At 52.7% G+C, this 140,888-nt stretch overlaps 4 protein-coding genes, 1 long non-coding RNA gene and 1 other non-coding gene across 6 annotated transcripts; 3 read left to right on the top strand and 3 right to left on the bottom strand.

Annotated features, from left to right (window-relative positions):
• LOC102170210 lies at positions 9,481 to 13,479 on the bottom strand. The gene is made up of 2 exons (XR_310045.3): positions 13,223 to 13,479; positions 9,481 to 10,713 (listed from the first exon to the last, which is right to left on the bottom strand). It is a non-coding gene; the product is annotated as an uncharacterized LOC102170210 (long non-coding RNA).
• Positions 20,780 to 32,570, top strand: CENPM (centromere protein M). The gene is made up of 6 exons (XM_005681122.3): positions 20,780 to 20,916; positions 21,393 to 21,472; positions 23,543 to 23,635; positions 25,522 to 25,601; positions 26,792 to 26,883; positions 31,678 to 32,570. Exons 1-6 carry the CDS (start codon positions 20,860 to 20,862, stop codon positions 31,816 to 31,818), a joined length of 543 nt encoding a protein of 180 aa, XP_005681179.1. The 5' UTR covers positions 20,780 to 20,859; the 3' UTR covers positions 31,819 to 32,570.
• Positions 41,353 to 43,470, top strand: TNFRSF13C (TNF receptor superfamily member 13C). The gene is made up of 3 exons (XM_018049120.1): positions 41,353 to 41,532; positions 41,896 to 42,147; positions 42,662 to 43,470. The coding sequence occupies exons 1-3, from the start codon at positions 41,397 to 41,399 to the stop codon at positions 42,835 to 42,837; spliced, it is 564 nt and encodes a 187-aa protein (XP_017904609.1). The 5' UTR covers positions 41,353 to 41,396; the 3' UTR covers positions 42,838 to 43,470.
• SHISA8 (shisa family member 8) lies at positions 51,123 to 56,675 on the top strand. The gene is made up of 4 exons (XM_018048828.1): positions 51,123 to 52,061; positions 54,603 to 54,736; positions 55,453 to 55,599; positions 55,988 to 56,675. Exons 1-4 carry the CDS (start codon positions 51,532 to 51,534, stop codon positions 56,380 to 56,382), a joined length of 1,206 nt encoding a protein of 401 aa, XP_017904317.1. The 5' UTR covers positions 51,123 to 51,531; the 3' UTR covers positions 56,383 to 56,675.
• SREBF2 (sterol regulatory element binding transcription factor 2) lies at positions 58,916 to 123,749 on the bottom strand. Its single transcript, XM_018048827.1, has 19 exons — positions 123,473 to 123,749; positions 98,258 to 98,695; positions 97,059 to 97,240; positions 95,911 to 96,057; positions 94,299 to 94,520; positions 93,190 to 93,304; positions 92,830 to 93,011; positions 82,793 to 82,982; positions 82,014 to 82,195; positions 80,897 to 81,173; positions 78,003 to 78,172; positions 72,889 to 73,057; positions 71,314 to 71,431; positions 70,367 to 70,476; positions 69,142 to 69,274; positions 64,954 to 65,122; positions 62,742 to 62,927; positions 61,220 to 61,331; positions 58,916 to 60,817 (listed from the first exon to the last, which is right to left on the bottom strand). Exons 1-19 carry the CDS (start codon positions 123,558 to 123,560, stop codon positions 60,597 to 60,599), a joined length of 3,411 nt encoding a protein of 1,136 aa, XP_017904316.1. The 5' UTR covers positions 123,561 to 123,749; the 3' UTR covers positions 58,916 to 60,596.
• On the bottom strand, positions 64,597 to 64,673 carry MIR33A (microRNA 33a). Its single transcript, NR_129709.1, has one exon. It is a non-coding gene; the product is annotated as a microRNA 33a (primary transcript).

The raw sequence follows: 140,888 nt of genomic DNA, 5'->3' as shown, positions 1-140,888 counted from the left end.
CATTCTTCCGGCATCCCCTGCTTTCTCCTGATGAGGACACGGTGGCCCACACCATGCTGTGTGGTCTGGTCCATTTTCCCACGTGTTGCTCTCCTTAGCCAGGGAGCTTCTGGAGCCGCACTGGCCTACAGAACTTTCTGCGATAATGGGAGCGTTCTATATCTGTGCTGTCCAATGTGATGGCCACTGACCACACACGGCTCGTGAGCACTTACCATGTGGCTACAGCGAACACGGAACTGAATGTTTATTTCATTTTAATTTATGGTTATCATATTGGACAGCATAGTTCTGAAGGGCCCGGATATTATTCTTCTCTGAGTCTTCCCCCAGGGCCTGGCAAGGATTAGCCTGTTAAGTTTCTGTAGAATGAATGAATGAAAGACAAAAAATGATTCAGTTAGTGGTAGATACGTGGACCTAGGAACTGTCCCTCTTCTTATCCATTCTCTCCTCCTCCAGCTTTAGGTTTTCAAACTTGGCTGTTCCTGGGTTGCCAGGGCAACCTGCTGGAAGGTTGGGTGGGGGAGGGGATCTGCCTGGAGTTCTCTCCCCTTCTCCCCTGCCTTTGAGGCCTGAGGACCAGCCTGGTTCCCGGAAGAACAGACGAGGCTGGGGGAGGGGCTGGCACAGCTCTTTCTGGATTGTGTTGTGTTGGAGGGGAGCTTTTACCGCCCACCCCACTGGATCGCATCATCTCTGAGCTGGAGTCGGGGGTCTTAGCTTCTCTCCTCTCTTCGGCCAGTGACTCAGTGTGTAGCTTCTATCAGATCTCTTGTCCATCTGGGCCTCAAGTTGCCTTTTCAAATAGGGACCAGATGCCTTCATGTGGCCTCTTGAAGGTCTAGAACTCCTCCATCTTGCTCCATGCCAGAATGTTAGGGCCTTGAAAGCAAGGTATGAGTCTTGTTCATCTCGGTATTCCTACTGCCCATCTTCCCCAGCTCGCTCTCCCATTCTGGGGGGCCTAGAGAAAACTGCTACTGCTAAGTCACAACTGCCTGCCCTGTAATTCAAGCTTGGGTTCAGCTGCCCCCTAGTGGCCCAAAGTGGCAATGACCACCCGCCTTGTGTCTGTACCCGAGTTCCTTTACTGCCAAAGGAAAGATTGACAGGTCTGAAAGTGGCCTCAAAGGACAGACCTCCACCCAAGCAAAAAATCCTCGTGGTAGCCTCCCAGACAAGTGACGCGAGCTCTAGAGTCTCCAACCTGGGTGTGTTAGAGCTGTGCGATTTTGAACAAGTCGATCTCTGTGAGCTCCTGTTTCTTCATCTGTGAACTGGAAATTGTATCAGTCGAGATGGGTTAAATTATGTCGCAGTCACAAACAATTCCAAAATCTCAATGGCTTGTAATATGGAATGCTTGTTTCTGATTCATGCCTCATGTCCACTGCCGTTTGGCTCTGCTCCATGTCATCTCGGGGACCCGGGCTGATGGAGCAGCCACCTTCTGGAGCTGGGCTAGTCATTGAGGCAGAAGGCAGGAGACACTGGTGAGGCGTGCACTAGCTATGAAATGCATTGGCCTGGACTTTTCCGATCACAACTCACCGGCAAGAACTAGTCGAACTGTCCCAGCCATCACAAGGAAGCAAGGAGATTAACCCTACCGTGTGCAAGAACTGAACAGAACTGGCCCACACGCACGGCTGTGAGGATGCAGTGAGAAGTGCCAACGCATTAACCATCATACAATGAATTCAGGCCTCTGCCACTGAAATGACTGTCTTGGGGACTTCCCTGGTGGTCTACTGGTTAAGACCTCGCCTTCCGGTGCAAGGGGTGTGGATTTAATGCCGGACTGAGGAGCTAAGATCTCATGTGCCTTGTGGCCAAAAAACCAAAACATAAAATGGAAACAATATTGTAACAAAGTAAAGACTTCACAAAACAGTTTACATCAAAAAAAAAAAAAAAAAAAAGAACCTTTAAAAAAGGAAATGCTGCTGCTGCTGCTGCTGCTAAATCGCTTCAGTTGTGTCCGACTCTGTGCGACCCCATAGATGGCAGCCCATTAGGCTCCCCCGTCCCGGGGATTTTCAAGGCAAGAACACTGGAGTGCGTTGCCATTTCCTTCTCCAATGCATGACAGTGAAAAGTGAGAGTGAAGTCGCTCAGTTGTGTCAGACTCTTAGTGACCCCATGGTCTGCAGCCTACCAGGCTCCTCCATCCATGGGATTTTCCAGACAAGAGTATTGGAGTGGGTTGCCATTGCCTTCTCCGGAAAAAAAAAAAAAAAAGGAAATAATTGCTCGTAATTCTGATTTCTTCTTTTATTTACCCTTGTGTTTTCCAGGGACCTCTGCATCAATTCCAGTTGTTTACAGCTGCAGATACAGAGAGGGTAGTGGACTTGCCAGGCTTTACCCAATGAATGAGTAGCTGGACACCCACGTCTCCGGGGCTCCAAACTCTGAGCCCTGCGTCCTTCACTTGATGGGGTGTAGGAGAAGGGGCTTTGTGTTCCCAGGGTTCTTGGTAAGGATGCTGGCTGACCGTGTGATGATCTTTTGTGGGGTGGGGGGTGGGGGTAGTTGCCACCCTCCTCCCAAAGCTGGTCCCTCAAACCTTCCCAAGGCCGGCTCGTTCAGTCCGAGTGGAGAGCGAGGGGGTAGAACAATGAGCACCCTATGCCTTCCCCCGGGGCCAGAGTCCGAACATTGCAGCCAAGCCTACGCAGGGACCCTGCACATTCCCGCCTCCTGTCCTGGGCCCAGCCCAGTCACACCCACCATATCCTGACAGCAACCAGATGGTGGGAAAGGAGAGCTCCCGGGGCTCTTCAAAACCTCCCAAAGTACTTTTAAAACCTGCATAACAACCTGACCTCCAAGAAGCCTCCAAGCCTCTCTAAAATCTTTGTCTCTCAGCAGCTGGGCTGTCTCTGGCAAGACAGAGAGACAGGTGCCATTCATCCAACAAGCATGATGCCTCATGCCAGCTCTCCACAGACATGTGCCCAAAATCACAGCACAAGACTGGGGCCAAAACAGGGAAAGCTGCTGGTGGGGTCAGGGAAGGCTTCCTGGAGGAGGTGGCAACTAGAGAGTGATCAGGTTCTCTCCCTGGACCTAAGCCTTACTTGAAACACAACTTTTGGCTTGTTCAGGCTCCTCTCCCACCACTTAAGGCACTGGTATTCTGTGCTGGGACCACGTGACACCCCTCACAATCTTCAAAAAGGACTGGGTCCTCCCTAACCTCCACGGCTTTGCGCTTGCCAGCTCCTCTTCTCTTTACAGGGAAACCTCTTATTCAGCCTTCAAAACCCACATCAGCAGTCATATCCTCCTTGATAAACCCCTTCCTGGGATTCAATTCTCTTTTCAGTTTCTTACACATCCTTCTCTTGCTACAGTTACAGTTGTTATCTGTTCACATATCCATCTGGCCCTCCAGTCTGGGAGTTCCTTTGATTGGGAGATTATCTCTTCTTTGTCTTTGAATTCTTGGTGCCAGGAGCAGGTGTGTGACACGCCTCTGCAGGGTTCAGGAGAAGAGCTGTATTCTGCATACCATTCATACACTGCTTTCTTGCCAACTGTCTCCTTTGACATTTGCCACAACCCAGTGAGGCAGGCAGGGCAGGAGCGGTATACAAACAGCCAGGGCGCGGCAAGAACCTGACGTGAGCTGAGCACAATGCCAGGCGCTGGCAGGGGGCATTCCTCTGAGCTTTAATCATCTATGAAATCTCTGTGCCTGGTACACGGAAATGCTTGGTGAATTCAGTCGTGTGTCTGAGAACAGGAAACTTGCCCCCCAGAATGCGACTGATTTTTCTTTCTTTAGTTTTGGCCGCACTGGGTCTCCGTCGCTGTGCGTGGGTTTTCTCTACGCGCGGTGAGCAGGGGCTCCCTTCACTGCAGGGCACAGGCTTCTCGCTGCAGCGGTTTCTCCTGTTGCAGAGCAGACTCTAGAGCGCCGGCCAGGGCTTGGGCCTGGCCCCCTGCACTGGCAGGCGGATTCTTAACCGCTGGACCACCAGGGAAATCCCCCTAAGAAAGCGATTTAAATGAACAGCTTTATAGGATTTACTATTATCGGGCCCTCGCATCAAGTTGCTCCCTGGTAAGCCCTGGCAGATGGGAAAATCTGCCTCCATGGACACTGGCCTGTTTCTGTGACCTCTGCCCTCTGGGTCAGCCTCCTAAAAATGATGCTGAAGGTGCCGTCTACAGTGTTGCTCTTAAGATCCCATTTGAGACATTTCTTCTTAGTATTTAGAACCAGATAACTTGTCTTTCATTAAGGGTTGACCCTTCCCTTCTATCACCTAATGGGAATAAAATGAGCTCTTTCTGTTTCCTCTTCCCCTCTGGCTGCCAGGAAGCTCAGAGACAAGCAGCAATAACACAGCAGGAGTCAGAGTCAGAATATTTCCTTCTCACCCCCATGTATGTGGCTCCTTCCGCTGAAACTTCTTAGGTCCGTTATGGGAAGAGCACATATAAATAAACATTTGCGTATACATGGAATCTAGAAAAATAGTACTGATGAAGCTGCTTACAGAGAAGACACGGAGATGCAGATGTAGAGAGGGGACTGATGGACGCAGCAGGGGAAGGAGAGGGGGGGACAGGCTGAGAAAATAGCCTTGACGTCTGTACACTACCACGTGTGGAATCAGTAAGCGGCAGGAAGCTGCTGTCTAGCACGCGGAGCCCAGCCTGGTGCTCTGGGATGACCTAGAGGGGCGGAATGATCATTGGGAGGACTGAAGCTGAAGCGCCAATACTTTGGCCACCTGATGCGAAGAGCCGACTCATTGGCAAAGACCCTGATGCTGGGGAAGATTGAGGGCAAGGAGAGAAGGGGGCAGCAGAGGATGAGATGGTTGGATAGCATCACTGACTCAGTGGACATGAATTTGAGCACACTTTGGGAGATAGTGAAGGACGGGGAAGCCTAGCGTGTTGCAGGGCGTGTTCATGGGATCACAAAGAGTTGGACATAACTTAATGACTGAATGATGACAAAAAGAGGGAGGGGATATATAGAAATATACACACACACATAATTATGGCTGATTCTCATTGATGTACGGCAAAAACCAACACGTTGTAAAGCAATTGTCCTCCAATAAAAAAATAAAGACTAAGTAAATAAATATTAATGTGATAAGCCCTGGGGAGAGCACTGGGAAAGGATCCAGGCTTAAGAGCAGAAGGCTTGGGTAAATCCCCTACCCTCTCAGCTTCAGTCTCCTTGGCAACCTGGGATGGTAGATTCTGCCAAGGCTCGTGGATACAGCCAGCCTCACTGTGAAGAAGACCGGCCACTGCTCAGGCCTCGGGTAGGGTCACAGTCAACCTCCGCCTGTTTCTGTACACCCATTTCACTGCCCCCGCGACCCCGCTGAGGCTGTGAAGCTCGTAACCTTGAACACCTTCACACTTTAGATCCAGTATGGCCAGAATTTTTATTTTTAAAGAGGAATCGGGATTTTCTGGCAGTGCAGTGGTTGGGACTACATGCTTCCACCCACGTAGGAGGCATGGGGTCGATCCCTGGTCAGGGAACAAATATCCTGCAAGCAGTGTGGTGCAGCTTAAAAAAAAAAAAAAAAAAAAAAAAGAGGAGTCAGAAAAAGACTTTGATGTGAAATCTCCTGACTTAAAAAGGTTGCCAATTAATTTGCATTTGTTCAAACTTGGCTGCAGGCCAGATCTAGTCTGAGGCCTTCCCTGACTCAGCCAGTTAAGCCTAATAATCCAGGAGGGACTGTCTGATGGGTCTGGACTAGGGGTAAGGGAGAAATTTTCGTCATTCCTTCTGAGCCCTGACTTCCTTCCATAACATCCCAAGAGACCTGACACACAGGAGTCGGAGTCAGGTCCTGGGAGGACCTGAGCCCAGATCACGTGGGCTGGTCCAGAGGACCCTGATCCAAGCTGGACCTTACAGAGGACCCTGCCCCAGCCTCAAGTGGAGTTTAAAATGGGCGTCTGAGCTAGGATGAGCCGTGAATCCTTCCCCTGAGATATCTGTGCTTGCAGCCAGAGAGTATGTGCGTTCATGCAAAGTCGTTGCAGCCCGCCAGGCTCCTCTGTCCCTGGGATTCTCCAGGCAAGCATACTGGAGTGCGTTGCCATTTCTTTCTCCAGGGGGTCTTCCCCATCCCGGGATCGAACCTGCACCTCTTATGTCTCCTGCTTTGGCAGGCGGGTTCTTTACCACTAGCACTGCCTGGGAAGCCCTGAAGCCAGAGCGAGGGATGGGTAACTCTTTCTCCAGTGCCTGGAGCTGTGAGACATAAAATTTGCTAGCAGTTGGCTACTGCATTTTCCATGATGGGGGCAGCAGGTGTGGTTAGTGAAATGGGTATACAGAAACAGGAATGAAAAATGGTTTGAGGGGACTTCCCTGGAGGCCCAGTGATTAAGACTCCATACTTCCACTGCAGGGGACATGGGTTCGATTCCTGGTTGCGGAACTAGGATCCCACAGGTCATGTGATGTAGCCAAAAAAAAAAAAAAAAGATTTGAAAGAGAGTCCTAAGAGGGAATGCCTGGTCTAGCTGTCCTGAGTCCCTGCCACTATCCTGTCCTACAGGGCTGGACCACCCCAGTGTCTTTGTGATAACTTTCCCCTTCTTACCCAAGTCGGGATTTTTCTGTCCCTGGCAATCACTGGTCCTAACTCATGCATGTAGCTTCTGCTAGGGCACTTTCCACTTTCCTGATAAACTGGGGCAGCACCCAGCTCCTAGTCCTGGCCTCCCAGCCCCCTCCCTCATGCCTCACACCTCTACCCACTCAGCCTTGTAAAGTAAGAAGTTCATTACCCGCCCCCTCCTGCCCCCTCGAGGGGAAGAGAGCGCAAAACACATCGGGGCTGGCGCTGCCCGAGACACTGAGGCGTGTGGAACTGGCTACCGAGTGGGTGGTGTGGGTGGTGTTGGTTCCCCCCTCATTCTGGTGTTGGGTGATGGAAGACACTGGAAGGGCCCTGCCCTCCAGTGGGTCCCTACAGAACCCACTCACCTGCTCACCTACCTCCGCCACGCCCTGCATGCCTGAAAGTCCGTACAGAGAGCCCAACTCCCATACCCACCAAACTCTGAGGGTTTCTGTCCCTCCTCCCCATCTCAGACTCCCAGTCTCAAATCCAGGCACTGGTAACCCCCTGGGTCACCCTGGTTCACTTCTCTTCACCCTTGTATCCGCCTCCGTAAAGCAGCAGTCTCAGTCCCTCTTGGTTTTCACCCAACCACCCTTCCCTTTCCCCTCCCCTCCCCCCCTTCCCTTAGGTAACAGCGGCAACCTACCCCCTCAGACCACGAGATCACCAGAGCCACTCCAGGCCCGTCCCCTGTGGCTGGAGCCAGAGCTGCCTGGTGATCAGCGTACCCATCCCCTGAGGTCAAGAGCCGGGGGCTGATGGGAACTTTTTGCTTGAACACGACATGTGCTCCTTCCTGAAATCAAGGCCCTAGGGCTGTGTGAACCTGGGACTGTCTGGGCAACTTAGCGCCTCATGGAGAAGAAAAATCCCCCTGGATGAAGCTCGCAGGGCTGAGTGAGACGGGGAGAGGGAAGGATGGCTTGATGGAGCACTGATGACATCCTTGAGCCCCAGGGTCCAGCCAAGGCTGAGTCCAGGAGCAGCTGTTTTCAGTTTGGTGCCTCGCGGCTGCAGGAGTCCGGCGGTAGTATGGGAGAATCTCTGAAAGCTACAGAACGCTTTGCTGGGTCAGACGGAGTTCAGGGCGGTGAGACTCAGAAACAACAGAGCCAGGCCGGGTTGCGACAGGAGAGGTGCCCAGCACTGGTGCCTCTCTTGCCTAGCTCTAACCTGGTTCTGCAAGACAGCCCCTGCGATTCCCGGGTTCGCTCCAGGGAGGAGGGTAGCCCCACTCCTCGAGCTGAGAGAAGATAGCTTTTGTCCTGGCTGACTCCTAAGATGGGGCTTGTTTATGAGCAAGCCTGGGCCTGGGATAAGGAGATCCAGTCCAAATCTCAGCCCCTTGCCCTGTGCCCTTGGCAAATCCCTATGAAAACAGAACGGCAGGGATTCCCTGACGGTTCAGTGGTTAAGATTCTGCCTTCCAATGCGGGGAGCATGGGTTCAATCCCTGGTTAGGGAACTAAGATCCCTGGCTGCAGAATCCCAGATCCTGCGGGGTGTAGCCAAAAATTTAAAAGAAAAGACAGAATGCCAGCTGCCTCCATGTGCTCTCCCCCTTTCAAGGAGGGAGGATTTATTTTATCTTTTTAGTTTATATTGGAGTTTAGCCAGTTAACAGTGCTCTGATAGTTTCAGGTGGACAACGAAGGGACCCGGCCATACATATATTAATGCACGAATCCATTCTCCCCCAAACTCCCCTGCCATCCAGGCTGCCACATAACACTGAGCAGGGCTGCACGTGCTGTTCAGTAGGACCTTGTTGGTTATCCATTTTAAACATAGCAGTGTGTACATGTTGAACCAAAATTCCAAAGGAGGGGCTTTTTTCTTTCCAATCTCCTTGCAGCTAGGAGTACCCATGTGACTAAGTATTGGCCAGTGAGGTGTAAAGGGAAGTAAGGGTCCAGCCAGCCACAGTGTCCCTCAAGCCTTCCGCCCTCCCTCCACCCTGCTCCTCAGGATGCAGAAGAGCCCCCTGGGCGGGGGGGAGCACCAACCGACAACATCCCTTCTGCAAGAGAGGAGCAACTCCGGTCCCTGAACACTGCATGGACCTAGCCACCAGACCAGTCTGGATAACCTCCATAGGAAAGAACCGTGATAAGGAAAGGACGTTCTATTTGGTATCAGGCTGTGTTGTTTTGCATCTCTGTGCCTGAATTTGTATCCTCACTGGTTCTCTACCCCCGGGGATTCCAGTTAGCATTTTTGGTTGTCCTGGGTCAAGGGAGGGCACAGGGCTACTGGTTTCTAGTGCATGGAGCCCAGAGGTACTCACCACCCTACCATGCACAGGACAACCTCCCACAGCTAAGGATGATCTCATCCAAAGAGTCAACGGTGCACCCACTGAGAAACTGCTCTTTCCTTTTGGCTATTCAGTTCCCATCCCCCAAATGGGGGATAGTGAACAATCGTGGGTTTTTTTGTTTGTTTGTGTTTGTTTCTGGTTGCACCGGGTCTTCATTGCTGGGCATGAGCTTTCTCTAGCTGCCGCGACTGGGGGCTACTCTTTGTTGTGGTTCTTGGGCTCCTCACTGTGGGGGCTTCTCTTGTTTCAGGGCACAGACTCTGGGCACGCGGGCATCAGTAGTTGCAGCGTTCAGGCTCAGTGGCTGTGGCTCACAGGCTCTATGGGCTCAGACTTTGTGGTGCACGGACTTAGTTTGTCTACGGCACGTGGGATCTTCCCAGACCAAGGATTGAACCCGTGTACTCTACATTGGCAGGAGGATTCTTATCCACTGCACCACCAGGGAAGTCCCTGAACTATCATGTTTTTTATGAGGACCCGGTGAGATGATAGACATGACCCTACTTTTAGGAAAGGAGACTGTCCTGCTGAGATAGTCATGGAGTCTTTATTATTGCAATAAATTAAGGTGGAAGCCCCAGAGGAGGGGAGTGAGGCAGGTGGCCAATAGATGTCCAAAAAGAAAGGGTGGTGCTCCACATAGGAGGGGGTTCCAAGGTGGGCTTGGGGGAACAGCACAGAACCAGGAGAGAAGGCAGGGCTCCTGCCAGCAGCCTCAGTCTTGGGAAAGGAGAGAAAGCGGGGAGTCCAGCCAAGGGAGGGGGCGGGAACTGCTGCTGGTGGCCCCCATAATGCCCATGGAACTCACTCCGTCCCCCACTTCCCATCCTGCCTGGGCCCCCCCTCTCCCTCTCACACATACATGCTTCTCCCCCACACCCTGCTGTCTCCAAGGCTGCTCACTCCTCCCAAACTTTCTCTCCCTCTATCACACCCACACACACATACACACACCTCCTTCCTCTATGGTCTTGCCCCTGGCACGCGCCATCACACACACTCATCCACGCTAAGTTTGGGTCCAGAGTGTTAGAGCTGGGCTGGCCTAAGCTGACTTCCCTCCAAAGGGGGCCCTTTCCTTGCATCAGCCTTGAAGCCTGGCCCGTGGAGCTGCAGGGTCGAGACCATCAGCTGGAGTGGGGAGCCGAATGTCACCCAGGATCCAGAAGGGACGTGGGAGACCTGGAGGCTCAGGACAGGCAGAGTGCCTGGCTCTGGGTGGAGGGCCAGGAGCGCCAGGCAGCACAAAGGCACTGGAGGGGAGCAGGACGGTGTCCACGGAGCTGGGGAGGGCAGGCGTGGGGTGAGCCAGCTTAACCTGGAGAGCAAGCCCGGGGCCATCAGCAGCAGCGACATCTCAAGGCACTCCAGGTGCCCCATCCCTGCTCAGCCGGGGTCCTCCCGGAGCACCTCCTTCTGGGAGGAGCCAGGCTGCAGAGCGATCGCCCGGAGGACCAGGGGTGGCCTCCCTCTGCCCCAGGGTCTCCAGGCTGGGTGGCGAGGGAGAGGGCACCCCCCACGGCCACCAGCACAGGGCAGCTCAGACCTCGGGGCCCCCGAAGGCCAGGTTGTCGCGGACCATCAGCGTCTTGCGGAAGTCGCGGTCCACCAGGGGGCGCTGCATGCGCCACTTGTGCGCCTCCTGCAAGCCGGGCTCGAAGTAGTAGATGCAGGCTCCGAAGCCCACCAGGATGAGCACAGAGATGAACAGGTAAACAGGCACGAACCAGTCCAGGAAGTGCGGCATCGCGGCGGCCTTGGCTGCTGAGACACGGTCGGTGAGAACCAGCAGAGGGGCGGCTTGTCCATCCTCCCATCCACCTTCCCTCCCGGAGGGGGCACCCGCGGTCTTCACGGAGCCAGGGGGCCAAAGCATCACCTCGCGGGTGGGGAGACCGACACTCGGAGAGTGGAGGGCAGTGACTCAGCACCCTGGCCCCTGAGCAGGCACACAGGGGCCCACCCAGCTCCTACTCACCCCCCTACAAGGAAGCCTATAGCGGAGGGCCCAATGTGGCTCAGTCCCTCAACAGAACGTGTGGCCTCAGGCCCCTTGCCTAACCACTCCGGGCCTCAGCATTGCCCCGAGTAGAAGGGGTGACAACTACCAGAGACTTGAGGGGACGGGGTGAGGTGACTGACCTCTCAGAGCTCTCAGTAAAGGACGACTCGGGCGGTCCTCCTCCTAGCCCCCTCTCCCGGCTCTGACTGGGTGTCTGCAGAGGCTGCCACTTGCCAACCCCCTCACAGATGAGTGGGTCCCCAGCCACCCTCACATCCTGGCCAGGTGTCGCCTGGTGAAAGCGTGGTGAACAGCCACCCATCCCTAGGGGACCTCGTTGATATCAACAAGGTCTGCACAGGCTCCCGAATTCAGGCCCATGCCCCATGTCATAATTATAAGAGTGTGGACACAGGAAAGAGCCCCCAAAGATGAGCCTTGATTTCCATGTCCATAAAAATGGGAAATTATAGGGCTGTTGTGACTGTTGAAAGAGATAATTTATATAAAGTGCTAAGAACCAGTGCCTGACGCTTACTGAGTGCTACATAGCACTTTGTTCTTATTCTCTGAGCCTCAGTTTTCTTACCTGTAAAATGGGCATAGAAGTAGGACCCTCTTCTTAAGGTCTCTGTGAATGTTTAACAAGACAATGCCTAAAGTTCCTGTAGCATCATGCTGCCTGGTGCAGAATCAGCACTCGATGAATACTAGCTGGTGTTATTTCCAGGGCACCAGAGGTGGGGAGAGCAGGAAATGGAAGCTGGCAGGTTTAAGGTGATTCACAAGTGTTACATGTATCCAGCTCCTTAGAGTGGACCAGCCCTGCTCTCTGCCAACCATGCCAACCTCATCTGCATGCCACACCACCAGAGGGAACCACTTGTCAGTCACGTGCGTGTGCCTGCATGTTATACAGTCTCCATCTCTGTGTGTTCTTTCATTTTCCTGGAATGTCCTTTCTGTTCATGTTCATCTGGCAAACTCCTATCCATACTTCAAAAGCCACACCACAGATTATCTTCTCCAGACATGGGACAAATCAGGACCCATTTAATCCACCTTCGAATGGCTCCTGAGGTCTGAGAAAGGGGTAGGGTGAGGAGCCCCACCTCTGCCTGCCAGGCAGGGAGACCACGGTCAGAATGGAGTCACAGACCTTATAACAGGTCTCTGGGGTAAGTATCATTGTCCACATTTTATAGATTAAGAAACTGGGACTGGAGAAGCTTGCTAACTTGCCCTGAGTTACCCAACTGAGACGTTACGGAGTTGGACTCCAGTCCCCCAGCGACATCCTGAGGTTTCATGGGGAAAGACACCTGAACTGAGTGAAATGAGCAAAGGCCCACCTTGTCTTCTAGGGAGGGAAGAATGACCTCCAGGGCTGCCTGAGAAGCCCCAGATTCTCAGACCTCGGTCTCCAGACTCCAGCCCTCTTGTCCCTCCACTGCCGGGTGGGTCTCCAAGGAGGGCTGTGACCCCAGGGGAGGGAGAGGTGCTGCTCCCCAATCCCGCATCCATCTGGAAGCCCTCCCGTGCCCTCCAGGGTCCCCACTGGCTGCTCTGAACCGCAGTGGCTGAAGGTGCCCTATTCTCTTCACCGAGGAATAAAATGAAGAGTGTGCTAATGGCCCAGAGTCGGCCTAGAGCCTGTGCTCCTAACCATCTGCCTTTCTGGAGAGCCAAAGAGAGGGTTTGCTGGTGTGGCCTGGGTTTGGGGGAGGTGGAGAAGGGGATCTACGAGCAGGAAGGCTGGTCCAAACTAGCCTGACTGAGGCCGAGAGGTTCAGGCCCCCTCCCCTGGCCCGCCCAGGACCCCAGGCTCCTTTGAGCTTAAACGTGAGGATGGGGGACTTGGACAGAGCAGCAGCTGTTTCAGCCGCAGTGCTGTGGGCCCATGGAGCAGTGGTCTGGGTCTCCCACCCTCTCCAGCCCTGTGAAGAAAATCCCAGGCATTCTGGGGCAACCGAGGACCCCAGACCTTCTCCTGGCTTCTCAGAGGACTGGCTCAGCTGAAGCAAAACCTCCACTGGCCTTCTGTGTGACCTTGGGTCACTCCTCACTCTCTCTGAACTTCAGCGTGTCCCTGCACAATGACGAGGTAGGGATGGGGGTTACCAGATGACCTATAAGGAATTTTCTAGCCCCCATTCCAGCACAAGTCCCATCCAGGACAGTGCAAGGGTTGCAGACCTCCTTTCCCTGCCTCTCAAGCCGCTGGCACCTCTCCACCTGGCAGCCCAACCCCCGCGCCCGCAGACCCACCTCAAGCCCTGCAGAAGCCTGTTCCGGGGGCTCTGGGCTGAGCACGCCGCCTCAGCCCAAGCAGCTCAGTGTAGGCCTGTGGACTCAGTCGTAGCTGCTGTCCCCAGAGATGCTGCCATCTGCAGCCGCCCTGGGTGTGGGAAGCAGAGAAGGGGCAAGGCCAACACCCCCCACGGGAGACAGTTTCTCAGGCCCAGGGGCTCTGCCTGGGCTAGGGGGCGGTCCTGGGCTGGGCAGCCTGTACATCTCCCCGCCCATCAGAGACCCTTCCCTCTGCCCCCACCCTCAGGATAGCAGGAGGTGGGACCTGCCTCCGCCAATCAGCAGCCTGGCAGAGCAAGGGCTTTATCCTCCGTTGCCCTGGCAACCAGCCTTCTCTTCTGGATCCCCTGCACTGTGCACGTGGTGCAGAGATGACAGGCAGGGCAGGATAAAATTGGGACGGATGGGAGTCACCCAGCAGGCTGCTGGGCTCCAAGAGGAAGCGGCCCGACCAACATAACTAGGAGATTGGGAGGCTTGTCGTCTGAGGGTACGGAGAGATTGGGTCCCTGGCATGCGGGTGGAACACCAAAGCAATAGCAAATAGAGCCAATGAGGGGACCAAGACTGAGGGTCTGGACACCTTGGTCCAGTGCAGCATTTATCATATGCCAGGCACTGCTTCAGTGCTTTGTTTACATTAACTCATTTATTGGTGCTCCAAGGTCACATGGCAAGAAAGTCTCAATGCCACGGTCAGAGCCCTAGCCTGGGCTGCAGGCTCCCTCGCAGGGGCTGGGTTCTTCCTCACCAGCCCCAGAGCCCCCCGGGCTGGGGTACAGCCTAGGTGGTCATGGCTTTCAGGCACCGAGCCTCCCTGGGCATGCCAGGCCTTGCCCCCACATCACTTCATTTGCTCCTCCAGCTGGGTGGGTGTTAAAGCCCATTTGGGGGATGACACAGTTTCGGCTCAGAGAGGTGCAGCGGCTTACCCTCTCCTTCTCCAAGATCATTCAGCTTCTCAGTGACAATCGCCAGAGGGGCCGGGGGTGGGAGGGGGTCCCGTGCCCAAGCCTGGGTCCTCCCACCTGTGCTATAGACAGAGTGTGTGCAGAGTTTCATGTGCCCGGGGAGCACTCCATGAACAGCAGTGGTTACTGCCTCAGGAGGAGAGAGCAGCCCTGGAGGCCCACGGGGCGGGGAAGAGGCTCTGAGGAGCTGCCTCCCTGGGGAGTCCATTCCCAGAAACTGAGGACGGGTGGGTGGGAACGGCCATGGGTAAAGTGGCTTTGGGTCTCTGGGTCCCCCACCCCATTCCACACACAGCCTGCCAGCTCTGAGACCACCTGGGAGTCCTGTAAGGGTCCTCTCCCCTATATCCAAGGGGAGTGAGTTTGAGTTTCCAGAGGGATTTTTTTTTTAATGATGTTGACATCTTTTCGGACTTCCCTGATACCTCAGTTGGTAAAGAATCCACCTGCGGGGCAGGAGACCCCGTTTCGATTCCTGGGTCGGGAAGATCTGCTGGAGAAGGGATGGGCTACTCATTCCAGCATTCTTGGGCTTCCCTTGTGGCTCAGCTGGTAAAGAATCTACCCACAATGCGGGAGACTTGGGTTCGATCCCTGGGTTGGGAAGATCCCCTGGAGAAGGGAAAGGCTCCCACTGCAGTATTGTGGCCTGGGGAATTCCATGGACTGGATAGTCCACGGAGTCGCAAAGAGTCGGACACGACTGAGTGATTTTCACATCTTTTCAAAGAAAGATTTTTAAATTAATTGTTAATGTTTATTATTATTATTTTGGCTCTGCTTGGTCTCTGTTGCAGCAAGCAGGAGCTACTCTTCCTTGCTGTGCAGGCTTCTCGTTGGAGTGGCACCTCTTGTTGCGGAGCACGGGCTCTAGGCACACAGGTTCAGTACTTGCAGCGCACAGGCTTAATTACTCCACAGCACGTGGAATCTTCCTGGACCAGGGGTCAAACCCATGTCCCCTGCATTGGCTGGCAGATTCTTATCCCCTGTACCACCAAGGAAGTTCTCCAGAGGGGTTTTATTAAGATACAAGATATGAAAGTGTTGGTTGCTCAGTCGTGTCTGACTTTGCGACCCAGTGGACTGTAGCCCGCCAGGCAGCCTCTGTCCATGGGATTCTCCAGACAAGAATACTGGAGTGGGTTACCGTTTCCTCTCCAGGGGATCTCTCAGGCCCAGGGATTGAACCCAGGTCTCCTGCATTGCAGATTCTTTACCATCTGAGCCAGCAGGGGAGCCCAGCTCAAGCCTGTAAAATATAGTGATGAATTTTTACCTGTGTATACACTTTTGCAATCAGCACCCGGATCACGTCTAGGGTGTTTGCCTCATCCCAGACAATTCCCTCCTGCCTCTTGACAGTCAACACCACCTTCCCACAGACACTCAGTGATCTGACTTCTGTCACCAAAGATCAGCTTTTCCTGGACTTGTGCTTCACGTAAATGGGGTCTCACAGTCCAAGCTCTTTCGCGTCTGACTTCTGTTGCTCAGCACAGTGCTCACTCCGTTGATGATACTGCCTGTATCAGCGCCCCACAGCTTGTTTATCTGTTCACCACGGAAGGACATTTTGGGCATTTCCAATGTTGGACTCTGATGAGCGAAGCTGCCAAAGTGCTGTTCAACATTTCAGAGTGGGAGGGCAGAGAGGAGGTGGCAGAGGATGGCAAAAGGGCACAGAGAAGCTTTGGAGGTAATGGATATGCTCATTATAAAATGATTGGGATGGTGCCTTCCTGGGTGCATCTTTATGTCAAAACTTATCAAATCATGCACATTAAATATGTGTAGCTTATTATGTGTCAATGACACCTTAATAAATCTGTTTTTTAAAAGTGATCCATGGCCCTTGGACATTGTTTTAGTCATGTGATTCTTTATTCACACAAAAGTTTTTTTATAATTTTTATTTATCCATTTATTTTTGGCAGTGCTGGGTCTTGGTAGCTGCACCAGCTTACTCTCTAGTTGCGGTGCACAAACTTCTTATTGGGGTGGCTTTTCTGGTTGTGGAGCATGGGCTCTAAGACACGGACTTCGATAGTTGTGGGACACGAGCTTAGTGGCTTCGCAGAATGTGGGATCTTCTCGGATCAGGGATCAAACCCTTGTCCGCTGCATTGGCAGGCAGATTCATTACCACTGAGTCACCAGGGAAATCCCACACAAAAGCTGGTGGGAAGCTCAACATGCAATAGAGATAAAGCCAGAGCTGCTTCTGTTAAATGGTGGAAAGAGGCTGCCCAATCCCACCCACTCAGCTTCCCCCTGCCCCTCACAGTGCCCACCCCCACCGAGGCAGCATCTCCCTAGGGTTCCACAAAAGTCAGTTCCAAATACACTGGCCCAGAGAGTCTCTGATGGCGCTTCCAGTTCTGGGTTCTGATGATATTAATACAAGAATTTCCAGGCCTGGATCTGAGTTTCCTGCCAATCTCTACCCTCCATCACAGGATGGATCTTACACACCACTATTTTCTATTGCACTACTTGGGAGACAAGCATCAGCTTGCCTTGATGCCTCAGCCAACAGTCAGCAAAGTGTAATGGGGCTCTCCCCAGGGAGCTTTCACGCACCTGCATCTGGGCTCCGGCTGCTTGCCAGGGTGACTCTCACCCACTGTGCTGCCTTTCATTGCTGTTATCTGCCTGTCCACCCTGAAAACTCCAGACAGCAGGAAGCTCACCTCTGTGCCCGGGTCAGCCCAGCATCAGGCCCAGCCCCGGCAGGCACTCCACACAGGTGGGACTGAATGGGTCTCAGCTCAGCCCCTCCTGGAACATGATGAGCAGGGTCCAAAGTCTTCCCTTGACTCTCTAAGGGCCTCATTCAACAAATATTTATTGAGCAACTACTCTGTAGTTGTAGGTACTTCTTAGTTATTTATTTTTAAAAGTATTTTTATTATATGAATAAGAAAGGCTTTCCTTTTAAAAATATTTATTTATTGACCTTGGCCTTAGTTGCGGCACACAGGATTTTCAGTCTTCATTGTGGAGTGCAGGATCGTTAGTTTCAGCATGCATACTCTTGGTTTCAGCATGTGGGATCCAGCTCCCTGACCAGGGATCCAACTTGGGCCCCCTGCATTGGGAACATAGAGTCTTAGCCACTGGACCACCAGGAAAGTCCCTACCAAGCACTTTCTAAAGTGCTGGATGTACAAACTGACAAAATCCTTGTCCTTTGTGTTTTATACTTTAGTTGGAGAGACAATGAACCAGTAACTATATAACTGTTAGGAGAAGCAGTCTGCCATGGGCTGAGTCCCTGCAAGTTCTTGCTGGGCAAGCCAAGAGAGCAAGGCCCTGAGAGCTGCCTACCGAGGCCATTTCTCAGGGCTGTGTTTATAACAAGCAACGTTGAGGGATGAGGTAACATCTCCTTCTGGAAAAAGAACAAGCATGCTTATCACTCACTATAAAAGCAGTATTAACTTCTGTGTTCCTCTCTGATAATGCCGTGCGCAAGGTATACAGACAAACACAATGGGTCCTTTGCAGAGCTTGGGGAACATGGGGAAAAAATGACACAAAAATAAAGTATCAGCGACTGCTTTTTCTGTGAGTAATAATAATGTCCTTTGTCCCTTACCCAGGAGTTCCATGTCTCCTGCAGCACCCATGAAAAGACTTTTGCTAAACCATAATAAATAGAAACAGTTTATTAGTTTGCAAAATCTCAGATGCTGTACATTTGTAAGCAATATGTGAAGTGCTTTTGAGAAAACTGAGCAGAAAAGAGAGAGGAATTATGGGAGGGCTTGCTATATATACATAATTTTTTTTTTTTTTTCTGAGCTGAACAGCATGTGGGATCTTAGATACCCAAGCAGGGATGGAAGCCAGGACCCCTGCATTGGAAGCTCAGAGTCTTAACCACTGGACCACCAGGGAAATGCCAGGGCTTGCTACTTTATTTCATTATTATTTTCTACTTATTTGTGTCAGGTCTCTGTCGCGTAACACAGGATCTTCATTGAGGCACGCAGAATCTCCAGTCTCGGCATGCGGGCTCTAATTCCCTGACTAGAGATCAAAGCCAGGCCCCCCGCTTCGGGAGCCCTGTCTTCATCACTGGACCACCAGGGAAGTCCCACGCTCGCTATTTTAGATGAGATTGTTCAGAAAGCCTCCTCTGATCCAGTGACGCTGGTGCAGATACATGAATAAAGTGAGGAAACAAGCCAGGTGACTATTTGGAAGTGCACTTCAGCCAGAACCACAGGGGCAAAGGTCCCGGTGAATGAAGTGAAAGTCACTCAGTCCAACTCTGCGACCCCATGAACTATACAGTTCAGCTCAGTCGCTCAGTCGTGTCTGACTCTTTGCGACCCCATGAATTGCAGCACGCCAGGCCTCCCTGTCCATCACCAACTCCTGGAGTTCACCCAAACTCATGTCCATCGAGTTGGTGATGCCATCCAGCCATCTCATCCTCTGTCATCCCCTTCTCCTCCTGCCCCCAATCCTTCCCAGCATCAGGGTCTTTTCAAATGAGTCAATTCTTCACATGAGGTGGCCAAAGTATTGGAGTTTCAACTTCAGCATCAATCCTTCCAATGAACACCCAGGATTGATCTCCTTTAGGATGGACTGGTTGGATCTCCTTGCAGTCCAAGGGACTCTCAAGAGTCTTCTCCAACACCACAATTCAAAAGCATCAATTCTTCGGCACTCAGCTTTCTTCACCGTCCAACTCTCACATCCATACCTGACCACTGTAAAAACCATAGCCTTGACTAGATTATAGAGAAGTGGGTAGCCTTTCCCTTCTTCAGGGGATCTTCCCAACCCAAGGATAGAACCCAGGTCTTCTGCATTGCAGGTGGATTTTTTACTAGTTGAGCCACCAGGAAAGCCCCTGGGAGCAGGTGTTAAAGAGAGAAAGACAGAAGATGAGGCTGGGGAGTCCATCAAGGGCCAGAACACACAGAGCCTCAAAGGTCATGTAAGGTGTTTGCAATGTACTCTGAGTGAGAGGGTGACTACCAGTGGGTTTTGACCAGAAAAGTGGCCTGCTCTGATTTCTTATTCAAAAGGAAGACTCTGATTGCTGTATGAGACTAGCCAGTAGCCCTGGAGATCAGTGTGGACACAGGGAGCCTGTGAGAAGTCTATTACAGTAGACTCAATGAGAGATACCAGCATCTTCTCCTGATTGGGGGGTGGAAGTGGTGAGAAATGGTCAGCTTCTGGATGCATTTTAAGAACAGAACCAGAAATTGGCTGTGAGGTGCAGAGAAAAGGAGCCAAGAATGACCCAAGATTTTGTTCTGAGCAGCTACAAGGAATGAGTCAACTGAGCTGGAAGAGACAAATTTACCTTATTAAAAAAGAGAGACATCACTTGCCAGGAAAGGTTCCATATAGTCAAAGTTATGGTTTTTCCGGTAGTATGTATGGATATGAGAGTTGGAACCATAAAAAAGGCTGAGTGCTGAAGAACCAATGCTTTCGACCATGGTGTTGGAGAAGACTCTTGAGAGTCCCTTGGACAGTAAGGAGATCAAACCTGTCAATCCTAAAGGAAATCAACCATGAATATTCATTGGAAAGACTGAAGTTGAAACTGAAGCTCCAATACTTTGGCCACCTGATGTGAAGAGCTGCCTCATAGGAAAAGACTGACGCTGGGAAAGATTGAGGGCAAGAGGAGAAGGAGGCAGCAGAGGATGAGATGGTTGGATGGCATCACCGACTCAATGGACGTGAGTTTGAGCAAGCTCCAAGAGACTGTGAAGGACAGGGAAGCCTGGCATGCTGCAGTCCATGGGGTTGCAAAGAGTTAAAAATGATTTAGTGACTAAACAGTCCTGAATATTCATTGGAAGGGCTGATGCTGAAGCTGAAACTCTAATACTTTGGCCATCTGATGCGAAGAACTGACTCATTTGAAAAGACCCTGATGCTGGGAAAGATTGAAGGCGGGAGAAAAAGGGGACGACAGAGAATGAGATGGTTGGATGGCATCACACAACGGACATGACTTTGAGTAAACTCCGGGAGTTAGTGATGGACAGGGAGGCCTGGTGTGCTGCAGTCCATGGGGTCGCAAGGAGTTGGACACGACTGAGCGACTGAACTGAACTGACTGAGCGACTGAACAAGAGCACCTGGAATGACCATGAGTGAAGGAAAAATGAATAAACAAATCACTGAATACTGTCTTTCTCCCAGGAGTGAAATAAAAGTCCTGTCTCGCAGGCAGCACCTTTGGTGCCTAGGGGCAGCCGTGGAAAACTTCCCCTGAGAAAGGACCTACTGTCTAGCACATGGAACTCAGCTCAATGTTATATGACAGCCTGGAGGGGAGCAGGGTTTGGTGGGGGGGCGGGGCGGAATGGATACATGTGTTTCTATGGCTGAGTCCCTTCTCTGTTCACCTGAAACTATCACAACATTGTTTGTTAATCGGCTATCCCCCAATAAAGGATAAATTTTTTAAAAGGAAAAATGGTATTGTCTCCTTTAAGAAGGCCCTGTCTGGCCCCGCCCCACAGGAAGCCCCGCCCGATAGCGTCACGTGTCCCGCGCTTACGCACTAGGGAAGAGCCAGAGGGCTATTTGAAAGCCCGGCGCGCACCCTGAGACCCGCAGTTCCGTCAGTCAGCGGGGATGTCGGTGTTACGGCCGCTGGACAGGCTGCCTGGCCTGAACACGGCCACCATCTTGGTAGGCATCAGCAGCCCCGATTCCCGCGCCCGCCTTTCCTCCTGGGCCGCGCTTCAGCGGCCAGGCCCTCTGCGGCGTTCTGAGATTCTGGCCCGGGCTGCTCCGGCGGGAGTGTGGTGGGCGGGAGAGCCCCTTCTGAACCAATCAGAGTTAGCTGCCCTCTTGACGGCGGGAGCCCGCGCGCAGGGTGGATGCAGGTGGTCCAAGACGCGGTTGTGGTTTTCCCCCTGTATCCGTGTCAGGCCTCCGGTAGAAACGAGGCTGTCTCAGGGAGGGTTCAGGGGCGAGGGGGGCGGGTAGTGAGGGGAACTGGAGCGGGTGCACACCTCAGACCCTCACCAATGCCTGCCGTAGTAAAGAGTAAAGAGGCACTCGGTAAAGAGTGCCTCGCGCGCTCCGGGGGTCGCGGCTGTCCGGGCCCAGCGGCGGGGCTGCTGTATCCAGGGATCCACTGGCCGCCTTCTCTCTCTGGGCAGCTGGTGGGCACGGAGGATGCTCTTCTGCAGCAACTGGCCGATTCGATGCTCAAGGAGGACTGCACCTCAGAGCTGAAGGTGTAAGTAGCCTGCGCTGGAGATGTCCGATCGCTGGCCTGGGCGCAGGGGAGAGCGGGGAGCGGGGTGGAGTGGATATGGGTGGAGCGGAAGGCCAGAGAGGCTGGCGCAGGCGGGGCGAGCTTGGACCCACGGCTCGGAGCCTCCGTCCTGACGCGCGATCTGTCCGTGTGAAGCGTCCTCCGTCACTTCTCTGTCACGCCAGCTTTTCTGTTTCGCTCTAACACTTGTTACTATAAAGAAATTTCCATATTATGCCACGTTGGCCAAAACCGATGTCCATCACTACAGTGGCAATAATATTGAATTGGGCACAGCATGTGGAAAATACTAGAGTACGCACACTGGCTATCATTGATCCAGGTGATTCTGATATTATTAGAAGCATGCCAGAACAGACTGGTGAAAAGTAAACCATGTACAATTTTTCTTTAATAAAACTGGCCAGAGCTTGTTGTTGTTGTTTTTAAATAAAAAAGAAATTTCCTTGTTCGCATGTTTGTTTACTTGTTTCCAGTCTGCCACCCCAAGGCACCCCAAGGTTAGCCCGTTGAGGGCAGGGACTTTCACTTTTGCTGGCTGGTGAGGAAGCCCCACTGCCTTGAGCAGTACTTGGCCCAGAACAGTTAGTTACTCAGATATTCCCCAAATTTGGAGAAAAGGTGACTAAAGTATATTTTGCTTTCCTTTTTCTAACTGATAGGGAGTAGAAACAGCTGCTGGCAGGAGTCAAGTGACTGAATATGTGTGGGTGTCATTCTCCCCGACTGAAAGACAAGCTCCAAGGGTCTATGTTAAATGATCCAAATCTAAAGGGTATTTCCTTTATGGGAATTGGAAATGCCCTTTCCTAGCAAGAACATCATCTTTCCCTCAAAATAAAGATTGTTTATAGGTCCATCTGTGCCCTACCTGTCTTACCAGGCTCTTAGGCTATAGAACACCAAACACAATCACCGATAAACTCAACCCTGTAGCTCAGAAATAGGAAAAGATTAAAAAAATAATTAGCATCAGAGTTAAAGGAAAATGTGGACAAAATTGCCTTCCTTGAGCAATATGGCAATCATTACCAAAAAAGGAAATACTATTATCCTATTTTTAGATTCCATCTACTGTATTCTAGTGTCTGAATGCGTATACATTTGTACATGGAAAGATAGTTAGAAAAATGTTCTAACATTAATAGTAGTAATTTTTAGGTAACTGAACTTTTAGGAGTGTGTGTGTGTGTGTGTGTTAACTTTTGTTATATTTTGTATACTTTTTGGTATTCTTGAATTAGAAGCTGAGGGGTAGGGGCAGATGAGTAATAGGAATAAATGGAAATAGGCAGAAGTAGAGGATTCCAAAAAACAAAAAGTTTCAGGTGGATATTTGACAATCTGAGACCAAGTACTTACAAGAATGTTGAAGGTGACTTCCCAATGTCGCACAGCTGATAGTTGACAGACTGGGATTTAAACCCACTTCTATCTCACTCCATAAGGCTTCAGTCTTAACCCCTAAACTTCATGGTCTAACACCTTCCCCTCCCCTTCTGAGCCTGGCCTCCCTCCCAGCATTCAGGATAGATGGCTAGATGCCATCTTCTATCCCAAACCCCCTCTTGGCAAAGCAGTTACTAAACTTTCTGGCAGGGAGAGTAAAGCAGGGGAAATCTGAATAAGATCAGCTCTACCCTGCCTCTGTGCTCACTTGAGGAGTCTTGCCCACAAAAGCTTCTTGTGGGGGCTTCCCTGGTGGTACAGTGGCTAAGGCTCCGTGCTCCCAATGCAGGGGGATCGGGTTTGATCCCTGGTCGGGGATTAGATCCCACAAGCCACAACTAAGAAAAAAAAATCCCTGCAGGTTGCAAAGATCCCACTCAGAGCAACAAAGGTCGAAGAGTCTGTGTGCCACAAATAAGACTTGGCACAGCCAGGTAAATAAATATTTTAAACACACACAGAAGCTTCAGGTGAATAGGGGAGGAGCTTTTGACAGTCTCTTCCCCTACCAAGGGTAGCGTGTGAACGGCCATTGTGATGTGGGTACATGAGTCTTGAGTCCTGCAATCTCTTATTTTTCAGCCACTTAGCAAGGTCCCTCCCTCTGCCCTGCAGCGTGAATCGGCCCCGGATTGACTTGATTGTGTTCGTGGTCAACCTGCACAGCAAACACAGGTGAGAGCCAGAGGATGGGGCTGTCAGTGCTCAGGTGCGGCTCAGGGCTGTGCTGGGACAGTGGCCTCACTTGTCCAGGGAAGGAGAGGAGACAGGGGGAGACTGCCTGGGGGCAAGTAGAGGGTGAGAGGGAGGAGCCAGCGCCGACACAAGATGTTTATTACAGATGTGAGTGAAACGGACCTTGAGAACAAGGTCCGCTAGGGGAGGAATCTAGACTTTTGAACAGACGCTTACAGTACCTGTGATGTGTACTGTCAAAGGGGGAAGCCTGGGTCTGTGAGAGCCTGAACAAGACCTCTGACTCTGAGGGCTCAGGTCAAGCTAGATTTCCTGGCGGAGGTGACATCTACGTAGACACCGGAGGGAATTCCCTGGCAGTTCAGTGGTTAAGACTCAGCGCTTTCACTGTGGGGGCCTGGGTTCAATCCCTGGTCGGGGAACTAAGAGCGCACAAGCCACACGTGGCAATCAATCAGTTAAAAAACACCTGAGAGATGAGAAGGAGTTAGCCAGGCAAGGATGACCGTGAGCAGAATGTCGCAGGTGGAGGGCTGGTGTAAACGCAGGAGCACAGCCTGTGTGGAGGACCGTCCAGGCCTGGGCAGGGTCAGAGCCCAGTCCACTCTGGGGCTGGGGCAGTGGCAGCATGGGTGATGTTGATGCCTGAGGCCTGGCCTGGCCTCCCCACGGTGCTGGCAACCCTGGGGTCAGGACTGCAGCCAACCTAGGGAACACAGGTGGAAGGCCTCCCCTCCTTCCTGGAGGCAGCTGGCTAGGGACACAGGGCCCAGCACAGAAACCAGGGCAGACACCTAGTCCTGTGGTGGGGGATAAGGGAAGGCTGTGGTAGAAACGCCTGAGAACCGGGGGGCACGGAGACAGCAGACCCAAGGATTGAGTCCAGACCGCACGACCTGACCGCTGGGAACCAGTCAGCAGTGACTTCGGCCCAGGCGGGGCAAGAAAGGGCTGAGACCTGCCGTGGGCTCCCTGGCTCACAGGTCCGTTGCTGTTTGGGTGAGGTCTCTCTGTTCCCCGGAAGGCTCACCGGAGAACCATCTGTGCCATGGGGCTGTTGGTCTCAGGCCTTGTTCATTCATGAAGCCCGACCGAGATGGCTTTTGGCCTGGAAGACAACAGAGTCTTTCATCGCTCCCTGGACTCCAGTGAGTGAAAGCCTCAACCCAGCAGGTCAAGGTGCCCTTGTTTAGAGAAAAAGAATGTTTTCATACAACTGATATGACTTAAAATCACTGTCATTTTACTGGAAAGCAATTCAGCAATAGCTATCCACACTTTAAAAAGACACAGACTGTGACCCAGCCCTTCCACTTCCAGCATCTGCTCTACAGAAACATCTGCTTAGTAGATGTAGGAAACAATATTGATGCAGCGTTCTTTGTGACGGTGAAAAACTGGAGACCATTTAAATATCCACCACAGGGCAAGCAGTTAGTTTGGGGTATGGTGCGGTCATACCAAAGAATGTAATAGAGACATCGAACCCAATTAGACCCAATTGGCTGATAGGCATATCACTGTCTGTATTTGCATATGAAGAAAATTCCAGAAGAACTACACCCCAAACTATTGTGGCAGTCATCTCTGGGGAGTTAAAACTAGAGGTGATGCTGGAGACGGGGAGTTGTGCTTTTTAGTTGTACACCAGTATTTACTATCTGATCGTTTCACAGACTTGACTCACTTTGTAATTAGAAGCAGTTTAAAGCTACAAAAGGACAAAGTGTTCCTCCAGGTCTGTCTCCCGTCACCCTCATCTTATGCCCTGGCCTCTCTGGGATCAGAGGCGCGGGGCTTCTTCTGCCTTCTCTGTTGTGAAGTATTTCTCTGCTTGTTTTCTTGCCCTGGCCTGGCTGCCCCAGCCTGCAGAGCGTGGAGGAGTCCCTGTGCCACCTGGACGCGGCCTTCTTCCTGGGGAAGGTGGCCTTCCTCGCCACAGGGGGTGAGTGCCTCCCCTGCCTGCTGCCGTGGGTGGGCCCGTGGTGGACTCCGTGCAAGTCGGAGCTGATCATTCTGCCAGGTTAATTCTGCTGAGATCATTGCCCTGGGGTGCCTGGTGGCTCATCTCCTGTTACTCTTCTTCAGACAGTTCTCAGAGACTCTGTAATGGCAACAGGGGAAATAATAGTAGCTAACCTCGGGGACTTCCCTGGCCCTCGAGTTGGTGAGACTTAGCCTTCCAGTGCACGGGGTGGGGCCTCAATCCCTGGTCAGACAGCTGAGATCCCACATGCCATCTGGCCGAAAAACCAAAACATAAGACAGGAACAATATTGTAACAAATTCAATAGAAACTTTAAAGATGATCCACATTAAAAAAATTTTAAAAACCTTAAAAATATATAGCTAACCTATATTGAGTACTCACTATAGACCAGACTCCGTTCTATGTGCTTTGTTTCTGTATCGCTTAATTTTCACAAAAAGTACTATTGAGGTAGGTGCTATTGTCTCTCTTTTACAGTGAAGGAAGCTGGTCATGAGGTTAGGTAACTCGTCCAAAGGCCCCATAGCTAGACAGTGGTAGAGCAGAGTTCATCCTTAGCTGGTCATATTCCAGGGCCCATGCCTTTAATGACTATACCATGTAGCTTCTCATACTTTTTCCTCTTTTTTATGTGTCTGACCCCAATTTTCTGCCCCCTGGGGGACACCGTCCTGACCAGCCCTGCTGTCTGGGCCCTCACGGTGTCCATGCAGGCCTCTGTCAGACTCCTCACCCTTCTACCTACACTGATGGTGTGTCTGCCCCCCTCCCCCAGCTGCACTGCCAGCTCCTGGCACGAAGGGCCTGCCTCACATTATTTTCAATAAGCTTTGGTGGAGAAGTGAACGCCAGGTCACTTCTGTGTATTCGTTCACGGACTTTCTATAGTAACTCAGCAGAGTAGGTGCTGTTACGCTCCTCATTTCGTAGATGAGGAAGCTCGTGCGTTTACTCCAACTCTGTCAAGTCCCTTTAGCCTGTTTTCTGATCTGATGATCTTGACTGCCCTGAAAAGAAGATAGAACAGGCCTGTCACCCAAAGAAGGTAGAAACCGTGGCCCAGAGAGGGGACGTGACCTCCTGGGCCCAGTGCTTCCTCCATCACAACCACGGAGGTGGAGGTGACCGGCGCGGCTTCTTTGCAGCTGGGCGGGACAGCCACTGCAGCATCCACCGGAACACCGTGGTGAAGCTGGCCCACACCTACCGGAGCCCCCTGCTCTTCTGTGACCTAGAGGTGAGGACCTGCTCACGTGGGCCACGGGACGGCACCGTCAGAACCCAGAGGGCATGGCGGGCTGCTTCATGAGTACCTGAGCGAAGGGGCTCCTGACGTGGAGGCCAGATCCTTGTTGGAATCCTGGCTTTTCCACTCACTGTCCTTGGGTGGGTCACTGTAAGCCTTGGGTGCACCCCTGGAAAGCAGGGCGACACTCCATGTACATCCTGAGTTCCGTTCGTACACCAGATGCCATCACCTCTTGCTTTTGACATTTTTCTCTGTACTCATGACTAAGTCTTGTGTGTGGGTCTATGGGTCCCTGTTAATGTCTCACTTTTCTTGCTGGGGTGTAAGAGCTGTGAGGCCAGGCATTCTGTCTGTCTCATTAACCAGCAGTCAGGATGCCCTCTGTTCCCCCTTACCTCCCTAGATCGCAGACCTTGTCTGCTCCCAGCCTGGGGCAGGGGGTCCAGCAGGCAGCAAGGGTGGAGGTTGGGTGGATAGGTGGATAGATGGCTGAATGGATACATGTGATGTTGGTTCTGCCCTCTCTTGCTTCTCCTGGGGTTTCTCACAAGCTGAATCCTAGCTGTGATGGTAGCACAGCAGATTTCTGCTTTGCTGATGAGTTTTGCTCTCCAGCCTCTCTGTGTGTAGTGTGGAGCCTGAAGACATTTTGCTAAAGGGGTCTCGGCAAGAGGTGATTCTGCTCCCTCTGGGGGTCTGCTAAGGGCTCTCAGGTCCTGGGCTGCCCCACCTGCACACCAGACCTGCTCGGTTGGTTTAGGGTTCTGTTTATTTATTTATTTATTTCATATTGGAGTATATTGATTTATAGTGTTGTGTTAGCTTCAGGTGTACAGCAAAGTGACTCAGTTATACATGTATCCATTCTTTTTCTGATTCTTTCCCCATATAAGTTATGTTTATATGTTTTGGGGTTCATTTTAAAGATTTGTGTTTCTGTTCTGGGTCTTAGACCTGTCCCTAAAGGCCAAGTGATGTGGTGCAGAAGGAGCTGAGTCAGCGTGTGGTCCGTCATCACCGTCTAGACCAGAAGTGCTGACTCTGGGGTCTGTGGACCCCTCTGGTCCAAAGGGAGAAGCATTTCAGGGTCTATAAACCCCTCTATTCTGAAGGGAGAAGAATTCGGGGGAGTTGTGGCTTTGGACAAGAAAAAAAATTAACTTCTGTTTTCACTAACCTCTAGGAGGAATTTAACATTATGAACGTAGATGGGAGGCAACAGCAGTGTTAGCAGAGCCTGTGGCTGTTAGCGACAGAAGCCGCAGACACTGGCGCATCCCGTGGGGACGGGGCGGGCCCCGTGAGCGTCTGCGATTCTGCAGAAGCTGTGAGACCTGTCCTAGGGCCTCTTTCTCAGTGTGGCGCTCAAGGTGCACATGCTGCTCTGTCACAGAGCTGTGTTTCACATCTGATCACTGTTTTAAGAACCCTGGCGAGACCAAGGCTCTGACCTCACAGGTAGGACCTGAGGCACCCTGAGGTGCCCATCCTTGCCGGCTTCGCTCACAACAGGAGAGGTGGCATGCTCACAGTCACACAGCTAGTAAGTCAGCCAAAGAGCCAGGTTGGTGTGCTGCTGACTCTTTCCTGGCTTAGCAGGCTGGCTGCATGGCTTTGAACAAGTCAGCCCCTCCCCGCAACACACACGTGCGCTCGTGTGCGCACGCGCGCACACACACACCCAGATAACTGGCTGGGCCTTCCTTTTCTTAGCTCTCAAGGGGAATGGCAATCCACAGCAGAGGTGTGCGTCGAGGTGCAGTTCTGCGCGTGGCCAGGAGGTGGCAGGCTGTACCAGGTCCTGTGTTGGCCTCTAGCCTGAGAATGGTGCTTGCTCAGTTGTGTCTGACTCTCTGCGACCCCATGGACCATAGTCCGCCAGGCTCCTCTGTCCATGGAATTCTACAGGCGAGAATACTGGAGTGGGTTGCCATGCCCTACTCCAGGGGATCTTCCCAACCCAGGGATTGAACTTGGGTCTCCTGCATTGGCAGGCAGATTCTTTACCATCTGAACCACCAAGAAAAAGTCTGTGGCTGACTTTCTATTTCCAGCCTGGAGCCAGCGGGCTGAGAACCTAAGCCTGGCATCCTCTCATCCGATGCACCCAGTGTTTGGACAGCTGGCATGCCTGGTACCTGTGCGGTCCTGTCCGGGGCACCTTCCCTCACTTCGTGAGCTGGAGCCTCGTCGTGTTTTGAGGCCTTTGCATGGCGAGAAGCACTGGCCCCATTTTACAGGACAGGAAGCACACCCAAGGAGGTGCAGGATCCGCCCAGTGCGGTTCCAGCTCTGCTGCTAGGCCCTGTGCGAGTCCCTGAGAACCAGATGCCTCTGACACTGGCCCTGCCCCTCAACGGAGGGGAATAGACCGCATGTCGCACCTGCTGTGGCAGGAGGATCCACAGGGCTTTGGAAGCCAGGCAGTCAGTCCAGCCGTTCCTTCCCGTCGGCGTCGGGGCAGTCACAATGGGCTCAGCTCTCTGGGGGTCACGTCTCTGGAGTAAGGTGTGTGGATGGGAGGAGGCCCAGCCAGAGGCAGGAGGCCGGGGACGAGGCTGCAAGAAGCAGACCATGGAGCCTGAGTGAGAGCAGCGGCCATTTGGAGGGACCGTTCGGAGGCCAAGGCCGCAAAGCCCGGAGGATTTCTTTAACAGATATTTCTTAACATAACCTACAGCCTGTGCAGTGTTGCTCTAGGCTCTCGGGGGCAGCATAGAGCAAAGCACTGTTAACACTCCCAATTCTGTTCTGGTGGAGGAAACACAGTAAGGAAGTGGAATGCGTGCTGTGTTAGGGCACGAGATGCGACCCGTCAGGTGGTGGTAAAGCGACAGGATTTAAAGGGGGGTGAAGGGACTCCCTAAAAATCTGACCTTAAGTGAAGACGTGAAGGGAGGCGCCGTGGAGCCTCCTGGGGGAAAAGCCCACGAGGCTGGAGAAACTGCAAGTGCAGAGGCCCTGAGTTTAGACGCTGCCTGCCATGTGCAAGGTCCACAGGGAGCCATGGGTGCCTGGAGCAGAGCCGGGGGACTGACATTCGGGCCAGATCAGCAGGGCTCTGTGGGTCACAGTAAAGGCGTGGTGGCTTTCACTCTGAGTTAGACTGGGGCAGCGGAGCCATATGGGGCCAGGGAGGGCCACAGCCCGACTTGGGTTTTGAATGGGGCCCCTCCAGCTGTTGGGAGGAGAGTAGACTGAAGGGAGGCAAGGGCAGAAATGGGGAGAGGGGCCTGGGGACTGTGTCTGGAAGAGTTCAGAGTGGTCTGGGCTCCGTGGGAGCCGGGGAAGGGGGAGCTGGGATGGTCTCTGATGCTGGTTGTTTCCAGGGTGGGGCTACAGGTATGCAGATGGCCTGCCCTTGAGACAGGAGAGGAAAAAGAGTCAGAGTCAACTCTGGAGTTTTCAGCCTGAGAAGCCCCGCCCCCTGCTCCCCACCGCCGCCCCAGCAGTGAGATGTTGCACAAAGCAGGGAGAGCTGAGAGGTGGAAGGAAAAGCTGGGGGTGGGCGAGTCCTGGGAGCCAGGGAGAAACAGCCTGCCAGGGAGGCAGCAGCTTCCTCAGGCTCCGCTAACAGGAGACCCCGCTGAGGACGAGGCCAGTGCGTCAGGACTGAGATGTCGCCCCTGGACTTGGAACCCAAGACTCACAGGTGACAAGACAGAGTAAGAGCAGGGGGCCTTCAGGATGTCCCGGCTCTAGCTTGGGTGACTGGGCAGATGGTGGCGCCCTTTCCCCAGTTAGAGAGAGAACAGGAGGAGGAGGAGGTGCTCTGAGGCCACCTGTTGGTCGGGGGAGGCCATCTGAGCATCACCGTTTATTCTACCTTTCTGGAGCAGCTCATTCCCGTGCCAGCTGGGGCCTTCGCACAGTCTGATTCAGTTCAGTTCAGTCGCTCAGTCATGTCCGACTCTTTCTGACCCCATGAACCATAGCATGCCAGGCCTCCCTGTCCATCACCAACTCCCAGAGTCCACCCAAACCCATGTCCGTTGTGTCAGTGATGCCATCCAACCATCTCATCCTCTGTCGTCCCCTTCTCCTCCTGCCCTCAGTCTTTCCCAGCATCAGGGTCTTTTCAAATGAGTCAGCTCTCCGCATTAGGTGGCCGTCAGCTTCAACATCAGTCCTTCCAATGAACACCCAGGACTGATCTCCTTTAGGATGGACTGGTTGGATCTCCCTGCAGTCCAAGGGATTCTCAAGAGTCTTCTCCAACACCACAGTTCAAAAGCATCAATTCTTCGGCACTCAGCTTTCCTTATAGTCCAACTCTCACATCATACAGTCTGATTGCCTCTGCCTAATCCCACGGCTCCTCTGGGCCCACTAGCCCTTCCATGGCCCTGGTGTAGGGACCGTCTGTTGATGGCACCTCCCTGTCCTCCGTGAGGGCCACTCTCTCCACCCCTCCTTTCCAACCTGGGCGTGTGCATCTCAGAGACATCCCAGAGGGTGCCACCCCAGCATTGGTTGGGGCTAGCCCTGGTTAAGACCCCAGCTTGACAGTCGCCCACCGTGCCTCTGGACTGTGTCACTGACCCCGCCAGCCCCGCCTGCTGAGCCTTCGTTTCTTCTGGAGTAGGGGTCAGCATCTCTGGTATCCTTGGAGGGTGTCTGAAGGGTTTCCATAAGCTGAGGTGGTTGGAAGCTTCTCAGTGAGGTGTGGTGTGGACAGAGGGGTGGCCCTGGGGGCAGCAATGCCCAGGGCTCTCCCCGTGTCTTCGCCCCCAGCTCCTCTCTGGCTGCCGCCTCACCTGGGTCCTGTCTCCTCCTCTGCAGATAGAAGACTTCCGCGCCGCCATGGCACAGCGCCTGGTCCGCCTGCTGCAAATCTGCGCAGGCCACGTGCCCGGCGTCTCGGCCCTGAACCTGCTGTCCCTGCTGAGGGGCTCTGAGAACCCCTCCCTGGAGGACCTGTGAGGCCCCCGGCCGACAGTCACTGTTGCTGGAGACGGTGCCAAGGCTCGGCAGGCCTGGATCAGCGGGCAGTTCCCTCAGGGCCCAAAGTTCTCGTGTTCCAACAGGAAATGGCGGGGGGGTCGGTGGGGGCAGTTCAGCTGGTTGGACTCCAGCCCCCCACCCCTCTCATGCCCACCCCAGCAGAGCCCCAAGTCTTCATCCATCTGACGTCTTTCCTCTTGAGACTTTGTTTGAACAAAGGGTCCGTGGCTAAAAGTTTGAACATCACTGAACTCATCCACCACTTTGATTTTGTAGATGAGGAAACTGACTCCAAACAGTTAAGAGTCAAAGTGGGTAAGGACTTCGCTGGTGGTCCCGTGACTGAGACTCTGCGCTCCCAATGCCGAGGGCCTGGATTCGACCCCTGGTCAGGGAACTAGATCCCACATGTTGCAACTAAAGATCCTTCGTGCCTCAGCTAAGACCCGGTGCAGCCAAATAAATATTTTAAAAAGAGTTGGGCAGCGGGAGCTTGAACTCTATGAGCCCAGTCCAACTCCACATCCCAGCCTTGCCATTCTTACGGGACCTGCGGAGCCTCCATTTCTCCAGGTGTTAGATGGCGATTGTTCAGCTTACCTTGCTGGCGTTGTAAGGGTGAGTGACATGGTGGTAAAGGTGAAGCGCCTGAGGTGTATTGCATTACTCCTGCGCTTGTTTGGGTGCTCCATGTATTTCATAATAAATGTGTGAATGCTTGCACAGTGCCAGGTAAGCACTCCACGAATAGTTACTTGAACTATTATATGAAATCACACAGAGCTAAGTTACAAAGCTGGTGCACATCCAGGAATTACACCATGAAGTCTTAAGTGAGAGAGCCTGACCGCGGGCTGGTTTCTGGGCTAGCCGCAAGGGACTGTGCAATGACGGCCGCTTTCCTTCTCCTCGGGGTCTAATTAGAATCTGTGGCCATGCTGAGATGAGGCTGCAGAAACCCCGGCAGCCCGGTGTGAGCTGCAGCCGTGCCCCTGTGGCCAGCTGGACACTCCCAGGGGAGCTTGGGTGAGGAGGAGGTCTGGTGCGAGAGGAAGAGAGCCAGATCCTGGTTCCCTTGGAGCATCCCAGCGCCCTCCCAGCACCCCCTCCATCCTCAGGCCTCAGGACGGGCCCTGCTTGATGCCCTGGGCAGTGCCAACGCCACAGGGCCTGTGCTTTGACATCACCGAGGCAGTCGCAGCTCACACACTTCACTGACGGATGGGCCATCCTGAACCTCAGTGCAGGCATCATGAGGGTGGGGCCCACCTTTCTCTTCTCCCTGGGCTCCTCTCCGCCCCGTGCGCTCTCGGTAAGGTTTGCTGAGGCCTGGCTGGTCTTCCAGGCAGCCCCCACCGAGAACCTCAGCCGCGGTGATTTCGGTTCAGGTCTCAGACGTCACCCGACCTCCGCAGAGCTTCACGCTTTACAGAGCGCTTCTCACACAGTCGCTCCTGCCACCCGCCGTCCCCGCTGATTTGTGTGAAGTTGACAGTGTTTCCCCATTTCACATTTAATGAAACCGAGACTGTTGTCATCAGAGGCATATCCACAGTCACACAGGTAGTCAGAGGTAGAGTCCAGCCCTGCCTGGGCCCAGTTCTCTGCTTTTTCTCTCTGGTGGTTCTCTTGTGCGCCCAATTGTTGAACAGAGGTTTGGTCATTCCTACTGGGCAGTGAGAACCCAGAAACGGTGGACACGCGGGCCTTGTGCCGGAGAAAGCAGCCTGTGTGGAAAGACATTCTCCTGAAGAGCTGTTCCCACCGGCTGGGGCCCGTTAGCACAGGGGCAGGCCTCGTGGAGGGGAGGGCGGGGAGCAGGAGCCAAGAACTCCCTCCACATCTGGGGAGGGAGGCCCCCTTCTGTGCTGAGGTGGGGAGTGGGTCTCCGCGGGGATGGACAGGATCAGCCGAGGCCCAGGAGGTCAGCTTCCCAGAAGGACCTGGGGTCCTAGAAATCAGCCTTGTCTTCAGTCCCTTGGAGCCTGGGCCCTAAAGGCTGGGGCCCCGCAGGGCTGCTAGAGGGGAGCAGAGGGTGCCGGGCTGGGGTGTCCAAGCAGGAGTGAGCAGGGGTGTGGGCGTGCCCTGCCTGCCAGATCTGGGATGGAGTCAAATGGGGTCCTCCACGCCCCCTCCCAGCACGGGGCGCTCCCTCCCTCCCTCTCTCCCTCTCTCTCTCCCCCTCTCTCTCCCCCCCTCCCTCTCTCCCTCCCTCCCTCTCTCTCCCTCCCTCCCCCCTCTCTCCCCCCTCTCTCCCCCCTCCCCGTCTCTCTCTCTCTCCCCACCTCTCTCTCTCCCCTCTCCCTCCCCCCTCCCTCTCTCCCTCCCTCTCTCTCTCTCTCCCCCTCTCTCTCCCCCCCTCCCTCTCTCCCTCCCTCCCTCTCTCTCTCTCTCCCTCCCTCTCTCATCCCTGTGCCACGTTTTCTTCGCCACCTGGTGCCATTTAACAAGAGAAATGGCATCACATTTTCCAGCCGAGGACCTGGGAGCCTTCCAAGTGCTGGGGGAGCTCCGCGCTGTCACGGCTCCAGCGAGCTCAGCAGGGGCCCCCGGAACCCTGGAACCCTGCCTCTGCCTCACAGCGGAGCCGAGCCCTCCCGTCCTGGAGCCAGCCAGCCAGTGGAGGCCAGCGACCCTGTCCGGGAGCCGGTGTGAAGGAGGGCCTGTCTGGACGCCCCTGTGGTGCCCAGCACGGGTGCCTGGTGCCAGGGAGGGAGATGGGAAAGGCTGCCCTTGCCTGCTCAGGGGTCGTACGCTCGCAGGCAGGCCCCTCACACTCGACGTGCCTCCGTTTCCTGTCTGTAGCCTGGGGTCAGGCTAACATGCCTCTCTTCCCAGCCGCTCGTGAGGACCGAGAGTGAGAAGCTGTGATGTTAAACAAAAAAAACCTCAAGGCTAGTGGAAGACCTCAGGCTGGCCACAGTCACGGGGCGGTCACGTCGGAGGTGGTTGCTGATGGTGGGCATGGACCCCTGGGCAGCAGGTCCAAGGCAATGGGCAGCCTGAGGCTCCGTGCTCCCTGAGAACACAGGGGAGGGAGGGGGGTATCAGGGTCACCGTCGTGAGGGTGCGGCACCAAGGCTGCCAGAGGGTCAGGGCTCGCTCAGGGGCACAGGATTGTTTGGGTCTTCAGGCCACCTGGTTGCGGGCAGCCCTCGAGCCCAGGCCCGAGGGGCTCAGGCTCTCTGAAGAAGGCGGCCCAGACCCAAGCATACTGGCCCGCGCTGAAGCTATTTCCCCTCCCCGCCCAGGAGGGGGCTCCGGCCTGGCACCTGCGTCTCCGCCACCCCTCAGCGAGCAGAGGCAGGGGCGGCCTGGGGCTGTGGCTAAGACAGAGCAGCCTGGCCACAGAGGGGGAAGTGATGCAGTGGGAAAGGACCCAGCCTTTGCGTCCCACTGCCTCGGGGTCTGTGGCCAACCTGCAGCATGACCTGGGGCGGCTCACTTCCTACCCCCGGGCCCTGTGGCCTGGCGAGATCCTCGAGAGGCTCAGAGAAACCCGTGGGCCAGGCACCACACCTGCCAGGGTCTGGCCCTCCACACCCTCCGCAGATGGTGGCCCCGGGGGTTGGGGGGGAGTGGTTGGCTGGCTGTGCCCAGGGGTGTGGAGGGCAAGATGAGCACAGGAGGTGATTGAACTAACGCCCTGCTGCGGGATGTCCCTCCCCAAACACACCTGGTGTCGGGCCAGGCCTACCTGGCAGGACTCCAGCTCAAAGGGACCCTTTCCAGAAGATGCCTACTCACCTAACCCTTCCCCCACCGCCCCTGCCCTGCTCAGTCTCCCCTGGGGCTGCGAGCGTGCAAGCAGAGAATCATTGTGAAAGGACTTCTCACAGACACAGGGCGAGGCAGGGGGAGGCTGAGGGGTGGGCTGCGGAGCCTGCTGCACCCTGAAGCTGTGAGGCCCACTCGAGTGTGACCCTAGGGATGGGGCTGGGGTCCCTGAGCAGCTGCTATGGGCGGGAGAGTGGGTGGCCAGCCCCAGTGCCTGTGACCTGGGGACACCCCTGTGGTGTTGGCGGGAGGCGGTGCCAGAGACATCTCAGGGGGTGCCTCTGATGCTACCATGTAGCGGGTGCTTGGTCTGACTGGGCAACAGCGTTGCCGGCCAGGCTGAGAGGGGACCCCAGCTCTCTGTCCTCTTCTTTGCTGGACTAGACCCCCCACCCTCGCCCACCGCCGATGTCATCAACCAGCAGAAGTGGTATGGAGGGGCGGTGGCAGGAAGGCTCAGGGCCCAGGGCTGCCTGGCTCATCCCTCCTCCTGAGCTTGCTTTGTTCTCTGCAAAGGAAGGATCTCGAGGCCACCTCCCCACAGGTCAAGGCAAGGGGGCGCAGGGCCAGGCCGTGGTGGGCGTGCACCCTGCCGTCTCCCTGGTTGCTGTGGCCAGTTGGTCCCCGGGCCTAGCCCGCTCCTCCCCAGACATCCTCGAGGTCACTCGGACCTCTGTCCTCCTGTTCCAAGGTCGCACCGGGCCTTTCCCAAGGCTCCGGCCCTCCCCGTCGCCCTGCGCTCCTGACACTTCCTCCCAGCATGTCGCACCTCCTCACCTCCTCTGTGGTTTCACTGTCGGGCCTGTATCTCTGTGGTTCCCTGCTGTCGCCCCAGAACCTAGAGCACTGCTTGACCCATGGTACATCCCCAGTCCCTCCTGGGTGGTGCCCTGAATGAGGCCTGGGGACGGACCCGCCAAGTCTCAGCATCTCTGTCCACCTACGTACCTATAGCCCTGGCCCCAGAGGGTGGGGGCCCTCTCTCCCTGTGAGGCTGAGGGGCCGGGTCTCCTTTTAGACCTCACATGGAGGGCCCAGGCCCCCCAGCCTGGGGCCAGGCTGAGAGATCTGCTGGGGCTGCATGTGTGTGATTGGTAGCGGGGGCAGGGATGGGGCCTTAAGGATAGGCAGAGGGGCCTGGGAGCCTGGGCAAGGACTTCCTAACTGCTTCCTGGACAAGCAGCCTCAGGGAGCACTCCCACCTCTGTCCTCCTGTTCCAAGGTTTCACCTTGTGTAACTTGGATTCAAGGGGAGAGGGGTCCCGGGGACCTCTGGCCTCACCAGGACTTTGAGCTGACCTCCCTGCCTCTCCCAACCCTTCCCCGTGTCCAGAGGCCCCACATCACACCCTTCTCACTCTCCCTGGTAGGAAAGGAAACTTTCTGGGAGTGTCCTGGATATCAGAGCTAAAATGACATCTGTTGGCCAAAAGTTTAGTTCAGATTTTTCCATAACATTTTATGTAAAAACCCAAACTAAACTTTTTAGCCAACCCAATACATGAGAAAAGCAAAGGAGGGCTTTCCCTGATGGCACAGTGGATAGGAATCCCCATGTCAAGGCAAGAGACATGGGTTCAATCCCTGGTCCAGGAAGATTCTACACACCGAGGAATAACTAAGCCTGCGTCCCACAAGTACTGAGCCCTTGCTCCACAAAAAAGAGAAGCCGCTGCAATGAGAAGCCCACACACCGCAACTAGAGGAAGCCTCTCGCAGTAGGGAAGACCCGGGGCAGCCCAAAAATAAACAAAGAAAGGCCCAGGGAATCTCGACTCGGGGGGCTCTGGCCGCTGTGACAAAATGAGATGGAGTGAGACAGAATTCCCCGGTGGTCCAGCTGTTAGGGCTCCACGCCTTCACTGCCAGGACCTAAATTGGATCCCTGGTCAGGAAACTAAGATCTTGCATGTTACGTGGTTTGGCCCCCAAAAAGACGACAACACGAGAGAGCCAACACAAGCACTCAGACCGACCGGTCAGCTCGCAGCCCGTGGCCCCTCTCTCTATGAAACACAAAACCTGATTTTCTCAATGCAGGTACCCGAGAATGTAAAGGCGTAAAAGACTGGGATGAAAGGCTTCAACAGAGTGAAAACAGACCCCCTCTAGGGAACGGCAGAGAAATGCCCCTTCTTACTCATCGACTTCGGTATTGTGTGAGGGTTTTTTTTCATGAGAACATGTTCAGATATTACTCACAAAATTACAAATAAAACTAAATTTTAAGTAAAGAACACAGGCATCCCAGGTCTCAGAGCGCTTTCACATCCAGATCTGGGGGCTGGGCCTCTCTGCCCCTGGGGCCTCCCCTCTCCACACCCCTGACACTGAGCTTGTCCACCAGGCAGAATGTCCTTACTTCCCCATCCTGTCTTTGAGGCTTGAAAGGCACAGGCCACACTTCATGCTCAACTGGACACAGACCCCAGGCCCCCCCGTAGGTGCAGGGTCATCCCTCTGCCCCTCACAGTCCCTATTTCCCCATCTGAAAAGAAAATGACATCATGATAGCACCTGTGTCAGAACCATGGGGAGGGTGTTTTGGGGGGTATTTTGGGGGAGACAGATCAAAGGAGACTCTGTTTTCCCTGACAGACTCAAATTAATCATATTAAAAAAAAAACTCGGTGAATTAAAACTTGAGAACGCTAATAGATTCAATTAGAAGGGTTTTTCAGCAACAAAGTCCCTAATTTTCTACTTGCGCATACATAGAGTAATGATACCAAGTTAAAATAAAAGCTGTTGAGAGCACAGGGGACATTTGCTTGAACCACATTTGATTTTAGAAACTTAACTCCTCCCTCTTGGTCGTATCTCACAGTGAAAAAGTGATGCAGATGGTGAATTTTTAAAAGTAATAAATTTGACTTCAGAGGATATGAAAAAATACATTGAGGAATAAACTTCTACCATATGGTCTGATGGTGAAATTTCTCTCTCTCTCTTTTTTTTTTTTTTTTTTTGTGGCAGCATGTAGTATGTAGGATCTTAGTTCCCTGATCAGAAATTCAACCCTGTGCCCCCTACAGTGGAAGCTCAGAGTCTCAACCACTGGCCTATCAGGAAAGTCCCGAAATTTCTTAACCCCTAAGTCATCCGAACAGAGATTCAAGGTCTCCCTGCTTCCCTATTTAGGAAGCACAAGTGAAAAGGTTTGGAGTCAGGCCCCCTGCAGGCTCCATCCACACGAGTCCTATTGCCAGCTCTGTCCCAGTCCCTGCCTCTGCAGGCATGCAGAAGGCGCCCAGGAAGCCTGTGTGTTCAGTGAGGACCTCTTTCCTTCCAGGAGGCCTGCGCCACCAAGCGCCACCCTCCCCAAATGGCCTGAGGCCCTGACAGTCACCTCCTCTGCTCTCCACCAGGGTCAGAGCGGCTGCAGGAAGACAGAGGCCCAGGGCCGCCCGTGCAGGGCTGGCTTGTGTACACGACCCCAGACCCGGCCCTCCTATCCCCCAGGCGTAGGTTCTCCCCAAGGTTCCTGAGACTCAGCTCCCTCTGCCCAATTGTTTGGCACTCAGCTTCTAAGAAGGGGCTGCCCAGGTGGCACAGAGGTAAAGATCAAGCCTGCCAAGGCAGGAGACACAAGAGATGCTGTTTCAATCCCTGGGTCAGGAAGAGCCCCTGGATGGAGGAGGGCATGGCAACCCACTCCAGCATTCGTGGAAATCCCAAGGACAGAGGAGCCTGGCAGGCTACAGTCCGTGGGGTCGCCAAGAGCACACACACACAGAGGTTAGAAGAGATGCCTGACGCTATTAAGGGCTCGGCAGTCCCACGGCTAACAGGTAATAGCAGCATCAGTAGTGATGGGGTGGGGAGGGGGACCCAGTCTTCTAGTCTTGCCCCTGCCCCTCTGCCCCCCAGGAGGGCCTGCCCTGCCCTGGCTCCTGTGCCGGCTCCTGGCTCCCCCACCCCCTCAACACACACCCACACTTACACCCACACCCCCACCCCAGGCCCACTTCTCCTTTGCAGTTGCCCCACCGCCTACACCTTCCTGCCATGGAGTTGCTGGCCCGTAGGCAGGGGACGGAGAGGCAGTGGGCCCTGGTCTCCTGAAGGCCGGCCGTCTGAGTTTCTGAAGCCAGAAACCTGGGGGCGGCCTAGCCCCACTCCCCTCATTCCATCACGTCCCTCTTTCCTCCGGAACAACTGCTGGCTTGTTCCCCGGCCCTGGGCTGTGGTGCCAGCCTCCTTGCTGCGCTGCCCACCCTGGCCAGGCTGCAGCTCCACAGTAGCAGGCAGAGGGTCCCTTTGAAGGCACAGCTCAAAGAATCTCACCCACTCCAACACCTCCTGGGGCTCCTCACCCCCCCAGGGCCTGTGGCTCGAGGCCTGGCCCGGCCCATTCGCAGCCTTGGACCCCCAAGACAGCGGCCAAGCTTCCCCTTGCCCCTCTCTTGCTTGCGAACTTGTCCGTCCCACCTTCTGTCGGCAAGGTTTCCCTCCTGCTTGAGCCACTAAAGGTCTACTCCTGGCCCTGAGTCCCTTCCCTGCTCCCTGGACAGTTACTCTTTCCTCTGTGCACCTCCAGCCCTGCGTGCTTAGGGGTCTGGTACTGCCCACCACGAGGGCACCAAGTCCATGCTCCTTCCTGAGGCTGTTTGCTAGCCTCGGCCCCCCGCCGCTCCAGGTAGGGGGTCCAGCATCTGTCCAGGAAGGCCAAGGGGGCTGTGTGTCTGCCTGAGACTCGGCCCGAGAGACACAGGTGAGAGTCAGGTGGGGCTGCCCCAAACACTAGGGAGTAGAGAGACAGGAGGGGCCTTGATGAGACAGAGGGGTGAGCAGCCTGGACACACACAGCCCTGGGAAAAAGAAGTCGAGGTGGGTGGGCTGCCTACCGCCTCCTGGGCCTTGGTCTGTCTATCTGTTTACTGGTTGGTCTGAGTCTCCCTCTTGCTTAAGAGCTAGAGACTGAGCTATCCCTGGACCTAACCCATCTATGCACTCTGTTCCAGCCAGTGCTTAACAGGCAGGTCTGACTGGGACACTTCCTGCTGAAAGCCCTCCATGGCTCCCCAGTGCCCTTGCAGCCAGTCTTGGCTTCTCTCAGTCAAAGCCCCAGCCCCGCCCTCTGGTCCCAACACTACCTGGCCTTTGGATTTGGCCGAAGGCCTTTGTTTACACTGCCTGCTCCAGTGGACCTCACTCCATCTAGCAAACACCTGCTCGTCCTGTCCATAAAGTCTCCCTGTCCACAAAGCTTCCCTGTCCCCCGGTGGGGATCACCTTCAGTGATGCTGCGGCGGAGAGGCACTGCCTCCCCCAGTGCCACCTCCGAGTGCGGGAGTCCCCCGGGGGCCTGGGACAGTGTGGGCACTCCGGTTGTGTTTGAGGATCTGACCAGCGCTGCCTAAGAAGCACAGGAGGGCTCCCCGGAGGAGGAGGCAGGAAGGGGAAGAGGACTGGTGAGGATGGCCTGGGACTACAGGCTGGCCTTGGGGAGGCCACCTCAGAGCTCTGTATCCTGCTCAAGGGGCCCATCCTCTGTGCCCCAAGACCAAGCCCCCGGGTCTCAGTCCCAGCCTGATTTCAGAGCCCAGAATAGGGCCCGCCCCATGGTTGTCTAGGGGTGATGGTTGAATGGAGAAACCACAGAGAGAAGGTCTGGGGTGCTGGTCCGCGGGCTAAGAGTGGTCCCACTCCAGCAGGCAGGAGGGCGGGCTGGGGCGGAGTGGGTGGCGCCCCGCCCGGTTCCCTCCCCGCGGGGCAGCAGAGGCCAGACTCGTCCCGGCGGCGGGGGGTATGCGCAGAAGGCTAGAGGCTCCGGCAGCATGCCGCGAGGGCGGAGAAGCCTGCGGGGCAAGGACCGGCCGGCACCCACGCAGTGCCTGCAGACCCAGTGCTTCGACCCGCTGGTCCGCAACTGTGTGGCCTGCAGTCTCCTCCGGACGACGGAGCCTAGGCTGGGTAAGAGTCGAGCCGCGCCGCATGGCGCGCGCACCGGGCCGCCCTGGAGCGGGAAGGAGGGTGATGCTAGGAGTCGCAGGCAGGCCCCCCCCAACCCCCGCCGCCGCCCTGTCCCGGGAGTGTGGGGAGGGGCGGGGTCTCGGGTTAACTGGCGAGGTGGGGTGGGAAATGTGAGCCGGGGGCCTGGAGGGGGGACCAGCCGTCGGCGCGTGGCCCTCACGGCCCCCTCTCGCCCCTCGGCCTGCGCTGCCCCGCCCGGCCGTCCCCCCCTTCCGCGGCCCAGCCTCACCTTCCTCCGGCCCTCCCCCTCCCCACGCCCCCCTCCCCTCCGCCCCCTGCTCCCCTGCCCGTCCCCTCCAGCAGGCGGCCCAAGCAGCCTGGCGCCCGGGACGGCGCTGCAGCCGCAGGAGTCGGCGGGCCCCGGGACCCCCGCGGAGGCCGAAGCGGCGCTGCCGCTCCCGGCGCTGCTCTTCGGAGCCCCCGCGCTGCTGGGCCTGGCGCTGGCCCTGGCCCTGATCGGGCTGGTGACCTGGAAGCGCCGGCGGCGGCAGCCGGGCGCGGCGGTGGTCCCTGAGGCTCCGGAGGCCGCGGAGGCCCCGGACGGAGACCCAGACAGTAAGTTCCTCGTCTAGGGGACCGGAGAGGGTTGGGGGCCGTCGGAGGGGAGGCATGGTCCTTGAGGGGTCCGAGGGGGTCTGGGTGAACGGGGAGGGATGGTCTGAAGGAGGCAAGGCCGAGGGGAGAGAAATAGTCCGACCAGAGACCGGCAATCCAGGCGAGGGACACAGCTCTAGCGTCCCAGACCTGTGTGAGGAAGAAATCCAAGGCTGGGGAGCCCAGTTGGGGGTGGGGGTGGCCTGTCCCGCCCTCTCTCTGGGACAGGCAGACCGGTTCCCACCTCTCCTCGCCCTCTATCAGCACTGGCATTTTGCCAGCCAGCTCTAGAAACTTCCCGTCCTGAGGGCCCATCACGTGCCACCCCTACCCATCCCACCAGTGGGGCTTTATCAGCTGACTTCTCTCCCATCAGTCAGAGGGCTGTCCCGCCAGGGAGGCTTCCAGAACAGGGGGTGGGGACGGCTGCGAGCCAATCCTGACCCTGCACCACCCACAACTCTCTCCACCCCAGAGCCCCTGGATGTTGACACCACCCCCGGAACCCTGGATGCCACGGCTCCCATCTGGCTTCTGCCCAGTGAAGACCCAGCGGCCACCCCACCTACCCACAGCGTCCCTGTGCCAGCCACAGAGCTGGGTTCCACTGAGCTGGTGACCACCAAGACGACCGGGCCTGAGCTACAGTAGCGACCGAGGAGGGCAGGAGGTGGCCCCCACCCTTTCTATGGGCCACCAGCTGGACTCAAAGGTTGAATTCAGTTCTTCACTCCGGTGCCCACTGTCCCTTCTGGAAGCTCCCCCGCTAACCCTGCAGAACTACAGACACCCAGACCACAGAGTTTGGACTGCATGGCATTGTACTGCGTGTTAGCATCTGGCTTAAACTCATACTGGGCTGCCCAGGTGGCGCTAGCGGTAAAGAATCTTCTGCTAATGCAGGAGACATTAGGAGAGGCGGGTTTGATCCCTGGGTTGGGAAGATCTCCTGGAGGAGGAAATGGCAACCCACTCCAGCACTCTTGCCTGGAGAATCCCATGGACAGAGGAGCCTGGCGGTTACATTCCATGGGGTTGCAAAGAGTTGGACACGACTGAGTGACCACAAATACACAAAATAAACTCATACCATCTGTCATAGTCCTCAAAGGTAGTGGCTGAGCTCTGTGCTTTTTGAGTGGTTAGGATACTCTGAGTAGAGTTTTTCTTTAAGCTTGGGGAAACCACCATAAACCAGAATGAATCTAGGAAAGCACTGAGTAGGAGGATGCTTAATTTGTAGCCGGGTTGTGTTTAATACTTGCTCTCAGAGCTGTCCCGCTTTTAAACCGATGCAAATGGCAGCAGTGAGTAACCAACTGGCCGGTTTGCTTTGGGATTTATTACAAGATGAGTTTAAGAAATAGCCTGAATTGTGCTGGTTATTGGGTATCTGTATCCTAGGGTCACCCCTGAGCTTGGCCCAACCTGCTAAGATCTGTGATGCCATTTTTGCCCTGGTGGCAGCTTCCAGAGCCCCAGGCTCATGCTTGGGAAGAAGTCTAGAGCCTGTGGGGCTGGACTGAAGTTGCACACTGATGGCGTGCTGACAGCACGTCAGCATGAGCCCACCTGGAGTGCTAGCGGCCTCCGGGGCACACAGAGCTGTATACAGGGCAGGGCCCAGGACCTGCAGGAGGCTTCTTAGGAGGCCAGGGCAGGCCTGTGCCCTCAAACCAGCTGGACCTGATGTCCTTTGAGTGCCCTTCGCTCTGTGGCCTGTGCTCCCCAAGTCAGGCATCCACCACCCCAGTGGAACTATTCCTCTGATGGGGTGCCCCCTGCCCTGGGGCCTGGAACCAAGACCTCTCTCTCCCAGTTCTGGACCACGCTGTGCACTCAGTCAGCTGCTGGCTTTCCTGCCAAACCTCCTGCGATCAGGAGGGTTAGATCCTCCTGACCTGGACTCTACCCTGACTGTGGCCTTGGAATTTGTCACAGTTTAGCACCCTTGGAAGGGGCAAGGGATTGGGGAGTCAGAAGATGGTACTCTGAGTACCATGTCGTCCCCCTTGTAGGTTCTTGACCATATTAGTTTCTCTTTTTCAGGCCATGCTGCACACCTTGTGGGATCTTAGTGCCCTGACCAGAGATGGAGCCCATGCCATTGTCAATGAGAGTTTGGAGTGATAACCCCCAGACTGCCAGAGGATTCCCACCTTGACCATGTTCTGTTCCATGCATCAGCTCTCTGTCCATCTGTCCCTGACCTGCCCATCAGAGCTGCCCAGTAGACACCTGCCCTTCTGGCCCAGCCCTTCCCCAGCTCAGAAGATAGTCAGTGGCTAGCACCGTTTGGCGGCCCCCAGAACCGGACAGCCACATCTGAGTTTCTTCTCTCCATCCTGAACACATCTCAGATGCCTCCCCCCATCCCCCCAGCCATCAGCTGGCTGAGGTGAGGTCAGGGTGAGGGCTGTAAGCAGGAGGGTTGGGGGCACGCCCAGAATGGGCCCAACTTTCCACTTCTCTGCCTCTCAGAGTTGGGGGAGCCTGAGCTGTTCTTGGCCACCCCCGTCTCCCTCTCCACGTTTGTTACCACAGCCAGGGGGTGGGCCCTGGCGGCCACACAAGTGGGTGCAGCCCCCTGGGGCCCAGACATGCAAACCTCTGGCACCACTCTGTCCCCACTGAGCCCCTAGTCCAGTCTCAGTTTCCTTTTCTGAAAAATGGAGGTGGGGGTTGGATGCAAAGCTCTCCTCCTGGCCTGCAGCCCTCCAAGGACTGGAAGGGAACATAGAGGATCCCCACTCCTCACCTCCAGTTTACAGATGAGGACACTGAGTCTCTGTTTCCCGGAAGGAGAGTTGATGCTTTAAAAAGGCCTTGATCTTTTTCAGAGCCCTTTTGGTCATACTGGTTTCCTGAAAATCTGGACCAGTTCATGTTCCTGAGCAGGGATTATATGGCTCATTTTGCAGATAGGAAAGAAAAGGCCCAGAGAGATGGAGGGGCCTGGCCCAAGATACAATCAGCAGTGGTGGAGCTGGGCTAGACCTGGGCACCCTCTGGCCAGAAGGTCCCAGGAGCAGACCCGGGAGCTGCAGACTCCAGGCATTGGTTCCAGGCTTTGCTCTTTATTTTCATCTCGACTCAAAGATTTCCCTCCCCAACTGGTCTCTTTCTGCAGTAAGAAGGATCCAAGATAGACTGGCAAAGCTGCTTCTTCAGATCAGAACCCAGGAAAGTAGCCCCCTTCCCCAGCCTGTTTCTGGCTAGATTTTCCTGGTGCAGGGTCAGGTTTCCCCAAGGTCCCCAGGGCCCTGCAGGTGGGGGCGGGGCTGGCTGAAGTCTCAGTTCCTCCTGGGGCTTCCTGCAGGCACCTCTCACTTCCTGCCTGGCAGCCCTGGCTCCTGGCTCAAGGTGGGGGTGGGGAGGCCCAGCTGGTGAGGCCAGGAGGAGGGACGTGACCCCTAACCTCCCTCTGTCCCGGCAGGGACGGTCCCACACAGCCCTTGCCTTTAGAAGCTGTGGCATCTCTTGGGGCCTGTCTGCTACGTGCAAAATGGAACCAGCAGGCCAACCAACTGCCCAAGAGTAAAGAGGCCACTTGGCAAGTAGGGGCTCCACCTCATGAGTGCCTCTATTGACTTCCTTCCCTGGGATGCAGATACTTTTCTGCCCAGAGCCCCCCAACCCTCAGAAGTTCTCCCCCCGCCCCATGTGAGTTTCCCAGAGCTGGCCTGAGGCTCTGGTCTCAGGAGTTACCGCTCCCATCTCCCATTGTCAGCTGTTTACTGCCCCCGTTGATCCCAGATCCCAGCACGCCTGCGTTGTGCCAGGACCATGCTGGTGGGTGCCAGGAGGTCAGCCTCAGACCCCGCCATTAGGTCCTATTCCAGCGGGAGAGACAGAGCGAGATGCAACAACAGGACAGGGTGATCCCAGCCAGAGCCAGGGAATGCCCCAAGCAGGTGCGGGGGGGTGGGGGGCACGGAGAAGGGAGAGGGGTGTGTGTGTGTGTGATAATTCAGCATTTAGAGCGCTTTGGAGAGTAGGAGATATGCCCTGAGTCCTGCAGAGCTGTCTTGCTGGAACAGAGCAGAGAAAGGGCATTCCTGGCCCAGGGAGCTGTGTGCAAAGCTGCAGAGGTCAGGGCAGGGGAAGGGGCTGGAGACTTGGGCACACGGCCGCTGAGTGCCAGGTGAGGCTGTCAGAACCTTCCCTGTGGCCACTCCCCCCCAGTGGCACCCAGGGGCACCCACCTCTGGGAGCACGGCCCTCCTTCAGCTCCATCGCTTGGTCTCACCCTTTCTGTCACCTCCAGACCCTTTAGCCTTCCCCTGGGCACAAGGTGGGAGCCCACCCCCATCTTCTCTGTTGTCAGTGACTCAGGCCAAATTCTCCCTTACCCAGAGCCGAAATCTGACCTCTCTCCCGTCTCTGGCGGCTCCCCAGCTGCCTGATCCAGACCTGGGGGTGGGGAAGGGGGGTTGCAGGGGGGTGGGTGATAGGAACAACTGCCCAGGGTCACACGGAGAATCGAGGAGAAGCCAGGAGTACACAAACGCCTGTGTGCTGGCTCCTACTCTTCGGGGGACTCTGCATGGGTTCCAGGGCCCCACCGGGCCTCTTGAGCATCTCTTCACTCCCCTGAGCTGCAGAGAATCTGAGGACCAGCCCCGGGCGTCCTGCATGGATCCAGGACGGTGCCGACGACTCTGGCGCAGGTGAAAGTCTGTGTCGGCGGCTCCTGCGGTCAGCGAGACCCGGGGCACCTGGGCAGCCTGCGTTCGGGCGCCGGAAGGCGGGGCTGTGGGAGGGAGGGCTGGGGCCAGGGCTAGAGGCGTGACGAGGGCGGGGTCAAGGAGGGAGGTGGGGCCGAGGAACCCCAAGCCTCGGAGGGCAGCAGGAAAGGGGCGGGGCCAGGAGCTGGTGGAAGGGGTGGATCCAAGGCCCACCTGCAGGGAAAGCGGGAGGTCGTGTAGGAGCAGGGCACCTGTAGACTCCAAACTCCGGCCCGCCGCGCTCACGCGGGGTCCCCGTCATCAAACGAGGCCCGAGGACCTCGACCTGAGCCGGGAGGGGTCCAAATGCAGGGGCTTGGCGCGACTTTTGGGAGAAGTGGCCTCCCCGGCTCTGTCCCCCTCCTCCGGCTCGGCGCTCCGCGCTCGGAGCTGACCTCAGAGCTCTGTCCCAGGGACCCGCAGGCTGGCGGGGCAGAGCGCGCCTGTTCGGGGTGGAGGCGCGGTGTGGCCTCCGCCGAATACTGTCCTCTCTGGGTGTTTCCGAGCTAGGGTCACGGTGGGCAGCTCCAGACTTGCACCTTGGTTGCGTGCGCGCGGGTTTGAGAAGGGAAGATGAGCTCCAGCACCCAGCGCCAGCCCCCACCTCCCAACCCCAGCCCCCTCGCGACCTCAGGAGCGCGGGCGCGACCGGTCCCTCCCACAGCCAGCTGGAGCCTGAGTCACGAGCTGCCTCTCAGGGAGACAAAGGAGCCTCTGGCCCTCCCTGCAGACCTCCCCACCAACGTATATTCGGCATCTGCACGGGCCAGGGGATCCATGGTCCCCTGCAACGTCTGCCTCTTGGGTAACCTTCCACCATAGATGAAATGGGAGCAAGATGGGCTTGGCAATGACTCCCAGAGGGCACCCACGGTGGAATCACCGTCTTCTTAGCACAGCTGTGGTGGGGGCTCCCAAAAGGCTGCAGGCTCTGATGTTGTTCAACCGGAGACCCGTTGGCCTCTCCCTGCAGCCCTGCGGAAGAAGAGTTAGCAGCCCATCTTGCAGATGAGAAAACTGAGGCCCAGAAATGTGGATCGGTCTTATTAGAGCCGGCATTCCAACTCACATTAGTCTGGATCCGAAGTGAAGAATAGATAGGAGTTCTCAGTGTGAGGGGCTGGAAAGGCATTCCAGGAAGAAACAACCCATGGGAGGGCCCAGGGGTTTGTGGAGGGGTTGATGTGCCAGGTGTTAGGCATTGGGAGTGCTGCCAGGCCTCTGGGCTGGGAGCCTCCAGCTGCTTTCTCTGTACTGAACTGGTCAGAAGGTAGGTTTGGGGCACACAGTGCAGGTTCCAGGCCAGACTCTGGCCCTTCCAGGCTGTGTGCCAGTCACCACAAGTCATTCCCTGTCCCGGGGTCTTGGGTTTCTCTCTAGGAAGGCTAGGCAGACTGGTTACCTACCACCTAGAATCCGGATGCTGAGGCCCAAGCCAGGTTCTTAATGTACGTCCCCGATCTCTCCTCTCAGGACCCTGAGCCCTGCTCAGCCAGACCTGGGCACCAGGCAAGTACTCAACAGGGACGGTTGTGCACAGGCACATTCGCACTGCCACACACGCATACATACACGCCCACGTGCAGCGAAGGCCCTCACAGCCGTGCCAGCCCCAGACTTGTACACTCTCACTCGTGTTCTCGAGCATACTCAGATACCCACACACTCCAGATCCCAGCTTTCGGAGCTGGGGGCGGGGCAGGTGCCCTTCATGAACGGAGACTCGGCTCCTCTGCCTGCCCCATGGGGCTTGCTGCAGATGCCAGGGGTTATTTTAAGCCTGGATCAATGGATGACTTTTGGTGATACAGGCTTGGGGGCGGCGGGCAGTGGAGACGAGGGGACGGTGCTCTGGTGCCTTGTCATGGAGAGAGATCCCAGGGTCCGGGGGGGCAGCTTGGACAAAGGGGTCCTCCCTTAACTGGACTACTCCATCTGTGGATCCTCTTGCCCAGCACATGGCTGGGCACCTGGGGGACAGTGTCAGCTGAGTGGATGGTCAGACCCCAGAGCTCAGCCAGTCAGCTGTGGTCTCTCTTTGCATTTGCCCTCTCTGTGTCATCCTGCACCCCAAGGCTGAGTGTTCACATGGAGAGGGCATTGAGTGCCTGGCATGGACCCAGTAGATGTGGGCATCTATGGTTCCTGGCTGACCACTGAACCAGACTGAGATGGGGAGGAAGCCATGGATGTGGGGAGGAGTTGGAAGTTAGACATCAGTCCCTGGGGGGTATGATAGGGGGGTGCCTGGAATCCAGCTCCTTCATTGGCTAAATGGAGACATATATCCTGATTGCAGTCAATTTGGGGTGGAAGCTGGGCAGAGCATCCAATGAGGCCAAGAGAGCAGGGTCAGGAGAGGGGTCCAGGGAGAAGCAGCGCATTGGAAGGCTTGCTCTGGGTCCAACAGGGTCATGTTACCCGGGAAGAGGTCACAGTCCCAGGGAGCAGTGACAAGCCTCTTGAAACCTAGTGCCCAGCAATAGGGTGGGAAAGAGGGGAGAAGCAGCCCCCCTCCGAGACTCAGTGACCCAGAGGGCTGCTTGGCAGTGTGTGTTGAGGGCATTGATACAAACTAGACAGTCTGTGCCATGGATTCCATTTCTAGGAATACCAGCTAAGGATGCATCAGAAAATATAAAGTTATAAAGCAGAATAATATACTGAAAGTTTGACAGCAAAATGTAAACGAAAAATCAGTTATAAAGCAGTTTGTAAAGGATCAGTTTTCCCTGGCAATGGAACTGAGGCAATTTCATTTTATCCCTTTGTTCATCTATTCTCTTTTTTCTATAAAATTGTAATAAAGCCTTTTAGTAGGGTAGGGTCTTCTGGGCTGGATCCAAAGCATGCTTCTGGGTGGAGGAGAGAGGAGCAGTCTGTTTTTGGCCGGGGCATAAGAAATGGGGGAGGACTTTGTAGGGAGGTCACCCTCCTTCCTGTCTTAGCCCTGAAATTAGCCTGTCAGCCCCTCATCTCATCAACAGAAAACCTGATCCTCCTTTAAATGTAAATCTGTCTCCTTCCTGCCTCCACCTCCTCCATTTTTATAAGCTGATCCCAGTTACTGAGTGAAGACAGGATGCAAGAGGGAGCAGGAAGCACCCAAGGAGCCCAAATTCTTCATCTGAAACCAGAGGCTAGAGTCACTTCATTCATTCAGCAGATGTGGCAGAAGTCTGTACTGTGGGGACACCAGGAAATTGGCACACGCAGTCGGTGTCCTCCTAATGCTCTCATCTAGACAGTCGGAGGCCCCACATTGACCCTTCCCTGCCAGGAGAGGCAGTTCCTGATGTTAAAATGAGAAACTGAGGCAGGGAAAAGCAAGGCAACTCACCTGGCTTGTTCGGATCACATTCTGCAGTTAACACCAACTTCAGAATCATAACTGAGCAGCGCTCTGAGTAGGTTCCCTCCTGGCCCCTACCCCAACCCCAGGGTTTGAGAAAGGACCTGAGGGTCCAGTGGGGACCAGGGCGCAGTGTCTGACAAGGGCTCTGCCCCAAGGGGAGTCTCTGCGGGTAAACCAATCTCCTCTCTTTCTCACCTGGGCTGGCAGGAGAGATCCAGGGAGCTGCAGACTAGGCCCTGTCCCCCGCTCATAGGCGTGGGGTCACCGCAGGACCCCAGCCCAGCGTCCAGGAAGTTCTGGGACCCAGGTTCGTGTCCCAGGGTTAACACTGAACCCGAGGCAGCCTGGAGGGGACCTAAACTTGGCCTTCTGCTGAGGCTCTGCTGGAAGTTTCCTTCCCATTTAACAGCCAGAACATCGAGGCGCGCAGAAGGGAATGGCCCTGCCTCAAGCCACACTTGTGTCTGGATGGGAACTGGCGTAGGGCACGGGGAGGATGGGGGACAACAGCGACCCGCCAGGGCTGCCCGGTCCCTTCAGTCCCCGCACCTGTAAACACAAGCGCTCCCGCGGCGGGCCTAGTGTCCGAAGGAACAGTCCCGAGAGCCTTGGGCTGAGCGTCCCGGGGCGCCCGTTCCCAGGACCGCTAGCGGCGGGCCTTCGGGGAGGGTCTCGGTGGGGCGCTCCGCCGGTGCGGGGCCCGCCGCGCCACCGCCCTCCCGCCGCCGCGGCCGCGCTCCTCCCCGGCCCTGCCTCCCTCCCGCCTGCCCTCCTTCCCCCGCTCCCTCCCTCCCCCGCCCGCCCGAGCCCGCGCGGAGCCGGAGCCGCAGCCAGAGCGCGGGCAGCGCGGGCAGCGCGGAGCGGGCGGCGGGAAGGCAGCGGCATCCGGCGGCCTGCCGCCCCCGCTAGGCCCGGGACCCGCACACCCGCCGGGCCGGGACCGGGCGCAGGCGAGGACCCGCCGCCCGGCCCGGGGGGGTGGGCCGTCCCAGGGCGCCGACTGGCCGGCTGGGGTCCGAGGTGAGCCTACGAAGAGTACGCGCCCACCGGAGACGCGGCCCCGCGAGGCTCAGACCGAACCCCGGCCCAGGGCCTGGGGTCCTCGCGGGAAGCTGACGACAGAGGCGGTGTCCTCCAGGACCCAGCGGCAGGGCGGCGAGGCGGGCGCGATCCCAGCGGGCGCGGACCAGCGGGCCCGGAGCGAGGCGGGACGGAGCCGCGGCGCGCCGCCATGCGCCGGGTGCTGTAGCCGAAGCGGGCCCGATGGAGCGGGCCGGTGCGCGGGGGCTGCGCGGCCGCCGCTGGCCGCCGGGGCTCGGGCTCGGGCTCGGGCTCGGGCTGGCGCTGCTGCTGGCGCGGCCGCCGTCGAGCCGCGCGGGGGCCCCCGAGGCGCAAGAGCCGGCGGCTCCCGGCACAGCAGCCCCAGCTGGGGGCGACCGCTGCCGCGGCTACTACGATGTGATGGGTCAGTGGGACCCGCCCTTCAACTGCAGCTCGGGCACCTACAACTTCTGCTGCGGCACGTGCGGCTACCGCTTCTGCTGCCACGACGGGCCGCGGCGCCTGGACCAGAGCCGCTGCTCCAACTACGACACGCCGGCCTGGGTGCAGACTGGCCGGCCGCCCGCGCGCGCCCGCGACGCCGCCGCTCCCCGGGACCCGGGCCGCGAACGCAGCCACACGGCCGTCTACGCGGTGTGCGGCGTCGCCGCGCTGCTGGTGCTAGCGGGCATCGGGGCGCGTCTGGGCCTGGAGAGGGCGCACAGCCCGCGCGCGCGGCGCGCCGTGACCAGGTGAGCGCGCGCGGCCCGGGGCCGGGGCCCGGGATCCCCTCCCAACCCCCTGGACGGCCAGCCTGCCGGGTGGGCTCCCCCTCTCGAGCCTTCTTTCTTCCTGACCCTTGGAACCTCCGATCCTCTCAACAGCCGCCTCCTCCAGGTTTTGTCTCCCCGCTTCTGAGTCTCCAGGTCTGTTTCTCCCCCATCCCCCCTTCACGGAGGGAGACAGCCGATACCGCTCCGTCTCCCCTTGACCTTCCGGCGGGAGCTGGGTGCTGAGCGGCCTTCCCCCGCAGCTCTGGCCTCTTCTGGAGTTAGGGGGAGGGCAGGTCGCCCGACTGAGGGCACAAAATCAGTGCCTAGGGGAGGGGGCCTGGGGCCAGAGCCCAACTAGCGCTGGGGTAGAGGGCGTGCACTGATGTAGCGTCGGGCATCTCAGGTCCCCAGGGAAGGGACATTTTCTGTGGCTCCCTTGGCTGTCTCCCCTCCTGCTTCCCTTCCCACTCCCCCCCCACCCCCAAAGCTGTGACTCAGGGCTGACCTTATTTCCCTGGTGTTTCTAGAAGACCTCCCCATCTCATCCCACTCATTGCCCCTGGGTAGAGGGGGATCCGCATTGGGTGCGGTACAGGTTCGTTTTGGCTGCGGTTTGGACAGGTGCTGAGTTCTGTGTTAAGTGGGGGTCACAGGACCCAGGTTCCCTACCTAAGCTGGGAAAGGGACTCTGGGATTCGGTGTCCTAAACCTAAACTTTCACTTACACCCCATTCCCTGACACACACTCACATGCCCCCAGTCACCCGCATGTCCTGGGGCCTGTGCCCTCCTCATCCAGGCCCGGCTCCCTTGGGTGTGTGGGCTGCTGACACGGTGTGCGACATTCTGGTACTTAGAAGTGACCGTGGAGAGAGGCCTCCATGCCTGGGTGGGCTAGGTGTTAATGCTTCCCCACTCCTAGACTTCCTTCAGGGGCAGGAGGGCTTCCTTGGCACTCTATGGGACCCTCACCCTCCAGACCACCCAGCCCACCTGCTCTAAGGCAGCTGAAGGCGGAGCCAGGACTGGAACCCTGGCTTCAGCTGCTGTGCTGTGTGCGATCTGGTGCCTCTTACCCTGGGTGCTGCATGCTTCAGGGGCAAGGCCTGGGCCTCCTGAGCTTGGAGCCTCCTGGAGCTGGATGAGGGGGAGAGGACAGGGCCTGTCCTTGATCCAAGCGGGGAAGCAGGAACTGGGGGCCATGATGATGGAGGGGAGTGGCTGCAGCAGCCTAGGGACACGTTCACCCGGAACCCACATTATCCTCAGGGGACCAGGAAGCAGGTCTAGTGATGCTTCAGGAAGAGCTGGGCCACCCCTGCTGTGCTGTGTCCGTGGACCAGTGCCTTTTTCTGTCTGGCCTTTAGGCTCTATGTGCCCTGACTCCGATTTCTTATTTGGGGAGACCTGGAGCTTGTGTGTGGGTGTGCTCTGAACCCCTGCCCTCCTCCCCTCGAGTCACACCCTTAATTCTGCTTTGTTGAGCTTGCTGGTCAGGGAAGGCTTCTCAGATGGCTTGGTGGGGAGTCCGACTCTGTCTCTGGAGAAAGTTTGTGCAAAGGCTCAGAGGCATGAAAATCGCTCAGGTGTTTGGGAGAGCTGGCTGTTGGGTGCTCAGAGATGAGACCACGGGGGTGAGCAGCCAAGGAGTGAGCAGGGGATGTGGATCGGCTCAGGCAGGCGCTAGGAGACCCCCAGCTCCTGCCACAGTGCAGCCAAACTGCGCCCATCCCAGGTGGCCCATCTCCAGTATGCTTCAGCATGAATCAGGCATTTGAGGCCCCAGCGAGGAGAAAATCATGGGTTCTGGACTGAAGGCAGCTGGGCTGAAGGCTGGGTTTGGCTGTCTGTGGGGAAGGCTCAGTCAGATCCTGTCACAGCTGGGTGGGGGCTGGGTGTCCTGGTACCCAAGGTCACACAGCCTTTGGTGCGGGGCTGGCACTGTGGGGGGTCTCCTGGCTCCTCCTTCCCCACACTGTCCATCTTCCCTGCTTGTGCTGGCAGCTAAGTCCCAGAACACAGCAGAAATCCCTGTGGCAAGAGGGGAGGAAGGTAGGCAGGTAGAAAAAAAAAGGCTTCCTGGTAGAGGAAGGATTCTGGTGGGCTTTGAAGAATGAGTAGGAGTTGTCCCAGAGGAGACGGAGAAGGAGTGGCACAGAGTCCAGGAGCCAGAGACACTGAGATGCTTGTGTTGAGAGAGGGGGCTCAACATGGAAGGTCTTGGGGAGTAGACTCCAGAACAGGGAGGAGGAGAGCCTTTGGAAAATAAGGTGGCCCTGGTTACACGTGACCCCCTTAGTTTCCTGACCTGCTCTGAGAGTTGGCCATGTTGGGGCTACAGGTCAGGTCTGGGAGGAGAAACTAGATATTTGGGGCTAATCACCCGGGACAGGGGAGGCCAGAAGGGTTGAAAGAGCTGCCCAGGGACACACAGTGAGAAGTCATGGCGGGGGCTGCCTCTGATGGGCCAAACCTGGCTGACAGGGAAACAGGCTGCCTGTCACCACTCTTTCCCTACAGGACACTGACAGAACTCCTGAAGCAGCCCGGCCCCCAGGAGCCACTGCCTCCACCTCTGGGCCCACCTCTGGGTAGCTGTGTCCAGGTGCAGATGGGTGATGGCCTTCCCCGGGGCTCCCCCCACAACAGCACAGGTGAGGCGGCTAGTGGCCGGGCCTTTGTTGATCCACAGCACAGAGCCGCCTTGTCAGGAGGGCCTGGGAGCAGGGGACCGGGGCGCTGAGGCTGTGAGCCATTTCTCAGATGAAGTGAGCTGCCCACCTCTGTGAGGGGGGAGTGGGCAACTAGTCAGCTCCTCGTGGTGGACAGGGGTCCCTCCCAGGGTCCTGCAACCTCCAGCCTCTGGGACTCTGTGGAGAAGATTCCAGATTCAGGGATGCCCAGTTCAGACTCTGGGTATGCCTGGTCCTAGGCTCTGGCCCAGACCCCTGGCCTGCATCTGTGGCCTCTCATGGGCCTTTTCCTTCTAGCTGGTGCCTCCCTCTTGGACTCTTGCTCGCGATGCAGGCTTGACAGAACCTCCCCTCCCCCCACTATGGGTTCCAATCCTCAAAGGTTCTCTTCCTCTCTCTGGGAGGAGCCGATCCTGAGCCCCAGCGCCAGCTCCAATGGAACAAGCTGGCAAGTCATCCGTTAGATGAGCACCCCCTCAGGGCTGGCTGCTATTATTCACGTTTATTCTGAGCCAGGCCCTGTCCGAGGTACTGGAGATTCTGCCGTCAGGAGACAGAGGAGGAATAAGTTCCTAAGTCATCTCACAAGTTATCATTAATTGCCCTCCGGGAGTGGGCTGCAAAGAGGTGCAGGATGTCTTCCGGTCAGCGAGCCGAGTCTCATCTTCTCCCTCCAGACAAGAAACGCCCCAACAACGTGCCCCTGGGTTCGGTGACTGCGGGGCCCCCGCGCGCCCCCCGGCTGCAGGGGGGCGGCAACGTGACGCTGCAGCCCGACTTCGCTAAGTACGCCACCCTCAAGGCAGCCGCGCTCAAGGCCGCAGGTGAGAGGCCGGGTTTGTGCGGGGAGCGCCGGGCCCACTGCACCCCCGGAAGTGCAAGCGCTTGGATTATGAGGCTCGGCGTCCCAGTTCTAAAGTTCCCGGCGCTCCAGCCGTCGTCCGCATTGCTCCCCCCGCTGATCGGCTCCCACGCCTCGGCCGCACCGCATCTCTCTCTCATCAGGCTGCGGGTCTGGGGCCGGGTAGCCGAATCTAGAGCCGGGGGGCGTAGCCTGTACCCTTCCTGGGTGGGTCTGAGACCCCCGCCTCTGCTGCCTGTCCCCGCCTGGAGGCGCTGAGGCCCCGTCCCCGGGACCTGGTCACGCCTTGAGGTCTGACCCCGCCCGGAAGTCTGGCCCTGCCGCCGGCTCACGGCTCTCTGTCCCCGCAGAGGCCTCCGCTCCGGACTTCTACCAGCGTTTTCCTGCCACGGAACCCGCCCCGCTGACCCTCCCGGCGCGAGCCCGGAGGTCCCCCGAGGACTTGCCTGAGCTGCTCGACGCCTGCCCCTGGGCCCCCCCGGGCTACGCGTCCCCCGCCGGTTCCACCCCATCGGGCCACTACAAGGCCTGGGCCGCCGGCCGCCCCGTCCGGCCCGCAGCCCGCGGCCACCTGGTGGTTCACGCCTCTCCCGCGCCCCGACGGCCAGGCCACGCGCCCAGGAGCCAGTTCAGTGTGGAGAAGCTGCCCGAGGCCTTCAGCCCGCAGGCCCCTGGCCTTTACGGCAGCGCCGGCCGCGGAACCCGGCACCTGAGCACCAACAGCAAAGCTGAGGTCACCGTGTGAAGAAGAGGCTGCCAGTTCTCTCGAAGCGTTGCAGCGCCGGGAGCCCTCTTCTGCCACAGGGCCTGACCGGGGGTGGGGGTAGCGCCCAGGCTGCGGAAGGAGGGATGGCAGCCTTGAAGTCCAGCACTTCTGCCTGCCCAGACTGGACCAGGAGGAGCCTTGGAGTCTTGCAGGGATGAGATGCACTGGGTAAGGCCAGTGGTTCTGTCCTGGGGGCTCCTTGTGTAAATAAACCCTTTTCTGTGACTCCCATCCTTGAGAATAAAGGGGCCCCAGCTTGACTCTGAGAGGCACTGATGGTGGAGGTGTTGGTCACTGACTGGACAGACGGCAGTGCCAGCAGAGGGCACAGCATGTGCAAGAGCAGAGGACTGAGAGCTGGTGGGCAAGTGCTCTGGGAGCTGGGGAGAAGCAGCTGGAGAGGGTGGTCAGGGCTGAATGCCAGCCGGAATGTCCACACCAGGAAGAGCCATGGGAGGAGGGCAGCTAGGTCCCAGCCATCTTAGAGGTTGGCGCAGGGGAGAGAGCTGGTGGGCCCCCAAGGGTCCATGACCCTGAACGGAGGAGAGCCCCTCCAGCCAGCCACCTGCTTGACTTCGCTGAGCCTGGCTGATCCTCATTGACATTGTCTGGCCCTGGGCCGGCCCCTGGGCTGCAGGCCACTTGGCCAGCTTGGCCTGGGGCCACCCCCCTGATGGGCGTGGGCAGTGGGCCGAGAGACAGCTGGTACTCAGGATGGGGGAGCCTGCTCCCAGTGGCTGCTCTGGGGGAAACGGGGATGGGGCTGCTGGACCCAGAGCCTTGGCAGTGCCCCCACCAGGGTGCTTGCCCCCCCTCAGGCTTGGCACTGCCAGCTCTCCCTTTTCCTGGCTGTGGCCCAGGGCACTGCCAACACCCTGCATGCCATCAAGGTCCTCTGTGCCAGGCACTGGTGGGAGGTTGAGGGCTGGATTATGCCCCTCACTGGATATCTTAGGCACGGTATACTGTTTCAATAACAATGGCTGCCATTTTCTATTTCTTCTTCTAGTCCTCATGAAAGCCCCATGAGCATGTGGCTGGACAGATGAGGAAACTGAGGCCCTGAGACCTTAGTACCTTGCCAAGGTCACCCAAGTGATGGCAGTTTAGGACTCTTCCGCATTCTGCCAGCACTGTGGGTCTGGTGGTGGAATGGCAGCGTGTGTTGGCAGAGGGGCCCCTTGCTCCCAGCCAGTCTCCGGCCTTCCTCCTGCTGGCTGGGCTGCCCTGAGGCCCCCAAACCCTCCAGCTCTTCACCTGTAGGAGGGTCCACCTTGCCCTTTCTTACGTTCTCTTGAGAAAACCAAGGCCCAGAAGCCCCAGGTCAGAACAGAGCCCAGGGTCCACGGTTATGCCTGCAGTGGGGACCCCCATGGCTCACAGGGAAGGTGGCCCTCACACCCTCAACCCAGGGTGGGGGTGGGGTGCCCCCAAGAGGATCCTGCAGCTGTACAGAGCTGGGGGAGGGGGGGTGGGTGCTGAGTCACAGATCTGGTAGAGACTCACAAAAGGATCAGTTTCCTGGGCACACATCAGCCACCCACAGCCACCCACCCTGGTGACACAGGCCCTGGAGAGGCTGGGCTGGGAGGTGGGTGTGACCTCGTTGCTCATTCAGCCCCAAGGGCCCTCGATCTCCATCCCAAGGGCCAGGCCTCCGCTGGAAATGCTGCTCTAGTGACTGGACAAGGACCAGCTACAGTGACCACCCCGCACCCCACAGGCTGTTCTGGCCCTCAGGACAGTGGCCCGCTGTATGTCCTTCAGAGAAGGGAATGGCTTAGACAGCTCAAGGGCCCTGGCCCATTTCTCAGCCGGGGGCCAGGTTATGGACCACGCACTTCAGCCCCCAAGACTCATCCCCACGGGCCCTGCTGACCTGCCTGCTCGCACAGCCCTGCACTGCTTGTGGCCAGGCCCTCCCCACAAACAGGCATTTCACGTGCGCCAGGTGGTGCTCACTGGCCAGCAGGCCGCCACAGGCAGGGGCTAGCTGTCTGCACACAGGCATGTGGAGGCCGAAGGGACACACCCCACTCCTGCCGCCCGCCCAAGGGGACCTGGCTGGGAAGCACAGGAGCTGGACTCAGATGTGACCTGCAGGCCACATCTCAGAAGCTCTCTGCCTCCAGGGAGACGGGGAAACCAACCGGGGAGAGGCTTCTCAAGGGTGAACCCAGGAGGGTTTAGCACCCCAAATCCCAAAGAACTGGTGTCGTCTGCTAAGCAGCCAGCTGTGTCCTGCATATGGTGACCTCTGACCCCAGCACCAGCGACACCCCTTTTCGCCCAGGTCTGTCCCAGCCCTGAAGTGTGAGCCAGACAGCCAGCGCTGGGAGAACGGGGCCAGGAGCATGGGTGGGCAAGGAAGGTCTGTCAGCCGGAAGCCCCTGGGACCTCTCGGCAGAGGAGGAGAGGCGGCCCCTGGTTCCGGACCCACTGGAGGCCGAGCCACGCGGCTGCCTGGCTGGTCACCTCAGCGGTCACGCCACAGACCCCACACGCTTCACACCGGGTGGTACCAATCTGTGTTTATTCAATAACCTACATCCAGGACTCAGTGAATGATTCCACATCAAGGAAGCCACAGGCATAGCCCGCTTTTCAGTGAAAAACCGACCCCCTCCCACCCTGAAACCATAACGAGAAAAGGCACAGTATATACACACGACACAAAGGCTGGCTCACCCAGGGGGCAGGGGCCGAAACGGTGGGGGAGCAGAGGAGAAGTGGCTGAGGTCCAAGCTTATGGCTGAGGCCTGCTCTCGGCATGAGGGGAGCCCTTGCTCCATGTCCCCTCAGTCTGCGCTGGGGCCCCTGCCCACTTTCTGCCCCAACCAGCCCAAGGGGGTGAGAGGCACAGGGACGGAGGAGGGCAGCTCCTCAGCCTCCCTGCAGGCCCCAGGAGAAATGGCCTCAGGTAGACGCCAAGCCTGGGCATCCAGAAAAGTGGGGCCACTCTTGTTCACAGGCCCCCCTCAAGGAAGGGGGCTTCGATCCTAGTGCCCACCTTGGGCAACACTGTGCCCACCTCAAAAAGCGGCTTGTCTGGGGACGGGGTAGGGTCTGGTCCCTGCCAGCCTGGCTTATTTTCAGGTCAAGAATTAGGGATAAAAATAGACTGTGGAGGTAGGAGTTGGGGTGGGAGGGAGCCCGAGAGAGCGGGGAACCCACACTGAAGGTCCCTGGTCCTCAGTCCTGGTGGGTGGCTCTCTCTCCCAGCCCCCCAGGGGCCTACCCCGAGTCTGGGCTGACATCCCAGGGGGCGGGGGAGTGGGAAGGAACAGGACAATTAAAGAAGACCATTTATTTTTTAAAAAAATTAAAAAATAATGCCAACATGATTTCACCCGTCCCCAAGCCTGCCCCCTGCCTCCCACCCACCTCCCCAGGGCTGGGCTTGCTCCTCCCCGGGCTGTCCTGTGTAATGAAGAGAAAACAATGAACTCGCTTTGTCAGGCACAGGGGAGGGGACGCGGACCTGGGGAGAGAAATAAAGATGCCACAGCAACTCAGCCTTGCATCACGGCAACCCCAAGCACATGGATATAAAAACATTCGTATAAAAGGGGGGTGTGCCAGGCACAGTGCCATGGGTGTAGCGCACAGTGCCCAGAGATCTATGTCCCCAGAGAGAAAGCCTGATAAAAAAAACAAGGAAGCAGGAAGGGGAGCGGGAGATTTTCAGAGGAGAGAGTCTTGGGAGGGCTGGAGATGGGGCTGGGCAGCCTGGGAGCTCCCCCTGCCGCTTTCAAGTCAGGGAACCCCCATTTCCTGCCCACCCTGTCTTTCCCTGCTCAGGCCCACTGGGGCCCAGGCTGGGACCTCTCTCTGCAGCAGCTCCCAGGGGCCCGCTAGCCCGAGGTGGTCCAGAAGCCTCGGCAGGTGACCGCTCCGAAGCCAAGGTTCATCCCTCAGCTCCCACCGGGAAGAGGAGAGAGACACAAGAGACAGAGGAGGAAGCAGAGACTGAGAGAAAATGAAGAGGGAGAGACAAAGGGAGAAGGGAGAGACTCAGAGACAGAGGAGGAGGGAGAGAGACAGGGAGGAGGGAGAGACTCAGGGACAGAGGAGGGAGGGAGACAGCGGAGGAGGGACAGATGGAGGAGGGAGAGACTCAGAGACAGAGGAGACTCAGAGATGGAGGGAGCTGGGGAGCCACCCAGGCGGCGGCTGAGGTGCAGAGCCCGTGGTCAGGAGGCAGCGATGGCGGTGCCGCCCCCCAGCTTGACGATCATCTGCTGGCAGTCGCTGCATGAGCGCCGGTCACCCGCCTTCTCCAGGGTGCGGGCGGCCTCAGCCAGCAGCACGGCACGCTGGCCCGGGGAGGACAGGAAGGAGAGGGGGAGGTGGCGGCAGGCCAGGAGGATCGCAGTGGCCCGCTCTCGTTGCCCGGGCCAGGCGTCCGCCTCTCCTGTGGGAACCAGGAGACACACATTCCCACTGAGAGCCCGCTACGACGCAGGTGCTGTCCCACAGCTCAGTGAGAACTTGGGTATCTAAGCCCCCCACCCCAAAGCGAGGGAGGTTCAGCTCAACAGATGAGCTGACCCAGGCTCATTACACACATTACTCTGGCTATCATTCTGTGATGGGGCTGAGATGGGGCCCATCAGCGGGGGCCCAGCTCCTGCGCTGGGACAACACCCCCCACCATCCCCTTCTCCCTCAGGAGAGGCTGGACCCATGACAACCTGACTGAGGCCAGTCCAGCCCCACAACGCCTCACAGACCCTCCCTGGCCACCCACCAAATCAAGCCTTGGGTTGCCCTCCCCTCCCCTGGGCCCACCCAGGCGCCAGCGCTGGGGGCTCACCGTGCTTGGCGTTCTGAGCCGTGCGCCGTCGCAGGCTGTGCTCCAGCAGCTGGTGGGTGCGGGTGGGGCTGGCTCCGGCCATCAGGCGCACAGTGGCTTCATGCAGGAACACCTGGAAGCCCGGGGACACAAGCCCGGTGTCCTCACCTGTCTCTGTCCCTGGGGGAATCCCTTCCTGCAGTATCACATCTGCCCGCTGACCACACCCCTTCTCCTCTAGACACCCTGCCAAGCTCGAAAACAACCTCTCCCGTCCTCACTCTGACCCCGACACACACCCGGCAGGAAAGGGGAAAAGCACAGGCCCGCTGGTGGAGCTGGAGCGAGCGAGCACGCTGAGAGGGAAGCTAAGGGCCACCTCCGCTGACGGTGACTGAGAGCACCGGCGCGCACTCCGGGCTGTGAGGACAGTAGGCAGGTGGACCCTCATGACGCTGGGGGCTGCCTCCAGCCCAAAAGCAGGACATGGGAGAGGCAGGGACAGGAGGCGGCAGGGGGACAGCTCAGGCGGCTCGGGGCCTGTGTCCTGTGGTTTCTTCAGAAAGGGTCTCCTCTTCAGAGTTCAGAAGGTCTCAGGAGGAAGACCTGCAGCTCTTCTGTCAACATGAGTCACCGACGGGGGAGGGAGGGAGGGGAGAAGGGGGGTCTCCCTAGGTCTCTATCTTTTACACCTGAACACCTCAGGGTGTGAGGAGGGTGGCGCTGCCCTGCAAGGCCAGGGTGGAGGCGGGGAAGGGAGAGGCAGGTGGGGATGTTTTGTGAGGAGGCCGCCGCCCCTGGGCGCACTTCCTCTTTTCCACCGTGCAGGGGGTGGTTCTCACATGACTGTATTTCATCTGTAGTGTCTGTCCTGGCTCACTGCACACAGGGAGGGGCTACAATGCAACCACGTGAGGGTCCCAGAGCACTCGAGGGTGAGGGCAGCTGTACCTCAAGCCCTTCTTTTTCACACGTTTCCAAATACAGCCCTTCCCCACCCCTAACACTGGCCTTCTTACTTGAATTTTTGGAAAACAATTCAGGGAAAATATGTTGAGTTGTATTACTCTTAATTAGCAATAAAGGTAAACACAGGAACAATTTGAGTCCACTAAGTGGGTTATACAACTGCCCTCATTGCCAAAGGGAGATGTTACGTGGAGTTCTCAAGCACAGAACTAAAACCCCAATGGCCCAGAAAAAGCATTAAACACATTTCTAGGGGATTCTGACACCCACTATGAAAACCTAGCAGTGCTCCCCAGTGGACATCCCCCCCCCCCCCCGCCGTCCTCACACAGACTAGGAGCCCCTTCTTGCTCCCGAGTGTTAACTGATAAGGTGAGATCTCTGCTGGCCTGTCTGTGCCGTGTGGACTGCTCACTGCCACGTTCCAGGGAGGGGCACACACAGCATGAGCCAAAGGGATGAATGGCACCCAGCCCAGGGCCTGACCAGTCAGCCGACTCCACGACCCCACGCCAGAGCTGGGCTCGGTTCTGACACCTTGATCCACCCTCCCCAGCAGCAGGCTGGGCCTTACCTTGCGGTAGGCCGGGCGGAAGCTGTGTGCCAGCCTGCGCAGGCTGCCCAGGTCCCGCTGGAAGCCAGCCAGCTCAGCGCCCGACGCATGGTAGGTCTCCCCCAGGGCCTGGCTGGCTCCAGCCTGCTTCTGCCACAGAGTTGTCCGCAGCGACAGGAGCAGGTCACAGGTCAGCAGCTGGACCACCTGCGTGGTGGGCCATGAGGAAGGAGAAGGTGACTGGCCAGTTACCAGGGCAAGGGTCCCTGCACACACCAGGTCTTCCCCGACCGGACACCTGGCAGCTCTGGGATTAAAGGGGAGACCCAGAAAATCAGGGAGCAAGAGAACCACCAGGGAGGGAGCTTCAGTTCATGACATCTAGTCCTTCCTACAGCCCCTGTAGGGAAATCTGCTCTTCCATTGAGCCGGTGAGGAAGCCAAGGCTCAGAGAGGGGCAGCGCCTCATGGAGGAGACACTGCGAAGGGTAGGAATAAAACTCTGGTGGTTCTGACAGGAAGTCACAGGCCCCTCCCACCTCCGGGAGCCCCTCCCACCTCCGGGAGCCCCTCCCACCTCCGGGAGCCCCTCCCACCTCCGGGAGCCCCTCCCACCTCCGGGAGCCCCTCCCACCTCCGGGAGCCCCTCCCACCTCCGGGAGCCCCTCCCACCTCCGGGAGCCCCTCCCACCTCCGGGAGCCCCTCCCACCTCCGGGAGCCCCTCCCACCTCCGGGAGCCCCTCCCACCTCCGGGAGCCCCTCCCACCTCCGGGAGCCCCTCCCACCCCCGGGAGCCCATGGCTGGCCTAGAGGCCCTGTCCTTGCAGGAGAATCAGAGCCTGGAGATGGAGCAGGGATCAGAGGCTTGCTTCCATGGATGGGGCCCAGGTCTGGCCCTAGTGGCCTCTGTGGTGGGCGGGGGAGACAGGAACCCAAGAAGGCAGACCCGCAGAGGGGCTCAATGCTGGGGTTTGGATCCACCAGTCTAGATCTTTCACGGTTTCCTGTCCATAGCTATGTGGCCCTGACACATGACCTCACCTCTGAGCCTGTTTCCCCACTCAAAAAATGGGCACCACAGAGGGCTGCAATGTCACAAAGGAGAGTCACAAAGGGCACTGGCCTCAGCCCACGCTGGTGTTGCCTAGCTCCTGAGGGCCCTCAGCGCCAGGAACAGTGCTTCTCAAGGTGGGTCATGTGCTGCCCTCAGGGCGCCAATGGACGCCTCCAGGCTGTTCCTCATCTCATCCAGCCTGGCATCCCTTTCTCCAGGGTGCTGCCCCACCCTCAGGCACAGTGGTTTTCTGGCTGTTGACAGCATTGGTGGAGAATGTGGATAAAACCCCTCTCCTCAACCAAAGGTAGCATTTCTGAGAGGTGAGGTAGCAGCCTGCGGCTGAATTCTGCCCTCTGAGGGACCCTAGCCTCTGTGGGGGCCCCTTCTTCCAGGCCCACTTTCCCACATAGGTGCCTGCAGCCTTTCTCTCCTCCTCAAACTCATCTGGTTCTCCATGAAGACAAACACTACTAGACCCACCAGAGGAACCACCCAGAGCGAGCCTTGGGCCCTGCGGGCACACCTGTCCTGTAGGGCTGGCATGTTATCCCAGGTTCACCACAGGGTCCAGGTCCAGGCTCGACCTCAGCCAGAGGTGCCGGACCAACCCTAGTGAGGGCCTCGGAGTCTGACCCTCAGGACACACCTCCTGCCTCCCTTTCTGGAGTGAACCAGGCTCCTCCCGGTGAGCAGATGACGCGCCCCCCTCAGCTGTGTGGACCCCTCCCCTCCCCTCCCCTGCCCCAGACGGCCCTGCCTCGTGGCCCGGCAGTGACACAGTCCCTCTATCAGGCACGGGGAGTCTCTCGAGGGCCGGGCAGGCCTCTGTGATGCACTGTGGAAACATTGCACGGTGCCGCCGGAACATGCAATGCAACTACAATGCACCGCAGCAACCCGCTCAAGGGTGCGCGCGCAGGGGTGGGGGCGGGGCAGACGCGCGCCGGCCAGCCGGGGTCCGCCTGGGGCTGCCTGCACCGGGGCCCGCAGGGCCTGCGGCCCAGGTGGGAACACGCTGCCTCCCCCCGGGCCACCGGGCCAGGGTCTGAGGGAACGGCTGCTGCCTGGCCTGCCTTCCACGCAGCCCCACAGGCCGGGTGGGCTCATGGCGGGTCAGAGTCCTATCTCCCAGGAGAGATGAGCACCGCCTCCCGGGGCCATACGCCCCTACTCACATGGTTAAGGTCAGGGTCACAGGTTGCCCCACTGACGTTGAGGCTGCTCCACAAGTGGCCACTGGCTCTCTCGCAGTGGCAGAAAGAACTCTGCTGCCCGTCCGCCTTCCCGGAGAGTGAGGCATGCATGGCTCTGCAGGTGTGGAAGATGGCCTTCACCAGGGGGCTCCTGGGTGGTGACAGAGGTGAGAGGCAAGAGGTCAGCGCACGTCACCTGGGCAGAATGAAGGTGGGGAGCCCAAGCCAGCAACCACTGCCCTCACACTGCTGTGACAAGTGGGTCTGCAGGACTAAAGGTCACCATAATGGTTCTAGATCCTAGCTCCAGGTCCTGGAATTGCTGGCCCTGAGCGAGGGAGGCTTCCAGGCCGTAAGAATCTTCTTCACTCCAGAAATGTGCACAGTGTTGATGTTCTAGTGAAGAAGTCGGATGATCAACACATTAGATACTGAGTGTGTAATGCCAAGTGCTGCGAGAGCCATGAAGGAAAGTCACCCAGAGCCAGCGGGTGGCGTTTCATAAAGGATGGCCAAGGATGTCCTCACGGGAAAGGTGACACTCACGCAGAAGGAACCCGAGGGAAGCAGGCACGCGGATTTCCAGGGGGGAGGGTTCTGGAAAGAGGCGCGGCAGATGCAAAGGCCCTGAGTGTCTGACACGTGTGAGAACATCCAAGCGGGAGCATGGCTGCAGGAGGAAGTGAGGGGAGTGGAGGACAGCAGGCGCTGAACGAGGCCCTTCTCAGCCTCTGACTCGCTCTAGGCTCCAGGCAACTGGAGCTCATCTCCGCTCCCGTCCTCACTCCTTGCCTCTGCTGACGTGGCTGCCTTTGCCTGGAATACTCTATTTCACCATTCCCCACTTGTTTCTGAGAACTGTTTCACTGGCTGGCCCTCTGGTCTGCCTTCTCCTGCCCTGCCCCCTGCAAGCCTCCTCTGGTGGCCCCCTGGGTCAGGTCCCCTGCTCCCCCGACACTGGCTGTCGGTCTGTGAGCCTCCTGCCCTCACCAGGTTGTGTGTGAACTCCTGGAGGCTCACCTGCCTCTGGCCCAGAATGTCTCCCCGCGATGTGCTGCCTGCTTCCTGAGAGCCAAGACTGGAGCCAGCAGAGGCCACGGCTCCCAGAGTGGAGAGCTGAGTGGGGCAGGCCACTGTCTATTTGCTTATGGCCGTAACTTGCTGTCTCATTCACCACGGCCTCCCAGAGACTAGAACTTAGCTGACACCAAGTACGCCCTCAGCTAAGCACTTGCTGAGTGGATGATGGAATCATGGAGGGGTGCAAGAGACCCCCGAATGTGGCATGTGACCAAGGAGAAGGGACCGGCCACAGAGACTGTTGGTGGGCCCACCACCAACAGTCACTGAGAAGCCACCCAAGACGGTCATTCAAACAATCTGTGCCTCAGGGGGAGGATGGTACAAGTCTGTGTATGGCTAAGTCCCTCTGCTGTTCACCTGAAACTGTGGTAACATTGTTAATTGGCTATACTCCAACATAAGATAAAAAGTTGAAAAAAAAGCAGAAGAGCAACAGTGGAAAAAAAAACCCATGCCTCAGTTTCCCCATCTGCCACAGTACCACTCGCCGCTCCCTGTGGGGACGTATGTGTCAGCCCTGTTATCTGCACTCACTCGCTAAGGTGCAGAGGCCAGGTGCTCAACTCTGGAGAAACAGCCTCATTTCAGGGAGCAGATCAGGGAGAGAGTGGGGAGGCTGGGGCGGGTGGCATCCCACAGCATCGCCACAACTAAAGAGCAAAGGGGCCCCGGGTGGCTGAATTTGGGGGGAAGGAATGCCTGCAAGGGTCTTAGCTGTACCCCAGGGCCTGTTCTTACAAGTGAGAAGACTTTAGACAGTTTACCCGCTGGGCCTCAGTCTGCTTGGGTGTGTCAGCTGGGAGACAACACATCCTGGGTGGGCGTTCACTGGTCAGAGCTTAAAAGGGGGTTACTTAAATGGCTGCTTCCCTGGTGGCTCAGAGGTTAAAGCCTCTGCCTGCAATGCAGGAGACCTGGGTTTGATCCCTGGGTCGGGAAGATCCCCTGGAGAAGGAAATGGCAACCCACTCCAGTATTCTTGCCTGGAGAATCCCATGGATGGAGGAGCCTGGTGGGCTATAGTCCATAGGGTCGCGAAGAGTCGGACACGACTGAGCGACTTCACTTTCTTTCACTTAAATGAAATTGGGAGTGTTGAAGCTGCCTAAACCTGCTTTCCTTGGCTCCCTCCTGCTCTCCCGGGTAAATGCCCGCTTGGCGGGAAACGCGACAGCCTTGGCTCTGAGGAAAGACCCAGTGGTGCCTTCCTGCCTTGGGGCGTTTCACAATTTCCCCAAGTGGCAGAAGATGTCAGGGACACTCAGATCCAGTCAGAGGCAGCCAGAGTGTTGGCAGGCTGCCCGCCGATACAGGCCAAATGCCCCCAAGAGGCAGGCATGAGTCCCCAAGAGGAATGTCAAAAGCTCTCTGGTGATGCCTTGTGCTAAAGGCCTTTTTAGTGATTCAGCTGGTGGGGTGGAGGGTGGTCGAGAGGAAATGGGACTCAGCGCTGGCACACGAGAGGATCCCCGGGCCTCAGAAGCCAGCGCTGGCCTGCCAGGCTCCACCAGGACCTTCTGTAGTAGAAGGAGCCACCAGCTCTCCCTGCTTGTCAGCCTGTGTGAGGAACCCTAGGAGCAGCACTGACAGCTGCTGGGGACACACACACAGACACAGACACAGACACACAGACACACACACAGACACACAGACACAGACACAGACACACAGACACAGACACAGACACACACACACACAGAGACACAGACACACACACACAGAGACACAGACACACACACACACAGACACACACACAGACACAGACACACACACACAGACAGACACACACAGACACACACAGACACAGACACACACACAGACACACACAGACACACACAGACACAGATACACAGACACAGACACACAAACAGAGACACACACACAGACACACACACGGACACACACAGACACAGACACACAGACACAGACACAGACACAGACACACACACAGACACACACAGACACACACAGACACAGACACACACAGACACACACAGACACACACAGACACAGATACACAGACACAGACACACACACAGAGACACACACACAGACACACACACACGGACACACACAGACACACACACAGACACAGACACACACACACAGACAGACACACACAGACACACACAGACACAGACACACACACAGACACACACAGACACACACAGACACAGATACACAGACACAGACACACAAACAGAGACACACACACAGACACACACACGGACACACACAGACACAGACACACAGACACAGACACAGACACAGACACACACACAGACACAGACACACACACAGACACACACAGACACAGACACAGACACAGACACACACAGACACACACAGACACAGATACACAGACACAGACACACACACAGAGACACACACACAGACACACACACACGGACACACACAGACACAGACACACACATGAACACACAGACACACATACACACATACACAGACACACACACAGAGACACAGACACAGACATACACACACAGACACACACACACAGACACAGACACACACAGATACACACACACACAGAGACACAGACACACACACAGACACACACAGACACAGATACACAGACACAGACACACACACAGAGACACACACACAGACACAGACACACACATGAACACACAGACACAGACACACAGACACACAGACACACATACACAGACACACACACAGAGACACAGACACAGACATACACACACAGACACACAGACACACACACACAGACACACACACACGGACACACAGACACACAGACACACACACACACGGCTCGCCACGTCTGGAGTCTCCGTGGCACACACACACGGCTCGCCACGTCTGGAGTCTCTGTGGCACACACACACACACACGGCTTGCCACGTCTGGAGTCTCCGTGGCTCCCTTGTTCCCTCGCTTCATCTCTCTATCTGTCGTGTAGTCCCCAGGTTGCCTGACCCTTCATGCTGATGGCCATGCAGACCTGCTCCCCTCCCCGACTAACCCAGCGAACCTGGCACCTGCTGGCACCAGGGGCTTCCCTGGAGAGAAGCAGGCAAGAGGTCAAGGAGGGCTACGCACTCTGTTGCTTCCAGGGCCTGGGGGACCCGCTCCACTTCGGTGAAGTGAGTGCGCACAGCGGCGTCATCTCCCTGGAGCCAGCTGATGGCCATGGTGATGGCGGACGTCCACCACCGACAGACGACGTCTGGGCCTAGAGGCGAACAGAACCAAACGCTGTTCCAGCGCTGCAGAAACTAGAGCCCCCCTGTTCGTGCCGTCTCTCCCTCCCGACGATGGGCTGGGGCCTGTGGGTCGCCCTCTCACACCCACCAGCCCCATCTCAGAACATGTTTGGCAATTTGCCTTAACAGCCTTAAAAATGTTCACTCCTATTAACCTAGGAATCTCATTTTTGAAAATCCATCACAAAGAGATGAGCCTAAACAGAGAAAAAAAAGACATTCACTCTGGTGTTATTTTTAAGGAAGAAGCTGCAAACAGCCCAAACTTCCAACAGCTGTGAAAACAGTGTTTCCAGAATATGTGTGGGAGCAGTGCAGGTACAATCCTTCTAGTGTTTTCCTCTCTGAGGCCTAGTTCTCTCCGTGAACCTGCACATGAAATGCCTAACAGCGCGTTGTTTTCTCAGCTCGGAAATGAGACAGGCCATGAGGTCAGAGGTCACGATGGGGAGGCTGCTCCTCTGGGATACTGCCCTCCATGGGGAGAGCTGTCAGAGGGAGCTCCACGCCCTCTCCTGCAGCCTCAGCCAGGTGAGAGGCGGCCGCTGTCATGTTGTCCCCTGGATGACAGTTTAGAGACGGAAGCAGAGTGTCCTGCTGCCAGTGCAGTCAGCAGTTGTGTGGCCATCCGAGGCAGTGGGTGCCGGAGCAGTACGGACGCCAGAAGAAAGGCCTCTCCGGCAGAGAGCATCAGACCCAAGAGCAGCCCCAGGGACCACTGTGTACTGAAAGGTGAGTACCTTCCACCAGCCCCCAGGGCCTGGACCACTTGCTGCCCATTCTGAGCACCTGGGAGCATTCTTGACCTGTTCTGGCCAGCATCACTGACTCACTCATCATCCCACTTCTAGCAGCATCGTGATTTCCTGCCCCCAAAACACAGCCCAGTGAGGGGAACTGTGGGTGGGGGGTGATGTGGGGACTGCAGAAACACACCTCAGAGCCAGAGAAGGTTCTTGAGTGGCAGACTCATAACCAATCCTGGGCCCCCAAGACGTAAGGGCTGTGAAGGACGGAGTCAAGCAGCCTGAGGCCCGTGGAGCCGCCCGCAAGGTGCTTACCAAGGGCCGACTTGAGCACGGAGCTGCTGGAGAAGGGGGCGGTTACAGTCCCCACGGAGTCCACAAAAGAGTTAAGTAATTTCAGGTACTCAAGAGCGCTGGAGAATTCACTGCAAAGAAAAGAAAGGGTCCCACTCACATCGGAGTGTACACAAGGACCTCACTCACAGCCTGGCTGGTCAGCCCCCAGCTCTGAGACCCACAGGGCCAGGCACACCCCGAGCACTGCCCCCACCAACCACTCTGGCTCGCCCCAGGCCGCCCTGACACTGTTCCTGACACTCCTCTCTCTGTGGGAAAAGCAAGGTTTCTCTTTCATCCCTCGCCCTTCAAGACCCAATTCAACCGTGGTCTCTGCCCAGAAGTTTTCTGATCCCCCAGGCAGGAGACCCCCTCTCTGCCCAGGTGCACTCTTGTCAGAACCTGGGCCCTGAAGGAGAGTGATGCTGGTACCTGTCTGCCTCTCAGGTCTGACTCTGTGAAGGAAAGACTGTGCTCGGTAACTCCGTAAGAATAAGACACCACCTGACCTCTCGGTACAGGTCTGGGTCCCCAAGATGTCTGGGCCAGAGGCATCTGCCTTCTGCTGACCTTCCCACGCTCCATTCCAAAGGCCACCCTCCCCGACCTGCTCCAAGAACTGACTCCACTCGGTGATACAGGTATGTATATAGGTGATATAGAGACAGGTAGAAAGGAGCAAAGGGGGAAGTAATATACTTGGTGGGGCAGCAAGAGGCAAAGAAGCCAGCTGTGAGCCCACAGAGGGCTCTCGTGGGGCTGCCAGGCCTGAAACATCAACACCAAAGAGTCACTGGATTTCCCTGTGGCTCCCACACTGGGGCTCGTTTCCTTAAGGGAGGTGGATCTCAGAGCCCCATCTGCGCTACCCAGGGAGGCAGCCTGAGGTGGGGGCATGGGTGGGGATGCATATCCAAGGTCTGTACCAGCTCTCCTCTTCTTGGTCTGCAGCTTTCTTCTTGGCCTGAGGTTTTACCAAGGACTCCACTGCTCGCTCCAGCAGGTTCTTACAGAAGGCCTGGTGCACCTGGGCGATGGGGTCGGCTGGAGAAGAGGAGGAAGCCAGGAGAGGGGTGAGTGGGACTCACTTAGGAGCTCAGTTTGTCCTACAGAGAAAACAGGGCATGGGGGGGGAACCCAAGGAACAGATGTCTCCTCTGAATGGGGCCAAACCTCCCCAACGAAACCCCAGAACTGCTCGCTGAACAGTCAGAAGCGGGGGGTGGGCAGGCGGAGGGTGGTCAAGTCCAAGACTACATGAGTTCTGGACTGGCTCCAGTGTGTAGGAGCGGGGTGCGTGAGGGGTGCTGTGTCTCTTAGCATAATGCTCAGTCCTTGCATTCAAGGCTGGGAGCTGTAAGGTGGTGGCCACAACCCTCGTCAGCAAACAGAACCGGGAAGGTGGACATCCACCCCAAGTCTTAGAGGCCGCCCCTTCTCCCGTGGCTCAGGAGGACGGCCGCCGAGGCTCCTGCCTGACAGGGTGAGGAAGAGCCAGCTCCCGCTTAAGAGCCTTCGCACAAGACCCATGACCAGAAGTTGTCTGGCCGAGGCGATTAAACAAGAGGCCTGGCAATGTTGGCAATGACAGCTGCCTGTCACCAAGTCCCCCGACTGGCAAGCCCCAAATAGGGCGTCACCAGGCCCTTCCCCTCATTCACATGCCACAGACGTGTGGGCTTTAACTTGACAAGGACAAGGAGGCAGGACACTTAGGAATATATTCTGGACAACAAGGCCTAGAACCAGAGCCACCAGAGGCATGAGGGCCAGGGGCTGCCTCTGCTGCAGACAGAGCAGCCTGGCCAGGCATCCAAGACCGATGACGGCTTCTGCTTTCACCCTTCTCTCTGGGGTCGCGCGTTATTCTTACTTTGAACAACAGAGTTTCTGAGAAGAAACGACAGTGGACCCCGCTTTCCCCACAAAATGCTTGACACACACTCCTGAACCTGCCAACCACGTCTGACTCCCACACGCCTGGTTCAGAGAGGACAGGACAAAGCCACTGGCTGCTCAAGCCTGGGCCAACCCGACCGGCCTTTCCCGCCCGCTGCGAGGCCGGGCGAGTCGACTCAGATCACCATCAGACACGGGGGACAGCCAGCCGGCCTCTCCTCCCGACGCCCGGAGCCCTGTCTCTGCCACTACCCTGAGCACTTGACGACCGTCTGCCGCCTGTTGTTCCCTAACTGCTCCGTCTATGTCTGTTTGTTTTCCGGCGGAAGCGGGAGAGTGGGGCCAGCCAGCAGCTCCTCTACACCCTCTGAGTCTCCACAGCGCCCGGCACAAGGGCAAGATTCCGCTGGCACACTCAGTCACCCTTGGGGACGTGTGGCGGGGTGACTGATGCCAGGACCACGGGCTCTGAGTGGCCCAGCGGCGAGCTGGCAACCAGGCTCCCGAGCTCCTGAGTGTAGGGAACTCACGGCCAAGGTACCCTGTGTCTCCATGTGTCTGGGGGCAGCACCAGGGGCCCCCAGGGGGCAAGGCGTTCTCACCTGGGTTCCTCTGGGCACAGTACAGACTCTCCTTGGCAGCTGACTTCACTGACCAGCTCCGCTCCATGAAGAACTTCTGGCCCAGGGGATGGCAGAGCCAGCGCAGTGAGTCAGGGACGGCGCTGCGCTCGGGGCCACACAGGCTCTGGGCACGACTGAGGAAATAGCTCTGTGGAAGGACGAGGACCACCGTGACACCAAGGTGGCGGACAGCAGCTGTGGCCGCGGGAGGCCGTCAGAAAGTGCCACCAGGTGGAGGCAGGCTGGGGAAGGGGGGCCAGCAGGAGGGCTGGGACCCTCCACGCCTGGAAGCAAACACCCCCACGGAAACCAGGGCGTTGGCTCCGGGGGAACCTGCCGGGCTCAATGACAAACCCCAGAGGGAAGGGGTTGGGGGCTCAAGGCACCCTTGGAGACTTGGCTGCACCCTGTCCTACTGGGTGTGCCCAGCTGGACTTGAATCATGTTCTTGGCCATGCTGGCGTTCAACCTGCCGAGCTGAGCCACGCTCTCCCAGGCGCCCCCGGCCCCCCTACAGCATGCCCGCCCTCAACCCTGTCCAACCCTGCATTCCAGCCAGGTGGCCCCCTGGGTCCTGAGACTTTTTCTCTTCTGCCATTTTAATTACATATCTTTGAGAGCATTTTTAGGTAAAACTGTGTTCTGCTTTGACTCATTTTCATCTCTTTCACCTCAGAGTGTGAAGAGTGTAGAACAGGCACCCAGCAAGTGGCCAGCGACTGTCATTTACCATCACTGTCAGTCTAGAAATCGCTGGAGTGAGAGGGCCGCCCCAAGGTTTGTCCAGGACGCAAGCAGGCCTGCGTGATGCCCCTCCCTTAAGGCTGGCCCAGCAAGGGCTTTGTCCACCTGTTCTCTGTTCTTTGTCCAGAGAACCCCCTGGGACCTCCTCGGTGGTCCAGTGGTTAAGAACCTGCCTTGCAGTGCAGGTTGATGCAGGTTTGATCCCTGTTTGGGGAACTAAGAGCCCATATTCTGCAGAGATACTGAGCCCATGTGCTGCCAACTACTGAGCCTGCACGCTGCAACTAGAGTCTGCGTGCTGTGATGAAGATCCTGTGTGCCACAACTGAGACCCAACATAGCCAAGCACATAAATAAATGAGTATTAAAAAAAGAGAGAGAGAGAGACACCCCTGCTATCCCTGGGTGAGCCCAAGCCCCTGCTTCCCAAGTCCCTCTTTAGCCCACAAAATAACATCACTCCAGGGCCCAGGGATAAACCTGCAGGGACAACGATGTCCATCCATGTTTTCAAAAATTGTGTCATTTTTTTTGACTGCAAGGAAATCTAACCAGTCAATCCTAAAGGAAATCACCCCTAAATATTCACTGGAAGGACTGATGCTGAAGCTCCAATACTTTAGCCATCTATTGTGAAGAGCCAACTCTCTGGAAAAGCCCTTGATGCTGGGAAAGGCTGAGGGCAAAAGAAGACTAGGGATAGCAGAGGATGAGATAGTTAGATAGCACTGCTGATTCAACGGACATGAATTTGAGCAAATTCCGGTAGACAATGGAGGACAGAGGAGCCTGGCACGCCACAGTCCATGAGGTCCCAAAAAGTTGGATACAACATAGTGACTGAACAACAACAAATCTTTATTCTAAATTCCATAAAACCACTCGATACAGCAAGATCTGAATGAGAAACTAGCAGAGAAGGATGAAGGGGCGAGAGAAGAACGCAGTGCAGGGAGCCTGGAGGAGGAGCGGCTGCTGGGCTGGGCCTCACCCATCACACGGCAGCCTTGCCCTCACAACCCAGGAGGCTGCTTCCTCTGCTGGTTCAGCCTGATGGTTCTGACCTTTACTGGGCTCTGAGCACCATCATCTAATGTGACGGTCTCAGAAGACTTGAATGCCAGGGTCAGAAATAGCCCTGCCAAAGTGCCACTCAAAGGACGTGGACCAAGGAGACTGGCTCTCTTGGGGGAACCTGAATATGGCTGCCTGAATCAAAAAGCAAAGGACGTGTGGTACAGTCCAGAAGAAAAGAGAAAAACAAAAACATAAGATCCCACATGCTGTGCTGTGTGGCCCAAAAAACAAAACAGCAGTAACAAAAAACTGCTCACTGCTTGTTAGGCACACTCAACATTTTCAGGGGGGTGGGGCACTCACTGGGGGACCATCTCCCCCATCCTCAGCTGCTACACACATGCCTTCCTCAAACGGATGAGTCCCTCTCACAGAGCAGCTGCGTCTTAGCAACAAGGACAATCAAAACCCCCTGGGATTTCCGGGCTGATGGAAATGATCCTAAAATGTATACGGGAAGGTAAACAGCAGACACTAGCCACTAGGGGCAGAGGACTGACACTTCCAGACATCAAGACGTATTAGATATATGGTCGCCAGGGGTGTGTGGTATTGGTGGTGCACTACGGAACTGACCAGAGGTTCCAGAAGCAGAGTCCTCACATGCAGACATTTAATTTATGCAAAAGGGGTGCAGCAGGGAGCGGACAGTCATTTTAACAACAGATTCTGAGACAGGGAGACAGACATGTGAAGAAGAAAGTAGATCTGGCATCTCTTCCTCCAACTCAAACACAAACCGGTTCCAAGTGGATTATGGACCCATGTGCAACATTTGAAAATAACGGGTCTATCAGACACCCAGCAGAGTATTTTCATGACACTGGGGTAAGATGAACGAATATTAAACAGGACCTGATATATCTGTTAAGGAAAAGAATAGACTAGATTTCACGAACATTAAGAACTTGTGCTTACTGATCAACACCACTGAGAGAACAAGCAAGCTACAGAGTGGGGGAAGACACATGCAGAGCACATCTCCAACCAAGGATCAGAGCAGAGAACTCCTCACACCAACAGAAAGACAGACATCACAAATGAGAAACGGGTAGAAGATATGAACAGGGTGTTCACAAAGGAGGCTATGTCCAAATGGCCCATAAATGAACACTATGAGATGACCACCAGAAGGGCTAAAACCCCGAAACTATCCTGTGTCTGCTGAGGGTTCAGAACCGAAACTCTCTACACTGCTGGAGAAGTGAAAACTGGTCCATCCACTTTGGAAAACGGCCAGGCTGTGGGTACTGAAGCTGAGCGAGTGAAAACCTCTGAGCTAGCAGCGCCGGAGCAGAGATGCAGGCACAGTCCACTGAGAGAATGGGAATGTTCACAGCAGCACTGCTCACAGTAACCAAAACAGGAAACGACCCCCAAGTCCACCTGTAAGTGTCTGGTCATACAGTGGACTCCCATGAAGCGATGAGAATGGACGATCTCTAACCAAGTGCGACAACACAAATGAACCTTACACATGGCACCGAGCGGAAAGGGCAGAGAGCTGCAGGACGCACGCGCGCCTCTCCTCGTACCAAGCTTATAGACGCAAAGCATCTGAGGTCATCTGGATGCTGGTTACCCGGCGGGGGGGCTTGGGGTGGGGAGTGGCAGTTTGCTGATGGCAAGGGTCCCAAGGGAGGCTTCTGGGGTCTGGGCTGTGTTCTGTTTCTGGATCTATCTGTTGGTTATAAGCACGTGTGTTCATTTTGGGAAGTCGCTGACCTGTATATTTATAATTTGCATACTTTTCTACAGGCATATTGTACTTAAAAAAAAAGCTTCCAGGAACAACAAACAGCAGGGAGGTTAACCTATCGTGATGAAATTCAGAACACTGGTCCCCTCTGTGGGGGCAGCAGGAGTGAAGGCCTGCAGGAGGCTCTGGGGGTGATGGGAACACACAGCCTCTTGATCTGGGTGGCTGTTACGCGGGTCAGTTCACTGTGTGAAAACTGATCAAGTTGCTAAGTTATACTGGACACATTTCACTGTGTTTATGTGGTATGTCGATTATGCCTTGAAAACTTTTGGGGGGCAGAGATGACAAATGTGACGACGCTGGCCCAGAGCACCAGGACTGCTCCCAGCCCAGAGAGGCCACCTCGACCTCCTCCGGGACAGGGCCGGGAGCCCAGCGTGCTCTCCGGGCAGCCATCCAGACCCCACCGCACCCTGCTGCCCCCAAGGCCTGGGCCTGGTCTGGGTTCCTGTCCGACTGCGAGCCACCCCCGCAGGGTGAAGGTCCTGCTGGCCCCTGCACGTCCTCCCCAGGGGTCTTGGGAACACGGTCTTCCTCTCCCATGCCCTCTGTCACCCAGAGTATGGTGACACGCTTCAAGCACATCAGTGTCAGCACGGGGCACGTTCCTGCTCATTCTCAGCGCATCCGTGCTATTAATGAGATATGGACATGGATGGGGGGATAAGATCATTCTCTGCCGAACACAGCTGATGTGCTAGGCAGCCAACCCAAAGCTGACAGTGAATAAGACATGCCTGTGTCTGCTGGAAGAGAAAGCCTGAGGTCAGCAGAGGCTGTGAACGAGTTGGCAACACGGTCTGTGAATTATCCAGTTGTGAGTTCCCAAGGCTGGCCCTGTGCCAGGCACACTGGAGGAAACCATGGTCTCCACCCGGAGTCTGACGCGAGCCCCTCACAAGACATACAGTGTTTTCCACTTCTAGACCCACAGAGCTGTGATCAACACAAGGTACCAAACAGAAGGCATTCTCAGTTAATAATAGAACCAGGAGACACAACCAGCAGACTCCAAGCAGAAGAGTCACACATTAGCCTCTTGAATACAAGGTCACTCTTATCACTGAAGCAATACCTCAAGGTACTAAAATGCCTTGTTCTGTTTAAAATGGCTCAGGGGAAGGAATTCTTGTCTGTTTTATTTACTGCCAAGTATTTGTGGACATCTACCCCTCAAGGTGGTCGGTCAGCATCTGAGGGCAGGGCCCACACCAATTTTTACATCTTGGCTCCTGGCTGGGAAGGGCTTCCCTGGTGGCTCAGACAGTAAAGAATCCGCCTGCAATTCTTTGAGATGCGGGATCAATCCCTGGGTCAGGAAGATCCCTGGAGACGAAAATGGCAATCCACTCCAGAATTCTTGCCTGAAGAATTCCATGGACAGAGGAGCCTGGTGGGTTACGATCCATGGGGTCACAGAGTTGGACATGACTGAGCGACTTTCACTCACTCAGTTGGCTGGGAAAGGCGCTCTGAGAAGGTCCAGGGGAGGGAAGTGAAGGACACTCACCGCCAGGAAGCCCAGCTTGCCTCCACACCTGGTCTTGAGCCCCATGGCGGCAGTCAGGTGGATCTCCACCAGCGTGCTCGGAGGGATCTTCTCCTCAGCACATTCAGCCAGGTTCACCGCGCACAAGGCCATGTGCACGTCGGAACAGGGGGATCCCACAGGAAGCTTGCCTATGGCGGCAAAAACAGAATGATGAATGTTGACAGAGGCCTTCAACCCACGCTTTCTCCTGCCTCCTCCAGCACCAGCAGAGCAAGAGCAGAACCATGGCGGGGAAGCTGGTGGACTCTCTGATCACAGCCCTGGATGGGGCACCAGCCCTGCGACCCAGTAGCTCTGTGTGCCCTTCTACCTCACAGGTGGTTGAGGACAAGAGAAAGCACAGGTCTAACGCCTGGCCCGCAGCCCCAGCCCTGGGTAACGGAACTGGTCAGGATTGCAGGCGAGTGGGCAGGACTCAGGGGGCAAGCTGCAGCATTTTCCCAAATGGTGTCAACAGCATGGCCGTGTTCTGCTAACACAGTCCCGTGTTTCCAAATGGTGCAAGAAAGGTTGGAAAAATAAAAACTGATCTGAATTTATCTTGCTTTAACAAGACCCCACAGTCTATAAAGCACACACCCTTTCAAGGGAAGGAAGTTACACAAAACTGAGCCATGATGGCCAGACACATCTTGGCGGGGAGGTGGACGGCCAGGAGAGGCTTACTGCACCCTCCCGTGAGGGCTGCATGGCTCTTCAGGGACCAGACCCCAAGGCATGTCAAAGGCTCTGAGGCTCTCACACTGCCACCTGCCTTGGTCCTCACTACAGTGAGGGGAGGTGGCCAGCACAAGCAGTTGCCTTTTTTTTTTTGGGGGGGGGGGAGCAAGTTGTCCCTTGGGGGATGGCCAGCCAGGCCTCCTGACCCCGCCTGGCCTCTCTGGTCTCATATCAGGCCCCAGACTTCATTCGGCACAGACGTTTAGGTATTGGTCTTCCCAGAAGGCACCACCAACTGGGCTTTCTCCTTTGTGGGGAAGGCAGGTGGAGGGCAGCGTGAGGACCATGTCATCTCTCGGTCACTGTCCTCTCGGGGCCCTGCTCAGGGCCAGGCCCACCGAGTGCTGGGTGAGTGTGGGGGATGAGCAGTGTGAACCATCTCAGCTGGAACTTTCCCAAACAGATGCAGCTTCCGGATCAGAGACCTGGATGGAGCCTGTTTCATCCCCAAGGGCTCAGGATGGATGGGGAAGCAGGGAAGGTCTGCACATGGGGCTCTGCTGCGAGAGCTCTACAAGGCCGCAGGTGTTCCAGCCCCACACCGCCCCAGAGTCTCATTTCCATTCCCCTGGCCTGGGAGCGCCCCACCCCTGGGCGAAGCTCCCCCAGCCACCAGGCCGCCTATGGCCTTCCTGTCGCTGCGCCCGTGGCTGCTCTCTGCCCTCATCTCACCCCCATCCCAGCAGCAACCTCCCTTCTTGAATCCCCTCCTCCCCACACACCAAGCCTCTCGGCCTCTCCTGCCCAGCCACCTCTCAGGTCAGCCTCTGCCCCACTCCCTGTCCCTGCCCCGTCCTTTCCATGCAGGTCTCCTCCCACATGCCCTGAGGGCCCTTTCATCACAAGCCCGCTCATCAGCGCCCATAGCTTTTATCCTCACCTGCAGACCAGAGGCCCAGCCCCATCCGTGGACAACAGATCTAGTGCAGCCCCCCACTGAGCAGCCCTCCTCAGTGTCTCATGGGCAAGGGTTCCGAGCTGGATGTCTCACCTCCTCCCTAGAAAGCTGTGTGTCTCTTCTTCTCCCCACCTTTGTTGGTGGCAACATGATTCACCCCAACTCTCAAGCAAGAAACCAGGGAAGCCCCTTACCCAGTTTTCCTTACCCTTCCCATGCAATGAGTCCCCAAGGCCCGTCAACCACCCACTCCTTCCTCTCTGTCTTCTCGGCACCTGCACCCGCTCCCACAGGGCCTCCCAAAGGCAGCCTCTCCATCGGAGGGAATCTTCTTGGCTTCAGAGCACAGGCCTGATGACGTCATTGCCCCCACTGTGCTGGCGCCCGTCACCCTCCCCTCACACAGCCCACCTGGGGACACCACCAGGCGGGGGGAGCTCCTCCTTGGGAACACGTCCCTCGGCCTGGAAGACACATCCCCTCAGCAGAGCCAGTGAACTCAAACGCCTCCTTGCACACAAAGCTGGAAGGCTTTCAGGGCCCTACCCAACATGAACCCCTCCCTTCCAGCTGAAACCCAACTCTTCTGTGACCCCTAAACCACATTGAATGGTAATTCACCTGCTGACCAATCTGCTTCTCTATTAGAGCAGGACTTTGTGGAATGAAATAAAGGATCATGTTTCACTGATTCTAAGACGCCATCAATCTTAAGTTTCTCCATTAACTTAAGCACCACCATAGAAAAAGCACCGCCAACTTAACCATGACACTCAATGTGTAGAGGACACAGCGTGGTGCAGAGATGTTAAAGTGAAAAAAACATGTGTCTTATAATGATGAAAGACTTCCCCGGTGGCTCAGATGGTTAAAAAATCTGCCTGCAATGCGGGAGATCTGGGTTCAATCCCAGAGTCAGGAGGATTCTCTGGAGGAGGGCATGGCAACCCACTCCAGTGTTCTTGCCTGGAGAACCCCATGGACAGAGGAGCCTCGTGGGCTACAGTCCACAGGGTCGCAGAGAGTCTGACGCGCCTGAGCGACTGAGCACACGTAATGAGGAACTGCGTCTTCACAGCCGTGGCCACGGGCGGAGGGCTGGTCTAACCATCCTCGACGAGCATTGCAAAGGGGACTTTGTTGATCTGGGGCAGAAAACTGGCAAACTGAGGCGGGGTGGGGCGACGGCGCGGGGCACTGGGAGGCAGGCCGGGCCGCGGCAGCCAGCCCTCACCTGTGATGTGCAACTGGTGCAGCCTGTGGTAGGCCAAGGCTGCATCCCGGGCGCTGGTCTTCGCTTCCTCCTCAAAGCCTGCAGCAGTGGCTAGGGCAGCCCGCCGGTGCTGGAAGACCTTCTTGAGCAGCCAGCGCACCAGGCGCAGCTTCTGCAGGCTGTAGCGGATCACGTTCCAGGAGAGGCTGCAGGCCAGGTCCAGGCGGGAGGTGGGCAGGGCCCGGCCCAGCACCGACAGGCAGGTTTGCAGGTTGGCCGCGGCAGCCGCAAAGTCCCCCTGATGGGAAGCGAGAAGATGTAACATTCGCCAGCCTTGGGGCAGCCTTTTAGTTTCATTTTAGTGAAAACTCTTACTTTCTCTTCAGTCCTCCAGGTTATCAGAGTAATGCATGCTCAGTGAAGAAAAATCTGGGAAAACTCAGAAAGCTACAGAAAAGTACAAAGAAATCACCTGGAATCTTATCTCCTAGAATGACTGCTGCCATTCTGACATACTTCCTCCCAGCCTTTTTGCTTAACTGGGATTGTACCGCGTTCTATCTTTAAGCAAATATTCTATCCAGAATTTCCCACGGTACCTTTCATACATAAGGTGATAACATGGATGGAGACGATGAACCAAGTAATCTTTTAGGCTTGTAGGTTCTTGAAGTGTGGTTCCCAGAGACCAGGAGCATCATCAGCTCCTGGGATCTTGTTAGAAATGTGAATTCCTGGTTTTCCATCCCACCCCTTCCCCATTACTGACTCAGAACCTCTGGGATGGACATGGGCCCTCAGGGTGGTCCTGATGACCCTGAAGTTTGAGAACCACAGTTTTAGACAAATATGCAGTGAAACTACTCTGACCGAGGATCTGAACAGGTCTCTGCCAACCTGAGAGGGCCTAGTGGACAGTCTACTGCCCTGTACTGAAGACCCTGTCTGTGTTTTTCTCATTCCTGGAGGCCACACTTGGGAAACTAGGGTCAACGCTCTTCTCCTTTCCCATCATGCAATGGGTATGACACCCAAACCTTCCTTCCTGTACCTTTAAGAAGAGAGGACCCTGAAGAAGAGGGACAGAGGATGCCCACGCTCTGAGCATGACGGTCTCTGAGCCCATGCCCAGACTCACCCGGGCAAGGTCCAGGTCCGCCTGCTTCCGGTGCCTCCAGAAGGTGACTGAGGAGCGCGAGTGCGGCCGGATCACTGGCTCCCCGTGAACCAGCAGCTTCACAAAGACGCTCAGCACGATCACGCCGTTCACCAGCCACAGGAGAAGCGTTGGCATCATCCAGTCGAGCCAGCTCCTGGAGCCTAAGGAGAAGCGTCTCAGCTGAGCCCATGAGGAAGGGCCCACCCACCCACCCAGGGCAGCTCTGGGGGGACTGCAGGGCACTTGACCCACCCCTCAGGTTAAAGGAAGCAGCCTCCTCCCTCATGTTTGAAACAAATGTGATTGCTTCATTTAGTAACAATGTCTAAGTGCTTAGAGCACAAATAAATACATGCAATTAATCCACACTGTAGAAAATCTGGGACAACTCCACAGCCTCGACAGGAGCCCTGGAGCCCTTGTCACCATGGGGCAGAATGCCACACAAATCTTTGCTGGCCAAGGCAGGGCTCGCAGCTGGTTTAACGACTCAGGCAGCAAGACCACATCCTCCTCCAAACAGGCACACCCCCAAACCCCAATTACAGCTGATTTGTTTCGCTATTTCTGATTGAACTTAGGTTTGTCCTGTTACTTGTACATGCAACTGATGCCGGACACTATCAGAAGCAAGCAGGTGGGGCCCACTGTGAAAGCCCTTTGAGACCTGGTGACAAGCCAAGCGGGTTGCAAGTAGGGCCGCCTTCTGCCACAGTAGCCCACTCGTGCCCGGGTGGCCCGAGGCGCCCTCCACCTACCTGACTCGAGTGACAGCATGCTACGGCCGGGACCTGAGTGCGGGTGCTGGTCTGCATCGTGGGCACCCCCCCACTGCAGCAGAGCGGTCAGGGGGTTAAAGGAGAGGCAGAGGAAGGTGAGGACACACAGCAGGATGCGGGAGCGGTCCACCATGCCCAGCGCGACCGGAGAGTCTGGCTCATCTTTGACCTTCGAAACAGGGGGCCGCGAGGCAAGAAGGAAGACTGCAGTGAGTTTTTATAGCATTTTACTTTTTATATATCGGAATCGGGACTCTGAGATTTAAATTCAAGACCATGAAGCTGGATGGGAATAAACTCAGGAGGGAACTAAGAGGTTCATGCCTCTCCCACTGCTGCTCAGACACGGGGGCCCTCGCCTAAGGGGGAGGGCCCACCTGGGAGAAGAACGTGTTCTAAAGACCGGAGGGAGAGGGGCCCTGCTGTTACCACAGGGCTCCGACACAAAAGAGAACACCCTGAGGGATTCTGCTTCTGTGTAATTCCACAACAGGCAAGCTGATCCAAAGCGACTGAAGGCAAAATCAGAACTTAACTCTGCGCCTGGAGAGGTATGGGTGAACTTCCTGCAAAAGTGTACATTCACGGGAGATGAATATGTTCTGTATCATTTTTTTAAAAGCCTAGAAAGGATTTATTCATTTATTGTTATTTTTTAGTTAAAGTATAATTGACCTACAAACATTATGTTGGTTCCAGGTACACAATACAGTGCTTGGACTATTTTCATACATGACACTATCTCTACAATAAATCTAGCTGCCATCTGTCACCAGACAAAATTATCACAACATTACTGACTATTTTCCCCATGTTGTAAAGCTCTTCCCTCTGACTGATTTATTTTTTTATCTGGAAGTCTGTATCTCTAAGTCTCCCCCTCCTATTTCACTCACCCTCCCACACCCCTCCCCTCTGCCAATTACCCATTTGTTATCTTTATCTAAGCATCTGCTTCTGTTTTGTACTTTTTTTTTTTAAGATTCCATATATAAGTGAAATTCTTAAAGAGATGGGAATATCAGACTGCAAGGAGATCCAACCATTCTGAAGGAGATCAGCCCTGGGATTTCTTTGGAAGGAATGATGCTAAAGGTGAAACTCCAGTACTTTGGCCACTTCATGAGAAGAGTTGACTCATTGGAAAAAACTCTGATGCTGGGAGGGATCGGGGGCAGGAGGAGAAGGGGGTGACCAAGGATTAGATGGCTGGATGGCATCACGGACTTGATGGACGTGAGTCTGAGTGAACTCCGGGAGACGGTGATGAACAGGGAGGCCTGGCGTGCTGCGATTCATGGGGTCACAAAGAGTCGGACACGACTGAGCGACTGAACTGAACTGAACTGAACTGAACTGAACTGAATACCAGATCATCTCACCTGCCTCTTGAGAAACCTATATGCAGGTCAGGAAGCAACAGTTAGAACTGGACATGGAACAACAGACTGGTTCCAAATTGGGAAAGGAGTACGTCAAGGCTGTATATTGTCACCCTGCTTATTTAACATATGCTGGAAGAAGCACAGCTGGATCAAGATTGCCGGGAAAAATATCAATAACCTCAGATATGCAGATAACACCACCCTTATGGCAGAAAGAGAAGAGGAACTAAACAGCCTCTTGATGAAAGTGAAAGAGGAGAGTGAAAAAGTTGGCTTACAGCTCAACATTCAGAAAACGAAGATCATGGCATCTGGTCCCATCACTTCATGGGAAATAGATGGGGGAACAGTGGAAACAGTGTCAGACTTTACTTTTGGGGGGCTCCAAAATCACTGCAGATGGTGATTGCAGGCATGAAATTAAAAGACGCTTACTCCTTGGAGGGAAAGTTATAACCAACCTAGATAGCATGTTGAAAAGCAGAGACATTACTTTGCCAACAAAGGTCCATCTAGTCAAGGCTATGGTTTTCCCAGTGATCATGTATGGATGTGAGAGTTGGACGGTGAAGAAAGCTGAGCACAGAAGAATTGATGCTTTTGAACTGTGGTGTTGGAGAAGACTCTTGAGAGTCCCTTGGACTGCCAGTCCATTCTAAAGGAGATCAGTCCTGGGTGTTCATTGGAAGGACTGATGTTGAAGCTGAAACTCCAAGAGATACCCCACGCCCAAGGTAAGAGAAACCCAAGTAAGATGGTAGGTGTTGCAAGAGGGCATCAGAGGCCAGACACACTGAAACCATACTCACAGAAAACTAGTCAATCTAATCACACTAGGACCACAGCCTTGTCTAACTCAATGAAACTAAGCCATGCCTGTGGGGTAAACCAAGATGGTCGGGTCATGGTGGAGAGGTCTGACAGAATGTGGTCCACTGGAGATGGGAATGGCAAACCACTTCAGTATTCTTGCCTTGAGAACCCCATGAACAGTATGAAAAGGCAAAATGATAGGATACTGAAAGACAAACTCCCCTGGTCAGTAGGTGCCCAATATGCTACTGGAGATCAATGGAGAAAAAACTCTAGAAAGAATGAAGGGATGGAGCCAAAGCAAAAACAATACACAGCTGTGGAGGTGACTAGTGATAGAAGCAAGGTCCAATGCTGTAAAGAGCAATATTGCATAGGAACCTGGAATGTCAGGTCCATGAATCAAGGCAAATTGGAAGTGGTCAAACAAAAGATGGCAAGGGTGAACGTCGACATTCTAGGAATCAGCGAACTAAAATGGACTGGAATGGGTGAATTTAACTCAGATGACCATTATATCTACTACTGCGGGCAGGAATCCCTCAGAAGAAATGGAGTAGCCATCATGGTCAACAAGAGTCCGAAATGCAGTACTTGGATGCAATGTCAAAAACGACAGAATGATCTCTGTTCGTCTCCAAGGCAAACCATTCACTATCACAGTAATCCAAGTCTATGCCCCAACCAGTAATGCTGAAGAAGCTGAAGTTGAACGGTTCTATGAAGACCTACAAGACCTTTTAGAACTAACACCCAAAAAAGACGTTCTTTTCATTATAGGGGACTGGAATGCAAAAGTAGGAAGTCAAGAAACACCTGGAGTAACAGGCAAATTTGGCCTTGGAATGCAGAATGAAGCAGGGCAAAGACTAACAGTTTTGCCAAGAAAATGCACTGGTCATAGCAAACACCCTCTTCCAACAACACAAGAGAAGACTCTACACATGGACATCACCAGATGGGCAACACTGAAATCAGATTGATTATATTCTTTGCAGCCAAAGATGGAGAAGCTCTATACAGTCAACAAAAACAAGACCAGGAGCTGACTGTGGCTCAGATCATGAACTCCTTATTGCCAAGTTCAGACTCAAATTGAAGAAAGTAGGGAAAACCGCTAGACCATTCAGGTATGACCTAAATCAAATCCCTTTTGACTATACAGTGGAAGTGATAAATAGATTTAAGAGACTAGATCTGATAGATAGAGTGCCTGATGAACTATGGAATGAGGTTCATGACATTGTACAGGAAACAGGGATCAAGACCATCCCCATGGAAGAGAAATGCAAAAAAGCAAAATGGCTATCTGGGGAGGCCTTACAAATAGCTGTGAAAAGAAGAGAAGTGAAAAGCAAAGGAGTAAAGGGAAGATATAAGCATCTGAATGCAGAGTTCCAAAGAATAGCAAGAAGAGATAAGAAAGCCTTCTTCAGCGATCAATGCAAAGAAATAGAGGAAAGAACAGAATGGGAAAGACTAGAGATCTCCTCAAGAAAATTAGAGATACCAAGGGAACATTTCATGCAAAGATGGGCTCGATAAAGGACAGAAATGGTAGGGACCTAACAGAAGCAGAAGATATTAAGAAGAGGTGGCAAGAATACACAGAAGAACTGTACAAAAAAGATCTTCACGACCCGGATAATCACGATGGCGTGATCACTAATCTAGAGCCAGACATCTGGAATGTGAAATCAAGTGGGCCTTAGAAAGCATCACTACGAACAAAGCTAATGGAGGTGATGGAATTCCAGTTGAGCTATTTCAAATCCTGACAGATGATGCTGTGAAAGTGCTGCACTCAATATGCCAGCAAATTTGGAAAACTCAGCAGTGGCCACAGGACTGGAAAAGGTCAGTTTTCATTCCAATCCCAGAGAAAGGCAATGCCAAAGAATGCTCAAACTACCACACAACTGCACTCATCTCACATGCTAGTAAAGTAATGCTCAAAATCCTCCAAGCCAGGCTTCAGCAATACGTGAACCGTGAACTTCCTGATGTTCAAGCTGGTTTTAGAAAAGGCAGAGGAACCAGAGATCAAAGTGCCAACATCCGCTGGATCATGGAAAAAGCAAGAGAGTTCCAGAAAAACATCCATTTCTGCTTTATTGACTATGCCAAAGCTTTTGACTGTGTAGATCACAATAAACTGTGGAAAATTCTGAAAGAGATGGGAATACCAGACCACCTGACCTGCCTCTTGAGAAACCCATATGCAGGTCAGGAAGCAACAGTTAGAACTGGACATGGAACAACAGACTGGTTCCAAATAGGAAAAGGAGTATGTCAAGGCTGTATATTGTCACCCTGCTTATTTAACTTCTATGCAGAGTACATCATGAGAAATGCTGGACTGGAAGAAACACAAGCTGGAATCAAGATTGCCGGGAAAAATATCAATAACCTCAGATATGCAGATAACACCACCCTTATGGCAGAAAGTGAAGAGGAGCTAAAAAGCCTCTTGATGAAAGTGAAAGAGGAGAGTGAAAAAGTTGGCTTAAAGCTCAACATTCAGAAAACGAAGATCATGACATCTGGTCCCATCACTTCATGGGAAATAGATGGGGAAACAGTGGAAACAGTGTCAGACTTTCCTTTTTTGTGCTCCAAAATCACTGCAGATGGTGACTGCAGCCATGAAATTAAAAGACGCTTACTCCTTGGAAGAAAAGTTATGACCAACCTAGATAGTATATTCAAAAGCAGAGACATTACTTTGCCGACTAAGGTCTGTCTAGTCAAGGCTATGGTTTTTCCCGTGGTCATGTATGGATGTGAGACTTGGACTGTGAAGAGGGCTGAGCGCCGAAGAATTGATGCTTTTGAACTGTGGTGTTGGAGAAGACTCTTGAGAGTCCCTTGGACTGCAAGGAGATCCAACCAGTCCATTCTGTAGGAGATCAGCCCTGGGATTTCTTTGGAAGGAATGATGCTAAAGCTGAAGCTCCAGTACTTTGGGCACCTCATGCGAAGAGTTGACTCATTGGAAAAGACTCTGATGCTGGGAGGGATTGGGGGCAGGAGAAGTGGACGACAGGGGATGAGATGGCTGCATGGCATCACTGACTCAATGGATGTGAGTCTGAGTGAACTCTGGGAGTTGGTGATGGACAGGGAGGCCTGGCGTGCTGCGATTCATGGGGTCGCAAAGAGTCGGACACGACTGAGCGACTGAACTGAAATGAACCGGCCATCTCATGCGAAGAGTTGACTCATTGGAAAAGACCCTAATGCTGGGAAAGATTAGGGGCAGGAGAAGAAGGGGACGACAGAGGATGAGATGGCTGGATGGCATCACCGACTCGATGGACATGGGTTTGGGTAGACTCCGGGAGTTGGTGATGTACAGGCAGGGAGGCCTGGCGTGCTGTGATTCATGGGGTCACAAAGAGTTGGACACAACTGAGCAACTGAACTGATAAGTGAAATTATGTGTGGTAAGCTTTCTCTGACTCATTTCACTTAGCATAACAGCCTCTAGGATCATACGGGTTGTCACGAAATTTCATTCTTTTTTATTGCTTTTTTTCTTCAGAAAAATAGCCAGAAGTGGAACTGCTGAATTGGACGGTAATTGTCTTTTAAACTTTCTGAGGAACCTCCATACTACTTTCCATAATGGCTGCACTAACTGACATTCCCACAACAGCTCGGTGAGGGTTCCCTTCTCTCCAAATCCTTGCCAACACCTCTCATTCTCTGACTAATTTCACTTTATTATAATACCCTCTAGGTCCATCCAGTGTCACAAATGGTAAGAGTTCATTATTTTTAATGGCTAATATTTCATTGCATGTATACCACATCTTCTTTACCCATCCATCTATTTATAGGCACTTAGGTGGCTTCCATACCTTGACTATTGTGAATAAGGCTGCAATAAACACAAGAGTACATATATCTTTTCAAATTGGTATTTGTTTTCTTCAGAAAATACCCAGAAGGGGAACTGCTGAATTGGGTGGTAGTTCTACTTTAAACCTTTTTTTAGGAACCTCCCTCCATACTGCTTTCCATAGTGTGTGTGTTACTCACACAGTCGTGTCCGACTCTTTTCGGCCCCATGGACTGTAGCCCACCAGGCTCCTCTGTCCATGGGATTCTCCAGGCAAGAACATTGGAGTGGGTTGCCATTTCCTTCTCCAGGAGATGAAGCCGGGTCTCCCACCTTGCGGGCAGGTTCTTCACTGTCTGAGCCACCAGAGAAGCTTTCGAGAATGGCTGCACCAATTTACATTCCCACCAACAGTGCACTAGGGTTCTCTTCTCCACATTCTCACCAACACTTGTTATTTGTTGTCTTTTTGATAACAGCCACTCTGACAGGTGTGAGGTGGTATCTCACCATGGTTCTGATTTGCATTTCCCTGGTGATTACTGGGAAGGAGCGGTGGCTGCTCCGACGCAGGAGGGCCAAGAGAAGCTACTCCACATTCAAGGTCAGGAGGGGCGGCTGTGAGGAGATATCCCTAGTCCAAGGTAAGGAGCAGTGGCTGAGCTTGGCTGGAGCAGCCGTGAAGAGATACCCCATGTCCAAGGTAAGAGAAACCCAAGTAAGACTGTAGGTGTTGTGAGAGGCATCAGAGGGCAGACACACTGAAACCATACTCACAGAAAACTAATCAATCTAATCACACTAGGCCCACAGCCTTGTCCAACTCAGTGTAACTAAGCCATGCCGTGTGGGGCCACCCAAGATGGGCAGGTCATGGTGGAGAGGTCTAACAGAATGTGGTCCACTGGAGAAGGGAATGGCAAACCACTTCAGTATTCTCGCCTTGAGAACCCCATGAACAGTATGAAAAGGCAAAATGATAGGATACTGAAAGAGGAACTCCACAGGTCAGTAGGTGCCCAATATGCTACTGGAGATCAATGGAGAAATAACTCCAGAAAGAATGAAGGGATGGAGCCAAAGCAAACACAATACCCAGTTCTGGATGTGACTGGTGATAGAAGCAAGGTCCGATGCTGTAAAGAGCAATACTGCATAGGAACCTGGAATGTTAGGTCCATGAATCAAGGCATGTGAAGAGCTGACTCACTGGAAAAGACTCTGATGCTGGGACGGACTGGGGGCAGGAGAAGGGGATGACAGAGGATGAGATGGCTGGATGGTGTTACCGACTCGAAGGAAATGAGTTTGGGTGAACTCCAGGAGTTGGTGATGGACAGGGAGGCCTGGTGTGCTGCAATTCATGGGGTCGCAAAGAGTCAGACATGACTGAGCAGCTAAACTGAACTGAACTGATGATAACTGATGTTGAACCTTTTCATGAGCCTGTTAGCCATTTGTATGTCTTCTCTGGGAAAATGTTTGTGTCCTAGGTCCATTTTTAAATTGCTTATTCTTCCGATGTTGAATCCTCCAAGTTCTTTGCATATTTTGGATATTAACCCCTTATCAGACAAATACCATCTTCCATTCTGTAGGTGGTCCTTTTATTTTGCTGAGTTTCTTTTGCTGCAAAAGCTTTTTAGTTTGCTGTTGTCCCATTTGTTTATTTTTGCTTTTGTTTCCCTTGCCTGAGGAGACATACTCAAAAAAATATTGCTGAGACAGGTAATAAAGAGCATACTGCCTGTTTTCTTCTGGGAGTTTTATGGTTTCAGGTCTTACATTTAAGTCCTTAATCTGTTCTGAGTTTATTTTTGTAGATGGTCTGAGAAAGTAGTACATCTGACTCTCTTGCATGGAGCTGTCCTGTTTTCCCAGCAGCATTTACTGATGAAGCCATCATTTTCCCCCTTTGTATAGCCTCGCCTCCTTTGTCACAGGTTGACTGACCACATAAGTAGGTTTATTTCTGGGCTTTGTATTCTGTTCCATGGATCTATGTGTCTGTTTTGTGCCAATACCATACTGTTTTGATTACTGAAATCAGGGAACCTGCTACCTCCAGCTCTACTGTTCTTTCTCAAGACTGTTTGGCTACTTGGGGTCCTGTGTGTTGCCATATAAATTTTAGGATTTTTTTTTTTCTAGTTCTGTGAAAAATGTCCTTGGTATTTTAATAGGGATTGCACTGAATCTTGAGGAGTATGGTCATTTTAGCAGTATTAATTCTTGAGACTGTCTTGAGGAGTATGGTCGTTTTAGCAGTATTAATTCTTGCAGTCTACAAGCACAATATATCGTCCCATCTATGTCCGTCACATCACTGTCAGAGGTTTCTTTCATCAGTGTCTTACAGTTTTTTTAGTACAGGTCTTTTAGCTACTTAGTCAGCTTTATTCCTAGATACGTTATTCTTTTCGATGCAACTGCAAATGAGATAGTTTTCTTAATTTCTCTTTCTGGCACTTTGTTAGTATAGAAATGCAACCAATTTCTATATATTAATTTTATATCCTGCAATCTTGCTAAACTTATTAATCTAGTAGTTTTTTTGGTGGCATCTCTAGAATTTTCTATATATAGCATCATGCCATCTGCAAACAGTGACAGTTTTACTTCTTCCTTTTCAATTTGGATTCCTTTTAACTTCTTTTTTAGGATTTCCAATTCTATGTTGAATAAAGTGGCAAGAGTGGGCATCTTTGTCTTTTTTTTCGGTGGGGGGGGGGTCATGCGGTGAGGCTTATGGTTATCTTAGTTCATCGACCAGGGAGCAAACCTGGGCCACTGGCAGTGAAAGCGTCGAGTCCTAGCCACTGGACCACCAGGGAATTCCTCTGGGCATTCCTGTCTTCCACCTGATCTTAGAAAAAATACTTCCAGTTCTTTCCTCTATACCATGATTATCGTGAGTTACATAAGTGTACATATTTATTAAAACACTTATTGTGCAATACAGTAAAATAGGTGTATTTTACATACATATAAATTATACCTCCAAGTTGATTAAAGACCATACTTTAGTATGAACCTATTTTCAGAAGCTTACCTATTCTAAACCCACAGCATTGTTTTCTCCCCATTTCACAGAAGAACTGGAGGCAGAGGCTCTGCCATCCTGGAGAACCAGACTGGAGTCGGCTCTCCCGACTCCCAGTGTGTACGTACATGTCATTCCTTTTCAACGTTTTTAAGCCACTTGAAAATTTCTTCTGATGATTCAGACACTTAACCAATTCAAGGTATATGTCATATGGACTTGTGTTTCCAAACAGAATCACACTTATAAAATATTTCAAAAATACAGCTTCCTTAATAAAATTAAGCAGATGCTACAATAAATAGTCTGATCAACAACTTATGGTAGAAGGAAACTTGTGCTTTTGAAGCCAGAAACTGCCAGTGTCAAAATACAGCACAAACCCCAGTGGTCTCCACAGGGTCCTAGGAAAATCATTAGGCTTGAGTCTCTTCTAACTAACTCCATTAAACAATTGCCATGGGCTTTCTTCCACAATTAAAGGCCCTTGGTAGGAATGTTATCTGTTAAGACTGCAAATTGTAATCATTTCCCAAAAAGGACCCAAAGGCAGCTTCATCCTAACCCAACTGAACAACCTCACAAAGCAGTCTTGCCAGGCTCATTACAGGCGAGGAAAGCAATGAGGCATCGCCACCAACTCCCAGCTCCGCCTGACAGCTGCTGTGTGTCCCCGTTCTGGACTTGGCCCTTATTTCTCTCTGATGGGCCCTTTCAGCAAAGACCAATAAAACCAGGGGCTGTCTCCCCACATAGAATCAGTCTTCTTTTTCTTTAGTTTTCAGTATGTGCCTAGTTTCACAGAATTCTTGCTCCTCTCCAGCCTGAGGCCTCTGAACACCTGTCCTGGACCTCTGTCTGCAATCTCCCCACTATTAACTACGAGAGATGGGAGAGATTCCCACGGTTAGGGATTTCCAAAGCTCATTACCTTTGCATCATCCAATAGAGGGCTTCCTGGCTCTGAGTCGATGGAGTAGGGGGAGAAGCCGGCCTGGGATCCTGAGTCGGAGGCCGGAGGCGACATCAGAAGGACATTCTGATTAAAGTCATCGATCTTCAAGTCCACGTCATTGTCCACCAGGCTGCCCAGGTCAATGCCCTTCAGGAGCTCTGTAAAGAAAACCCTACCTGGCAAACGGTCGGTTTTATAACACTCAGCCTGGGCCAGGGCAGGGCTAGGAGGGATGCAGAGCCCCTGCTGCAGCTTCGCCCGTGGTGGCGCCTCGCACACATACCCATGGGCCTCCCCAGCCCAGCACAGGACCCCTCCTATAATGAGCACACTCACTGCTCTTCTGATTGGCCAGCTTCAGCACCATGTTCTCCTGGCGCAGTTTATGATTGACCTGCTGCAAGTATTTGATGTAGTCGATGGCCTTCCGCAGAACGCCAGACTTGTGCATCTGGGAAGGAAGATGGGTGAGAAACACAGCGGCATCAGACCAGCCTGCACAGTGAGGGCAGCAGAGGCCCAGAGCTCAGGTTCTGGAGTGGGAGGTCCTTGCTGGGTTCAGATCCTGATTCTTCCACTAACTAGCTGTGTAACGCAGGACAAGTTACTCAGCATCTCTGAACCTCACTTTTCCTCCTCTGTGAAATAGGGATAATGACAATATAGGAGTTATAGGCTTGCCATGAGGGTTAAAAGAGATAATATGTGTAAAGAGCTTAGCCTCTGGCCTGGCACACAGCAGCACTAAATATGAGCTGTTATTCCTACTTCTTGTAATAATCCTAGCATCAAAACAAACTTTAAGGAAAATAAGCGACAAAAAACCAGAGCACTGTTGGATGGTTATCTTAAATAAAGGTGTATCAGTACCTTTCAGATTTGAGGGCTACCAAGAAAACTGTATTTTCTTCGAAAATAGAGGTAAAGATAAACAGATAATAGATTTAAAAATCTACATGGCAAAGCCAAAAGATACATTAATTGAAATACCAGCAATACATGAAAAATAAATTTCCTCTTATTTGTTCTTGGTCAAAGACCCAATCTACATTTTATCTCCTCCCTAAAAGGTTAAAATATTGCTAGCCATCCCTGAATATGATTAAACATTTGCCAAAAATGCCATCGGCTGACTAAGAGGTGCACGTGGTCCTGTACTTGGCCATCAGTGAGCAGCAGGGGCCTGTGACATGGTGGTTGTTGGGGGGCGGTGAGTAGCCATCATTGCAGAGCAGAGTCAAAGGTCCAGGCAAGCTACTGCCTGGCCAACTCCCAACAGCTAACACTTTATAGAATTTCAAAACACCAAGATGCTTTAATAAGAAACCACCTTTAACTATTCCTGCATTCACTCGCTTGGGCCTGGGTCTTCCCTAAATTCCCAGAGCAAAGACAGACAGAGGGGAGATGACGGGGCATGAGACAAAATTCTGCTTGACACCCACCTTGGCATCAGTCCCCATGACCAGGTCCTTCAGCTCAATGATTTTGTCGTTGATGGAGGAGCGATACCGCTTCTCGATGATGTTGTGTGTCGTCCGCCTTTCTCCTTCCTTGGGAGGCTCGAGCTGCTTGACTCCCCCGGGGACCTGCTTAATGGGCACCTTCTCCTGTCCCATCATCACAGGCATCGTGGTCAGAATGGTCCCATTGCTGCCCACCAGGGTCTAGAACAGACACAAGGGCAGAATGATGGCCTGGTTAGCGTGAGGAAAGCAACCTCAGGACACGAACCCGCTGGCCCTGGCCATGTGGCATCACCTGAACATGCTTGGTGTGGTCTGATGCCCTGCTTGGGATCATCAAGTCTGGAAGCCCCGGGAGCCACGGTGTCTTGGGCACTGTGCCCTTTCAGAGTCACTGCTGGTTAGCCTGTGCCACAACAGCATCAGTGTGGGTCAACGCCAACCTTTGGTGTAAGGATGCCAGAGAATGCTACTTTCTGCTTTGCTGTCAACCCGTCAGCCGCCTCTGAGCTCGTGTACAATGCTGCACCAACCACAAAACTTTCTCCTGTGTGTGACACACTTTTCCTCTCACATGACGGAGAACTGACTTATTGGATTTCCTTACACAGTTTGACCATCAAAAACCTCAAGGGCAGAAGTGACAATCAGAGCCATTTTAATAAATAAACACACCAACTATGGAGGCATCCCCCTGTTTTCCCCTCAGATCTGCTTTTCCTTCTCTTGGTTTCTATTTTCACTAATTTTAGTTTTATTTTCTTCAACAAATGGCCTCAATATCCAAATGGCCAATGAGCAGATGAAATGCTTCTCAAATGCATGAGTCATCAAGAAATAATTCACAATCAAAAGTACACATTTCAACTGTACAACTTAATGGAATTGTGATGTATGTAATACAGTGTGTGTAACCAGCATAACCCTGATGAAGACACAGACCCTTTCTGTTTCCCGAGAAAGTTCCCACACGTCCCTTCCCCGTCTTTGTAATCACTGCTCTGACCTCTATCACTGTCTTCTTAAACTTCATACCCTGGAAACATCAGCATGAATTCTTTGTGATCAGCATCTTTTGCTCAGCATACTATTTCTGAAGGCCAGCCATGTAGCTGTATCAATAGTTCTTTTTGGATGGATAGCTGGGTTGATTCTGGTTTTTGGCTTTTATGAATAATGCTTACTTTTGACTTCTGATCACTTTTCTCTGTCAGACTCTCCGGCCACAAGATGCGGACAGTGACCAAGACCCTGCACCTTAAGTAAGGGACCTTGCATGACCCACCTTGAAGCCCTTCCCTGCCTAGGGTCCTTCAGAAGCTAAACCCCCATTGGCAGGACCTAAGAGGCGGATGGTCCCGTGTGGACCTGCAGCTCCTCTGTGGTCCCTCCCTTGCTCCTCATAAACCCTAGGACTCCCACATAACACTAGGTGCTGGTACTTCTCAAGGGGGAAAAAAAACTAAAAAGTGATGATTGTGCAATTTGACTGACACATTCTATAGAGTTTTTGTATCTATTCAGGGTCTGGAGGCTTTGTTAACATCTCTGAGGCCTAATACCCCCAAGAAAGAGGGAGCACAGCTCTTACCGGAACTTGCAGGGCGGCTGTCTGGATGGGGGTGGTGAGGGCAGTGAGGGCGGGGTTCTGGACTGCGGCCATCACGGGGCTGCCATCTGTCTTCAGTGTGGTCAGGACAAGGGAGTCTGTCTTGATGATCTGAGGCTGTACCAGGACCTGCATGGAAAAGGAAGCTAGCACTGTATTTCTCTTTTTCCCTCTTTTGGCTGCACCATCCAGCATATGAGACCTTAAGTTCTCAGACCAGGGATGGAACCCATACCCCTTGCAGTGGACGGGTAAAGTCCTAACCATTGGGCCACCAGGGAAGTCCTGGCAGTGCTATTTTTCTGTTTTGTGTTACTTCTTGCTGCAAAGACCCTCCAGACAAGAATGATAAAATTTTCATAAAACTGAGAATGTAACTTGACTACTGGGTTGAGGGGGAGAAAGAGCATAGCTAAAGAGGGTTTGGGGCTTCGCTTCTGCAGTGGCTCAGTGGTAAAGGATCTGCCTGCCATGCAGAAGAGGTGGCTAGATCCCTGGGTCAGGAAGATACCCCTGAGAAAGAAATGGCAACCCATTCCAGTTTTCTTGCCTGGGAAATCCCATGGACAGAGGAGGCTGGCAGGCCACGGTCCATGGGGTTCGCAAGAATCGGCTACAACTCAGCGACTAACCGACAACAACAAAGAGGGTCTTGGGATAGAAGGTTGAAAGGCTTCAATGCGAGCAGTGCCAGGAGCCTAGCTAGCGTGGAGATGGCATGATGCGGAGGGACTGTGGAGAGGAGAGAGATCTGATTATGGACAAACTGAGGAATGCCAGGTACATGTCTGAGAAGCAAAAATGGTAAACCTGGATTTTTTAAGATAAACTACTTCGTTAGAAATACAGTCCACTGTGATGCATGTCTTAAAAACATTTTAGCACATCTGTTTTCAGTTTTATACCCATTACATGTGCAAATAAGTTACTACACCAGCATTTACTGAGTTTATAGGAGTGCCAGTGTCCACCTACAGAGGTCATCTCTACTGGGTCTCATGGGTGCCTTGTAAGGTCCAGTGGCTCCCTCACACCCTGCTGGCCCTGCTTTGTATGTAGACCCCATGCTCCATCACAGACTGGCCGAGAGCCCCTACCAAGGCCTCCCGGAACTCCTGCCAGCCACCTACCGGGACCTGCTGCACCTGGGGTGCAGCCACTGTCTGCACTGTAGCCGGGGCCAGGGTCTGCAGCGTGCCATTGGCCGTCTGCGTCAGCACCCGCTGGGCCTGCACCGTCTGCACCTGCTGCTGGATGGCGACTGGCTGCACCTGGGAGGAGGTCACTAGGCTCTGGACTTGAGGCTGAAGGACTTGGGAAGAGAGGAGAAGAAAAGTCACATGGACGAGGAATGCATTCTGTCACTGCAGCTGCGTTGTAACTGAGTGCCTCGGAAGGACCCCAGCTCCCTGCCTGCTTCTGGACAGGATGTGGAGAGCTGTCCACAAGCTGGTCAAGTGGACAAGAGATCCTGTGAGGGCTGACTTAATTTCTGAGCGAACGAGTAGAAGCTATTTCATTACTCCAGGTGCTGGAGTGGAGGTGAGGGGAGCTAAACAGCATATGGCTGTCCCCAGTGAGCGAGTTAACAGATGTTAGAACCAATTCCTGGGGCTTCATTGGCTCCCAGGAAATGAATGGAAAGTGTACTTTGGGATGACTGTTTTGGCTTTTTGCCCTGTCGCCTTTCCCCAGCCCTGAAACCCCTGAAGCCTGCTGAAGAGCTGGCAGAGCCTGTGAAATAAATTAGTACAGCAGGACTAATCACACCCTGGGCTCCCCACAGGGTCAGAGAGAAATCCCACCCACGAAAAGGGGCTGGGACATTGCACAGCGCAGAAAGTTGCTGGTTTACTCCGCACACGGCTGAGGGCCCACTCCAAGGCCTGCCACTTCAGGAGACAGGGTGACCACGTCAAAGGTGCGCTCCTCTCGGTAGTGGAAGCTCAGATGTTGGCTGGATGCTGGGTTCTCAATCTATAGGAGCTGTGATCCTCCTGGGGCCTGGGTTAAGTTTCAAGACCCATTTCATACAAGCCTCCACCTCTAGTTCTCAGGATAGCCCTGAGCCTACTGTGCCTGTCAGGAGTCTGTGACCACAAATCCCTGAAGTAGGCCCAATAGACATTAAGGTACCTGAAGAGCGGGAACCTGATCCTGCACCACCAGACTCAGTTAACCAAAACCTCATTCAGACCAGGCTAGGTCACTAAGATTCCGTCATCCCCAGGGAAGACAGAACTCTTCTCTATCTCCCTCCGCAGGATCTGCAGACTGGCCTGAAAACTTTTGAACCCACTAAAGGCTATGGCATGAGTTCTCAAGTCACCTTGAAAGCTGGTAGCTGCATTCTGGTAGATGACGGGCTGCTGGATGATCCTCGTCTGCGGAGCGGTGCTGAAGGTCGAGGTGATCATGACGGTCTGCGGCGGCAGCGGGGCAGGGGGCGGGGGCTGCGGCTGGGGGCGGGGCTGCAGAACCGGGGCCGCCCTTGGCGGGGTGGGACCCGACGCGGCGGGCGCCTTGACCGGGAGGGTCGCAGCCTGCGAGGAGGTGGCCGAGGGGGAGAAGGCCGGCAGCGGGACCTGGCTGAAGGGCCGCTGCCCGGAGGGGTCCCCGCTCCCGGCTCCGCTGCCGCCGCCGCCGCCGCTGCCGCTGCCGTTGCCGTTGCCGTTGCCACTGCCACCGCCGGGGAAGGAGCCGCAGAGCGGCTCTGAGAACAAGTCAGGGAACTCGCCCACTTGATTGCTGACGAACTGCAGCATCTCTGTGAACACACGGAGAGGGGGAATTTTAATGCCGTCCAAAACGTCTAGTTTAATGGGTAAATGTGAGATAAAACGTCTTGGTTGTACTTGTTTGTGGTGTAGCTTTGGATCTAAAAATAGGAAATAAACTTGAAAAGTATTTAGCATCATAAACGAACAAGATATTGATTAACTTTTAAATTTGCTTAAGAACCTGAGGCACGAGAACTTGGGCAATCTCCGGGAGATAGGGAGGAACAGGGAGGCCTGGCGTGCTGCAGTCTGCGGGGTCACGGAGACGGGGCCATGACTTAGCAGCTGAGCAGCAGCAACTGAAGCATGAGGAAATCCAACAGCTTTCCCAAGACCAGGGCAGAGACAGGTGGCCTCTTTCGCGCGCGGGGACTCAACGAGGCCAACATGGCTGACCATGGGTGAGCGGGACAGGACTTCACGTGGCCCCTGTTCTCCCTCCTCACCACCTCCAGGCCCGCCCTGCCTGCTTTCCTCATTGTCTCCATCAGGTCTAATAGGAGCCGCCTCTGTGCCGGGTGTGTGCTGCCTTTGGAGGGGGCTGCTGGCCCCATTTTACAGTTGGGGGAGTCGCCGCCTTAAGTCTTTGGGGCTCAGCAGCCTGGCACTGTGAGGCCACCTCCAGTCCTGGCCAGCATTGCTCCCCACGGCAGAGCAGGAGTTGGCCAGACCCTGACTCTCCTCACCACAGGCTAGCTCTGGGCCTTCCCTCCATCCTGGGCAATGGAACCCACAAGGATGATGAAGGTGATGGCCCTGAAGGAAAGATGTTACGCGAGGTTGAGAACAGGGAAATCACTCGGCCAAGGTCACACAGCGCATCAGGGCACAGCAAGGATGAGAACCAGTTCTTGGCCTCCCACCTTCAAGTTCTTCCACTGCACCGTCAGAAGGTCAGGGCAGAACAACGTGGGCCCTCGACTCCTCTAGCTGTGCCCCTTTCCTTTGGGCAAGGAGTCCGTGGGGCCGAGGGCATGTGTCCACTGGAGACCATGCCCTTCTTCTAGATCGTGCTCTTAAGTACCTGGGACCCTAAATTCCCAGCCCTGAGGGCCACAAGCCTGCTTCCAGGGCCTCTTCCCCTGGTTTATCCTCCCAAAGGTTTACCCAAACCGAACTTAATCCACGACCAACAGCTCACCTCTCATGACTCCTTCCCTCCCCATAGGGCTGCTTCCCACTGCGAGTCTGGGGCCTCAGCTGTGTCCCAGGTATTTTCAGATCTACAATCCTCCACCCGGTCCACATCCTCTCCCTTTTCCTTTCCAATATATTCCCAAGAAGCTACTCCTTGTTCCTAAACTGTGGCACCCTCCTCTCAAACCCTCAAGGTGGCAGGATGCTCTGATCTGGTCACACAAAGAAAGAAAAACAAACCAAAGCCCCCAAGCACTATCTCTAATCATTCTCCAAACCTCCACCAGCACGTCCTTCCCAGGTCTCTAACTGTGTGTGTGTGCGTGTGCTCGTCGTGTGTGTGTGAATCTGGGCTATGAAGAGTCTTACGTTAGGCAAGTAGAAAGCTACCCAGGGGTTTCTAGAGTGACCTAGCAGTTCAGCACGCTTTTGTGTTCAGTCAGTTCAACCTGCTGGAAAAACAGCACCTCACAAGATTAAATGACTACACAGTGGCGTTATTTACCAACACCTTGGCACTCAGCTCCGTCCCCACTCAGCCCGTCACCTGTGGGAGGGAGGAGTGGGCAGAATGCCACAGATAACTGTAACTTGCACCAACTAATTCCAATTTGTCATACATGATTATTGAGAAATATCCTCAAATTAGCACAAAATTTAAGCAAAACAATTCAGTGCTGACACGTTCCAAGCACAATTTCTTTAAAATGCTTTAAGAAAGTGATTAAGAGAAACCTAATAATTTGTTGAGCCTTCCCGTAATATCTTCCCGCTAGGGAATCAACACAGAGGACTACTTTGTAAGCCATAAGACTCTTACTCCCCCACTAACTGCCCTAATCCATGGAAAGGGAAGGAGGGTAAAAAGAGGCCGGAGGGCAGACGGGCACAGGTTTGGCACCAAGTGGATCTCCAATCTAATCCTCTGTGTGAACATGGGCAAGTCACTTCTTTCCACATGCCTGTTTCCTCACAAGAGGCTGCCACAAGAAGATGTGGTTTCTTTGTGGTGAGGATTAATAAGATAATGTATGCGAAGTGCTTGGTGAGAGGCTGACCCTTACAAAGATCCTTGGCACTGGGGCCTCTGAAGCCCTAGCACACAGGTGCTTGGCTCCACTTGCCTTGTCGAGTGCTCTCCAGAAACTTTTGTGGGGGGACACTTGGGCTGGCTGGGGAAAAGTCACGTGCAGAGGCCACACAGCTTAGCTCACAAAGCAGGGTATGTTAGGCAGATGGAATGTGACTGCTTAAATTAAAAAAAAAAAAGAAAATCCTTTTCAACCCACACATGATGAGCTCTAGCAGAGGTATCTCCAGCCAGGCAGACGGGCACTGGGCTGAGGGGCACAGAGGGGCTGTGGAGACTGAGCCCTTGAAGGAAGAAGTAAGGAAGAGGCTCTGGGAAGCACTGCTGCAGCAGGCCCGCCGGGCCTCCCCGGACCCAGCTGGCTACAGTGACAGAGAGGAGGCCGCGCAGGCGCAGATCTGTCTGTATCTCAGGGTACTCCCTGGGAGCGCCCCGCATCTCCCAGCGCTTCCCTGTTCCCATCACTCGTGTGCCGTGGTCATGCAGGCTCCTGTGCCCGCAGAGAGCCATGAAACCTGGAAAAGGGAGGCCTAAGAGAAGGCAGGTTGTTGTTTTCTGTTTAAATAATTGTCTTTCTTTTTGGCCGTGCTGGGTCTTCTTTGCTGTGCGGGCTTTTCCCTAGTGGCGGTGCGTGGGCTTCTCACAGCTGTGGCTTCTCTTGTTGCGGAGCACAGGCCCAGTAGCTGTGGCTCACGGGCTTAGTGGGATCTTCCCAGGCCAGGGAGCAAATCCGTGTCTCCTGCATTGGCAGGTTGATTCTTTCCCACTGAGCCATGGGGAAGTCTGGGTATTTTTATGGAGCTTCGAAAATGCAGCTGGGCAAGACATGGAGGACAGGCATCCTTGGAGCTGGGCCATCGCCTGAGGCCTGCAAAGCCCAGCTCACTGGGTGGGGTGGAGGGGTGCTCCTGTCAGTTACCTTCCCCACCAAGCTACCCTCTTGTGTTTAGCTGCTTCATAAACTAAGATTCAAGTTGCCTGATAAAGTAAGCTGGGCCCTGAGAAACTACATGTGGGTTCTGACCACATAACCAAAATTAGAGGCTCTGGCTGTCACCTGTGCGTGACAGTCCCAGGTTTCATCCAAAGAGATCCCAAGTTCACGTATACTTTACGGGGCCTGGGACCTGGAGGTAACATAAGCCACTGTGTTTGGCTCTGTCCAGTGGCATCTACCTGAGAATGAAAGTGAAAGTGAAGTCGCTCAGTCCTGTCCAACTCTTCGAGACCCCATGGACTGTAGCCTACTAGGCTCCTCCCTCCATGGGATTCTCCAGGCAAGAGTACTGGAGTGGGTTGCCATTTCCTTCTCCAGGGGATCTTCCCGACCCAGGGATCGAAGCTAGGTCTCCCACATTCCAGGCAGACGCTTTAACCTCTGAGCCACCAGGGAAGCCCTGAGACTGAGGTAACCTGAAATCTAATCAGATTAATTTCGGTCAGAAATAAAGAATCTGAAACTCCAAATGGGGTAATATCGTTTCCAATACTACAGCTGGTCAAAAATCCTTTCTGTGGGTGTTTGTTACTGAGCCCTGTTAGGTGCTAGAACTGTTTTACAAAGGTCATTTATTCTTATATTTTGTACTTATTATGGATCTTGGGTTAGACAATGTTTTCTTAAAGATTTTTTTTTTAGATGTGGACAATTTTTAAAGTCTTTATTGAATTTGTTACAATATTGCTTCTGCTTTTTGTTTTGGTCTTTTGGCCATGAGGTATGTGGGATAGCTCTCTGACCAGGAGTCGAACCTGTACCCCCTGCACCAGAAGGCGACGTCTTAACCCCTGGGCTGCCACGAAGTCCCTAGACAATGTTTTAAAATAATTATCTTTTTTAAACCATAAAAATAACATATTCACTACAAAAAAATTTAGAAAAAAATTAAATGAAAAAGAAAATCATCCAGCAATTCCATCACCCAGAGACATCCACCATCAGTGGTTTGGTGTGTATCTTTCCAGACTTCTTCCCATTCGAGGTTTCCTTGCAAACACAAGCATGCACACACATGGGATGGTTTTACGCAAACGGGATCACACTGGGGAGATGCTATTTTGTCCCTGTTTCTTTCACTTAATCAAACACGAAGAGTATGTAGTGTCAACCATTATGGACAGAATACCATCCTTTCTGAGAGCCCTACATTCATGTTGCATTGTGCTGTGCTGTTCGGGATTGTATTAATGTACCAGGATTTAACCACTTGGTTCATCACTTGGTGATGATAAATGAATGCTTTCATCTTTTTGGCATGATGAACAACTCTTACAAAAATCTTGAACAAGGATCTTTCCCCACTTATCTGATTATTTATTTTCTTAGGATAAAGTTCTAGAAATTAGATGGCTGGGTCAACAGACAGGTATTCTATATATACTTCAGAAATGTTATAACAATCTATATTCTTGCCAGTGTTTTCCCACATTTATTTCTGTCCATTTGATAATAGGAAAAAAACATCTAATTGTTCTGATTGACATGAATGAGTATTAAATGAGGTTAAACGTCATTCCCCCCATTTCACTGGCCATTTGTATTCCTTCTTTGCAAAGTGCCTGCTCTTGACCTTTGTTCATTTTTCTACTGGGCTATTTGTCTCTTTTTACTGACTTGAAAAACTTTTATATGTTATGGATTTTGCTTTTCCTTAAGTATTTGCCCCACTTTGTTGGTTTATTTGTTTTTGCTCAGGAAAGAGAATGGCACAGTCATGAGAGTCACCTTGTCCTAGCCCTGTAACCTGGGCTAAGTTTTACCTCTCTGAGTCACAGTCTTCTCACCTATGGAATGTGGCTAACAAGTATACTGAGCTCATCATGTTGTTCAGCGATAACTCACATAGAATCTACAGCACAGTGCCAGGAACTTAGTATTCACTAGTACATGTTATACGTAGTGGTTTCTGATAGTTTTGCTTTGACTTTATTTTTGGAAAATTCAGATTTTTTTCCAATGAACTGGATATATTAGGGAATAGTTTCGGCATATATTTTGTGTTTACTTAAGCATTAAAGAAACACTAAAAAATGCATAAAACCACACCCAGCTGAAATAAGCCACACAGGAAAACAAAAAATGCACACACCTCAAACATCTACCAGCTTCGTCATTTGCATGTATCATGAGCTATAACCATCCACATCTGGGGTCAGAATTTCCACTGGACTTCAGATAGCCCTTCTTCCATCACTTCACAGTAACTCATGAGCTATAACTTTCCAACACCCACTTCCACAAGCAAACCTCGGGTCTATTTCAAGGTAGAGTGCTGTATTTCCAAGCCGCTTAACATCTGTAAAACTGTTTTAGGGGTTGCTATCTTAGTTATTTATTTTTAGCATTTAAATTAAAATTTTTTTTACTGGGCTATAGTCGATTAACAAAATGTTAGTTTCAGTTTTACAACACAGTGATTCAAAATCTTTATAAATTAAATATACTCTATTTAAGGTTATTATAAAACACTGGCTATTGTTCCTGTGCTGTACAATAAATAAATATATCCTTGTAGTTCATTTATTTTATACATGGTAGTTTGTACCTCCCTATCTTTTTTTTTCAGAATGCCTATTTATTTTTTTCTCTGTATTTTCTGGTCTCCTACGAAGATTCTGAGTGTTGAGAACCTAACCCCACTTTCCCCATAAGCTCTGTGGTTTTTACTGTGTAATTCTGTACAGTGCAGTACTTTCTAGTAACATGCACGTTGCATTACAGCAGAACAATTTTAATCCTGTGTAGTAAAATTACTTGGTTTCTGTTTCTCATTCCCAACATCATAAGGATACTGACCTAAACCTTCTTCACTTACTTTTGTTCATCTTTCGCATTAGACCTGCGCAACAAACTTGAGAACACACAAGCATGGTGTGTGATGTGTGTGGAACAAGAAAAGACCATATCCAGTGGGGGAGAGGGAGGTGAACACAAAACCTAATCCCCAAAACATCCCGCTTTCAAGCTGATGAACCTGTCTCCCCTCCTAGGATTGTTTTTCTAATTAAAGAATCTGGAAAAAAAAAAATCCAATGTAGATCCATATTGAACCTGAGGGTTAGTGGTAAGGTGACTTTCCATTTGCCCACCATTTTGCCTTTTGTGATCACCCTGCCTCAGGACCTGAAACATCCGTCATCCCCATCCAGGTCACCTGGAGGAGCAGTAAAGGAGCTGGGCTGTCGACCACTCCCCTCAACATAGGAGCCCTGAAGTGCAAACACGACCAGAAGGAACAGAGGGACAGCAACAACAGGCAAATGCTGCCTTAACAATCGATCCACCCTGGAGTAAGAAATGGCAACACTCCAGTATTCTTGCCTGGAAAATTCCATGGGAAGAGGAGCCTGGCAGGCTACAGTCCATGGGGCTGCGAAGAGTCAGACACGATTAAGAGGCTGAGCACACACAGTTATCAGAGAATCTGATAACATCAGGAGAAGGATGCATGCGTGTATTCTATAGGCACAGCAATAGGGGAGGGCATTTCTCTAAGATCCTCGTGTATCCATGGTGTCTTCTCAAATGTGCACTGGAAAGACAGCATTTGCACAAGGTAAATCTGAAGATCTTCTGTTTTCTGGAGAATCCCAAAATCCCCCTGTGTTTCAGAGATGTGTGGCAATGGCTTGAACATGTGATAAGGAAGCCTGAGTGTGCTCTATCTATGGCAGGGGCCAACAATCAGACCCTGAAAGACAATTCAGAAAGCAAGGCAGGTCCAGTTGCACCTCAACAAATACCAGTCCAGGAATCAGAAGAGACAAGTCACCCAGGGCAAAACCCACTAAGAATTCAAGACTAGAGTCTCTAAGGATTTGGGTCATATGCCACAGAACTCTTTCCTTGACGCAGCATTTAAGAAGACTCAAAGGGAGGTGGGAAAAGAAGAGAGACTGAACTGTGAAGAATTGAGAGTTTAAACTAGAATAACTGAGAGATGACAACTAGCAGAGTGAGCCCCCTGCCCCACCCAAGGGAATATTAGGACTGTTAGAGACATTAATAAGGTTTGTTTTATTTGTACACTATTATTTTGTGTAAATGTATGATCTGACAACAAGTACCCTCCAAATCTAGTGACTTGGAGTCAATATTTCCATAGAAAATGTGACCACTTATGAAATTTCTTAAAATTAAGCACTCAAGAAATGAAATATCCTCAAGATATTCTTTGAAATTATATGCTATGGCAGCTCTACAGATAAAACTATTCTAGAGATCTCTCAACTAAAAAAAAAAAAAAAATCAATCCACTCAAACACTGGGAGGCACATTCATTTGCTAAGAAGCTCAGAGCACAGGGGTAGAATCATGTACTTCAGGGGAATCCTGGGTCACAGTCCTGGGGAGAGGGAGGCTGGAGGAGGTGCCGAATGACACAGGATGACAAGCGGGTGACTCAGGTATCCTACATTTTAAGCGAGGGATGAGTGAACTCTTTACTGGCAAAGAAACCACAGAGGAAAATTAGGCGGGGAGGTGGAGGCTCTCAAACGCTTGTGTTTCATCACACACACAAATGTGTCACACACTCCTCTGCATACATCAAGTCTTATGTAATAAAATAATACATTGAAAAATTAAGAGAGAAAAGAGACAAAGGGAAACCAAGTTGTTCTCGGAGGGCCTCTGGTCTGCCCTGGCTCTCTCGCCACCTGCCCAGGCTGGGCATCAGGGGCAGCCCCAGAGGACCCGGCTCAGCTGACCGGTGCCGTTGTCTCTGGGCCAACAGAACCTGAGCCAGCTCTTGAGTTCCAATGGAAAGACAGTGACCTGCGGCACCACCTTCAGTTGCTCTTTTCTTCTTTCCTCTGCGGTGAGTTCGCTATGAATTCCTGGCAGGTCACCTTCCACAGTATCACAGCGTTATCTCTTCGCTCCTCTTGCCTTGATTTCAACCGCAGTCTTGAGTATCTTGTTGGGCCAACAATCTTTCAAAGCAAATCAAACTTCTCAAACAGGATCTTCATAGCTTCCCACCAATGGCTCCCTTCGACTCCAAGGGATTTCACTTCCCACCCACTTTAGCTCTTCATCCACCTTGGAAAAGTATCTACTCCCTTCCTTGTCAGCACAAACCTTTGCGAGAGGAGGAGGGGCTCTTTCTCCGAATGCAATCACCTGCCTCACCCTTTCTGCTTGTTACAGCCTTCTTCCTTTTAATTGCACAATTCCATTTCAAAACGACCTACAATTTCTTTCACCAAGGACACTTTTCTACCTCAGGTCTAGCCATCTTTTAACTCCTGAACCCAACTGTGATTTGTTTAAAAAAAAAAAAAATGTCCAAAACTTGAAAATAAGCTGGGGCAGGGGGCGGGGGGGTGGGGCAGGGGAAGTACAGCATCTCTAAAAGTTCTACCTGTCTACCTAAAGGTCATCTGATGCTCTCCGGAAACACAGAGTGGTCTGACTTCCTCTTTACTACTCATCAGGCACACATTCTGTAAATGAGATGTTCACATGTAGAAAATAAACAAATAGCAAATGACTTGTCTGGTGAACAAGATAACCTTAAAAGCTTTGTCTTTACTGCCCTGCAGGACATTAGCCTATTAAGTATCTGAATTCGCAATCTCACTTCTTTCCTACTATGTAGTTTCTTGCATTCTCCTTGAACCCACCTTTGTCATCCTGCTGTTTTCCTCAGTAATCTTCATAAATCTTCGGTACATACTGATGATATACTGGTATGAGAGTATGCTTCTAACATTAAAAAGTTTGTTTTGTCATATTACATCCAGTAAGACATATTTTTTTAATAACTTTCCTTAGATCTCATGCTCCACAAGCACCTAGACAAAACCTTCCACTCCCTGGGCCTCTCTAGGCACTCAGCGCTCTGGTACTTACAAGACTTGGTATCAACTCACTGAGATGCCCTCACATGCAACCTTCATGCACTCTATAAAAACGGCAAACACGCCTTCTGAACCAAAAGTGGAAGGGACACCGCCTCATGATGGGACAAGATATTTTTGAAATTTGGGTTACCCAGGAAAATCTGGACAAATTTCTGCAATTTCCACAAAACTTCCACTTTTGGTGAAGTAGGTATAAAAATGCAAGGTTTTAAATGTGTTGAACACCCACTGTGTGCTGGCACAGAGATGACAAAACACCCCTTGACTGCAAGGAGTTAGTGAGAGTGACAGATCTGGCGGCGACAGTCACAGCAGACGAGGACAACACAGGGGATGTGATAAAATCACTGACTCCAGCTGGTCGAGCAGCTTCCTCAAGAAGCTGGAATGAAGGCTGACCAGGATGCCAGGTGAATTCTAGGCCCAGGGAATCTTGCAAGTCACAGCTCGGAGGCCTGGGCAGGGCAGGCTGGGCAGGTGGTCAGGACCAAATCCTGAAGGGGTCTGCAGCTCACAGTAATGAACTTGGTCTCTCTCCTTCTTAAAGAAGGAAAAGCTACAGCCAGCAATCCAGCCATGCTCTAGGAAGGGGAGCCCTGCAGCTCAGCCCTGCTCACTTTGGTTTGTATAGGGGGCTACTGGCTTGCCCAGAGTCCCCAGACACCATATGCTCACTAAGAATCATTCTGACCCCAATGTTCATCGCAGCACTGTTTATAATAGCAGGACATGGAAACAACCTAGATGTCCATCAGCAGATGAATGGATAAGAAAGCTGTGGTACATATACACAATGGAGTATTAGCCGTTAAAAAGAATTCATTTGAATCAGTTCTGATGAGATGGATGAAACTGGAGCCAATTATACAGAGTGAAGTAAGCCAGAAAGAAAAACACCAATACAGTATACTAACACATATATATGGAATTTAGGAAGATGGCAATGACGACCCTGTATGCAAGACAGGAAAAAAGACACAGATGTGTATAACGGACTTTTGGACTCAGAGGGAGAGGGAGAGGGTGGGATGATTTGGGAGAATGGCATTCTAACATGTATACTATCATGTAAGAATTGAATCGCCAGTCTATGTCTGACGCAGGGTGTAGCATGCTTGGGGCTGGTGCATGGGGATGACCCAGAGAGATGTTGTAGGGAGGGAGGTGGGAGGGGGGTTCATGTTTGGGAACGCATGTAAGAATTAAAGATTTTAAAATTTAAAAAATTAAAAAAAAAAAAAAGAATCATTCTGAGCAAAGACTTAGGGCTGAGTTCTGACTTGAGAGAATATCAAAACAGCTAAAACTAAAGTTAGGGTAACTTCATCAACAGAGGAAGAGACTTCTGAAAACTGATTAAAGGGAAGTTCTTTTTTTTTTAATTTTTGGCTGTGCCACACAGCATGAGGGCTTAGTTTCCTGACCAGGGATTGAAACTGTACGTCTTGCAGTGGAAATGTGGAGTCGTAATCACTGGAACCGCCAGGGAAGTCCCCAAAGGAAAGTCCCAGTTATGCATGAAAACTGGGAAACACGCCACCTATCTCTTAGGGGTTGTGTGAAGGGAGCGTGGCAAACAATCATATTAAAAGAGAAAAGCAGGAGGTTGAAAAGTTAAACCAAGAATTACCTGGAAGGCCAAAGAGAACGGGGATTCCCAAGTTTAAATTCAAAGATGGCTTTCTGTGTGACAAATCAGAAGGCTGGTTGGAACTCTCATAATGTAATTGTGCTGCCTCTGGGAAACTAATTGATCTCTCTGAGACTCAGTTTCTCTACTTATAAATATGGGAACAACCCAAATTCCAATGGATATATATTAATATATAGGGATATGACCAGCACATACTAAAATGTCTTTGACTTTTTCATAGTTTCTTTTTCAACCTAACATTTGAAAAAGGGTTATTTGTAGCTTAGTGAAAAAAATAAAATAAAAAAAATTTCACTAGTGAAAGTCACTCAGTCGTGTCCAACCCTTTGTGACCCGTGGACTATACGGTCCAAGGAATTCTCTAGGCCAGAACACTGGAGTAGGTAGCCTTTCCCTTCTCCAGGGGATCTTCCCAACCCAGGGATCAAATCAGGTCTCCCACATTGCAGGCGGATTCTTTACCAGCTGAGCCACAATTTAACCTTTGAATAAAAGCCAGTAGTCACACTACTGATGTTTAAAAGCAAAAACAACTCAGTGACAAAGCTAATAAACTTATTTTCTAACTAGAAATCATATTTACTGTTTATTCAAATGCAGAGAAGATGGTTATGACTGAAATTAAATTCACTTCCTATTGATTCTATGTGGACAACATAATAATAGCCGTCACTAATACCTACTTACTACTTCACACAAACCCAGATGCTAATATTACTATTCTACTTTACAGGTCATGAAAATAAGGCTCAGGGAAGTTAAACTATTTGCTCAAGCCCTTCATACAAGCTACAAGATCTGAATTTATATCTGTACTGAGGTCTGCATATCTCTTCCATGCACTTTATTTCCCCCCACAAAACAAACATTTCTTGGATTTTACAACTTGGGAGAAAGATGCAAGACGGACCTGGAGTGACAATAAAGTCTGGGGAATCTGGGTGTGGGTGGAGGGGGGACACTTAATGTAACCCATCTCATGACTCCCAATACTAAGTTCAATGTTAAATGAAAGAAGATCCATCCCAGGGTAACACACATGTAACTGACTCATGGGGGAGTAAATGAGAGAGATTTTTGCCTGACTGTATTTTGCCAGCATACTTTCCTCCCAAAGTATTAAACCTTTCTCCAGATAAGACCTTCTGCCTTGACAAGATGCTCCTTTCCAGAACACCCCTCCTTCTTCAAATAAAGAACAAACCAATAAAGATACAACCCTTAAGACCTGCATTCAACACACATTAACTGAGCCTACAGCGTGCCAGACACAAAAGTGAGCACATTAAGAGGCACGTGTTCTGGTGGAGAAGCCCTGTGTGAACACCTGCCTGGGCCAGGTGCCATGTGCCAGGACGATAAAAGGTGCATGGTGCAAGAGGACCCTGTCGGAGTACATTTCCTAAAAAGCTTCTGTTGTTTTTCACTGCAATTCATCTCATGCTTGTGTGTGAGCATTTAAAGACAAAGGTTAAATGTGGTTTTCTTTTCTTTTTTTACTAGAAAAGACCTTCATCAGCAGTGTCACCCAGCTGTGTCTGCTTTTAACGCCTTGCAAACTTCCACTCATCATGGCATACGATTCAAATCACTTGGAGGCAGCTTTAGGCACTCTTTCAAATGAGTTAATATATGCACAGCACTTAGAACAGTGTCTGGCACAGAGTGCTTGAAAGTGGTAATGGTGATGGGGGTTGTTACACAGGAAGAAATAAGCCCAAGTCCAATGAGGGGTCTTAGGCAGGTGAGTTCGTGAAGGCTCCATCCTGGTCCAGATGTCACCCCAACAAGCATGCTGGGGGGGCTTCCTCTCAGGAGCCCTCCACCCCTGGGACTGTCCCACCTCGCAGCGACTCCCCACCCATGGGAGAGCCCCACCCTGGGTCCCAGCTGGGAACCCAGGTCTTACACAAGACCACATTAGAGGCAGCAGAACTGCTGACCACCCACATTTGAAAGGCTGTCCTTCTTGTTTCTTTATTCCTTTGAAATGCATGCTTTTCGAAACAGATCAAGAATAGATTTTGAGAACAACAATTAAGAGAAAACTCAAGCCAATGGCTAGCAGTAATAATAAAAATAGTATAGCAATTGTTCACATTTCCTGAGCTCTTACCACACGTTAGCAATTACGTTAAGCACTTGACATGGATTTCATCACTTCATCCATGACACTTTGAGGTAGGTGCCTTCATCACCTCCACTTCACACACAAGGAATACTAGGCACAGAGAGGTTAAGTAACTTGTCCAGCGTCACTCAGTCAGCAGGTGACGGTGCTGGGACTGAAGAGTTAAGTTCTCAGCCACTACCCTGGACAGATGCTTTGCTTCTGTTACTGTGTGGATGTCACCAGACAGAGCCTCGTTCTCTAATGGGAACAAACACCCCCAGCTCAGGAAGGAAAAGGGTGCCATCCCAGGTGTCCTGCATCTCACTGGTGTCTCTCTCACTCTCCTGCAACAAAGAGACTGGAAGCTGAACAACAGGCAGAGAGGAAGACCCTCAGAAACGCCCCTGCACAAGCCTGTTCCAGGGGCTGGCGCTGCCCAGTGCCAGGTGACCGAGTGTCCACAAAGTCTGGCAAAAGCCACTCCTTCCACTTAACTGTCCTCCTGGGAGGCAAAGTTCCAAAGCTGGGGATCTCAACCTTTCCCAGTCCTTAAACCACTCAGTAAGGCAACTATACTCCAAGAAAAATTAATTTTAAAAAAGTCATTCAGGCAAAAGTGAAAGACCTCGGTGACTCACCAACTTACCCTTCCCCAAATCATTACCACACCCCCAAATCTCCCTCAGACTAAGGACAAAAATAATATCTCCAAAGCAAGTTACTAACCCCTGCTACAAATCACCACCAGCATGTTCATACCCACTGTGCACTGAGGGGCTGGGAGCTCGGGGAACCCGCATTCAGCACAGACTCCAAAGTGCCGGTTCCCTTCCCACCCAGCAACCTCACAGGGAAGAAACCCAACCAACCCAGAGACTGTGACAAGGGTGAACAGACAGGTGCCTCCCAGAGGAAGGGCTGCCAGAAGGCAGAGAAGGGTGACTCGGCCTGGCAGGCAGGGAGAGCAGGGCCTCGAAGGGCGGAGAGACGTCTGTGATTTAGAGAGAGGCACAGGTAGGTGCTGCAGACAAAGGGAACGGTATGAGCAAAAGAAATGTTCTGGAGGGAGCTTCGGCAGAGCACATGGAACAGAGTGGAGAGACGGGGCTGCCTACACTTGAGCTGTGAAGGCCTCACTGAAGCTGCCTGGTGTGGCACAGAAAGCACAATGGACATCTGCCATTTCTGCTGTCTGCCGTCCTTCCAGCTGAACCTCCCATGCACCCTGATTTTCCTTCTGGAGAACCCAGGCTGGGTGGTCTCAGCAGTAAGGTTTCCTGCCAGGCAGCTCTGAGGAATGCATGCTCCCACCAGGAACATGACTCTAGGAAGCGGGGACAAGCAGAGGCCACCAAGGTGGCGGGTCCTAAACAGGCTGCTCCGGCCTCTCCTTAGCAGGACTCTGCTGCCGAGCTGCCCTTGGCTCTGGCCCGTGTTCCTGGTCTGGCTCTCCCGCTTCTCTGATCAGTCCACACACCATCCTGCCAATAAACTCCTTTTCTACTTGAGCTACTCAAAGCCAGCTTCTGTGGCTCATCACCAAGCCTGCCAACTGACAGCACACGGGAGCGGGACAGGGACCTGATCAAAACTATGTTTGAGGAAGCCCGCAAAACACAGCTGTCAAGAGGACAGCCTGCAAATCGCCCGAGCACGGTGGTCAAGCCTGACGAAGCGGCTGTCTGCTCGGCGTGGGACACTACTGCGCCTGCTCCCCTGGCCGGCGCCCCTCCTGGACTCTACCCCAGATCTTACCTTCCACACTGGAGTCTTTGGGGGTACACCCTGGTGGGCCTCTTAAGCACATTAAACTTTGAGACCCTCGGTCCCACACAGTGCTCTGGCCACAATGAATCACATATTCCCAAACATGTCAAATTATTCCCAACACCCTGCCTTTCCAAATTCTCCTTTCTAAAATACTATTCACTCATCCTTCACAACTCAGCTCAAATGCCAGTCTCAGTGAAGATTTTCCTACTCCCCTTCCTTAGTGTCTCAGAAACTCAGGGCTTTGTTCCTCTGTTCTGGCCTCTGTTGCATTTCGCTCTGTTTTGTGACTGGCTGCTTAGATGTCAGCTCCCTGTAAGTCGAGAGTTTTTCATTCATCTCTAGTACCTGAGTCTAGCGACGTGCTAGCTTGTGTGGGACCCAGCACAGAGCACAGATATGTAGCACAGAGCTAGGAACATAGTGGATACTCACGTAGAACTGGGATGAATAAATTTCTTAAATTAAATTTAAAAAATTTAAAACAACTTCTGACCAGAACAGGGGTCCCCAGACAGGCTTCCGGAGTCAGGGCATCTCCCACCTCATTCCCACAGGGTAGGGAAGAGTACGAGCTCATGTCAGAAGGCCCAAGTTCACTCCTAATGCCACTTCATCAGCGCAGTAAACCTCGGGGAAATCATTTTATCTGCCTCTACGTCTTCATCTGCAAAGTGGGAATAAAATCAAGTACCTCCCAGCACTGTCAGGATGACAAATGTATCAGAGCGACTTTTGTAACGTGTTAGGCCTCGCAGGAACGTTTATACTTGGGAAGAAGCAGTATTTCCATGAGTTGCTATGGGATGATGAGGGCCTGAGCCAAGAAGACTCCAGTTTAACAAGGCAGTTCCACATCTGGTTCAGCAGCCGGAATTTCATCACTGATCCAGTCTAGCCCCTGAAGCCAGCAGACCAGTTCCACGGGACAGATGCAGAAGCCACATTATAAGGGACATTTAGACATGTGTTCATTAGCAATTCCGAAGGCCTGAGAGATGCAGAAAGAGCTCTGTTTCCCAGCTTCCAAGCTGTTCAATGGTTGAGGATCAGTTTCTAAACAGAGGTTTCCCCAGAGAGCCTTCCTTTGAGGCCTTGCTCTGGGATCCTGCTATTCTTTAAAAAATTCCATCATGTCAACAAAGTTTAACCTGTGAGGCTTGTGGTCCAGAAATTGAACACTTGACCTTGTTCTGTGACTGCTCCTTTGTGTCAGCCCACCACACCTACAGAAGCCCTTTCAAAAGGAAAGAATAAACATTTCAAAACTGTATTCTAAAAAAAGGGCCCTTGGTCCTAAGAGTCTACTTGCAACTTGTAGCTCCTTGTTCGTTCTCAGATAAGAATCGAAGAGAATGTTATACTCCCTGCCCTCTTCCGGGCATGTGCTGTAGCTTCAGGCACCTCTGCAGCAGGACAGAAGGCTGAGAGAAGTGCTGTGGGATCCAGGGAAGTCACTTGAAGCATCCAGCACAGGGCAGACCCTTCCTGATAAACACATGTGGACTGAAGGGAGACCTGAGCAGAGGAGGCTGGTCTCTCCAGCCCCAGCCCACCACCCGCCTTGTATTCACAACTCTGAAGCCCTCTACATCAGATGGGGACTTGGCATGCAAGGGAGGAAAACTACATGGATTTTGGAGTTGGGCTGAGGTCACCATTTTACAACTCACTAGCTCTGATCTGGGCCTCAGTGTCTTCATCTGTAACATACCATTCAACTGGAGAAAGAATTAAAAGCAAAAGACAGTGTAGGTAAAAGGCCATACACATCGTGTGAAGGCAGGGAGGGACCTTGCTCACCCTGCCAGGGCTATACCCAGAGCCCAGCACAACACAGGCCCTTGGAAAGGGTCTTGACTGCAGAGCTAACCAGACACTGTGCTGGGCACACAGGGGATGCTGCCTACAGTGTGATTTCAAAACCTGATGAAGGATGGAAAAGAAGTGGCAACTGCAGAGAGAGTCAATAATTAATAAAGAATAAGACAGTCACATTTACCTAGAGCACCGATGCACCTCAGGATAAATGACAGTACATCTGTAGGATCAAGATGAAATGGTCCCATATTCATCATCAAAGATGGTGTATGTCTTAGGAAGAATCACACGATGGGAAACAGCTATTGCATGTCAATTTCGGTCCTGCCCAACAAATAATCACAGAAAGTCCACCCATCTAGCTCAGAAAAACCACCCCCATTGACTTTTAACAGTTCAAAGGAAAGTACTGTGAGAGGTGAAGCTATTCATAACCAAAGGGCATTTCCTAAAATATCTGCAGATTTTTGTGAAAAGTAGTCATAAGAGAATTAGAACGAAGAACACTATAGGAATACGGAGTCCCAAACAACTTTCACGCAAGGATAGAGGATTCACAGACTTTTGGCAGAAGACAGGGCTGCCACCAAGACACTGAAGAGAAGGGAACTCAGAAGAGAGCCCCGATGAAACAATGTAAAACAAGAAGTCATTTATCAAGTCCCCCAAGGCAGAGGAGGGCTGAAAATAACGAACCGCTGTACTTTTAGAGCAATTCTAAATGTACGGAGAGCAAGCCAACCCAATGAAGGATCACTGCAAGAAACCAAGCGGAGCAGAGGAGTAAGAGAGTCGCAACCACTCGGGTTCTGGGTGAGCAAAGGGAACATCAGAAGCACACGAAGGGACTGCTCAGGAAGTTGGTGGCTGCTCAGCGACTGTCTAGTGGTCTCAAGTACAGGAAAGGCAAATGAGGAACCAGGAGGCCGGGACAAAGGAGCCTGTTATCTGTGCATTGTGGGGGGCTGGGTGGCATCAGCCCTAAACTGGCATAGAGACAGGCAGGATAAAGGGACCAGAGTTTCAGATTCTAGCTGGAAGCTAAGGAGGACAGGCCCTCTCCTCCACCGTGGCGGGGGAGTAACCTGGTCCCTCCAGCGTGGAAAGCATTGGACAGGACCTAACGAAACCACAAAGGAGTCAGAAGAGGACATTACTTCCTGCCCCCTCCTTTCGTACGTTTTATCTCTTTTGGTTCTGGCACCATCTGTGATGTGGCTATCACCACCCCACCTGGAGCCAGCAACCCCACCTCTAGCCATTCATCCTGCGCCTATACCTGCACATGGGTTTCTCAAGTGGCTCAGTGGTAAAGAATCTGCCCACCAATGCAGGAGACACTGGAGATCTGGGTTTAATCCCTGGGTCGGGAAGATTCCCTGGGGAAGAACCAGTGACCCAGTCCAGGATTCATGCCTGGAGAATCCCAACGACAGAGGAAGCCGGTGCGCTATAGTTCAGAGGGTCGCAAAGAGTCAGACACGACGGGGCATGCACACATACCTGCACATGTGTGCAACGATGAATTTACACAGCTATTCACACCAGCACATTTTTCATAGTAAGCCTGGAAACACCCTCAAATGTCCACCAAAAAGGGCCTGGGCAGATGAGTTACAGTGCGTCTATATAATGGAGAACCACGCAGCAGTGAAGGAGACTGGGAAGATCTCTAACATCAACATCGGCAGAAAAACAAAACTTAGAGCATGCGAGCTATTTGTGAAAAATCAAAAGGGGAGCAAAAGTGAAAATCCATACATGCTATTCGCTTCTATCTGCATTAAGTTTTGAAGGATGTAAAGGAAATGAAAAAATGAATAACCTGGGGGTTGTGGACCCTAAGTAGATGATGACAGGGCTGGGGACAAGACTTTCCATAGCACTCCTTTCATATTTTTTATTTTGCTTTATGAATGTATCATTAAAAAAATATTTTCCAAGTGGTAAGTTCCAATCACCACAGTAATTTATCATATTGAAAAAGTTTTTTAAATGAAAGGGCTACAGCTGGCAGTGTGTAAGAGCTATCACCCAGCTCTTGACCTGAAGAGTCCTTGATGAGAAACACACACCAACGAACTAACTCCAAAGTGATTTGCTCACGTGTGTTCAGGGCAACAATACTTAGGCTAATGAAACTGCAAATGATGAAAATGTTCCACAGGGACCTGAATAGGCGTTTGCCGCCTCAGATGAATTACACTGGATAACGTGACAATTACACGTCAACTGCTTCCATGCACAGTAACCCATAAGTGAAAATGCTATAATGTTTCATGTGCACTTTAATATAAAGTTCATACACAAACCCAGCGGGAGAGACAATTTGATATTCAGGGGGCACTAGAATAAAGTCGCTTAAGAAGTTCCTTTTTTAATTACGAAATTGAGGAAAGAAAAGATCTATATAGAAGCAAAAATTCACTTAAAAAAAAAAAGCCAAGCCTGGGCTGAGGATGAGGATGACGGAGAAGACTGAGAGGCAGGCAGTGCTCAGCACAGTGGCCACAGGCCCGGGTGTGAGCGGGACAATGTTTGTCAAGGGCGAGACCAACAGACCCAGGAAGTAGGAGAAACCCAGGGAGACTGGCTCGGAGGTGTGAGCAAGCCCAGAAGATGTATCCCAGGAAATGGAACTGGATGAGACCAGGAGCTAAAAACTCGTAGAAAATAAGCAAGCTAAGAGCAACAGCGGCTTTCAACGCAGACACTAGCACCAGCGACATATACCTCAGGGCCAAGGCAGAGCTTACACCTTGAAAATCGGGTAAGAGGCAGATCGAGGCTCCACCTCACTGAGCAGCTTTTCCGAAGCATGACTCACTGTAGAGACATGGAGTCAGTTTCTACCTCTCTCCTCACCGCCTCCCCCACACCGGGCTGGCCACTCCAACCTTCCCAGTGACGTGGACACACAGGCTAGGGGCCCAGCCAACACCTTGAGCCTGAAGTGCTTTCCTCTCCTCATTAGACACACCTTTACAGAGTGCCTCTTTAGTGCCAGGTAGTGTCCAGGGACACTGCCCAAGACAGAACTGTCTGCCGGGAGGAGCCAGCAGAGGTCCAAGAGCCAGTGCCATCCAAAGGCTCGGGAACCACAGGCTTCTCAGCAGACAGGAGGGCAGGCTGGGTGGCCAGCAGGGGGACTGCACGCAGGCAGGTATCCGACTCTGGGAGCCCTCCAGAGCCCACCGAGCAGGCACAGACCAACCACGCAGTCACATTAGCGGACATCCTTGTGGAGTTCAGAGCACCAGGGATAAAGAGAAGGGCCCACAAACTTCCAGGGAAAACAGGTCACACACAGAGGGTAGGAGTCAAAACGGTATCAGATGCCCAACTACTGAAAGCTAGCAAACGAGGCAATGCCTTCAACCTGAAATTCTAAACTCACCCAAACTATCAGATTGGAGAGGTTAGAATAAAGATATTTTTAGAGAGGTAAGGTCCCCCCAAATTTACTTCTAATGTACTCTTTCTTAGGAAGCTACTGGAGGATGTGCTCCATCAAATCAAGGGAGTAAAAAACACATACACACACACAAAACAAGGGAATAAGGGCTTCAACATGCCCCTGACCCCAGCTGATAGTCAAGGGTAGTCCCTGTATAAACGAGGAACAATAGACCTAGAACAACCATCACACAGCAAAAAGAGGGAAAGTTTCAGAAGAGATATCAACAAGGGGAATGAAAAGAACTGACCACCAAACTGAGCTTCTGTCATAAGATTTAGGGATAACTTAGTTATGAGAACATGGAAAGTAAGCAAGTGAATAAATGGAGCTATTATAAACCCTAGGAAAAAAACAAACAGCGACAAAAACCATAGAGGATCTACCCAAGAGAAAAGAAAGCATGCCCACAGAAAATCTGTACATGAATGCTCACAGCAGCTTCATTTATAATAGCCAAAATGTGGAAACAAGCTTAATGTCTAACAAGTTATGAACCGATAAAACACGGAGTATCCATATAAGGGAACACTGGTGCAACACAGATGAACCGCAACCTTATGCTAAGTGAAGAAGGCCACTCAGTGTATGATTCCATTCATATGAAATGTCCAGAAGAGGCCAATTCACAAGGGCAGAATGTAAATTAGCTTACTGAAAAGTTTCTCCAACCTTCTCCACTGAGAACTGCTGCCCTTACTTGCCCTCCTGACTGTTTACCTAGCCTTAGACCACTTCACCCAATCGCTTCCTCCAGTGGATCTCCTAATTGCCAAATCCCACGAGTCCTTTCAGAGCCTCATCATCCTTGCTGTCTTCTGCAGCCCTGTCTCTATCATCCACTGCTCCTCTAAAAGCTCGCTTCCCCTGAGGTTATTACACTTTCCTCGCCTGTCTGGTTCCATGTTTTCCTCTCACCTCTGTCCTAGTGACGAGTCACCTGAGTGACTAGTCTTTAATCTGGAGAAGGCAATGGCAACCCACTCCAGTACTCTTGCCTGGAAAATCCCACGGACAGAGGAGCCTGGTGGGCTGCAGCCCATGGGGTCGCTAAGAGTCAGACACGACTGAACGACTTCACTTTCACTTTTTACTTTCATGCATTGGAGAAGGAAATGGCAACCCACTCCAGTGTTCTTGCCTGAAGAATCTCAGGGACTGGGGAGCCTGGTGGGCTGCCATCTCTGGGGTCGCACAGAGTCGGACACGACTGAAGTGACTTAGCAGCAGCAGTCTTTAATCTCCACCCCTAGTTTTGATGTTCTCCTGAATCTCTCTCTCCTTTCCTACTAGTGCCTCACATTTCAGTCCATTTAAAGACAAATTTTCATCATCTCCCCAAACCAGCTCTTCCTGCTAGCTTCTGAACCCTCCCAATGCCCTACATCAAAGCCTAAATGGGAACTTAAATTCCACCTCTACTCTGCCTTCAGGACCAGGTTTCACTGAGGCCAAGTCTTGTCATGTCCAGCACCTTGTACAATGGCTACTTCCTCTCCCCATCCCGTCACTCTCTTAGGATCGTCATCACACACCCAGACGGCTGTCTCCTTGAGGCAGGAATGAGTTCTCTAGGTGGTAGGTACCCTCTCTCCCCCACCACACACAAACAAAAAAATATATGTGTTCATACCCACAGAGTCTCTTCTTCAGCTGACTGGCTCCCAGAAACATCTAGCCCTGATCTGATCCAACACCAAGGGCTGAGCCTAATATTCATTATTCTACTCCTGCCTAGCTCAAAGTCCTTGGACTCATTCAAACATTCTACAGATATTTAATTCTAGGTGAAAGAAACAAAACAAAGGTCCTGGCCCTCATAGGGTTGATGTTCTGGAGTGGGGTGTATGGGTGACCATTCAAAGATACCTGCAGACCACTGGTCTTCAGCCCGCCCAACTCTGCTCTAAGACCTGAGTCCAGGGCCATCTCTTTGGTGTGGTCTTCCTGGTAAGCCAGTATGTACCAAGCTCCATCCACACTCACTGACTTTCACTAACTGCCCTGTATAACTGAGCTGTTCTATACTCAGTATGCTTACCAGGCGGCTCAGTGGTAAAGAGTCTGCCTGCCAATGCAGGAAACAAAGGAGATGCAGGTTCAATCCCTGGGTTGGGAAGATCCCCTGGAGGAGGAAATGGCAACCTACTCCAGTACTCTTGCCTAGAGAATTTCATGGACAGAGGAACCCTGCGGGCTATAGTCCAAGGGGCCGCAAAGAGTTGGACAGAACTGAGCATGCATACCACACACACACACTACGGTTTTATTATCATTCATCTCCACAAAGCCATACAATTCTATCTTCCTTATCTTCTCATGTTCCCTATAGCTCAGAAACTACAGCTGGCATGTGAATACTTGTCAACCAATGAAGACAGGGGACCACTTTACCCCAAATCCAACATGGAGCCCTGTGAAGCCACTTAACCACTGTGGGAGTTTCCAGAATGTTCATCTTACTCAACAATCTATAGGGATAAGGTTACTACTTAACCACCAGGTACTTCAACACAGTGCACTTCCAGTGGCTCAGCAGTAAAGAATCCACCTGCAATCCAGGAGACACAGGAGCTGTGGGTTTGATCCCTTGGTCGGGAAGATACCCTGGAGAAGAGCATGGCCACCCACTCCAGTATTCTTGCCTGGAAAAACCCCATGGACAGAGGAGCCTGGCAGGCTATATAGTCCATAGGGTCACAGAGTCAGACATGGCTGAAGCGACTCAGCATGCACATACGCACACTTTAACACATTATAAATTTATAAATGAAAACAAACAGGGATCAGTTTCGGAATGGGAAGGAAAAATCCACACAAATTTCTTTGTGTGAGGCTGCTGGTAGGCAGTTATAGACATATTCCTTACTGGCTGTGTAAGCCTGGGTAAGTTAATCAACTGCCTTGAGCCTCAGTTTCAGGATCTATAAAAAAGGGATGAATGTAGTATAACAAGCAGTCTCTACCGGATGGAACTTGTTAAAGGATTGAGAACACTGATGCGCACTAACTGCTTAACACGGTGCCTGGCACACAAGTGCTCACGACATGTTAGCTGTCCTTGTTAAGTTCCAAGAACCTCCCTCCCTCCATTTGTCAACACAGCTCTGCATTTGGGAGCATCCAACAGAAAAAGTCTGTGGTTAGATTTAGGGCTTCATTTAAGAGTCTTACCACACTGCCTGGATGACCAAAATAGGAAAACAAGGTCAGGCCACAGGGTTGTTACAGAAGCAAAATGAGAAACGGATCCTTTTCAATTAGCTGCTGCCACTGTCTCTTCCCCTGGAAGAGAATCTTCTGCTGCCTCGGTTTCTTCATCTGTATAATGAGATGAAGCCTTCATACCTGCCTGCAAGGCTGTAGTAAGATCCTGGCACAAGAAAGCACTTTGTAAACTGGAGAGCACAATGCCCCTGAGTCATTTACTGATTAAGAGCACCGGTTCTGGAGAATCTAGAGGGAGTGACCTGAGACAAGTTAACATCTCCTGACTTAGGTCCCCTATAAAATTGGAGCAGTAAGAATATCTACTTCAGGGATTATAGTGAGGAACCAGTGAAACAACATAAGTGGGGCCTAGACTATCAGAGGAGCCCAACTGCTGCTGCTAAGTCACTTCAGTCGTGTCCGACTCTGTGCGACCCCATAGATGGCAGCCCACCAGGTTCCCCTGTCCCTGGGATTCTCAGGCAAGAACACTGGAGTGGGTTACCATTTCCTTCTCCAATGCATGAAAGTAAAAAAGTGAAAGTGAAGTCGCTCAGTCGTGCCCGACTCTTCGAGACCCCATGGACTGCAGCCTACCAGGCTCCTCTGTCCATGGGATTTTCCAGGCAAGAGTACTGGAGTGGGGTGCCATTGCCTTCTCCGCCCAACTGCTGGGAGTTATTATTATTTCTAGGACGACTAATCCACTCACTGGACCTCTCACCCTCAAAAGATCAGGTGAAAAGACTGATGTTAGCAGCGACGGCAACACTGACCCAGTAACTGTGTGCTGTAAACAGCTTGGGTGACCTTGGGCAAGTCTCTGACCTCCAAACTTTGGGTTCCGTGATCACAAAATGATCCCCTGGGCTCCTACAGCTCTTCCTCTCCGCTGTGAAGGTGGCCGGAACAAAGGCCACCCGCTCCCCAACCGGTCCCCGAGGGGGTCGGGGAGAGCACAACTCAAAATTCCTGCGGCTCAACTCCCTCTGCAGCGCGACAGCAGGAGCGCCCGGGTCTCTATCCCGGGGAGATTCGTCCAACACTCCGCCGCCACCGTTCGCTTCATCAGCGACTAAGCTTCTGGTTGCCCCCCAAAGTTTTCCCAAGCGCCGGGAGAATTCGGCCGCGGTTCAACCCCGGTAAGACCACGGAGGGGGAGGACGCGGAGCATGGGGGCCCGGCCCCGGGAATCTCCCAGAGCCGCCCACGCGGCCCGGTGGGGAGTGACAGGTGCGAAGCGGCGCCGCTTGGGCTGGCGGGCAGAGCGGGACCTCGGACGGCGCGCGACGGAGGCAGCGGCCGCGCGCTCTCCGCTGGCCGCTCCCTTCAGGACCCCCGCCCCCCGCCGACCCCGCGACCCTCGCTGGGCTTCCGGACACGAGGCGACCCCCGGAGCAGCTCCCGCGCGGCCTGCCGGAGCCCAGCCGCCGGGCGGGGCAGAAGCCCGCAGCGCGCGGAAGGGTTGCGGACGGCCGCGGCGACCGCGCGCGCCAGTTCCTCCCGCGTGAGACGGGGCTGGCCGGTGGCGGGCTGTGTGTGAGAAGGTGGGCGCACGCGCACCCGCGCGCGCCGCCGTAACCCCTTCCTCCCCGCGCGCGCCCCCCGCCCCCCGCTCTCTCACCCACCCCACCCCACCACTCACCGTCGATGTCCCCCAGGGTCAGCTCGTCGCCCAACTCCGTCAGCGTCTCCATGGTCTCCAGACCGCCCAGCTCGCCGCTCCCGTCCATCGCCCGGCTCGGCGCAGAAGACCACCTCCCCCCCGCCCCACGCCTCCTCTGCCGTCCCGCTCAGGGAGACACGGGGGCGGTGCCGCCGTCGCCGCCCATGACACCCAACAGCCCCCGCCGGGTTACCGCCTCAGCGGCCGGTGCCAGCCGCCGCCATGTTTGCGCCGCGCGGGACGGGGGCGGGGCGGCGCTGCCCCGCCCCCAGCCCGCGCCCTCCGTGGTCCCGCCCCCAGGGCCGGGCTCCCCCTTGTTTGTTGTCAATGGGACCAGGCTGGTCATGGCCAATCGGCGCGCGGACCGGCGCGTGGGGTGATGGCGCGTCGACGATCAGCAGCTCAGATTTGCATAGTGAGGCCCCACCTCTGGCGGCTCTTAAGCGAATATGAAGAGCGAGTCCCCCGGGTCCTCAGACCAACCTTCTTTCCCCCCACGTTTAAAGGAACAGTTCCCTTTTCTCCTGGTTTGGCTCCGCGAGCTAACTCGGTCCACCTACTAGGGGTGAAAGGGTTAATGCCGTCCGCCCCGCGTCCGCTCGGAGCCCCCCGGAGCACATTACGTCATCCTCCCAGCTGTCATCCTCCTCTTCCCCCACCCCCGCCTCTCTGCCCAGCCCACTGGGGCGGGCAGAATCAAAACTGGACCTCCAACACTGGCCCCCGTCTACCCCGAGAAGTTTGAAGATGCTCTCTAATCGCGTTCCTCCTAAGCCTTTCTACGGAGACTAGCAAACTGCCCGAGTGCGGAGCGTTTGTTTTACGAACTCTGCGCCTTTGCATCTGCCGCGACCACGTGTTTACTCCAGCGGTCTCCCCCTGGGTACCTCCGAATCTCCTGCAGTCCTTTAGGACAGTGCCAGTGCCCCGGAACCACCATAGGGCTTCTGGGGTGCGGTGCGAGCACGACATTTTGACAGAGTTCCGCAGAGATTCTGAGGCGCAACCTACCCACGGATTCCCACTTCAACCATCTCACTTCCCCACCTCGCAGCTGGTCACGACGTAAACAAATGTGCAGGTTTCTAGGAATTTATACTAAGGAATAAAAGTACGAGTGCTCCGAGAAGTGCGCAGGCACATGTGTTCAAAGGTGTTCATCACGGAATCCCCTGTAACCTGGAAAAAACTGGGAAGCCCAATAAGGACCTGACGAATACCTTACATCCACACAATGTAATTCCATGGCATCGTTAAACATTACATACCCAAATGCGTATCAGTTGACAAAGACTTGCACAATATATTGGTTAAAGGGAAAAGCTGTCTCACTAGCCGGTGAGACAGCAGTTGCTTCGTGGTCAAAACTTAAAATCGAGTTCACAGGTTGGGTGGAGGTAACCATATGGACATATGGATCCACTTATGAACCCTGTGACTTTGGGCTGGTTAAATAACTTGTTTTGTTTTGGGTTTCTTTCCTTCTCATTTTTGTCATCTCTAAAAAATGAGGGGAACAGTGCCCCCTCGGAGTGGTGAAGATGAAATGAGATCACTTGCACACTCATTTGACAGTATTTATCGAATATCTCTGTGGCAGGCAAAGAGACAGTTCCTGCCCTCTGAGAGCTTCCAGTCTGTTGAAGAAAACAGAAACTGATATTTAAGAGGAAACTTAAAATTCTGTGGTGACAACTGCATCTGGTATAGCCAGGGGAACACACAAAGCAAACAAAGGCCCTGAGGCAGGAGGAGCTACTGCAAGCCAGCACGTGGATAAGGCCTGACACAGTGCTCATACAAGGTAGCTACTGTATTGGTACCTGAAAAATCACATGTGATCTGTGTGCACATGAAGGGCAAAAAGGATGAAGGTCCAACAGTTGAGCGTCAATTATGGTTACGGAGTGGTGAGATTAGGGTGAATCATACTTTCTTCTTGGCATATCAGTGTCACTTGAAACTACTTTTTATAATCAACATGTATAGCAAAGTACCTTATGGGGAGCGTGGGGGAGACACAAATGTCCTTTTCATTGTTTACATGCAGGAGAGTTGATATAGATGACAGAAGTCTCACCTTGAAACAGAAAACCAAACCCTGCTGCCCTGCTCTGGCCAGGTGCTGAGCTGGACAGTGCCACCTTCAACTCCACCATTCAGTGGCTCTCGCAGGGCTCCCACACCAGGGGGTAGTCTGCTGGCACACCACACCACGTACTTTCACTTTGGTTCAATGCCCTCCCATTCCAGAGCCTCAGTAAGCTACTGCAGAGGGCTGCCTGAGCACCAGGTCAGGTAAGTGGGCACAGTGCCTCCCACTCTGCAGCTGTTCCCTCAGCTCCCAGCTGGACCTGCCCAGGGAGGAGGAGAGCAGAGCGGTTCTGTTGTACCTTTCAAGGTGTCAGAGGGGAAAACGTGGGCTCATTGGAGGGTGGAGAGAAAGGCATCAACCGAGATGGAGAGAAGTGAAGGTGTAGAAGGAAGAGTCCCAGAGGATAAAGGTGGTAAAATGGGGCAGAAGTGAAGACTGGTTAAAACTGGGCCCCTCTCTCTCTAGCTGTGCATACAGTGGGCACTCACCACATCTCTGGGATGAATGAATGAACTGTTATGCCCAAGTCGCCAAATCTCCCAATGACCACCAGGGAGCCAATGTCCGATGCAAAAGCAAGAGTCTTTATTACCAAGCTCGAGCTGGGGCTCCCGCCATCACTGATGCAGCGGCTATGGGAAGGAGCCCCGAGTTTTGGGTTACATTGCTTATACAGGGTATATTCGTGGAAAAGGGGATTTCCAGGCTGGAGGACATCTGATTGGTCACCCTCTTCCGAGGGGTTGTGTGTTGATTTCTGATTGGCTCATTACCTAGGCGAACCACAAATTCCTGAATGTGAAATCAGGAGATTTTGGTCCGAGGTCTGATCGGCTCGTGGGTAGTGAGGTGAGGTCGGGTGATCTCCAGAGTCTTTTTCCCGGAACCTCACAAAATGGAGTTCTTGAAGAACCTAAGCCACTCCATTTTGTTAAAAAAAAAAAAAAAAACCCTCCATTTTAGAGTTCTGAGGAAAGAGTCTTTGGAAATCCCCTGACCTCACCCCACCACCTTCGAGCCAATCAGATCCCAGATCAGGATCTCCTGACTTTACGTTCAGGACTTATGACCTGCCTGGGAAATTCGAATTAACCCCGGGGAAATGAAAACCAGTCAGAACCCAACACCTGACCCTTCCATAGAAGGTAACCAATTAGACGTCTCCCAATCCGGAAACCCGTTTTTCGAATTTGTCGCTCGAGAATACCCTATATAAGCAATGTAACCCAGAGTTCGGGGCTCCTCTCCTTAGCTGCTGCGTCGGTAACGGTGGGAGCCCCAGCTCGAGCTTGGTAATAAAAACCCTCTTGCTTTTGCATCGGATACCGGCTCCCTGGTGGTCATTGGGAGATTTCACGACTTGGGCATAACATTCTCTTTTTGACAAAATGGAGTAGCTTAGGTTCTTCATTCCCCCCTTCTCAAGGATCCAGGACAGACCCAATCATGGGTCCGTAGTCAGTTCTATATTGTCTCCCGTTAAGGGGGCCATTGGTAGGGCTGTATATTGGGACCTGAGCACCATGAGCTGCACCATGTTGATGTCGCTTTTGATGAAGGTTATTCAGTTCAGTTCAGCTCAGTTCAGTCGCTCAGTCGTGTCCAACTCTTTGCGACCCCATGAATCGCAGCACACCAGGCCTCCCTGTCCATCACCATCTCCTGGAGTTCACTCAGACTCACGTCCATCGAGTCCGTGATGCCATCCAGCCATCTCATCCTCGGTCGTCCCCTTCTCCTCCTGCCCCCAATCTCTCCCAGCATCAGAGTCTTTTCCAATGAGTCAACTCTTCACATGAGGTGGCCAAAGTACTGGAGCTTCAGCTTTAGCATCATTCCTTCCAAAGAAATCCCAGGGCTGATCTCCTTCAGAATGGACTGGTTGGATCTCCTTGCAGTCCAAGGGACCCTCAACAGTCTTCTCCAACACCCCAGTTCAAAAGCATCAATTCTTCCGCGTTCAGCCTTCTTCACAGTCCAAGTCTCACATCCATACATGACCACAGGAAAAATCATATCCTTGACTAGACGGACGTTAATCGGCAAAGTAATGTCTCTGCTTTTGAATATGCTATCTAGGTTGGTCATAACTTTCCTTCCAAGGAGTAAGCGTCTTTTAATTTCATGGCTGCAGTCACCATCTGCAGTGATTTTGGAGCCCCAAAAAACAAAGTCTGACACTGTCTCTACTGTTTCCCCATCTATTTCCCATGAAGTGATGGGACCGGATGCCATGATCTTTGTTTTCTGAATGTTGAGCTTTAAGCCACCTTTTTCACTCTCCTCTTTCACTTTCATCAAGAGGCTTTTTAGCTCCTCTTCACTTTCTGCCATAAGGGTGGTGTCATCTGCATATCTGAGGTTATTGATAATTCTCCCGGCAATCTTGATTCCAGCTTGTGTTTCTTCCAGTCCAGCGTTTCTCATGATGTGCTCTGCATATAAGTTAAATAAGCAGGGTGACAATATGAAGGTTATTAGTTTGTTTAATAAACATGGCCCGAAGGTGAGTGAGTAGCAAAAGCAAGATAATCAGAGGCCCTGCCAAGGAAGATATGAGGGTTGTGAACCTGGGGGATGAGTTGAACCAGGATTCAAACCAACTCTGAGACATTTCTCTTTCTCTTTTTCTCTGATTCAGCCCTTCTCTTATCTTGGCCAGGGATTCTCTGACCACCCCTGAGTGATCTACATAAAAACAGCACTCTTCTCCTAATGCGGCGCATAGGCCCCCTTGCTGGAGAAAAACCAAGTCTAGCCCCCTTCTGTTTTGCAGTACTACTCCCGCCAGGGAGCTCAGCGACTCTTGGAGGTGGCTGACTGAGCTTTCTAGTCGCTTGATATCAAGATCAATGGCTGCCCTTAGGCTGGAATAATGTTGATTCTGTAATACCAGAGAGGATATCCCAGTTCCTGCCCCGGCCGCTCCTAACCCCAACAAGACTGTGAGGGTTAAAGCCGTGACTGGTTCTCTCTTGGGCCGGTGAGAGTCTCCTAGTTGTTGGAGGAGTTCGTCATTGGAGTGATAGAACAGTCGGGGGACTAATAGTACTAACACACAGAAATCTTTTGAGTCATTTAACACCTGCCCATGTATACAAGGTGCTAAGCCCGTGGAGGATGCCCACCAATTTTCTTGGGGAGGTACCAGGTACTCAGTTGTTATAGAGTCTGTGGCATTGCAGAGGTGTTGATAGGTTTGGGGGACATTCCCTATGCAGAGGCCCTGTCCAGTCACTCGTTGGAGAGTTAATCTTGCGTCCCCTCTTTGCTGCCATCGGCAAGCTCTGTGGTCTCTCGTTTGGGTGTAATTTCCCGGGACGGCTATGCCTTCATAATAAGGGGGTTTGACGTCATAACATAACCAGCAACTATTAGTCAGGTCTGGGCAGGTGGAATTTAGGACCCAATAGGTATTAACTATCATGTCAAATAATGGGTCCTGATCGTTTTTAACATTGGGCCCTGTAAAGTTAATTTGGGGGAGTGTTGTTTGTACTGGTAAAGCTGGGCCCAGGAGGCGTCTGGGTAGGCTCTCGGGGCACTAGGACAGAATTAGGCCCTATGCCTTGACTTGGGCCTGTCTGTATGGGTTCTATTTTTAGCCTAACAATGAATAGCAATCTATTATCATATCCTGATTGATACAGCCGGAGGCCCCAAGATTGTCCCGCCTCCTAACTGGGGAACTTTTTTCCTTCGGTTGAAAATTTGAGCCTCACCTGATTGCAAAGAAACCTCATACAAGGTCCCGTAATGAGAGATCCCCTCCCATGTCCCCCAGTTAATCAGGCGGGCCCTGGGATGCAACTCAAAGTAATCAAGTCTCCTCGAGTAGGAGGTTCCTAGTCGATAGTCCCCGTTGACTAGCATCCCCAAGCGGCACAGTAAAATTTGTCAGCGCCACCCGCCCCCCCCCCCTCCCCCCCGCAATTACTGACTGTTGCCTGGTTCCGTCTTCCCCCGGGGCATACATAGAAGGTAGTGTCCCACAGGGCCACTCGTTGAATGAAATGACTGCATCCAGGTCCTGAGTTGGTAAGGGGCCAGGTATTGCAACGATTAATGCCGGCCCCACATTCTGGTTTGCTGGGGGTTCTTACCTCCCAAGATGTCCCAAGATCCCGCGGCCAGAAGACAGAGGTCAAATTCCAAGTCCGGCCACCAGGTATTTTTAGGATAGATGGCTGAGGTAGAGTTAATTACCTCTCCTGTGGTCGCACTTAAAACCATCCAAGTCAGGCTCATGGGTTGATGGGGGTTAGCGGCAGCATCAGGCCGTAGAGACAACAGCATAAGCAGTATTTTTATCGTCGTTGTAGTTTGAGCTTGAGGGGATTTGCCTTGTCCAGCTTGGCCTTCCACTGGGGAAGGAACTCTTCTCTCAAGGCAAACAGGTCTGCAGGCCGTTCGTGAGTGTAGTGAACCCAAGTGGATATGCCGTCAACCTTGAGTGCGGTGGGCGTCATCAAGACAACTAGGAAGGGTCCTTTCCATCTGGGTTCTAGGGTCTCTTGGCAATGGCGGTGCATGAACACCCAGTCTCCTGGCCAGTAGCGGTGGGGTTCAGGTGGCAGGCCTGACTCATATAGAGCCTTGAGTCTCTTCCATGTGTCCCTGTGGGAGTATTGTAAGGACCAGAGACAAAAGAGTAATTTTTGATCATCTATTTCTTTTAGCACCTCTGTTTTTAGGTTAGGAATTATTGGGGGTGGTATTCCATACATAATCTCGAAGAGGGTAAGTCCCAGTTGGTAGGGGGAGTTCCGCACCCGGTATAGGGCAAAGGGGAGGAGAGCTACCCAGTCCCCACCAGTCTCAGCAACTAGTTTTGTTAATATTTTTTTGAGTGTCCTATTCACCCTTTCTACCTGTCCCGAGCTCTGGGGTCTGTAGGTGCAATGCAACTTCTATTTAGCCCCTAAAGCCCAGGCTACCCCCTGGCTTACCTGAGATACAAAGGCTGGCCCATTGTCTGACCCTACCTGTGCAGGAAACCCGAACCGCAGCAAGATGTCTTCAATCAACTTCTTGGCCACCACCTGCGCTGTTTCTCTTTTGGTGGGGAAAGCTTCTACCCACCCTGAGAAGGTGTCTATGAATACCAGTAGATACTTGTATCCGTATCTATCCGGTTTTACCTCCGTGAAGTCCACCTTCCAGTAGGCTCCTGGTCGACTTCCACGCTCTCTAGATCCAGGGTTGGTTGGGTGGCGGGTAGCGTTGGTGAGCTGGCAGGCCTTGCATGTTGATACAATGTTTTCTATTGTTGGCCTAATGTCTCTCATGGTAATTTTGGCATGTCTAATCAAGTCCTGCATCTTCCGGGTCCCCAGGTGGGTGGCATGATGCATCTTCAATAATACTTATTTTCCCAGCTCTTCCGGGAGGATGAGGGAGCTATCCGCTGCCGGCCACCACCCGGTCAATTGTTGGGTCATGGGCAAACTTTTTATCCAATCTAAGTCTCTTGGTGAGTAGTCAGGCAGAGCTGGCAAAACAGGGCTTCCAGGGTCGGGCAGTTGTAGGGTGGCTTCTATTACCGCGCCCTGGGCAACATCTCGGGCTGCCTTATCCGCCAGGTTGTTTCCCCTTGAGGTCGGAGTGTCCAACTTCTGGTGTCCTGGGCAATGTATTATGGCTAGTTTTTTAGGAAGCCATAATGCTGAGAGGAGGGCCTTTATTTCTTGTTTTTGATTGTTTTACCCTCGGCCATGAGGAGGCCTCTCTCTCTGTAAATGGCTCCGTGAATATGGGCAGTAGCAAAGGCGTATCGGCTAACAGTAATGATGTTGTTTCTTGTCCTCTCCCAACTGGAGAGCTTTCCTTAGGGCGATTAGTTCAGCCTTTTGAGCCGAGGTGCCCAGAGGTAATGCTTCCGCCCATATGATTTCAGTCTCAGTGGTTCCGGCGGCCCCTACATACCTGAGTCCATTTTGGACAAAACTGCTCCCATCCATATACCAAGTGACTTCAGCATCCGCTAGAGGGAGATCTTGCAAGTCCTCTCATGTTCCATGTAACTGAGCCAGTATGTCGCCGCAGTCGTGGATTGGGGTTTGTAAATCCGGGTTAGGAAGCAGTGTAGCTGGGTTGAGAGCAGTAGGCTGCAGAAAGATGATTCTGGAGGGGTTTAGCAGTAGTCCCTAGTAGTGGGTCAGCCGAGCGCTGCTGATCCATCTATCTGGTAGTTGTTTTAGTATACCCTCAATAGCATGGGGGGGCGGTGATATGCAACTCTTGCCCCAATGTCAGTTTATCTGCATCCTTGACCATTAGGGCCTCTGCTGCAATCATGCGGAGGCATGGTGGCCAGCCTGACGCCACGGGGTATCGGCGTTTAGACAAGTAAGCCAACAGCCGCTTCCAATGTCCCAAATGTTGCATCAATACCCCTTTTGCCACTCCCTGTTTTTCATCTACATACAAGAGAAAGGGTTTCGTAACGTCAGGCAACCCTAGAGCGGGGGCTGACAGCAGGGCCGTTTTAATGGTTTTGAAAGCTGTCTCCATCTGTTCTGACCAGCTAAAAGGGGTGGTACTCTTTGTGGCTTCATATAAAGGTTTAGCCAGTTCCACATAATTAGGGATCCAAAGGCGGCAGAAGCCAGCGGACCCCCCCAAGATTCTCTCACCTTTCGAGGTGAATCTGGGGTAGGGATTTTGAGTACCGTCTCCTTTCGTGCCCCTGACAGCCATCTCTGCCCCTCTTTTAGTACATAGCCCAGGTAGGTGACCTCTGGTTGGCATATTTGAGCCTTTTTGGCTGAGGCTTGGTATCCTAATTTTCCAAGGGTCTGCAATAGCTCTTGGGTGCCCGTGAGGCAGGTTTGTTGATCCTTGGCTGCAATCAAGAGGTCATCTACATATTGTAACAAGGTTAGTTGGGGGTGTTGTTGTCTGAACTCACCCAGGTCCTCATGAAGGGCCTTGTCAAAGATAGTGGGGTAATTCTTGAATCCCTGTGGCAGCCGGGTCCAGGTCAGCGGGCCATTAATTCCCTCTTCTGGGTCGGACCATTCAACGGCAAAATGATCCTGGCTTCTGGGTGCCAGGGGAAGGCTGAAGAAAGCGTCTTTTAAATCTAGGACCGTATACCAGTGTTGGTCTGGTGGGAGTGAGCTCAGGAGGTTGTATGGGTTCGGCACAGTGGGGTGAATATCTAAAACTTGGTGGTTGACTTCTCGTAGATCCTGTACCGGCCGATAGTCATGAGAATTGTTTTTTTTTGACAGGGAGGAGGGGGGTATTCCAGGCTGACTGGCAGGGCCTCAAGATCTTCTGGGCCAAGAGTCTGCAGATATGGGGACTGATCCCCTGTTGGGCCTCCAGGGTCATGGGGTATTGTCGGACCTGGACAGGGTCTGCCCCTGGCTTGAGATCTATATATATAGGAGGGCGGTGCCCGCAAAGCTGGTTCCCTCTGTCTCAGCCCATGCATCGGGGAATTCATCCAGCCATATTTGAATGTCCACTGGGGCAGTATGGGTTTCTGGTGCAACCGATATTCATCTTCCAATTGAACGGTCAGTACTTGGATCGGGTTGCCCGTCTGGTCAGGTATTTTCGTTTTCTCCAGGAGGAAATGAATCTGGGCCCCCATTTTGGTCAACAGGTCTCGTCCTAACGGCGGGAAGGGACATTCCAGAATGACCATGAAAGAGTGGGATACCCGGCCTGCACCCAAGTCCACTGATCTTCGGGTAGTCCTTTGGTATTGTTTCATCCCGGTAGCCCCCTGCACCCAAGAGGTCTTGTCGGCCAGTTTTCCCTGGGGCTGTAGCAAAACTGAATATTGAGCCCCCGTGTTGACAAGGAAGTCAGTTGGGGTCCCCTCCACTTTTAGGGTCACCCTGGGTTCGGAGAGGGGCACAAGCCCCGTCCTCCCTAGTCTCTCAGTTCGATGGCCAGGATGGGGGCCTTTCGTGGCCCCCTTTTTTTCTTGGGACATTCTTTGGCCCAATGTTCCTCTTCTTTACAATAGGCACATTGGTTTTTTCCCAATGCTGGTCGCGTACGGGACCGATTCTTACCTTCGGTAGCTAGGCGGCGCAATTGGCGCTCCCTTTCTCACGAGTCAGGAACTGTAGCGGCCAGCAGGATGCGTACCATGTTACGGGTCTGGCGGTCTGCTGCTTTGGCTTGTTTTTCCTCGGGGGTCTCGTGGGTGTTGTAGACTCTTTCTGCTACTGTTATTAAATCTTGGATACTCTTTTCACCCAGGCGGTCTAATTTTTGTAGCTTCTTTCTAATATCAGGGGCCACCTGATTGACAAAGCGCATTATCAAGGCGGCCTGGGTGCCTTCTACTTCTGCATCCATGGGGGTGTATTGTCTAAAAGCGTCCATCAGCCTTTCCAGGAAGGCGGCTGGGCTCTCGGTGGGGCCCCGTTGGACATCTCCTACTCTAGCTAGATTAGTGGGTTTCCATGCAGCTGCCTTAAGCCCCCCCAAGAGAGTCTGGCAGTAGACCTGGAGCCTCTCCTTACCTTGTGCTGTATTATAATCCCAGTCAGGTCGTGATAAAGGAAAAAAGGTGTTAATTTCATCTATATTAGTGGTGGGTTCTCCATTTGCCCCTGGGACCCTTTTTTGGAAATAATCGTAACAAAAAGGATTCTACAAATAAAAAATGTTTCTCTTATGGTCAAATAGAACATTTTTGCCGGCAATGTCCTGCTAAACAGAGACAACAAGCCATGCCAATCAACCCCAGGTAGCTCAGGCCTAGACCTCAGTTCCACCATCGCACCAATATTAACCCCTGACGTGCGGATTGCTCAGATTCCAACGGGAGTGGCTGGCCCCCTGCCTGAGGACATTCTGGACTTGTGCTAGGGCGTAGCTCGATTTCTTTTCAAAAAATTTCGGCGGTGCCTGGTATAGTAAATTCTGATTATACTGGGGAAATTAAAGCTTTGATCTCACCACCTACTAAAACTGTGCAAATTAATAAAAGTCAAAGAATAACACAGCTTTCTTTTACCTTATTATCAGATAGGAAACATCTTGACTTCTCAATCTAGGGGCCCCAGAGGATTTGGATCTTATGATCTAGCTTTTGGGGTGCAGAAAATTACTGCTTCTAGGCCTTTAAAAAATCTTTACTGGCCCAGCTCCTGGCCAACAACTACTGAAAATGAGTTGGTAGGATTAGAAAAAGTGGTATGCGGAGTGAGAATGCTGCAGAGGAAAAGGTGAGGGAGAGTTTAAAACCTTGGAGAGTAGTGAGTTCCCTGTTGCTAGAAGTATTCAAGCAAAGATTGGATGGTTACTTGTCATCTAAAAAGCCATAGACCAGATTTAGATTAGGGAAGGATAACTGGAAAAGCTTATAAAGATATTGTGCAACACCTCTTTACTTGCGTCTCATATTTAGGTCTGCCAAAAGTTTTGAAAACTGATAATGCCCCTTTAAAGCTATGGAGAGATTGTTTACTAACTTTAAATGATTTCCAGAAATTATTAGGGGACATTAATTGGATATGCCCACATTTAAAACTGACTACTGCAGATTTAAAGCCTTTGTTTGATTGCTTAAAAAGCAATCCTAATCCCAGTTCTAAGAAAAAGTTGACTAGTGAGACAGAGTCAGCTCTTGTGGACAGGCTTTAAATGATCAGTTAATTAGGATTAATATTACCAAAAGAGGAGGTTAAATTATTCTTGCCACAAAGCATACACCTACAAGATGCTTGTGACAAAAAGGCCCATTGGTTCCATCTACTAGTGACCCCAAGAAAAATAGTTTTCTCTTATCCCAGCTTGGTGGCACAATTAATTATATATATATTTAAAAAGTGTGGAACTTTTTGGAAAAGAAGTAGCAAATATAGTAATTCCATTCAATAAGGATCAACTGCAAGTCTTTTACAAAATAGTGATGACAAGTTGCCCTGATAGATTTCAGGGACCAAATTTTGTTTCATTTGACCTCAAGGCCCCCCAGTAGCTAAGAGTGCAAAAATTTTAGATTGGCGGTTTGAGGATACCTGTGGAACTTCTCAACCGTATGTAATTCCTTCACTCCCCTTTACCCTGTGGGGGAGGGATGTGCTGTCTCAAATGGTAGTGTTACTGTTTAGCCCTGATGATAAAGTGACCTCTCAAATGCTGCAGATGGGCTATGATCCATCAAAAGGATTGGGTAAAAAACAAACAAAAATAATTGAGCCAATTTGCCCAACTCCTCGACAGCTACGTACTGGATTGGGGTATCCAAATTTATAATGAAGGCTATTGTTTTTGCTGCCAACCCCATTACATGGAAATCTCAGGATCCAGTGTGGGTAGAACAATGGCCTCTGCTAAAGAAAAATTACTGGCAGCTAAAACGTTAATTACTGAACAACTAGAATTGGGACATATTGAGCCCTCCAATAGCCCCTGGAACACTCCTATTTTTGTCATTAAGAACAAATCTGGTAAATGGAGACTTTTACAAGATTTAAGAGCAATCAATGCCACCATGGAAGACATGGGGGCTTTACAACCTGGGCTCCCTTCCCCAGTAGCCATTCCAGAGAGATACAATATAATTGTAATCGATTTACAAGACTGCTTTTTCACCATTCCTTTAAATGCTGAAGATAAAAAAGTGATTTGCCTTTAGTCTGCCATTAAAAAATCTTAAACAGCCTTATTTAAGGTTTCAGTGGAAAGTATTACCTCAGGGAATGAAAAATAGCCCTACCTTTTGTCAAAAATTTGTCAATGCTGCTTTGGAAGATATTAGAGCTAAATATGAACGAATATATATGATCCATTACATGGATGATATTTTAATAGCTCATCCTGACAGAGATCATTTGCAAACTGTACTCCAAGATTTGACCCAGACATTGTCATCTACAGGCTTAAAACTTGCCCCAGAGAAAATTCAAACTAACCCAGCCATAACCTACGAAGGAAGAGTCATCAATTCAGAAACTATGACTCATGCCCCGCTACAATTAAGACCATCTTGTCACTTTAAATGATTACCAAAAACTTTTAGGTGATATTAATTGGATTAGGCCCTATTTAAAATTAACCACTGCTGAATTAAAGCCTCTTTTTAACGTTTTGCACGGGGATCCCGATCCAACTTCTAAAAGACAATTAACTGCTGAGGCTCGGGAAGCCCCAGACAAAGTAGAAGCAGCTTTATCTGATAGCTCCATCTTCCCACCCAAGCTAAAAAAGTGGTAGCTTCTTATCCAGGCTCAATAGCAACGTCAATATTAAAAGGGAGGATACGGAGCATGGAATTGTTTGGGAGAGAGCCACCGGAGATTGCAATCCCATATAATAAGGAACAACTTGATGCTCTTCTAATGTTTGATGAAGATTGGCAGATTGCTATAGGAAATTACTGTCATCAACTTTTACATCATTTACCCTCACATGGTTTGTTAATTCAAAAACTAAAAAAAGGGGAGTTTAAGTATCAGTTCAGTTCAGTTCAGTCGCTCAGTCGTGTCCGACTCTTTGTGACCCCATGAATCACAGCACACCAGGCCTCCCTGTCCATCACCATCTCCTGGAGTTCACTCAGACTCACGTCCATCGAGTCTGTGATGCCATCCAGCCATCTCATCCTTGGTCGTCCCCTTCTTCTCCTGCCCCCAGTCCCTCCCAGCATCAGAGTCTTTTCTAATGAGTCAACTCTTCTCATGAGGTGTCCAAAGTACTGGAGTTTCAGCTTTAGCATCATTCCTTCCAAAGAAATCCCAGGGTTGACCTCCTTCAGAATGGACTGGTTGGATCTCCTTGCAGTCCAAGGGACCCTCAAGAGTCTTCTCCAACACCACAGTTCAAAAGCATCAATTCGTCGGCGTTCAGCCTTCTTCACGGTCCAACTCTCACATCCATACATGACCACAGGAAAAATCATAGCCTTGACTAGAAGGACCTTAGTTGGCAAAGTATTGTCTTTGCTTTTGAACATACTATCTAGGTTGGTCATAACTTTTCTTCCAAGGAGTAAGCATCTTTTAATTTCGTGGCTGCAATCACCATCTGCAATGATTTTGGAGCACAAAAAAAAATAAAGTATGACACTGTTTCCACTGTTTCCCCATCTATTATCCATGAAGTGATGCCATGATCTTCGTTTTCTGAATGTTGAGCTTTAAGCCAACTTTTTCACTCTCCTCTTTCACTTTCATCAAGAGGCTTTTTAGCTCCTCTTCACTTTCTGCCATAAGGGTGGTGTCATCTGCATATCTGAGGTTATTGATATTTTTCCCGGCAATCTTGATTCCAGCTTGTGTTTCTTCCAGTCCAGCGTTTCTCATGATGTACTCTGCATATAAGTTAAATAAGCAGGGTGACAATATACAGCCTTGATGTACTCCTTTTCCTATTTGGAACCAGTCTGTTGCTCCATGTCCGGTTCTAACTGTTGCTTCCTGACCTGCATACAGATTTCTCAAGAGGCAGGTTAGGTGGTCTGGTATTCCCATCTCTTTCAGAATTTTCCACAGCTTATTGTGATCCACACAGTCAAAGTCTTTGGCAAAGTCTTTGGCATAGTCAATAAAGCAGAAAAAGATGTTTTTCTGGAACTCTCTTGCTTTTTCCATGATCCAGCGGATGTTGGCACTTTGATCTCTGGTTCCTCTGCCTTTTCTAAAACCAGATTGAACATCAGGAAGTTCACGGTTCACGTATTGCTGAAGCCTGGCTTGGAGAATTTTGAGCATTACTTTACTAGCATGTGAGATGAGTGCACTTGTGCGGTAGTTTGAGCATCCTTTGGCATTGCCTTTCTTTGGGATTGGAATGAACACTGACCTTTTCCAGTCCTGTGGCCACTGCTGAGTTCAATATGCCATTTGCTGGCATATTGAGTGCAGCACTTTCACAGTATTATCTTTCAGGATTTGAAACAGCTCAACTGGAATTCCATCACCTCCACTAGCTTTGTTTGTAGTGATGCTTTCTAAGGCCCACTTGACCTCACATTCCAAGATGTCTGGCTCTAGATGACTGATCACATCATCATGATTATCTGGGTCGTGAAGATCTTTTTTGTATAGTTCTTCCGTGTATTCTTGCCACCTCTTCTTAATATCTTCTGCTTCTGTTAGGTGCATACCATTTCTGTCCTTTATCGAGCCCATCTTTGCATGAAATGTTCCCTTGGTATCTCTAATTTTCTTGAAGAGATCTCTAGTCTTTCCCATTCTGTTGTTTTCCTCTATTTCTTTGCATTGATCGCTGAAGAAGCCTTTCTTATCTCTTCTTGCTATTCTTTGGAATTCTGCATTCAGATGCTTATATCTTTCCTTTTCTCCTTTGCTTTTCACTTCTCTTCTTTTCACAGCTATTTGTAAGGCCTCCCCAGACAGCCATTTTGCATTTTGCATTTCTTTTCCATGGGCATGGTCTTGATTCCTGTCTCCTGTACAATGTCATGAACCTCATTCCATAGTTCATCAGGCACTCTATCTATCAGATCTAGTCTCTTAAATCTATTTATCACTTCCACTGTATAATCATAAGGGATTTGATTTAGGTCAACCCGGATTGGTCTAGCAGTTTTCCCTACTTTCTTCAATTTGAGTCTGAATTTGGCAATAAGGAGTTCATGATCTGAGCCACAGTCAGCTCCTGGTCTTGTTTTTGTTGACTGTATAGAGCTTCTCCATCTTTGGCTGCAAAGAATATAATCAATCTGATTTCGGTGTTGCCCATCTGGTGATGTCCATGTGTAGAGTCTTCTCTTGTGTTGTTGGAAGAGGGTGTTGCTATGACCAGTGCATTTTCTTGGCAAAACTCTATTAGTCTTTGCCCTGCTTCATTCTGCATTCCAAGGCCAAATTTGCCTGCTACTCCAGGTGTTTCTTGACTTCCTACTTTTGCATTCCAGTCCCCTATAATGAAAAGGACATCTTTTTGGGGTGTTAGTTCTAAAAGGTCTTGTAGGTCTTCATAGAACCGTTCAACTTCAGCTTCTTCAGCATTACTGGTTGGGGCATAGACTTGGATAACTGTGATAGTGAATGGTTTGCCTTGGAGATGAACAGAGATCATTCCGTTTTTGAGATTGCATCCAAGTACTGCATTTCGGACTCTTTTGCTGACCATGATGGCTACTCCATTTCTTCTGAGGGATTCCTGCCCGCAGTAGTAGATATAATGGTCATCTGAGTCAAATTCACCCATTCCAGTCCATTTTAGTTCGCTGATTCCTAGAATGTCAACGTTCACCCTTCCCATCTCGTTTGACCACTTCCAATTTGCCTTGATTCATGGACCTGACATTCCAGGTTCCTATGCAATATTGCTCTTTACAGCATCGGATCTTGCTTCTATCACCAGTCACATTCACAACTGGGTATTGTTTTTGCTTTGGCTCCATCCCTTCATTCTTTCTAGAGTTATTTCTCCACTGATCTCCAGTAGATTGGGCACCTAATGACCTGGGGAGTTCCTCTTTTGGTATCCTATCATTTTGCCTTTTCATACCATTCTTGGGGTTCTCAAGGCAAGAATACTGAAGTGGCTTGCCATTCCCTTCTCCAGTGGACCACGCTCTGTCAATGGTAGCTCTGATAGCTCTATCTTCCTGTCCAAGCTAAACAAGTGGTAGCTTCTTATCCAGGCTTAATAGCAATGTCGATATTAACAGGGAGGAAGCGGAGCATGGAATTGTTTGGGAAAGAGCCACCGGAGATTGCAATCCCTTATAATAAGGAACAACTTGATGCTCTTCTAATGTTTGATGAAGATTGGCAGATTGCTATAGGAAATTATTGTCGTCAAATTTTACATCATTTGCCCTCACATCGTTTGTTAATTCAAAAACTAAAAAAAGGGGAGTTTAAGTATAGTTCTCCCCATCAAATCTTGCAACATGCCCTTTTCTTAATAAATATTTTAAATGCTGATTCAGCCGGAACTACTGCAATGCTTCACCATTGTTGCCCGGAGCAATTAAGTGCAAAGCCATTAGTAAAATGGAAGGACCTCCTCTCCACACAATGGAAAGGTCCCGACCCATTGTTAACCAGCAGTCGAGGGTATGCTTGTATTTTTCCACAGGATGCAGATTCTCCAATTTGGGTTCCAGACCGATTGATTTGCCATGTCTCAGCCCCTCGGATACCGGATTCCCCAGCTGCCACGACCCCCAAAAAGAAAGAGACCTCCTCTGCCTCTGCTCCCTCTGCCAGCACGGGAAACGCCACTGACATCGGGACAACTGACTTTGGAGATCCCTGATGGGCAAGGAACGGATCCGCCCACCAAGCAGATGTCTCAGCTTCACACATACAGAACATTACTCCCCTTGATTCCCTGCCCCACAGAAAG

The sequence above is a fragment of the Capra hircus genome, chromosome 5, assembly GCF_001704415.2.
Source record: "Capra hircus breed San Clemente chromosome 5, ASM170441v1, whole genome shotgun sequence".
NCBI lineage: Eukaryota > Metazoa > Chordata > Mammalia > Artiodactyla > Bovidae > Capra > Capra hircus.
This window is presented reverse-complemented; position numbering and strand designations above follow the sequence as displayed.

Bases quoted from the DNA above. Each gene is read 5' to 3' on its own strand.
- CENPM (XM_005681122.3), top strand. From the start codon at position 20,860: ATGTCGGTGTTACGGCCGCTGGACAGGCTGCCTGGCCTGAACACGGCC. The intron at 20,917-21,392 runs GTAGGCATCAGC...CTCTCTGGGCAG, and splicing joins TGAACACGGCCACCATCTTG to CTGGTGGGCACGGAGGATGC. The intron at 25,602-26,791 runs GTGAGTGCCTCC...GCTTCTTTGCAG, and splicing joins GGCCTTCCTCGCCACAGGGG to CTGGGCGGGACAGCCACTGC.
- TNFRSF13C (XM_018049120.1), top strand. From the start codon at position 41,397: ATGCCGCGAGGGCGGAGAAGCCTGCGGGGCAAGGACCGGCCGGCACCC. The intron at 41,533-41,895 runs GTAAGAGTCGAG...CCCCTCCAGCAG, and splicing joins GACGACGGAGCCTAGGCTGG to GCGGCCCAAGCAGCCTGGCG. The intron at 42,148-42,661 runs GTAAGTTCCTCG...TCTCCACCCCAG, and splicing joins CCCGGACGGAGACCCAGACA to AGCCCCTGGATGTTGACACC.
- SHISA8 (XM_018048828.1), top strand. From the start codon at position 51,532: ATGGAGCGGGCCGGTGCGCGGGGGCTGCGCGGCCGCCGCTGGCCGCCG. The intron at 54,737-55,452 runs GTGAGGCGGCTA...TTCTCCCTCCAG, and splicing joins CTCCCCCCACAACAGCACAG to ACAAGAAACGCCCCAACAAC. The intron at 55,600-55,987 runs GTGAGAGGCCGG...CTGTCCCCGCAG, and splicing joins AGCCGCGCTCAAGGCCGCAG to AGGCCTCCGCTCCGGACTTC.
- SREBF2 (XM_018048827.1), bottom strand. From the start codon at position 123,560: ATGGACGGGAGCGGCGAGCTGGGCGGTCTGGAGACCATGGAGACGCTG. The intron at 82,196-82,792 runs GTAGGTGGAGGG...GCTTCTCCTTAG, and splicing joins CATGCTGTCACTCGAGTCAG to GCTCCAGGAGCTGGCTCGAC. The intron at 81,174-82,013 runs GTGAGTCTGGGC...GCTTCCCATCAG, and splicing joins CGGACCTGGACCTTGCCCGG to GGGGACTTTGCGGCTGCCGC.